The 144,179-nt window shown below is 44.3% G+C and overlaps 1 protein-coding gene and 2 pseudogenes across 3 annotated transcripts; 1 reads left to right on the forward strand and 2 right to left on the reverse strand.

Moving 5' to 3' along the window:
- Positions 1–280: 280 nt before the first annotated feature.
- LOC106596613 (TBC1 domain family member 31-like) lies at positions 281–25,367 on the reverse strand (annotated as a pseudogene). Its single transcript, XR_006770036.1, has 22 exons — positions 24,951–25,367; positions 24,580–24,726; positions 24,372–24,487; positions 23,977–24,154; positions 23,652–23,803; positions 23,332–23,491; positions 22,914–23,114; positions 22,590–22,751; positions 22,063–22,142; positions 20,026–20,172; positions 19,541–19,674; positions 19,214–19,347; positions 18,718–18,897; positions 14,424–14,656; positions 14,003–14,155; positions 10,205–10,340; positions 9,244–9,336; positions 8,894–9,034; positions 8,602–8,796; positions 4,382–4,535; positions 1,193–1,342; positions 281–852 (listed from the first exon to the last, which is right to left on the reverse strand). The product of XR_006770036.1 is annotated as a TBC1 domain family member 31-like (transcript).
- A 3,561-nt stretch (positions 25,368–28,928) lies between these two features.
- Positions 28,929–40,698, forward strand: LOC123743217 (derlin-1-like). Of its 2 annotated transcripts, none has more exons than XM_045719284.1 (7): positions 28,929–29,311; positions 30,641–30,799; positions 34,525–34,589; positions 36,109–36,135; positions 38,867–39,015; positions 39,116–39,226; positions 39,471–40,698. In XM_045719284.1, the coding sequence occupies exons 1-7, from the start codon at positions 29,281–29,283 to the stop codon at positions 39,751–39,753; spliced, it is 825 nt and encodes a 274-aa protein (XP_045575240.1). In that variant the 5' UTR covers positions 28,929–29,280; the 3' UTR covers positions 39,754–40,698. The 2 variants fall into 2 exon arrangements, with proteins under 2 accessions (XP_045575240.1, XP_045575239.1); XM_045719283.1 differs by having other exon boundaries at positions 30,641–30,752.
- Positions 40,699–41,821: 1,123 nt separating this feature from the next.
- LOC106596358 (zinc fingers and homeoboxes protein 2-like) lies at positions 41,822–64,785 on the reverse strand (annotated as a pseudogene).
- Positions 64,786–144,179: the final 79,394 nt, after the last annotated feature.

Raw genomic sequence — 144,179 nt, forward strand, 5'->3', positions numbered from 1 at the left:
TTGTTTACCAAGCATTTCACTGTTAGTCCACACCTGTTGTTTACCAAGCATTTCACTGTTAGTCCACACCTGTTGTTTACCAAGCATTTCACTGTTAGTCCACACCTGTTGTTTACCAAGCATTTCACTGTTAGTCCACACCTGTTGTTTACCAAGCATTTCACTGTTAGTCCACACCTGTTGTTTACCAAGCATTTCACTGTTAGTCCACACCTGTTGTTTACCAAGCATTTCACTGTTAGTCCACACCTGTTGTTTACCAAGCATCTGACAAATACAATTTGATTTGATAAGGCTTTATTAAGGTTAATTACCTGGATACCTATGAGATAAGCAAGCCATAAGTCACCATCAGACCAAAAGCACGACTGGTGAGTATAGTCTGTCAAAGACTGAAACTAGTCAACAAGGCAGAGATGAAATGACTCAAAGTTGATTCAACAATACTTAAAAACAACTTAAATAACAAAATATAAATACACACAGGAGAGGGTTTTGCTACAAATCTCATTAAGACCATGGAAGGCTTTCATTGAATCCCTGTTTGACTAGTCAACACCAGGGTTGTGGTTAGTGGACAGCTGTTTGTTAAAAAATATCAGCATCTTCTTTGAAACGGATAAACGAGCAGAAAACCACAAAACATTTCAGTTTCCTTTTCAAGTCTAGATATGCAAAACAAAAGGCACAGCTGACCCCTGAGAGATGGTGTGTTTGTGTGTCGTGGTTACTGGGAGGTGGTAGAGTTTGAGTTTTTGCCGCGGGCCGCCAGTTTCTGCCGCAGCTCTCTGATGTCCTGCATCAACTCCCTCTCTCTGCAGTCCAGCTCCCCTCGACCCCGGTCCAGAGAGACTGAGAAAACAAGACATCACAGGACTCTTCAGGGACTCACTGTATGGATGTAAACTCAGCAAGATTACAGTGGGATCGGGCACATTGGGAACACTGAACGTCTTGGTAGATCTGAATTCTGTTGATATTTTCTGCTGGAGTATAGATCTGGAAATATGGTGGTAGAAACAGTGACTGTAGATTTTTCTATTGTTATTGACTGTACATTTGTAACTGTTGTTTTTGTCGCACTGCTTTGCTTTATCTTGGCCAGGTCGCAGTTGTAAATGAGAACTTGTTCTCAACTGGCCTACCTGGTGAAATAAATCAAAATGTGGTACGGACAGTCAGAAACACTCACAGCAAGTGGAGTCGTCTGAGGTGGACTGGTTGTTTAGACAGATGTTGTTGGGACTGTGACGTTGTTGAGACTGACCAGGAGAAGCAACAGGATTGTGAAGCAGGCCACTAGTGGAGCACGGAGACCTGGCTCTCATCTCCCACTGTTGACCTGCCAAAACACACTGTATTAGTCACCAACACCCCATACACTGCAACCTTCAACATCAACTATTAGCTTAGAGGAACACTGCAACCTTCAACATCAACTATTAGCTTAGAGGAACATTAACCTTCAACATCAACTATTAGCTTAGAGGAACACTGCAACCTTCAACATCAACTATTAGCTTAGAGGAACACTGTAACCTTCAACATCAACTATTAGCTTAGAGGAACACTGCAACCTTCAACATCAACTATTAGCTTAGAGGAACACTGCAACCTTCAACATCAACTATTAGCTTAGAGGAACACTGCAACCTTCAACTATTAGCTTAGAGGAACACTGCAACCTTCAACATCAACTATTAGCTTAGAGGAACACTGGAACCTTCAACATCAGGACCAACTATTAGCTTAGAGGAACACTGCAACCTTCAACATCAACTATTAGCTTAGAGGAACACTGCAACCTTCAACATCAACTATTAGCTTAGAGGAACACTGCAACCTTCAACATCAACTATTAGCTTAGAGGAACACTGCAACCTTCAACATCAACTATTAGCTTAGAGGAACATTAACCTTCAACATCAACTATTAGCTTAGAGGAACACTGCAACCTTCAACATCAACTATTAGCTTAGAGGAACATTAACCTTCAACATCAACTATTAGCTTAGAGGAACACTGCAACATCAACTATTAGCTTAGAGGAACACTGCAACGTTCAACATCAACTATTAGCTCAGAGGAACACTGCAACCTTCAACATCAACTATTAGGTTAGAGGAACACTGTAACCTACAACATCAACTATTAGCTTAGAGGAACACTGTAACCTTCAACATCAACTATTAGCTTAGAGGAACACTGTAACCTTCAACATCAACTATTAGCTTAGAGGAACACTGCAACTATTAGCTTAGAGGAACACTGCAACCTTCAACATCAACTATTAGCTTAGAGGAACACTGCAACCTTCAACATCAACTATTAGCTTAGAGGAACACTGTAACCTTCAACATCAACTATTAGCTTAGAGGAACACTATAACCTTCAACATCAACTATTAGCTTAGAGGAACACTGCAACCTTCAACATCAACTATTAGCTTAGAGGAACACTGTAATCTTCAACATCAACTATTAGCTTAGAGGAACACTGCAACATCAACTATTAGCTTAGAGGAACACTGTAACCTTCAACATCAACTATTAGCTTAGAGGAACACTAACCTTCAACATCAACTATTAGCTTAGAGGAACACTGTAACCTTCAACATCAACTATTAGCTTAGAGGAACACTGCAACCTTCAACATCAACTATTAGCTTAGAGGAACACTGCAACCTTCAACATCAACTATTAGCTTAGAGGAACACTGCAACCTTCAACATCAACTATTAGCTTAGAGGAACACTGCAACATCAACTATTAGCTTAGAGGAACACTGCAACCTTCAACATCAACTATTAGCTTAGAGGAACACTGCAACCTTCAACATCAACTATTAGCTTAGAGGAACACTGCAACATCAACTATTAGCTTAGAGGAACACTGCAACCTTCAACATCAACTATTAGCTTAGAGGAACACTGTAACCTACAACATCAACTATTAGCTTAGAGGAACACTGCAACCTTCAACATCAACTATTAGCTTAGAGGAACACTGCAACCTTCAACATCAACTATTAGCTTAGAGGAACACTGCAACATCAACTATTAGCTTAGAGGAACACTGCAACCTTCAACATCAACTATTAGCTTAGAGGAACACTAACCTTCAACATCAACTATTAGGTTAGAGGAACATTAACCTTCAACATCAACTATTAGCTTAGAGGAACACTGCAACCTTCAACATCAACTATTAGCTTAGAGGAACACTGCAACCTTCAACATCAACTATTAGCTTAGAGGAACACTGCAACCTTCAACATCAACTATTAGGTTAGAGGAACACTGCAACATCAACTATTAGCTTAGAGGAACACTGCAACATCAACTATTAGCTTAGAGGAACACTGTAACCTTCAACATCAACTATTAGCTTAGAGGAACACTGTAACCTACAACATCAACTATTAGCTTAGAGGAACACTGCAACCTTCAACATCAACTATTAGCTTAGAGGAACACTGTAACCTTCAACATCAACTATTAGCTTAGAGGAACACTGCAACCTTCAACATCAACTATTAGCTTAGAGGAACACTGCAACTTTCAACATCAACTATTAGCTTAGAGGAACACTGCAACCTTCAACATCAACTATTAGCTTAGAGGAACACTGTAATCTTCAACATCAACTATTAGCTTAGAGGAACACTGTAACCTTCAACATCAACTATTAGCTTAGAGGAACACTATAACCTTCAACATCAACTATTAGCTTAGAGGAACACTGCAACCTTCAACATCAACTATTAGCTTAGAGGAACACTGCAATCTTCAACATCAACTATTAGCTTAGAGGAACACTATAACCTTCAACATCAACTATTAGCTTAGAGGAACACTGCAACATCAACTATTAGCTTAGAGGAACACTGTAACCTACAACATCAACTATTAGCTTAGAGGAACACTGCAACCTTCAACATCAACTATTAGCTTAGAGGAACACTGCAACCTTCAACATCAACTATTAGCTTAGAGGAACACTGCAACATCAACTATTAGCTTAGAGGAACACTGCAACCTTCAACATCAACTATTAGGTTAGAGGAACACTGCAACCTTCAACATCAACTATTAGCTTAGAGGAACACTGCAACCTTCAACATCAACTATTAGCTTAGAGGAACACTGCAACATCAACTATTTCCTCAGAACATTTACATTTTCAACATGAACCATTGGCTTAGAGGAACACTGAAACCTTAGGTGACAGGACTGTGGTGTAGTAGTGTGGGTGGTGGGGTAGAATGCTCAGCATACTACAGATAGATATAGAATGTATAGAGAGGACCTGACTGCCTATTCTCTCCACAACACAGAATCATGTCTGTTCTACAACATATATTTCTATGGGACTGGGCTCACTGAGTGAGTGGTCCTGGCTCCTGCGGAGGTTGTCTCTGTGCTGCTTGGTCTCCTCTTCCTCTTGGCTGAGGAAGACTCTCCGGTTGGCCTCAGCTGTGGCTGCAGCCTGCCTCTCCTCCTCTAGCTGGGCCTTCTGAGACACCACCTCCTCCCACTGAAACACACAATGGCTGAACACACTTCACACCTCACCGTCCCGCTGAACCCACTCCTCCCGCCTCCCGCTGAACACACTCCTCCCTCCTCCCGCTGAACACACTCCTCCCTCCTCCCGCTGAACACACTCCTCCCGCTGAACACACCCCCTCCCGCTGAACACACCCCCTCCTGCCTCCCACTGAACCCACCCCCTCCCGCTGAACACACCCCCTCCCGCCTCCCACTGAACCCACCCCTCCCGCTGAACCCACCCCTCCCGCCTCCCACTGAACCCACCCCCTCCCGCCTCCCGCTGAACACACCCCTCCTCCCACCATAAATCAATGACACAAGCATGCCCAGTGTAAGAGCCTTCAGTTGATCAAGAGGTACAGTAACTAACAGGACTCTCCATGACCTACTGTATATACCCTCCTCTACATCATCTCTCCTCCTACCCTCTGTCCCTCCATGACCTACTGTATATACCCATCTCTCCTCCTACCCTCTGTCCCTCCATGACCTACTGTATATACCCATCTCTCCTCCTACCCTCTGTCCCTCCATGACCTACTGTATATACCCATCTCTCCTCCTACCCTCTGTCCCTCCATGACCTACTGTATATACCCATCTCTCCTCCTACCCTCTGTCCCTCCATGACCTACTGTATATACCCATCTCTCCTCCTACCCTCTGTCCCTCCATGACCTACTGTATATACCCATCTCTCCTCCTACCCTCTGTCCCTCCATGACCTACTGTATATACCCATCTCTCCTCCTACCCTCTGTCCCTCCATGACCTACTGTATATACCCATCTCTCCTCCTACCCTCTGTCCCTCCATGACCTACTGTATATACCCATCTCTCCTCCTACCCTCTGTCCCTCCATGACCTACTGTATATACCCATCTCTCCTCCTACCCTCTGTCCCTCCATGACCTACTGTATATACCCTCTACATCATCTCTCCTCCTACCCTCTGTCCCTCCATGACCTACTGTATATACCCATCTCTCCTCCTACCCTCTGTCCCTCCATGACCTACTGTATATACCCATCTCTCCTCCTACCCTCTGTCCCTCCATGACCTACTGTATATACCCATCTCTCCTCCTACCCTCTGTCCCTCCATGACCTACTGTATATACCCATCTCTCCTTCTACCCTCTGTCCCTCCATGACCTACTGTATATACCCATCTCTCCTCCTACCCTCTGTCCCTCCATGACCTACTGTATATACCCATCTCTCCTCCTATCCTCTGTCCCTCCATGACCTACTGTATATACCCTCTACATCATCTCTCCTCCTACCCTCTGTCCCTCCATGACCTACTGTATATACCCCATCTCTCCTCCTACCCTCTGTCCCTCCATGACCTACTGTATATACCCATCTCTCCTCCTACCCTCTGTCCCTCCATGACCTACTGTATATACCCATCTCTCCTCCTACCCTCTGTCCCTCCATGACCTACTGTATATACCCATCTCTCCTCCTACCCTCTGTCCCTCCATGACCTACTGTATATACCCATCTCTCCTCCTACCCTCTGTCCCTCCATGACCTACTGTATATACCCATCTCTCCTCCTACCCTCTGTCCCTCCATGACCTACTGTATATACCCTCTACATCATCTCTCCTCCTACCCTCTGTCCCTCCATGACCTACTGTATATACCCATCTCTCCTCCTACCCTCTGTCCCTCCATGACTACTGTATATACCCATCTCTCCTCCTACCCTCTGTCCCTCCATGACCTACTGTATATACCCTCTACATCATCTCTCCTTCTACCCTCTGTCCCTCCATGACCTACTGTATATACCCTCTACATCATCTCTCCTCCTACCCTCTGTCCCTCCATGACCTACTGTATATACCCATCTCTCCTCCTATCCTCTGTCCCTCCATGACCTACTGTATATACCCATCTCTCCTCCTACCCTCTGTCCCTCCATGACCTACTGTATATACCCATCTCTCCTCCTACCCTCTGTCCCTCCATGACCTACTGTATATACCCTCTACATCATCTCTCCTCCTACCCTCTGTCCCTCCATGACCTACTGTATATATCCTCTACATCATCTCTCCTCCTACCCTCTGTCCCTCCATGACCTACTGTATATACCCATCTCTCCTCCTACCCTCTGTCCCTCCATGACCTACTGTATATACCCATCTCTCCTCCTACCCTCTGTCTCTCCATGACCTACTGTATATACCCTCTACATCATCTCTCCTCCTACCCTCTGTCCCTCCATGACCTACTGTATATACCCCCATCTCTCCTCCTACCCTCTGTCTCTCCATGACCTACTGTATATACCCTCTACATCATCTCTCCTCCTACCCTCTGTCTCTCCATGACCTACTGTATATACCCTCTACATCATCTCTCCTCCTACCCTCTGTCTCTCCATGACCTACTGTATATACCCTCTACATCATCTCTCCTCCTACCCTCTGTCTCCATGACCTACTGTATATACCCTCTACATCATCTCTCCTCCTACCCTCTATGACCTACTGTATATACCCTCTACATCATCTCTCCTCCTACCCTCTGTCCCTCCATGACCTACTGTATATACCCATCTCTCCTCCTACCCTCTGTCTCTCCATGACCTACTGTATATACCCTCTACATCATCTCTCCTCCTACCCTCTGTCCCTCCATGACCTACTGTATATACCCGCTACAGCATCTCTCCTCCTACCCTCTATGACCTACTGTATATACCCTCTACATCATCTCTCCTCCTACCCTCTGTCCCTCCATGACCTACTGTATATACCCTCTACATCATCTCTCCTCCTACCCTCTGTCCCTCCATGACCTACTGTATATACCCTCTACATCATCTCTCCTCCTACCCTCTGTCCCTCCATGACCTACTGTATATACCCTCTACATCATCTCTCCTCCTACCCTGTCCCTCCATGACCTACTGTATATACCCTCTACATCATCTCTCCTCCTACCCTCTGTCTCTCCATGACCTACTGTATATACCCTCTACATCATCTCTCCTCCTACCCTCTGTCCCTCCATGACCTACTGTATATACCCTCTACATCATCTCTCCTCCTACCCTCTGTCCCTCCATGACCTACTGTATATACCCTCTACATCATCTCTCCTCCTACCCTCTGTCCCTCCATGACCTACTGTATATACCCATCTCTCCTCCTACCCTCTGTCCCTCCATGACCTACTGTATATACCCTCCATACATCTCTCCTCCTACCCTCTGTCTCTCCATGACCTACTGTATATACCCTCTACATCATCTCTCCTCCTACCCTCTGTCCCTCCATGACCTACTGTATATACCCTCTACATCATCTCTCCTCCTACCCTCTGTCCCTCCATGACCTACTGTATATACCCTCTACATCATCTCTCCTCCTACCCTCTGTCCCTCCATGACCTACTGTATATACCCATCTCTCCTCCTACCCTCTGTCCCTCCATGACCTACTGTATATACCCTCTACATCATCTCTCCTCCTACCCTCTGTCTCTCCATGACCTACTGTATATACCCTCTACATCATCTCTCCTCCTACCCTCTGTCTCTCTATGACCTACTGTATATACCCTCTACATCATCTCTCCTCCTACCCTCTCATGACCTACTGTATATACCCTCTACATCATCTCTCCTCCTACCCTCTGTCCCTCCATGACCTACTGTATATACCCTCCTCTACATCATCTCTCCTCCTACCCTCTGTCCCTCCATGACCTACTGTATATACCCTCCTCTACATCATCTCTCCTCCTACCCTCTGTCCCTCCATGACCTACTGTATATACCCTCTACATCATCTCTCCTCCTACCCTCTGTCCCTCCATGACCTACTGTATATACCCTCTACATCATCTCTCCTCCTACCCTCTGTCCCTCCATGACCTACTGTATATACCCTCTACATCATCTCTCCTCCTACCCTCTGTCCCTCCATGACCTACTGTATATACCCTCCTCTACATCATCTCTCCTCCTACCCTCTGTCCCTCCATGACCTACTGTATATACCCTCTACATCATCTCTCCTCCTACCCTCTGTCCCTCTACATCCTCCATGATGTTAACCAGCTGCTGCTCCTTGGTGTGGGTCTCTCTGTGTAGTCCAGCCAGATGGTGGTAGTGTCTGTCCCGGTCTGCATCCTCCTGGTCTAGACGCCTCATCACCTCAGCCTGCCACTCGGTGTCCACTCCCAGCTGGCCTGCTTCAGCTAAACACTCCTCTAGAACCTGAAACGTAGAGGAGGTCAGTCTCTCTCTCTCCAATCATTGTTTAATAACCCCCTAGATTTCAGTCTGAGGAAGTATACAGTAGATGAATGCTGACCTTCTTGGTTCCCAGGCTGACGTCAGTGTCGTTGTTAAGGAGGTGTTGGAAGGTGGTCTCCTCAACCTCTGACCTGTGTCTCCTGGTATCCACCTCTGCTCTGACCTCCTGAGTCACACGCACCTGCTCCTTGGCCAGTTGCTACAACACAAGGATTACATCATGACATTACGGTCTGGTGAATGAAGATCAAGCCATATTGTAACTGGATAGCGTTAACATGGCCAATGTTAAATTACGTGTGGTGTCTTAACTTTATGCTGCAAGGAATATAATGTGAATGACAAGATAGTGTTTGTCTCAGGGGCAGGTCTCTGCACATCGTTGCTGTGATGAGGACAGTCACTGACCTGTTCAAACAGCCGTCTCTGTGCTTCCAGCTCCATCTGTCTGACTTGTATATCCTGTACTGCTGCTGCCGTCTCCTGGTCTCTGGTGTTCATCTGGCCCCAACAAACACCCCATTATATACAGTAGAGGACATATAGACACCCCATTATATATAGACACCCCATTATATACAGTAGAGGACACATATAGACACCCCATTATATACAGTAGAGGACATATAGACACCCCATTATATATAGACACCCCATTATATACAGTAGAGGACATATAGACACCCCATTATATATAGACACCCCATTATATCCAGTAGAGGACATATAGACACCCCATTATTGATATAGACACCCCATTATATACAGTAGAGGACTATAGACACCCAATATAGACACCCCATTATATAGTCAGTAGAGGACATATAGACACCCCATTATATATAGACACCCCATTATATACAGTAGAGGACATATAGACACCCCATTATATACAGTAGAGGACATATAGACACCCCATTATATACAGTAGAGGACAAACCCTTATATAGACACCCCATTATATACAGTAGAGGACATATAGACACCCCATTATATATAGACACCCCATTATATACAGTAGAGGACATATAGACACCCCATTATATATAGACACCCCATTATATACAGTAGAGGACATATAGACACCCCATTATATATAGACACCCCATTATATACAGTAGAGGACATATAGACACCCCATTATATATAGACACCCCATTATATACAGTAGAGGACATATAGACACCCCATTATATACAGTAGAGGACATATAGACACCCCATTATATACAGTAGAGGACATATAGACACCCCATTATATACAGTAGAGGACATATAGACACATTACACACAAAATAAAAGGATGGTTGAAAGAATGAATCTCTTCTTTCAATATTAAATACAGGGCGGTGACTGAAGTGAAAACAGACCTTCCTCTGTATCTGCTCGTCCAGTCTGTGTAGTTCAGTCAGTCTCTGGTCCTGCTGGTGTTTCAGGAAGCGTCTCCTGGCTGCATCCATCAGCTGGAGCTCCTTCACCTTCAACTCACGCTTCATGGCTGTTAACCTGGACACATTACAGACTGTCAGAGAGACTAACCTGGACACATTACAGACTGTCAGAGAGACTAACCTGGGGACACATTACAGACTGTCAGAGAGACTAACCTGGGGACACATTACAGACTGTCAGAGAGACTAACCTGGAGACATTACAGACTGTCAGAGAGACTAACCTGGGGACACATTACAGACTGTCAGGGAGACTAACCTGGAGACACATTACAGACTGTCAGAGAGACTAACCTGGAGACACATTACAGACTGTCAGAGAGACTAACCTGGGGACACATTACAGACTGTCAGAGAGACTAACCTGGAGACACATTACAGACTGTCAGAGAGACTAACCTGGAGACACATTACAGACTGTCAGAGAGACTAACCTGGGGACACATTAGACTGTCAGAGAGACTAACCTGGGGACACATTAGACTGTCAGAGAGACTAACCTGGAGACACATTACAGACTGTCAGAGAGACTAACCTGGGGACACATTACAGACTGTCAGAGAGACTAACCTGGGGACACATTACAGACTGTCAGAGAGACTAACCTGGGGACACGTTACAGACTGTCAGAGAGACTAACCTGGGGACACATTACAGCTAACCGGGGACACATTAGACTGTCAGAGAGACTAACCTGGAGACACATTACAGACTGTCAGAGAGACTAACCTGGGGACACATTACAGACTGTCAGAGAGACTAACCTGGGGACACATTACAGACTGTCATATAGACTAACCTGGAGACACATTACAGGGGACTCAGAGACTAACCTGGGGACACATTACAGACTGTCAGGAGAGACTAACCTGGGGACACATTACAGACTGTCAGAGAGACTAACCTGGGGACACATTACAGACTGTCAGAGAAACTAACCTGGGGACACATTACAGACTGTCAGAGACACTAACCTGGGGACACATTACAGACTGTCAGAGAGACTAACCTGGGGACACAGACTGTCAGAGAGACTAACCTTGGAACAGGGAACAAGTCTATTTCAGCTTAATTAGTGACATCACATTTAATGGGCTTGTACCAAGTAATTTATGAGGATCAATAACTATGACATGAGAGTCACATTACCTCAGAATGTACTTCCTTCTGAGGATCCTGACTGAATATGATGCAGACACAGTTCTGCCTTGGAAAGAGGGGGACCTAGTCAAATTGTATGTATTCAACTGTGTCTTCCTCTCTGAATCAGCCTTAATCGACATCCACGTCTTCGGCACCCGGGGAACAGTGGGTTAACTGCCTTGTTCAATGGATTCGATCTAGCAACCTTTCAGTTGCTCTAACCACTAGGCTACCTGCCGCCCCTACACTCTAACCACTAGGCTACCTGCCTGTCCCTACACTCTAACCACTAGTCTACCTGCCGTCCCCTACACTCTAACCACTAGGCTACCTGCCGCCCCTACACTCCAACCACTAGGCTACCTGCCCCCCTACTCAACCACTAGTCTACCTGCCCCCCTACACTCTAACCACTAGGCTACCTGCCGCCCCTACACTCTAACCACTAGTCTACCTGCCGCCCCTACACTCTAACCACTAGGCTACCTGCCGTCCCTACACTCTAACCACTAGTCGACCTGCCGTCCCTACACTCTAACCACTAGGCTACCTGCCACCCCTACACTCTAACCACTAGTCTACCTGCCGTCCCTACACTCTAACCACTAGGCTACCTGCCGTCCCTACACTCTAACCACTAGTCTACCTGCCGTCCCTACACTCTAACCACTAGGCTACCTGCCTGCCCCTACACTCTAACCACTAGGCTACCTGCCTGCCCCTACACTCTAACCACTAGGCTACCTGCCTGCCCCTACACTCTAACCACTAGGCTACCTGCCGCCCCTACACTCTAACCACTAGGCTACCTGCCTGACCCTACACTCTAACCACTAGTCTACCTGCCGTCCCTACACTCTAACCACTAGGCTACCTGCCGTTTCCCTACACTCTAACCACTAGGCTACCTGCCGCCCTACACTCTAACCACTAGGCTACCTGCCGTCCCTACACTCTAACCACTAGGCTACCTGCCGCCCCTACACTCTAACCACTAGGCTACCTGCCTGCCCCTACACTCTAACCACTAGGCTACCTGCCGTCCCTACACTCTAACCACTAGTCTACCTGCCTGCCCCTACACTCTAACCACTAGGCTACCTGCCGTCCCTACACTCTAACCACTAGGCTACCTGCCGCCCCTACACTCTAACCACTAGTCTACCTGCCGTCCCCTACACTCTAACCACTAGTCTACCTGCCTGCCCCTACGCTCTAACCACTAGGCTACCTGCCGCCCCTACACTCTAACCACTAGGCTACCTGCCGGCCCCTACACTCTAACCACTAGGCTACCTGCCTGCCCCTACACTCTAACCACTAGGCTACCTGCCGCCCCTACACTCTAACCACTAGTCTACCTGCCGTCCCCTACACTCTAACCACTAGTCTACCTGCCGCCCCTACACTCTAACCACTAGTCTACCTGCCGCCCCTACACTCTAACCACTAGTCTACCTGCCGCCCCTACACTCTAACCACTAGGCTACCTGCCGCCCCTACACTCTAACCACTAGTCTACCTGCCCGCCCCTACACTCTAACCACTAGGCTACCTGCCTGCCCCTACACTCTAACCACTAGGCTACCTGCCTGCCCCTACACTCTAACCACTAGGCTACCTGCCGTCCCTACACTCTAACCACTAGGCTACCTGCCTGCCCCTACACTCTAACCACTAGGCTACCTGCCTGCCCCTACACTCTAACCACTAGGCTACCTGCCTGCCCCTACACTCTAACCACTAGTCTACCTGCCGTCCCTACGCTCTAACCACTAGGCTACCTGCCGTCCCTACGCTCTAACCACTAGGCTACCTGCCTGCCCCTACACTCTAACCACTAGTCTACCTGACACCCCCTACACTCTAACCACTAGGCTACCTGCCTGCCCCTACACTCTAACCACTAGGCTACCTGCCGTCCCTACTCTCTAACCACTAGGCTACCTGCCGTCCCTACGCTCTAACCACTAGTCTACCTGCCTGCCCCTACACTCTAACCACTAGGCTACCTGCCGTCCCTACACTCTAACCACTAGGCTACCTGCCGGCCCCTACACTCTAACCACTAGGCTACCTGCCGCCCCTACACTCTAACCACTAGGCTACCTGCCGTCCCTACACTCTAACCACTAGTCTACCTGCCTGCCCCTACACTCTAACCACTAGGCTACCTGCCGTCCCTACACTCTAACCACTAGGCTACCTGCCTGCCCCTACACTCTAACCACTAGGCTACCTGCCGCCCCTACACTCTAACCACTAGGCTACCTGCCTGCCCCTACACTCTAACCACTAGGCTACCTGCCGCCCCTACTCTCTAACCACTAGTCTACCTGCCTGCCCCTACACTCTAACCACTAGTCTACCTGCCGTCCCTACACTCTAACCACTAGTCTACCTGCCTGCCCCTACACTCTAACCACTAGTCTACCTGCCTGTCCCTACACTCTAACCACTAGGCTACCTGCCTGCCCCTACACTCTAACCACTAGGCGACCTGCCTGCCGTGAATGATTGATGTAGTAATAAATTGGCATACATAGATGACTGTATGTGTGTCTGTTCTCTGACCTGGTTCTCTGTTCAGCCAGCTTGCTCTCCTCCTGCTGTAGGATGTCCCTGCGTTTCTCCTCAGCCTGCTGCAGTAACTCCTGCTGGGTGTACCACGCCTCGTCCTCAGCCTGCCTCTGAACCACCTCCGCACGCAGCTCCTGCACCGCCTGCCTGGAGACACACACACACACACACACACACACACACACACACACACACACACACACACACACACACACACACACACACATCTGACACTGTTCTTTGACACAAATACTGAAGAAGGCTTTGACCGAAACGTCCGTGTCAAGCTTTTTCCCTGCTACTGCAAGAAAAACAGAGATAAGATATTAAGAGTTGACTTTGTGTGAACCTTATTGTCTTTGCCGGTGTTCTAGAATGCCACAGAAAGGATAAGATGCCAATGATACAATCTGACCTCTCTCTGAGGTAGTCCACCTCCTGCTGGCGTATCCTCTCTCTCTCCTGAGACTGGTACTCCACTATGTAGGTGGGGTACTTGTTGAAGACAGGGTACTGTCCCCTGGTCAGAGGCTGAAAGTCATCCAGCATGTTCCTGGGGTGGATGTCTGCTGGGGTGCTCTCCATCAGCCTGTATGTCTCCTTTATCACGGCGCTGACGTCCAGGTTGTTACGGTGATGGAAGAAATACTGGGAGAGAGAGAGAGAGAGGAAGGGAGAGAATCAAGTGTGCATTTTTCCTTTATGAAGAAGAAGGTAAATATACTGTAGCTGCAAGAAGCAATGAACAGGGTTCATAGGATGGCAGAAAGGACACCTGGGTAATAGTTTCCTTTTTTTTTTTTTAAGATATCAATGCCAAACTTAACATGGTTCCTCATGGTAATGTCTCTGATGACCCTAAAAAGTTCCAAGTTCACAGGCCATTGTGGAGTGGATTTACAAAGGATTTAAAATGGACTCTTAAGTTTTGATTTCCTGATTTATCAATAACTCAGCCGTCTCTAAAAAAAAACGTTTTGCTTAAGGTTTACCAAAATGTCCCAGATTCAGGAAAACATATCATGGCAGAATCGCATTAGTGGAAACCAAGACTATTCTCAGGGAAAGCTGGGTTGTAGCTAGATATGTTAAGAGTCGTGTCGGGGAAAATGTATAGTATTTTAGCTAACCCTAAAGCTAATTTTACTAACCTACCATGTTAATTCTCCTAACCTGCTGCATATGTTCTCTTAACCTGCTGCGAAAAGTCACTTCTTCTAGTCAAAACATTCATCTGATGATAAGACGTGTGCATTTACATTTATTTATTTTTGCTAACATATGATGGGGGTCCCTGGGAAGGGGCCCTGGGAAGGGGTCCCTGGGAAGGGGTCCCTGGCCAAGAAAAGGTTGAAGACCCCTGCTGTAGGTCATACGGGGTGATGGATATGAGGGTTTATAACTGCTTATAACCTTGCCACCTATAGGTCAATCAGTACCATTCTTTTGATCAAGTCAGTCCTGTAGTTTCTGTGTGCCAAATTTGAAGAAAAAAGTTACCAATCTATGCTTGAGATATTTGACCATGTCAAGATTTTTTTAATAAAAATGCAGCTTTGCTGTGAACAACTAATAAATTAGACTAGTGTAACAATGTTAAAATGATGCAAATAATGCTCTGCTCTTCAATATTCATCCATAATATACAATTCGGAGACTGTCGCAGTAGTCATGACAAAAATACATAGTGGCTTATAGTCATAACATGAAGTCATATAAAGGGCCTAACCAATGAAAGTGTCCTTTCCCATGGTTTATATTAAACATCTTACCTCAAACCTTCCCATGGTTTATATTAAACATCTTACCTCAAACCTTCCCATGGTTTATATTAAACATCTTACCTCAAACCTTCCCATGGTTTATATTAAACATCTTACCTCAAACCTTCCCATGGTTTATATTAAACATCTTACCATAAACCTTCCCATGGTTTATATTAAACATCTTACCATAAACCTTCCCATGGTTTATATTAAACATCTTACCTCATCTTCCCATGGTTTATATAAAACATCTTACCTCATCTTCCCATGGTTTATATAAAACATCTTACCACAAACCTTCCCATGGTTTATATAAAACATCTTACCTCATCTTCCCATGGTTTATATTAAACATCTTACCTCACCTTCCCATGGTTTATATTAAACATCTTACCTCAAACCTTCCCATGGTTTATATTAAACATCTTACCATAAACCTTCCCATGGTTTATATTAAACATCTTACCTCATCTTCCCATGGTTTATATTAAACATCTTACCATAAACCTTCCCATGGTTTATATTAAACATCTTACCTCAAACCTTCCCATGGTTTATATTAAACATCTTACCTCATCTTCCCATGGTTTATATTAAACATCTTACCTCAAACCTTCCCATGGTTTATATTAAACATCTTACCTCATCTTCCCATGGTTTATATTAAACATCTTACCTCAAACCTTCCCATGGTTTATATTAAACATCTTACCTCAAACCTTCCCATGGTTTATATTAAACATCTTACCTCAAACCTTCCCATGGTTTATATTAAACATCTTACCATAAACCTTCCCATGGTTTATATTAAACATCTTACCACAAACCTTCCCATGGTTTATATTAAACATCTTACCTCATCTTCCCATGGTTTATATAAAACATCTTACCTCATCTTCCCATGGTTTATATAAAACATCTTACCATAAACCTTCCCATGGTTTATATAAAACATCTTACCTCATCTTCCCATGGTTTATATTAAACATCTTACCATAAACCTTCCCATGGTTTATATTAAACATCTTACCTCAAACCTTCCCATGGTTTATATTAAACATCTTACCTCAAACCTTCCCATGGTTTATATTAAACATCTTACCTCACCTTCCCATGGTTTATATTAAACATCTTACCTCAAATCTTCCCATGGTTTATATTAAACATCTTACCTCAAATCTTCCCATGGTTTATATTAAACATCTTACCTCATCTTCCCATGGTTTATATTAAACATCTTACCTCATCTTCCCATGGTTTATATTAAACATCTTACCGCTCTTTAAACCTTCCCATGGTTTATATTAAACATCTTACTTCAAACCTTCCCATGGTTTATATTAAACATCTTACCTCATCTTCCCATGGTTTATATTAAACATCTTACTACAAACCTTCCCATGGTTTATATTAAACATCTTACCTCATCTTCCCATGGTTTATATTAAACATCTTACTATAAACCTTCCCATGGTTTATATTAAACATCTTACCTCATCTTCCCATGGTTTATATTAAACATCTTACTATAAACCTTCCCATGGTTTATATTAAACATCTTACCTCATCTTCCCATGGTTTATATTAAACATCTTACCTCAAACCTTCCCATGGTTTATATTAAACATCTTACCTCATCTTCCCATGGTTTATATTAAACATCTTACCTCAAACCTTCCCATGGTTTATATTAAACATCTTACCTCAAACCTTCCCATGGTTTATATTAAACATCTTACCTCAAACCTTCCCATGGTTTATATTAAACATCTTACCTCATCTTCCCATGGTTTATATTAAACATCTTACTATAAACCTTCCCATGGTTTATATTAAACATCTTACCTCATCTTCCCATGGTTTATATTAAACATCTTACTATAAACCTTCCCATGGTTTATATTAAACATCTTACCTCATCTTCCCATGGTTTATATTAAACATCTTACCTCAAATCTTCCCATGGTTTATATTAAACATCTTACCTCAAACCTTCCCATGGTTTATATTAAACATCTTACCTCAAACCTTCCCGTGGTTTATATAAAACATCTTACCGCAAACCTTCCCATGGTTTATATAAAACATCTTACCTCATCTTCCCATGGTTTATATTAAACATCTTACCTCAAACCTTCCCATGGTTTATATTAAACATCTTACCTCAAACCTTCCCATGGTTTATATTAAACATCTTACCTCAAACCTTCCCATGGTTTATATAAAACATCTTACCTCAAACCTTCCCATGGTTTATATTAAACATCTTACCTCAAACCTTCCCATGGTTTATATAAAACATCTTACCTCAAACCTTCCCATGGTTTATATTAAACATCTTACCTCAAACCTTCCCATGGTTTATATTAAACATCTTACCTCAAACCTTCCCATGGTTTATATTAAACATCTTACCTCAAACCTTCCCATGGTTTATATTAAACATCTTACCTCAAACCTTCCCATGGTTTATATTAAACATCTTACCTCAAACCTTCCCATGGTTTATATTAAACATCTTACCTCAAACCTTCCCATGGTTTATATTAAACATCTTACCTCATAACCTTCCCATGGTTTATATTAAACATCTTACCTCAAACCTTCCCATGGTTTATATAAAACATCTTACCTCAAACCTTCCCATGGTTTATATTAAACATCTTACCTCACAAACCTTCCCATGGTTTATATTAAACATCTTACCTCACCTTCCCATGGTTTATATAAAACATCTTACCTCAAACCTTCCCATGGTTTATATTAAACATCTTACCTCAAACCTTCCCATGGTTTATATTAAACATCTTACCTCAAACCTTCCCATGGTTTATTAAACCTAATCTTCCCATGGTTTATATTAAACATCTTACTATAAACCTTCCCATGGTTTATATTAAACATCTTACCTCATCTTCCCATGGTTTATATAAAACATCTTACCTCAAAGTCCTCTTTGTGGCTGCAGAGCAGTAGTGGAGCGCGGCAGCAGGTGACATAGGAGACCACAGATACCAATAAGAAGGCAGGATGGTTAGAGAAGACGTTGTCAAACAGTTTGAGCCACTCATCTCTGGTCAGCACCTCAGAGAACAGAGTCTCTAACAGGGGCCACACATACAGCTGGAGGGGGAGAGAGATAGAGGTTATTAAAGAGTTTGAGCCACTCATCTCTGGTCAGCACCTCAGAGAACAGAGTCTCTAACAGGGGCCACACATACAGCTGGAGGAGAGGGGGGGAGAGAGATAGAGGTTATTAAAGAGTTTCAGCCACTTTTCTCTGGTCAACATCTCAGAGAACAGAGTCTCTAACAGCGAATGGAAATGTATCACTGAACGCTTGTTTGTGGGAGCAGATAAAAAAACAACCATACAATACTAGTGTCATTATAATACAGTTGTAACGAGAGTTTAAAAAGAGATCTCCTGGTCGTCTCACCTGAGAGGTGACTCCACAGTCGATGAGGTGCTGCAGCAGTTCCTTGTCATGGTGAGCCAGAACATTCTCTGCCATGCTCAGTACGTTGAGAGGAGGGTTGGGGAAGTATTCAAACCAGTGCTGGCACCAGTTCACTGCAAAGGACAAACAAAACTGTCGATACCCTATTTTACAACCAAAGTGCAACAACAAAGTTATATAAACAAGGTACACGAAAAAGAAAACTGAAAAAGTGACAAATATTCAGCAACTCTAAGTTAGCAAACAGGGCCGACATGAAAGGACAAGTGAAACAGGATTCAGTTTCTAGTACTGTATGTACAGTACCTATAGTGGTGGCAACCACTTCAAAACAGAGCAGTGGGTTATTCTGGAAGAGCTTGACGAAGGGAAACGCCACCAGAGGGAGGTAGTCTGTCTCTCCAAAGATGGCCGCCCAGTGGGCTAGTGCAGACAACACTCTGTAGGCAGACAAGAGATGGAAATGACAGCACTGTCAGATATACCCATCACGATTCATGGAAATGACATCACTGTCAGATATACCCATCACGATTCATGGAAATGACATCACTGTCAGATATACCCATCATGATTCATGGAAATGACATCACTGTCAGATATACCCATCATGATTCATGGAAATGACATCACTGTCAGATATACCCATCACAATAATGAATCATCAAGGACGTTTTGATAAAAATGGAAGAACCATTAACTATTCATAATTCCAGATCATCTGAACGTGCCCATGCCAGGCCAACATGACAGCAGGCCCACAGTGCCAGCCAGGTAAGTGGTAAGTATACCTTTGAAGTCCCCGCTGCAGTTTGTGGCTCTTGATGGGGTATCGCTCCTGGATGCTGAGGTAGGCAGAGTGCAGGCCTTTATCGGTCAGACTGCTGAAGGCTGCGTGGTTCTCTGGCAGACGCAGGAGGGACCTCCACACAAACATCCTGAGGAGAAATAAACGCATGATCATCATAATGGAAACGGTTTACTGTAGTGTATAAAGGAGCACCATTTACTGTAGTGTATAAAGGAGCACCGTTTACTGTAGTGTATAAAGGATCACACGTTTACTGTAGTGTATAAAGGAGCACCGTTTCACTGTAGTGTATAAAGGAGCACCGTTTACTGTAGTGTATAAAGGAGCACCGTTCACTGTAGTGTATAAAGGAGCACCGTTTACTGTAGTGTATAAAGGAGCACCGTTTACTGTAGTGTATAAAGGAGCACCGTTTACTGTAGTGTATAAAGGAGCACCGTTTACTGTAGTGTATAAAGGAGCACCGTTTACTGTAGTGTATAAAGGAGCACCGTTTACTGTAGTGTATAAAGGAGCACCGTTTACTGTAGTGTATAAAGGAGCACCGTTTACTGTAGTGTATAAAGGAGCACCGTTTACTGTAGTGTATAAAGGAGCACCGTTTACTGTAGTGTATAAAGGAGCACCGTTTACTGTAGTGTATAAAGGAGCACCGTTTACTGTAGTGTATAAAGGAGCACCGTTTACTGTAGTGTATAAAGGAGCACCGTTTACTGTAGTGTATAAAGGAGCACCGTTTACTGTAGTGTATAAAGGAGCACCGTTTACTGTAGTGTATAAAGGAGCACCGTTTACTGTAGTGTATAAAGGAGCACCGTTTACTGTAGTGTATAAAGGAGCCCCGTTTACTGTAGTGTATAAAGGAGCACCGTTTACTGTAGTGTATAAAGGAGCACCGTTTACTGTAGTGTATAAAGGAGCACCGTTTACTGTAGTGTATAAAGGAGCACCGTTTACTGTAGTGTATAAAGGAGCACCGTTTACTGTAGTGTATAAAGGAGCACCGTTTACTGTAGTGTATAAAGGAGCACCGTTTACTGTAGTGTATAAAGGAGCACCGTTTACTGTAGTGTATAAAGGAGCACCGTTTACTGTAGTGTATAAAGGAGCACCGTTTACTGTAGTGTATAAAGGAGCACCGTTTACTGTAGTGTATAAAGGAGCACCGTTTACTGTAGTGTATAAAGGAGCACCGTTTACTGTAGTGTATAAAGGAGCACCGTTTACTGTAGTGTATAAAGGAGCACCGTTTACTGTAGTGTATAAAGGAGCACCGTTTACTGTAGTGTATAAAGGAGCACCGTTTACTGTAGTGTATAAAGGAGCACCGTTTACTGTAGTGTATAAAGGAGCACCGTTTACTGTAGTGTATAAAGGAGCACCGTTTACTGTAGTGTATAAAGGAGCACCGTTTACTGTAGTGTATAAAGGAGCACCGTTTACTGTAGTGTATAAAGGAGCACCGTTTACTGTAGTGTATAAAGGAGCACCGTTTACTGTAGTGTATAAAGGAGCACCGTTTACTGTAGTGTATAAAGGAGCACCGTTTACTGTAGTGTATAAAGGAGCACCGTTTACTGTAGTGTATAAAGGAGCACCGTTTACTGTAGTGTATAAAGGAGCACCGTTTACTGTAGTGTATAAAGGAGCACCGTTTACTGTAGTGTATAAAGGAGCACCGTTTACTGTAGTGTATAAAGGAGCACCGTTTACTGTAGTGTATAAAGGAGCACCGTTTACTGTAGTGTATAAGGAGCACCGTTTACTGTAGTGTATAAAGGAGCACCGTTTACTGTAGTGTATAAAGGAGCACCGTTTACTGTAGTGTATAAAGGAGCACCGTTTACTGTAGTGTATAAAGGAGCACCGTTTACTGTAGTGTATAAAGGAGCACCGTTTACTGTAGTGTATAAAGGAGCACCGTTTACTGTAGTGTATAAAGAGCACATTTGTATGTTGCTGCCCCTCATTAAAACTGTGACACCTTGGCCCTGATTCCTGATTTGTAGTTAGTTACCTGTATTTAGCTGGATATTCTCCAAATGCCTTCAGTAACGTCACAAGTCTCTTCTTGTTTAGACCGTCAGGCAGTTCATTCTGAAAAAGAAAATCCACAAATCAGTTGAACGCCTCACTTGATTCAAAAGAACATCATTCAAAATTTGGATGAGGAAAACCAATGGTAAAATCACGAGACAGCACGGCTCCAGACCAGAGAACTAAATAAGGTCATGCTATTATACGGTCACTATGAGATTATACCACAAGTATCTATGCTTCTGTCTGCCATGTGTTTCTGCATGCTCTACAGATGTAGGCTCTTAATTTGAGGCAGTTTGCTACAGAGGGAAAATAATCCTGGAGCAACAGGAAATGTGCATTATAATATGGATTATAATTAATGGACATTTTTTGTACGGGTCGAAATATGACATTTTCAAGGGGCAATTACAAACTTGAGAAGCCTTTTAAAACCTTGAATGCAAGTTCGCATTTCCTGTTGTGCAACAAAAGAGTGATCCAATGAATATCCTACATCTGTACCTCTTTATCCTCTGTCATGGGGACAGCTGGAGGCCTCAGGACTTTGGTCTTGACTCGTCGACCAGAGGTTTTGGCCGGCCGCTGGACCGCTTCTGACTTCACCTTCATCGTCAGAGCCGAACACTCTCCACCAGACACCACTTTGACCAGGGACGGAGGAGGCTAGGAGAGGATGACGAGTGGCTCAGGGGAAGGCAGAAACATGACTGATGTGTGCTAATCTTAAAAACTACACAGATGAAACAAAGCTGCCTGGGTCATTTAGCAAAATTCAAGGACACGTGTCAGATGAACAGCCTTTTTAATCATTCTGATGATTGCTACCTTGTTGTAGTCCTGGGTCAGACACTGAACACTGTAGATGTTCAGGCTGCCATTATCCATTATCGTGGCAATATGGCGTCCGTTGGGACTGACAGTGGCTGCGGTGATGGCGTCATCATGGGATCCGATGTTGAAGAGCAGCTTGCAGGTCTGGATGTTGATGAAACGCATCACACCATCCTGACTCAGCACCCCAAGAGTCTGAAGAACAAAAACTAAATGTTTTCTCATTTACCAACCACCGAGACAAATAAAGCATGTTCTCCAAAATACATCAGTATCAGATAGCATTGGCTGTACATTGGCTGCTTTCTTGGCAAGGGTTCACTTGAAAAAGAGATGTAAAACTCAACGTGACTTCCGTGGTTAAATAAAGGATGAATAAATAGAATGAATGAATGAATGAATGAATACATACCTGGCTGGCCCCACCATCGAAGCTGTCTGGTAGGAACTCCAGCTGTCTGACAGTGCGGACCTTGGGAGGCATCTGGACCACTCTAAGCAGCTGCCTGGTGTCCAGACACCACAGATGGAGAAGGTTGGATCTGCCCCCTGCAGCCAGAATCTTCCCATCACTTTGAAGAGAACACAGATGGTTTTAGGAGGACATTACTGGTACTGAACATCTGCTTTGTTGTTCAGGGCTTATCTGTAATAGTCATAGCCACACAGACAAACACACTTTTCTATATTAGACTTCCACTTCCACTCAACCTTTCAAAAACACACACACACCGTGTGACAGCAAATGCCTTGTAGTGTATCCTGGGTCCCTCATCAGGAACAGGCAGCTGGTATTTGCAGAACAACGTGTCACTCTCCCAGGCAAAGATGGAGTCATCGTTGAAACAGCTGAGGATGGTGTTACTCAGAGGAAGAAAGAACACCTAGGAAAAAAATAACACACACAGTTCAAATGAATTTTCACAAATTCAGATAAATTGTTTAGAGTTCTACAAAATGTAAAATATAAAAAGGCACTGTGTGAATTTTTCCATTATGTATTCATTGTATTGTCAAATCGGAAAATGAAATGATTCAGTTCTGTAAATGATCTAACCCTCTGTATGCCGACAGATTGACGGACATTGAGTTTCCTCTTCCTCTGGAAGGTGTCCAGGTCCCAGAGCTGAGCCGTGTCAGCTGACGTACTGATGGCGTAGCGGCCAGAGCCATGGACCGACACGGAGGATACCGCCCCTCGTGACCCCGCATCCAGCTCACCAGCTGCTTCGTATCTGACGGAATCAAACAATCAATCAATCTGTTTATTGTTCCAATTGGCAAACACCCGGCAAAAACGCCATTATCTGATGGAATCATTGGTCTTTCAATGTACTGGAAGTTTGGGTACACAGGCAAATACACCACAGAAGATGACTTTACCCTCCTCAATCAGCTAATCAATTCCTAACCTTTTGGAAAACAATTATGCAGCAATGTAAGGAGTCATACCTTTGTCAAAGCACTTGATGGAGTAGTCTGCAAGAGCAACCAAGAATTCCGTTGTTCTGCGCAAGTTGAAAGCCAAGGCAGTGCAAGCTTGACCAGTTTTCTGAACAAGTCTAAACCTGGAGAGAGACAGAACAGGTATGAGCACAGCCTGCACCAGTAAGAGTATTGCAATGCAATATTGTGGTGTTGACAGTGTGACATACTGCACCTGTTTCTAGTGATGTCAAAGACATAAATATTCCCATGGTGGTCTCCAGCCAGGAAAGAGTCCCCAGTAGTGTCAAAGGTGACATGAAGGAAGCGGACTGTTTTGGACTGGTAGGCAGCTGCACTGCGAATCACTGTGACCATGACCCTGTTAAAGCAAAAACGGTTATTATGGTCTACATACAAGATGCACGTCTAGCTGTCAGACAAGAATGCAAAGCACAGCTTCTATTCAAGATATGCAGAAACAAACAATAACAATCCCCTCTCGTTTACGATCAACAACACTCAACAGCCAGGCTTCACTATCACAAGGTGATGGAGACTCAACAAGTGGGTTATGAGCTAACATTATCCTTTGCAACGACCTACCCAGTATTACTTGGTGTTGGTTTTCGATGCCATACTTTTCCCTCCTCCTTGTTTCCAATGTCGGTCGTTTGCATTTTTTTTTTTATGAGCAGAATTGGGGATATGATACGTTTGGATCTAGCTAGCTAGCGAGTTAGCAGTGGTAACTAATTCACAGTTGATTAGCAAGCCGGCTAGCCTGAATACCAGCCTATCGTCTGGCGGTCTGTACAGCGCGAAATTTGAAAGAACACGTTATTGCTGGTCTCCAATCGCAAGAAGAGCATTCACAAGCATATTATCGAGCAGTCAATATCCCGCTAAATGATTTATTGAGAACAAAACTCAAATGAAAGCCATAGTTATAAATCTGTCTTCAGTTAAAAAGTTGTCAGCGGTTATCTTGTCGCTTCTTGAATGACGTCAAGAATGGGATGTAAACAGTAGCAGGAATTGTGGTTACTGGAGTTCTCTACGATCAAATAGGATAAATTGGAGGATTGGAGGTTTGAAACCTCTCTGTGTAGATGTACCACAGTTAAAAAGTTACAAAGAGAAAAAAACTAATAAATGTGATTGTTCTAAAGTCATTACTGCTAATTATAAGGGGGTGGATAACATAGCCATAGGCCATGAAGGTGGACAAGGACCAATGCCATGTCAAGTTTTGGTTTAGCAAAAAGTATGATAGGTGGACACTTTCTCAAGGTGATCACAATACAATACAATATCAAATGTATCTAGCTAGCTACAGTATTTCACACCTGTCTTGTTTGCCTGCACTTTTAGCTACGCGGTTCTAATTATATACACTAACGTTGCTTTCAATTGTATTGAGACAAAATATCTTAAAGGATCATATTATTAAACAGACTTTCCAAAAGTGGGTCTGTTGTAGACCCACTTTCTCTCTGCTGACCTCATGTCAAAATAAAAGTCCTGCACGTGCACCATAAGTGGTCAAAAAAGGAATAACTTGTGGGGGGCTTTTATTTTGACATTAAGTAAGCAGAGAGGAAGTGGGTCTACAACATACCCACGTTTGGTAAGTGTGTTTAATAATACGATCCTTTAGATATTTTGTCTCAAATTCCCCAGCCATAATGACCAACCGTCCTGCCCACCGGCACAGTAGGTTCAAATGCCATTGTATTTAACTTCTGGCTTCCCACGGTATGTTTTTTGCGCAACCGGCCTCACAACTGCAGACTGTGTGTAACCATGTCAGCCCAAGACCTCCATATCCGTCTTCTTCACCTACTGGATCGTCTGAGACCAGCCACCCGGACAGCTGATGAAACTGGGGGTTTGCACAACCAAAGAATTTCTGCACAAACTGTCAGAAATCGTCTCAGGGAAGCTCATCTGCGTGATCATCGTCCTCACCAGGGTCTTGTCCAGTGGAGGCTGCTGAGGGGAGGACGGCTCATTATAATGGCTGGAACAGAGCAAATGAAATGGGAACATGTGTTTGATGTATTTGATACCATTACACCTATTCTGCTCCAGCCATTACCACGAGCCCGTTCGCCACAATTAAGTTGCCACCAACCTCCTGTGGTCTTGACCTGACTGCAGTCAGTGGGCAAATGCTTACCTTCGATGGATAAATCCCGGTTTCAACTGTACCGGACAGATGACGTCGTGTGGGCAAGCGGTTTGCCGATGTCAACGTTGTGAACAGAGTGCCCAATGGTGGGGTTATGGTATGGGCAGGCATAAGCTACGGACAACAAACACAATTGCATTTTATCAATGGCAACTTGAATGCACAGAGATGCCATAACGAGATCATGAGGCCCATTATCGTGCCATTCATTCGCCGCCATCACCTCATGTTTCAGCATGATAATGCACAGCCCCATGTCACAAGGATCTGTACACAATTCCTGGAAGATGAAAATGTCCCAGTTTTTCCATGGCCTGCATACTCACCTGACATGTCAACCATTGAGCATGTTTGGGATGCTCTGGATCGACGTGTACAACAGTGTGTTCCAGTTCCTGCCAATATCCAGCAAATTCGCACAGCCATTGAAGAGAAGTGGGAAAACATTCCACAATCAACAGCCTAGTCAACTCTATGCAAAGGGAATGTGTCACGCTGCAAGAGGCAAATGGTGGTGTCATCAGCTACGGATCGGTTTTCTGATCCACGCCCCTACCTTTTTTTTAAAGGTTTCTTTGACCAACAGATGCATACAGTGAGGGAAAAAAGTATTTGATCCCCTGCTGATTTTGTACGTTTGCCCACTGACAAAGAAATTATCAGTCTATAATTTTAATGGTAGGTTTATTTGACCAGTGACAGACAGAATAACAACAAAAAAATCCTGAAAAACGCATGTCAAAAATGTTATAAAAGGATTAGCATTTTAATGAGGGAAATAAGTATTTGACCCCTCTGCAAAACATGACTTAGTACTTGGTGGCAAAACCCTTGTTGGCAATCACAGAGGTCAGATGTTTCTTGTAGTTGGCAACCAGGTTTGCACACATCTCAGGAGGGATTTTGTCCCACTCCTCTTTGCAGATCTTCTCCAAATCATTAAGGTTTCGAGGCTGACGTTTGGCAACTCGAACTTTCAGCTCCCTCCACAGATTTTCTATGGGATTAAGGTCTGGAGACTGGCTAGGCCACTCCAGGACCTTAATGTGCTTCTTCTTGAGCCACTCCTTTGTTGCCTTGCCCGTGTGTTTTGGGTCCTTGTCATGCTGGAATACACATCCATGACCCATTTTCAATGCCCTGGCTGAGGGAAAGATTTGACGGTACATGGTCCCGTCCATCGTCCCTTTGATGCGGTAAAGTTGTCCTGTCCCCTTAGCAGAAAAACACCCCCAAAGCATAATGTTTCCACTTCCATTTTTGACGGTGGGGATGGTGTTCTTGGGGTCATAGGCAGCATTCCTCCTCCAAACACGGCGAGTTGAGTTGATGCCAAAGAGCTCCATTTTGGTCTCATCTGACCACAACACTTTCAACCAGTTGTCCTCTGAATCATTCAGATGTTCATTGGCAAACTTCAGACGGGCATGTATATGTGCTTTCTTGAGCATGGGGACCTTGCGGGCGCTGCAGGATTTCAGTCCTTCACGGCATAGTGTTACCAATTGTTTTCTTGGTGACTATGGTCCCAGCTGCCTTGAGATCATTGACAAGATCCTCCCGTGTAGTTCTGGGCTGATTCCTCACCGTTCTCATGATCATTGCAACTCCACGAGGTGAGATCTTGCATGGAGACCCAGGCCGAGGGAGATTGACAGTTCTTTTGTGTTTCTTCCATTTGCGAATAATCGCATCAACTGTTGTCACCTTCTCACCAAGCTGCTTGGCGATGGTCTTGTAGCCCATTCCAGCCTTGTGTAGATCTACAATCTTGTCCCTGACATCCTTGGAGAGCTCTTTGGTCTTGGCCATGGTGGACAGTTTGGAATCTGATTGAATGATTGCTTCTGTGGACAGGTGTCTTTTATACAGGTAACAAACTGAGATTAGGAGCACTCCCTTTAAGAGTGTGCTCCTAATCTCAGCTCGTTACCTGTATAAAAGACACTTGGGAGCCAAAAATCTTTCTGATTGAGAGGGGGTCAAATACTTATTTCCCTCATTAAAATGCTAATCAATTTCTAACATTTTTGACATGCGTTTTTTTTTCAGGATTTTTTGTTGTTATTCTGTCTCTCACTGTTCAAATAAACCTACCATTAAAATTATAGACTGAGCAAACGTACAAAATCAGCAGGGGATCAAATACTTTTTTCCCTCACTGTATCTGTATTTCCAGTCATGTGAAATCCATAGATTATGGCCTAAGGAATTTATTTAAATTGACTGATTTCCTTATATGAACTGTAACTCAGTGCAATCTTAGAAATTGTTGCATTTTGTGTTTATATTTTTGTTCGGTGTAAATCATTCAACATTTCAACTTCAATGGGGTAACATCAGATTCTAGACGTCCCAAGGATCCCAGATAGCAAGGACTGCGGCGCAAATTCGACAGGAAGTGAGCAGTTCAAGAGCTAGTCACGAGAAGATTGAGGTATAATAAGAAGCCACGTCATGAAAACTTGACTGAGGAAACAAACGTTCGTGAATAATTGTTGTAATCGAAAGGGAATTATAACACAAGGGGTATCGTCAGTCACCACAGGACTTTGGGACTGTTCGTTTGCCTTTAGGCAATTCGTTGACTGTGGTCGTTTTGCCAAGATCGTATGGAAAGATGTCAGATATCGGGGACTGGTTCAAAACAATCCCGTTCATCACCCGGTACTGGTTTGCTGGGTCGATTGCGGTTCCCTTGATAGGTAAACTGGGACTAATCAGTCCCATGTACCTCGTCTTATGGCCAGAGAACTTCTTTCACAAATTTCAGGTGAGTTATGGGCAGTGGGGTTGTTTATGTGTGCTACAATTCGCTGTGTTGCTATGATAGCCTAGCATCAAGGCTAGCAGGCCTTGGATTGTACGAGGGATGTGAATTCAGTCCAATCATAAAACAAACAGGTTGGACTTCCGGGATGCGTGAAGACGCTAGTTCAATGATAGGTTAGCAGCATTTTCAATAGCAATTATGTACAAATTAACTACATGATTATTCCGAAAGGTTTGGTGAATATCTCACAAATATTTGATGTTCCAGCATTTGTTACAGGTTTGGTTGAGTGAGGTTTGACCAAAAATGTCAATACAATTCCAACAGGGGGCGCTATCACATCCATCTTTGGACATCCTCATCATAACTGGCTCCTCCCACATTACATACAGTAGTCATTATGACTCTCAAGCAAGCAAGGGTTTTAATCATAGTCTTCTGACAGGTGGTGTCACACTAGACCCTTCTTTTGGTACTGGACCCCAGCTCTATGACCTGGGTCACACACACACACACACACACACACACACACACACACACACACACACACACACACACACACACACAGTGGTGTAAAGTACTTAAGTAAAAATACTTGAAAGTACCACTTAATTATTAGTTTACTTTTACTTTTATTTCACTACAATCCTAAATAAAATGTTCTTTTTACTCCAAACATTTTCCCTGACACCCAGAAGTACTTGTTATATTTTCAATGCTTAGCAGGACAGGAAAGTGGTCCAATTCACTCACTTATCAAGAGAACATCCCTACTGCCTCTGATCTGGCAGACTCACTAAACACAAATGCTTCGTTTGTAAACGATGTCTGCGTGTTGTAGTGTGCCCTGGGCTATCCTTAAAAAAAATTCAAAATATTCAAAACATCTTGGTTTCTATTTGAATTTATTAATACTTTTACTTTTGATACTTAAGTATATTTAAAACCAAATACTTTTACTCAAGTAGTATTTTTTTGGGGGTGACTTTTACATTTCTATTATACTTTTCAAATGTTCTATTACAGTATCTTTACTTTTAATCAAGTATGATAATTGGGTTATTTTCCACCACGAACACATACAGGGTGGACAGTATCGGTTCTCGGCCCTGACAGCTCAGATGACTACTGGTTATCTTGTGAAGGCAGAGTAGGTTTCCATTGGTGATGCCACAGCTGGCACACCTGTGCTGGGCAGTCTGGGCTGTTCCATTCTCCCCCCCTACCAGTTACTCTGCCCCCCCACCAGTTACTGCCCTGCCCCCCCACCACCAGTTACTGCCCTGACATGTCTAAATGCTAACAGACTCTGTATCTCTCTCTCTACAGGTATGGAGACCAATCACCTCCACCCTATACTTCCCTGTGGGCCCTGGAACAGGCTTCCTCTACCTAGTGAATCTTTATTTCCTCTACCAGTACTCTACCAGGCTGGAGACAGGTGGGTTCACACAGTACTCTACCAGTACTCTACCAGGCTGGAGACAGGTGGGTTCACATTCAGTACTCTACCAGGCTGGAGACAGGTGGGTTCACACAGTACTCTACCAGGCTGGAGACAGGTGGGTTCACACAGTACTCTACCAGGCTGGAGACAGGTGGGTTCACACAGTACTCTACCAGGCTGGAGACAGGTGGGTTCACACAGTCCTCTACCAGGCTGGAGACAGGTGGGTTCACACGGTACTCTACCAGGCTGGAGACAGGTGGGTTCACACAGTACTCTACCAGGCTGGAGACAGGTGGGTTCACACGGTACTCTACCAGGCTGGAGACAGGTGGGTTCACACGGTACTCTACCAGGCTGGAGACAGGTGGGTTCACACAGTACTCTACCAGGCTGGAGACAGGTGGGTTCACATGGTCCTCTAGCAGGGGCCAGTTCAGGACCATGTAATGTTACAGAACGTTCAGATACAAACCTTCATGTAGAATAGGGAGTTGTCAGGGAAACAGAATTAATAGATCTGTAACAAGGTTCAGAATGTTTCACATCACTGAGTAGTCCTATATCCCAGTGAAGACAGGTGGGTTCACGCCAGGTCACAGAAGGTGGGTTGACGCCAGGTCACAGAGGCTGGAGACAGGTGGGTTCACGCCAGGTCACAGAAGGTGGGTTCACGCCAGGTCACAGAGGCTGGAGACAGGTGGGTTCGCGCCAGGTCACAGAAGGTGGGTTCACGCCAGGTCACAGAGGCTGGAGACAGGTGGGTTCGCGCCAGGTCACAGAGGCTGGGGACAGGTGGGTTCGCACCAGGTCACAGAAGGTGGGTTCGCGCCAGGTCACAGAGGCTGGAGACAGGTGGGTTCACGCCAGGTCACAGAAGGTGGGTTGACGCCAGGTCACAGAGGCTGGAGACAGGTGGGTTCGCGCCAGGTCACAGAGGCTGGAGGTACGGGGTGGGTTCGCGCCAGGTCACAGAAGGTGGGTTCACGCCAGGTCACAGAAGGTGGGTTGACGCCAGGTCACAGAGGCTGGAGACAGGTGGGTTCAGGTCACAGAGGCTGGAGACGGGTGGGTTCACGCCAGGTCACAGAAGGTGGGTTCACGCCAGGTCACAGAGGCTGGAGACGGGTGGGCTCAGGTCACAGGCTGGAGACGGGTGGGCTCAGGTCACAGAGGCTGGAGACGGGTGGGCTCAGGTCACAGAGGCTGGAGACTGGCTCAGGCCAGAGGCTAGCTATGGTGACAGTCTGCCAGCTCTCATTAGCCATTGTTATGTCTGAGGGTAAATAATACATGTTGAGCCTGTCATGTGGAGAGTTTAAAGAGCAGTGGGCTGGATTGGAAGCCATGCTGACAGGTACATGGTAGATGTGCTCCAGAGGCAGCAGGTTAGACAGCTAGACCCCCCCAGGCCACACGAATAGACCCCCCCTCCCAGGCCACACGAGCAGACCCCCTCCCAGGCCACAGATAGACCCCCTCCCAGGCCACACAGCTAGACCCCCTCCCAGGCCACACAGCTAGACCCCCCCCCAGGCCACACAGCTAGACCCCCCCCAGGCCACACGGCTAGACCCCCAGGCCACACGGCTAGACCCCCCAGGCCACACGGCTAGACCCCCCCCAGGCACACGGCTAGACCCCCCCCCAGGCCACACGGCTAGACCCCCTCCCAGGCCACACGGCTAGACCCCCCTCCCAGGCCACACGGCAGACCCCCCTCCCAGGCCACACGGCTAGACCCCCCCTCCCAGGCCACACGGCTAGACCCCCCCTCCCAGGCCACACGGCTAGACCCCCCCTCCCAGGCCACAGGGCTAGACCCCCCCATGCCACACAGCTAGACCCCCCAGGCCACACCGATCACTTGTCGTTAGTGAGGCTCCATTTTTAGACCTGATCTGTTACACAACATTAGGACTGTTGGAGTTAGGAGGAAGCAGACCGTGTCGTTTCAGTACACATGGAGCTTTTTCATTCAAATCTTCTGATCATGGTGGGGCCAGGCAATAGAATATGATTGAAATAAATAATTGCGGTGATTAGTATGTAAAGTGTAGTGGTGTTAGGTCTGTATGTACAGTGTTTAGTGGTGTTAGGTCTGTATGTACAGTGTTTAGTGGTGTTAGGTCTGTATGTACAGTGTTTAGTGGTGTTAGGTCTGTATGTACAGTGTTGTAGTGGTGTTAGGTCTGTATGTACAGTGTTTAGTGATGGGTGTTAGGTCTGTATGTACAGTGTTTAGTGGTGTTAGGTCTGTATGTACAGTGTTTAGTGGTGTTAGGTCTGTATGTACAGTGTTTAGTGGTGTTAGGTCTGTATGTACAGTGTTTAGTGGTGTTAGGTCTGTATGTACAGTGTTTAGTGGTGTTAGGTCTGTATGTACAGTGTTTAGTGGTGTTAGGTCTGTATGTACAGTGTTTAGTGGTGTTAGGTCTGTATGTACAGTGTTTAGTGGTGTTAGGTCTGTATGTACAGTGTTTAGTGATGCGGTGTTAGGTCTGTATGTACAGTGTTTAGTGATGCGGTGTTAGGTCTGTATGTACAGTGTTTAGCGGTGTTAGGTCTGTATGTACAGTGTTTAGTGGTGTTAGGTCTGTATGTACAGTGTTTAGTGGTGTTAGGTCTGTATGTACAGTGTTTAGTGGTGTTAGGTCTGTATGTACAGTGTTTAGTGGTGTTAGGTCTGTATGTACAGTGTTTAGTGGTGTTAGGTCTGTATGTACAGTGTTTAGTATGGGTGTTAGGTCTGTATGTACAGTGTTTAGTGGTGTTAGGTCTGTATGTACAGTGTTTAGTGTGCGGTGTTAGGTCTGTATGTACAGTGTTTAGTGGTGTTAGGTCTGTATGTACAGTGTTTAGTGGTGTTAGGTCTGTATGTACAGTGTTTAGTGGTGTTAGGTCTGTATGTACAGTGTTTAGTGGTGTTAGGTCTGTATGTACAGTGTTTAGTGGGTGTTAGGTCTGTATGTACAGTGTTTAGTTGCGGTGTTAGGTCTGTATGTACAGTGTTTAGTTGCGGTGTTAGGTCTGTATGTACAGTGTTTAGTCAAGCGGTGTTAGGTCTGTATGTACAGTGTTTAGTCATGCGGTGTTAGGTCTGTATGTACAGTGTTTAGTCATGCGGTGTTAGGTCTGTATGTACAGTGTTTAGTGGGTGTTAGGTCTGTATGTACAGTGTTTAGTGGTGTTAGGTCTGTATGTACAGTGTTTAGTAGGTGTTAGGTCTGTATGTACAGTGTTTAGTGGTGTTAGGTCTGTATGTACAGTGTTTAGTTGCGGTGTTAGGTCTGTATGTACAGTGTTTGGTGGTGTTAGGTCTGTATGTACAGTGTTTAGTGGTGTTAGGTCTGTAGTGTACAGTGTTTAGTGGTGTTAGGTCTGTATGTACAGTGTTTAGTGGTGTTAGGTCTGTATGTACAGTGTTTAGTGGTGTTAGGTCTGTATGTACAGTGTTTAGGTGGTGTTAGGTCTGTATGTACAGTGTTTAGTATGCGGTGTTAGGTCTGTATGTACAGTGTTTAGTGGTGCGGTGTTAGGTCTGTATGTACAGTGTTTAGTGGTGTTAGGTCTGTTGTTAGTGGTGAGGTCTGTGTACAGTGTTTAGTGGTGCGGTGTTAGGTCTGTATGTACAGTGTTTAGTGATGACACCTATTACCTGTGGCTAAAATAAAGCTCTCTCAATTGAAATTGAAAGGGGCTTTATTGGCATGGAAACATGTTTACATTATAAACAAACAATCCCTGTATGTTTTCTTTCTTCCAGGTGCGTTTGATGGGCGACCGGCTGACTTTGTGTTCATGCTGCTGTTCAACTGGATCTGCATCGTTGTATCCTTTACCTGCTTATCAGCCTTCATCTTTTATGCAGCTGACAACTTTATCAGTCATAGTAAATCAATGAGCCATGCGTTCAACTTATCGTCACCGTCTGACAACCTTCAAAACATCAACTTTTCAGGAAAAAGGAACATACTATTATGAAACTTTAGACATTTTGAATAAATGTTTTGTGTCCTTGAGTCATGAAATGTTCAGGGAACATTGAGGGGAGTTACTGCTTTTAAATGAATGTAAAAAAATATATATATTTGCAAAATTGGAGTTACAAGGTTTTCATCAGACAATGACGTTATGCTGTTTTGTCCATTGTTAAATGTAGGCTAATAGTTGTTCATGTTTTGTTCCATGAACTGCCATTGTTTCTGCCTCTCCTGAGTCTAGGCCATGTTATAGTATGTGTTATTAGAGCTGCCCCCTGCCTGTTAAGCTGCCTAGCAACAGTTCAGCCCCTTTCCAGTAGCCTAGCTACAATCTGTTTCTCTGGACAGCCATGTGGTACAGGCAAACCAGGCTCTGTGTCTCTAGACAGCCAAACCCCCTGCCTGCTAGTGGCCTAGCTACAGTCTCTGTACAGCCAAACCCCCTGCCTGCTAGTGGCCTAGCTACAGTCTCTGTACAGCCAAACCCCCTGCCTGCTAGTGGCCTAGCTACAGTCTCTGTACAGCCAAACCCCTGCCTGCTAGTGGCCTAGCTACGGTCTCTGTACAGCCAAACCCCTGCCTGCTAGTGGCCTAGCTACAGTCTCTGTACAGCCAAACCCCTGCCTGCTAGTGGCCTAGCTACAGTCTCTGTACAGCCTTACCCCCTGCCTGCTAGAGGCCTAGCTACAGTCTCTGTACAGCCAAACCCCCTGCCTGCTAGTGGCCTAGCTACAGTCTCTGTACAGCCAAACCCCCTGCCTGCTAGTGGCCTAGCTACAGTCTCTGTACAGCCAAACCCCCTGCCTGCTAGTGGCCTAGCTACAGTCTCTGTACAGCCAAACCCCCTGCCTGCTAGTGGCCTAGCTACAGTCTCTGTACAGCCAAACCCCCTGCCTGCTAGTGGCCTAGCTACAGTCTCTGTACAGCCAAACCCCCAGCCTGCTAGTGGCCTAGCTACAGTCTCTGTACAGCCAAACCCCCAGCCTGCTAGTGGCCTAGCTACAGTCTCTGTACAGCCATGTGGTTAATGGAGGTCATAGTGGATGGACAACACTACTCACATGAAAGGTCTGGTTCAAATATAGCCTCTGTTTTTCTACCCATGCTGCCTCAGTTACTGTGTTGTGGTTGCAGAACCTCAGTACATCTGGAATGGATCATTAGGCTCCTCTATGCTCCATGACAGAACAGTTCTGTTGTCAAGTCATCTGTTCCACTGCTCTTCCTTTTGGGTAACTAAAATGGAAATGAAGGTCAGGTCATGTGGCCTGTTTCTATAGAAGTAGAGGAAAGAGTTTGATTCAACATGTGTAAAATAATTGATCCTGACAGGAAGAATACAGGTTTCCTTAACATTGCTTGTGTAGATAACCGGCTTAATGATGGACATGCAGGTACGTTTCTTCTCCTTTGATTAGAATAATTAAGACCTGTTTCTTTTTCATTTTACCACCACGTTCCAAGACAAATAGTCCAACCCTGCATTAAAGGCTGTCAGCCCATCTCTACTGTACCTGGCAAGGATAGGCAAGGTTTTATTAGCTAGGGGTGTGTATGTATGTATGTATGTATGTGAGAAAATTCACTCAAACTCTCTTTTGGTATTATTTTCCATTAGTCCATTGTTGATACAGTCCAAATATGTTTTGCATGTCAGCAATCAAGTTTTCAAGATAATGGACTTTCTAGAAGCAAAGTGTCACTGGCCACAGCATCATGATGATGCAAAACAACTTGACTGCTGACATGCAAAACATATTGGGACTGAATCAACAGCGGACTATTGGAACAATACCAACACATACTGTAGTTTGAGTGGATTGTCCCTTTAATCTGTAGAACATCATGTAAACTAGGTTCATTAAGAAGGTCGGATGATCAGACTGGTCCAGTTTATCACGACGGGCAGTTACTGTCGGATGATCAGACTGGTCCAGTTTATCACGACGGGGAGTTACTGTCGGATGATCAGACTGGTCCAGTTTATCACGACGGGGAGTTACTGTCGGATGGTCAGACTGGTCCAGTTTATCACGACGGGCAGTTACTGTCGGATGGTCAGACTGGTCCAGTTTATCACGACGGGCAGTTACTGTCGGATGATCAGACTGGTCCAGTTTATCACGACGGGAGTTACTGTCGGATGGTCAGACTGGTCCAGTTTATCACGACGGGCAGTTACTGTCGGATGGTCAGACTGGTCCAGTTTATCACGACGGGCAGTTACTGTCGGATGATCAGACTGGTCCAGTTTATCACGACGGGGAGTTACTGTCGGATGATCAGACTGGTCCAGTTTATCACGACGGGCAGTTACTGTCGGATGATCAGACTGGTCCAGTTTATCACGACGGGCAGTTACTGTCGGATGATCAGACTGGTCCAGTTTATCACGACGGGCAGTTACTGTCGGATGATCAGACTGGTCCAGTTTATCACGACGGGCAGTTACTGTCGGATGATCAGACTGGTCCAGTTTATCACGACGGGCAGTTACGGTCGGATGATCAGACTGGTCCAGTTTATCACGACGGGCAGTTACCGTCGGATGATCAGACTGGTCCAGTTTATCACGACGGGGAGTTACTGTCGGGATGGTCAGACTGGTCCAGTTTATCACGACGGGGAGTTACTGTCGGATGGTCAGACTGGTCCAGTTTATCACGACGGGGAGTTACTGTCGGAGGATCAGACTGGTCCAGTTTATCACGACGGGGAGTTACTGTCGGAGGATCAGACTGGTCTAGTCTGCTGTATCTTGTTTCACAGAGGGGCCGACAATCGGGGTGTGTCCCAAATGGCACCCTATTCCCTTCATTGTGCAGTCTGGTCAAACATAGTGCACTAAATAGGCAATAGGGTGCCATTTGGGACAGTTCCTCAGACAGCTCTCAGTCATCAGTCTCTGACAGCTAAGAGGCTGGTCGTGTGTACCTCAGGAAGGGTCATCACAACCACTGTCATTTAGTGTAAACAAACTGGGCACTTCCGTGGTCACCGTGACAATAAGAACTATGCCATCTACAGCTTCAGTGCTAAGGTATCTCTGCTGACTGTCTGCTGCTGTGTCGCTGCAGCCTCTTGGCCAGTTGGTTTGGAAAAGAGGATGTATCTATAACCTACATTATTAGATAAAGCTAATGAATGAGGTTTTGGTCCACCTCTTATGAAATGACTGATTTGAGAACTACTATTACCTCTACCTACATGTACATATTACCTCGATTAACCGGTTCCCCGCACATTGACTCTGTACCGTAACACCCTGTATATAGCCTCCACATTGACTCTGTACCGTAACACCCTGTATACAGCCTCCACGTTGACTCTGTACCGTAACACCCTGTATATAGCCTCCACGTTGACTCTGTACCGTAACACCCTGTATATAGCCTCCACGTTGACTCTGTACCGTAACACCCTGTATACAGCCTCCACATTGACTCTGTACCGTAACAGCCCTGTATATAGCCTCCACATTGACTCTGTACTGGTACCCCCTGTATATAGCCTCCACATTGACTCTGTACCGGTACCCCCTGTATATAGCCTCCACATTGACTCAGTACCGTAACACCCTGTATACAGCCTCCACATTGACTCTGTACCGTAACACCCTGTATATAGCCTCCACATTGACTCTGTACCGTAACACCCTGTATATAGCCTCCACATTGACTCTGTACCGTAACACCCTGTATATAGCCTCCACATTGTTATTTTACTGCTGCTCTTTAATTATTTGTTTTATTTTTTACCTAACACTTCTTTTTCTTAACTGCATTGTTGGTTCAGGGCTTGTCAGTCAGCATTTCACTCTATGGTCTACACACCTGTTGTAGTCAGCATTTCACTCTGTGGTCTACACACCTGTTGTAGTCAGCATTTCACTCTGTGGTCTACACACCTGTTGTAGTCAGCATTTCACTCTGTGGTCTACACACCTGTTGTAGTCAGCATTTCACTCTGTGGTCTACACACCTGTTGTAGTCAGCATTTCACTCTGTGGTCTACACACCTGTTGTATTCAGCATTTCACTCTATGGTCTACACACCTGTTGTAGTCAGCGGCAACAGTGACAAGTCCAATTTTGATTTGAAAATATGCAAATGCTGTGTTTCCAGCTCCTGATGATCCCGTTGATAATGTCGGTCCTGTACGTGTGGGCTCAGCTGAACAGAGAAACCATAGTCTCCTTCTGGTTTGGGACACGCTTCAAAGCATGTTATCTACCCTGGGTCATCCTTGGATTCAACTACATTATTGGGGGCTCGTAAGTAGTTCCATTATTTAGTCAACAATCCAACATGTTAGAACTACAATGTCTAAGTCATTAGTAAAATCCTAAATGTCTTGGTTGTTCTCATCTCCAGTGTTGTCAATGAACTGATTGGGAACCTGGTGGGCCATCTGTACTTCTTCCTGATGTTTAAATACCCCATGGACCTGGGAGGCAGGTCCTTCCTGTCAACACCTGACTTCCTGTGAGTTCCTCTGCTATTCTACCTGTCTGGTGTCCCAGTCATGTGTTGCTTTAATCCTGAAGCAACATGACGATTCCTTATACTACGTCAGAGATGTGTAATGCATGTCTGTTCTACACAAATATATTTCTACGTGAACATTCCTGCTGAACACAGCCTTGTTGTCCTCTGTGATTCCTTATTCTACATTTCAGAGATGCATGTCTGTTTTAATACAGTATGCTTTCTTCTGTCTCCTCTACAGGTACCGCTTCCTGCCCAACAGACGAGGGGGCGTGTCTGGGTTTGGAGCTCCACCCAGCAGGAGACCTGCAGCTCCTGAGGCCGGTGCTGGTGGTGGTGGTGGAGGTATGGGAGGACGTCATGCCTGGGGAGCTGGCTTCCGTCTGGGGACGACTGAGACTGTCCTACTGAGTAGCAGGACAAAGACTCTTGTCTCCACAAGACTCTCCACTCCTCAAGACCACTGCCGATGTCCAAATTGTGCAGAAGAAAGCAGATTGTTTTTGTATCTAACTCCCGGGTAGAAATGATCAGCATGTTATTCTTTCTTTCAGTGCTCTCTTTTACACAAGATGCCATATCTGATTACACTGTAATTACAGGGCTCCTCCTAACCAGTGTGTTGCCTCAGCCGCAGCCAGCCTTTTCAGAGCGTGGGTTTGGCTATTTAGAAAAGCATTGTTCTGGGAGAGAACAGCCGAGCACTAAGGACTGGATTCTCTTTGCTCTCTCTCCTTAAATAGAAGACGGGGTAACAGCAACACTCACGCTGGCTGTGTAGATAGAGGCTCATATATAATAACACAAAACAATATATCTTCTTCACCCCCCCCCCCCCCGGGTCTGTGCTGTTGTATGATCGCACCACCACACTGAATGTTTCTGTTTTGAATGGGGGAGTAGGGTCGAAGTTGTGGAAAAAATTCAAATCTTCAACATAGTATAAAAATTCAATAGTGATGCAACAATGCAGTCTGTTATGAGAGAAATGCCTACAGTCTGTGCTCCCAGTAGATTGCTTTGGATCCATATAAAAGTGCAGTGTCATGGTTCTGTTTCTCCTTTGGTTTAGCTCTGCAACATGGAAATTAAATGAAACTGCAAGATTTCATGAATACCCCCAGTTGGTGTGAAATGGGTATCAATTGTTTTCACGATGAGTGATTTTCAGTCAGAAGATGATCCAGTCTAAATAGCAGCACACTTGTCTTGAGGATGAAGAGTTATTCACCAGGGTTGGGGTCAATTTCAATTCAAGAAGTTAACTGAAATTGTTTTTCCCCTAAGAAGCATTGAGGAAAAGGAATTTCCAATGGAATTGACCCCGACACACATGTACAGTGACCCTTGACCTTATACCAGAGGATGTCTTTTTTTTTTGGCTGGGTCTGCTTCTCTAACTTTTGTACTTGAGTAAACAGAACATAACTTCTCAGTTTTGTTGCATAAAAACATCTTTGAACATTGTACTGAAGTAATCAAATCCTGTGCATTTCTCCATCTCAATTGCATGTCTCTGGAACAAAATATTGTTAAAGGACACAGGAACGGGGAAAATGCAGAATAAGGCAGCCCATATACACTGAGAACACAACATTAACACTCTTTCCGTGACAGACTGACCAGGTGAAAGCTATGATCCTTTGTCATTCACTTGAATCAGTGTAGATAAAAAGGGGAGACAGGTTGAAGAAGGATTTTGGAGACATGGATTGTGTCATTCAAAGGGTGAATGGGCAAGACACAAAATGTGCCTTTGAACGGGGTACGCTCTGATGTGACAAGAGTTGCCATACTAGCTGGGTTTTCCACGCTCAAGTTTCCGTGTATATCAAGAATGATCCACCCAAAGGACGTCCAGCCAACTTGACTGTGGGAAGCTTTGTAGTCAACGTGGATCAGCATCCCCTGTGGAACGCTTTCAACACCTTGTAGTCCATGCTCTGAAGAATTGAGGCTGTTCTGAGGGCAAAAGGGGGTGCGACTCAATATTTGGTGTACCCAGAGTGTGCATTTCCCTTAGATTAAGCGGGCATGTCAATCAACTAAATCAGCATAATACCAAAATCATTCTGTTTTTGTTGTTGCATGGGCCAGTCCTCAATCCAGCACATCTGTGGAAGGTGGCAGAGCTACAGCTATGTTTATCAGACCAGGAGACATCCTTAAAATTGGTTCTCACACAAATATCTGTAGTGTCCGAAAGGCTTGGGCTACAAACTAATACGACCAGTCTATGGAAAGATGACTCAAACACAATGGTGTTCTCCATTTTGCTCTCGACCTCCACAAGTGTCACGGTATCAGGCTGAAAAATGAATTGAAAAGGGTATTTCCAAGAAAGGTTCCACGGTCAAATTCAACCCCCCCGAGCTTTCTTACATCTCCCAGAAATAGGCCAGACACTTTAAAACATACTTCCTTTTGATTAGTATTTTATAACACATACAGCTGTCCTAAAATAACTAAATGATCCTCGGCATGACCACCTAGAAAAACTATTCCATATGTTAGCTTAGTAGAAACCAGCCCTGGGACCTTAGGGTTAAGTATCTGAGTAGTGACCACTGCACAAGGGACCAAGAGACATCCTTCAGTTGGTTGTGTTTTATTGAGTTACAGCAGACGGATTTCAAAAAAAAAAATCAAGCAAAGAGATTCTTGGTAGCAGTACAGTATTCCAGATACATGTATGAACATGATTCACTAATAGGAGGCATGAAACTCAAGGAGCGAGCCATTGAAATTGAGCCTAACACCTAGGATATCTATGGATATCTAGAAAGCCAACACGGAGAAAGACCAGTTACGGACGCTGCAATTCAAAATGAGACTGAACTACAAAAAACATGTACAGTGCATTTTCTTGTTTTATTCATGTCCATTCTGTGGCTGACTGTCGTCTCAGCAGCGGTAGCATTCAGCATGAGAGAGGGGGACAACTGTTATTGTAATGTAAGTATGGGATTCTTAGCCTGGGTAGGAGACCTGTTTGTGCCATCATTCCACTCCTTGTCATATGCCAAACATCTGGTACCCAGGCTAGGTGATTCTATGGTCTGCTAGAGAACCACTATAAACCCTTTAGTCCAATGGATGAACTCACTGGTTATCAGATCAGAAGTGTTACTTGTCTATCCACTTGAAATAAGTGCCATCTATGACCAGCTGTCAGTCACTAAACGTTTTGTTAAAAAAAACCCTGATGAATTGGCTTATAATTACCGTCATAAAAACCCAAACATTCCTCTTTTAGGGGTTATTGACTCATGTTAGAAATGTAAAAACCAGCAACCCCGAAAATGTTTACAAAGCTTTTGCAATACAGAAAAATATTTACAAGGGCCCTTTTTTATTAAGTGTAATAATAATAATGCATCAAGTCCAGCTTTGGCACTCAATGGTCTGGCCAGTCAGTGTTTGGAGTGGACTCTACTGTCCACTGTGCTGATGTCACAGGCCAGGTAGGAAATCATTGGTTCCAGATTCAACAATCTTGAGAATCTTCTGCTTGAGAAACTCAGTATCCTCTGAAACAAAGTAAAATGTCAAAACACAGACTTGTTATACAAATGGCTGACTACACCCGTTGTTGTTAACTTCACATTTAGTTAAGCTATCATTCTGCAGTTAACAGACCCATACAGCAGGCTATCAGAGGTGCTTTTCTGTTCACCAGGGGGAAAATCCCCAGTCATAACCACATGTGTATAATCTCAATAGCCTCTTCCTGCCAAGATGTTTTTCTGAAGGCTAAATTACAGGCTTCCCGGGTGGTTCAAAGCCACAGCTGCTAGATTGTTGCTAGCCATCTCTCTGTTAAAGGGAAAGCCATCACACTACTACATAACCAATTCCCCTGCATCTGGGACATCTTTTTTTGACTGAGTTACTTACAGGCATCAAGACGAGATCATTAACACTGAAATGCGTCATTATCAAAGGAATTATACATTTGCAGTACAGTAGCTTATCATAGACTACTCACCATGCTCTTTTCATCCAGTCACCCGACCAGGTTGGTCTCCCATCAGCACCTCTGCTTCTGATCCGATCTTCTGGTTCTCCAAAGCACCTTTAGTCTCGTCCCCTACAGCCATGGTCACCTTCACCCACCTGCTTCTGTCCACGTTGGCCTGTCCATGTTGGTCCCTGCCCCTGCTGATGTCTGTCATACTCTGGCCCAGTTTACTGGTAAACCACTGGACTATGTCCTGGTTGATGAGTTTCGACTGCAATGGAAGCTTTTCTGCGTCTTCTGCTGAAAGCAGTGTCGTCTTGGCTTCTGTGAAGTGCTGCTGGAGAATGCTGCTTGGGGGTCGTTCTGTAATCCCTGACGAGCTCTGACCATTCTGTTCTGCTTTGCCGTTGACTTTCTGGAACTGTTCCATCCAGTCCAAGGTTCCATTCTTCAGGGCGGATCGGTTTTCCTTGAACCAGCGGACAATCTCTGTACGAGACAAACCAGTCTGTCCCTCCAGCTGGCTGTACTCCTCTGGCGACGGCCACTGGGTCTGGGTGAACACCTCTTTGAGAAGCCCTAGGGATTTCCTATCGATTGGCTCAGGACTGGTGGAAGTGGTGACAATGGGAAGAGGTGAGCACCGGACTTTGCTGTCCTGTTCGTAAACACTATTTAGTATCCCTCGTTGCTCCTCAAGGCTCTTAGGACCCATGGAGTTTGCCAGGGCTTGCTCCAAGTTGTCCCAACGCTCTGCGCTCTGAGAACCAGCAGTCGATCTCAGTCTTGGAGAGCCTTGTGTCCACAACGAGGTTGTCAACGTCAATTTCAGTGGGGAGCTGGTCCTCTGAAAACTCTCCTCTAGCATCTTGAGCTGCTCAGAGGATTTGCCTTTGAGCCTCTCCAGGAGAGGAAACTGGGTGGGGACAGCCTTTTTGGGCTGACTGTCTTTCGATGCCTGGGGCTCAATCTTGATCACCTGTGGCGCCACCTTGTGATTGAGGAGTCGTTGCTCGCTGAACCACTTCTTGATTTCTCCTCTAGAGAGGCCGGTGGACTCAATGAGACGGTACACTTCCTCCTCTTCAGGGAACTGGCACTGGGTGTAACTAGCTTTCAGTACAGCAATCTGGTCCGGGGTTTTATCGGAGTCTGAAGTGAAGCTGGGTTTAGGCGAAGCCACCAGTCTAGGTGCCTGAATCGTCTGGATTATGGAGGGACGTTTGATCTCTGAAGCGGCCACTACTGGAGCTGCCAAGGGTCGCTTTACTGACTGCACGACCTGGTTTGCCATGGTTAGTGTGATGGGAGAACAACTGACAGCTGAGCCGTTTGCAACGAGGCGTCAACACATAACTGGTCTGTCCCAGGAGGTTGAAGGGGACGGATTGAACTAGGGACTGTTGTCCTTTGGTGGACTGAGCCATCTGGGCACCGCTCAGCACGGTGAAGGTGGTCTGTGGGACTGACTGGATGGTACCGTTGAACATCTTCTTCCGAGCTTCTTCCACCTCTTCAGGGGACCAGCTGATGCCTTGCTTCAGCCTCTGGAGGGTGAACCACACCTTGATCTGTTCCTCGGGGTGCTTCGAGGCAGCGGTAAGCCAGGACAGCTCCGCTTGGGTCGGGTACGGGAACTTGGTGAAGGATGTGATGAGTGTCAGGTTACTGTCCAGTGAAGGGTTGTACTTAGAGGTGTTCAAAGGGACAGCGATTTTTGGTACTAAGTTGTAGTTAGGCGGGCGCTGAAGAGAAGGCATGATATGAGAGATGCTATCTTTTAGGGTCGCTTCTGGGATGATCACGGTCCCGTTCACATTCACGGCGGCGATCTGCTTTCTGGGGAGCTCGGGGTTGAGTCTGTCCGGTTGACTTTCTGTGAATAACCGTTTGTTGTCCGTTTTTGGCTTACTAATCTTCACTGTGGTGGATTTGCTCAGGGGGAAAGTGGCAAAGTCTTCTCCAGTCAGAATGCCGTTGGTTGAATCACAGACGACAGCGTTGCTTGCTCCTTCTATCGACTGCTCTAGGATGGTCTGATTGTTCAGTTTGATTCTCTTGAACTTAAAGTTGCTCTCCCCTGGATGACACCTCTCATTGTGCTCTGTCAAGGTGTCAAACTTCTTTGTGTTGAAGTTGCACACAGCACACAGGTAGAGCGGGTTGAGAATGACATTGGGGTGATTGGAGTCCACGTGTTCCTTGAACTCATTCAGGTTCTGCGTAGAGAACGGACAGTACTTGCATTCATAGCCTCCCTGCTGCTTCCTCTGAGGCCTTGAATCCACAGCATTAGGTTTCTCAGGGGCCGGCGACTCCTGACGTGAACCACTAGGCTCTGTCCCAGAGCTCCAGTCCTCCCCAGGAAGCATCTCTGTGGATCCATTCACCACTGTGCTTTTGTCATTCGCCGATACCTCCACCTCCATCTCACCTGGATCCTCTTGCCCCATCATGTCATCACCTCTAAAAAACAGCATCAGCTCTACAAGGGGTCGTGGTCTTCCTTCGGCTGGCCATGGCGTGCGTAGGTCACCTGGGACTGTTAGACGGACGTTGTAGGGGATGTTTGTCTTGTGAAGAATATGCACTTGTTGTTCCAGCTGACTGTTAATGTCAGCTCCAATGAGGGAATTCATGAGACTTCATCCCAGATCACCCAATCTGGGGGGGGGAGAGAGGAGAAATTAAACAAACAAGGACATTCCTACAATAACCTGAAAACAGACAATATTAAAATCCCATACCGCCGGTTCAATAGTCATCATTTTTCTTCCTCTTTTCTACTTAACATAAATGGCCATGGTAATAAGGCCTAACTCTGCAATGAAAATGTCCCTAAACTATTGTACATATTCAGAGTTATTGTTCTCCATCCCTCTGTCACAGGGCCTAGCTTGTCCCTTCTGTGACAAAACAAGCCTTTCAAACTCAATGACGGTAATCCTGGAAACCCAAAATTGCTTCCGATCCCGTCTCCCTAGTAGCAGATTACATATGTCATCTCTCTGTTGACGCTGCAATATGTAACTGTCTCCCCTAGTAGCAGATTACATATGTCATCTCTCTGTTGACGCTGCAATATGTAACTGTCTCCTAGTAGCAGATTACATATGTCATCTCTCTGTTGACGCTGCAATATGTAACTGTCTCCCCTAGTAGCAAGATTACATATGTCATCTCTCTGTTGACGCTGCAATATGTAACTGTCTCCCTAGTAGCAGATTACATATGTCATCTCTCTGTTGACGCTGCAATATGTAACCGTCTCCCTAGTAGCAGATTACATATGTCATCTCTCTGTTGAAGCTGCAATATGTAACTGTCTCCCTAGTAACAGATTACATATGTCATCTCTCTGTTGACGCTGCAATATGTAACTGTCTCCCTAGTAGCAGATTACATATGTCATCTCTCTGTTGAAGCTGCAATATGCAACTGTCTCCCTAGTAACAGATTACATATGTCATCTCTCTGTTGAAGCTGCAATATGTAACTGTCTCCCTAGTTACAGATTACATATGTCATCTCTCTGTTGAAGCTGCAATATGTAACTGTCTCCCCTAGTAACAGATTACATATGTCATCTCTCTGTTGAAGCTGCAATATGTAACTGTCTCCCTAGTTACAGATTACATATGTCATCTCTGTTGAAGCTGCAATATGTAACTGTCTCCCTAGTAGCAGATTACATATGTCATCTCTCTGTTGAAGCTGCAATATGTAACCGTCTCCCTAGTTACAGATTACATATGTCATCGCTCTGTTGACGCTGCAATATGTAACCGTCTCCCTAGTAACAGATTGCAACTTCAACAGAGAGATGGCATATGTAATGTTACTTTATGGGCAACCCAACCAAATTCACACAGAAATATGTGTTATAGATCTGTCACTCATTGAAAGCAAGTCTAAGAAGCTGTAGATCTGTTCTGTGTGCACTGTTTTTAGCATCTTTTACGGTTTTGTACACTAGTATCAAACAGCTGAAAATACTCTTTTTAGTTATGGAAAAATATATTTCACAGCCGTTTACATGGTACAATGATTCTCTACACTATACTTGCTTGTTTTGTCACAAACTGAAATTAAGTCGAACTATTTTGAATTTTAGCAACCAGGAAATAGCAGAGTGATTTTTCCACAAAAGTGCATGTTTAAAGGCCTAAAGCCAGTAATACATACACCCAAAGCCAAGACAGCTCCATGTTGGTGCAACACATAATGTAGCTAAATCTGACAACGCACCAACACAGAATCAGCTCCAAGGTAACAGATGTGAAAAAACTTCAGAGAAGCCTTAAGGATGCAATAAAGGATAATACAGTACATGGATTTAATTTCCCTGAGCATTTCTTTTTTTATGAAGCGATAGAGGAGCTAATTCAAGAGAGCGTGAAAGAAGTAATTGATATTCTAGTTGCCTCATGCATTACCAAATCACATTTCCATGCAACAAAACTGGAAGGAGAACGTGTTTTTCTATAACAGACTTTTGGTTCTGCAATAGAACACTTTTATAAGGGCTGATGTGTTCTGACTTCCAGCAGTGACTGAACTGATAGAATCCGCTGGACAGGACAGCAGGTAAATGATGGTAAGAGGACTTTAATAGAAGAGTAGGCTTTGTGTGATGAATGGTGAATGTAGCTTTTGGCTCCAAAATGAAGAAACAAATCTGTTTTCACAGTGGACTGCCTGACCTCGGATCATTTATCAGTTCACTAAATCAGGAGAAAGCTATCAAATATCACATTTCAGTAACTGCCTCTCTTCAAACTCTTCAAAGATTGCTTTCTTCACAATGGTGACTAAGACCCAGTGGAGTGGTGCTTGGGATGAGAACCAACATGTTTCATTTCAGGAACAACTGTTACAGCCCACTGTTTAGAACACAGAACATCCATGTTCCATGCTGTTGGTCTGGTGGTCAGGGCTCTGGTAAGAGATGGTCTAGGTAGAACATGTTCCATGCTGTTGGTCTGGTGGTCAGGGCTCTGGTAAGAGATGGTCCAGGTAGAACATGTTCCATGCTGTTGGTCTGGTGGTCAGGGCTCCGGTAAGAGATGGTCCAGGTAGAACATGTTCCATGCTGTTGGTCTGGTGGTCAGGGCTCTGGTAAGAGATGGTCCAGGTAGAACATGTTCCATGCTGTTGGTCTGGTGGTCAGGGCTCCGGTAAGAGATGGTCCAGGTAGAACATGTTCCATGCTGTTGGTCTGGTGGTCAGGGCTCTGGTAAGAGATGGTCTAGGTAGAACATGTTCCATGCTGTTGGTCTGGTGGTCAGGGCTCTGGTAAGAGATGGTCCAGGTAGAACATGTTCCATGCTGTTGGTCTGGTGGTCAGGGCTCCGGTAAGAGATGGTCTAGGTAGAACATGTTCCATGCTGTTGGTCTGGTGGTCAGGGCTCCGGTAAGAGATGGTCCAGGTAGAACATGTTCCATGCTGTTGGTCTACGTTCAGGGCTCTGGGAAATGTCAAATACAAATGACTGCCGTCATCAACTCAGTCACTCATTGGATCGTAACCCCGGGGTATTCCATAACCAGCAGAAAGAGGTGCATCATTAAAATTCAGGACAGACTCATTTTCCATAAGGTGGTTATGACAACCTGATCGGACATTGACTTGCCCTAGTTGCATTGCTGTTGATGCCGCTGCAGTGTATTAAAAACACACCTCACAGGTATTCATTCATCTGGGAGGAGACATGGAGCCAGGAAGGCTGCAGTGTATTAAAACACACCTCACAGGTATTCATTCATCTGGGAGGAGACATGGAGCCAGGAAGGCTGCAGTGTATTAAAAACACACCTCACAGGTATTCATTCATCTGGGAGGAGACATGGAGCCAGGAAGGCTGCAGTGTATTAAAAACACACCTCACAGGTATTCATTCATCTGGGAGGAGACATGGAGCCAGGAAGGCTGCAGTGTATTAAAAACACACCTCACAGGTATTCATTCATCTGGGAGGAGACATGGAGCCAGGAAGGCTGCAGTGTATTAAAAACACACCTCACAGGTATTCATTCATCTGGGAGGAGACATGGAGCCAGGAAGGCTGCAGTGTATTAAAAACACACCTCACAGGTATTCATTCATCTGGGAGGAGACATGGAGCCAGGAAGGCTGCAGTGTGGAGTCAGGCGTACTGAGGGGCCGTTGCTAAGAGCCAGTCCGTCTGTCTGCCAGACCTGGGTCGTGTTCAGTCGGCTCCAAATGGAAGAAAAAGGACTGAAAAGAGAGGACTACGTCGACTTGTCCATTGAGAAACACTAATGGTCCGTTTCAAAACATTTTCTGTTGCGTGTCCTAATGAGTCCTGCTAGCAGACTGACGCTCTCCTCTCCATTCAGGACTGTGCTGCGGCGTGCCAGGCTGGGCGTCTTATCCCTGTGCTGCTGGCGTCCAGGCTGGGCGTCTTATCCTGTGCTGCGCGGCGTGCCAGGCTGGGCGTCTTATCCCTGTGCTGCTGCGGCGTGCCAGGCTGGGCGGGCTGGGCGTCTTATCCCTGTGCTGCTGTGGCGTGTCAGGCTGGGTGGAGAGGAGCGCCCCGCCATACTGGAGCCAAATTAAACTTGCATGAGGTCCCAGCCGACGCTTTGTGTCTCATATCATGTCCTCAGCTCACTGTCTCTGAGAGCGCGAGTCTGACTCTGCTCTGGAGACCTAGTCTGTCCACTCATATGCTCCCAGCCCGACTGACACATACTAACCCAGGCCAGCAGATACCAAAGTAACTCCCCCAATGGACACTGCTGTGGTGACTCGCTGCGGTATTCAAGGGGCTTTCATTATTTGCTTCCAACAGGAGAACATACATTAACAACAGGCTCATCCACATCATGAATCATTCCTGATGATTAGGCTGCCACAGACGTCAACATCAGTTACAGAACATGAAACATCCATAGGACGACGGATCACTCCGTCATCAGATCACTAAGGTCATTCCATCTGACACAATAACAACCAAGCTGAAGAGTTACTGACTTCCCCTCTGCTGTGTGTCAACCTGCTGTGTGCGTGTCTGTCAACCTGCTGTGTGCGTGTGTGTCTGTCAACCTGCTGTGTGCGTGTGTGCGTCTGTCACCTGCTGTGTGTGTGCGTCTGTCAACTGCTGTGTGCTGTGCGTTCTCAACCTGCTGTGTGCGTCTCTCAAACTGCTGTGTGCGTGTGCGTCTCTCAAACTGCTGTGTGCGTGTCGTGTCCAACCTACTATGTGCAGTTCAACCTGCTGTGTGCGTGTGTGTGAAACCTGTGTGCTGTGTGTGTGTGTGTCAACCTGCTGTGTGTGTGTGTGTGTGCACCTGTGTGTCAACCTGCTGTGTGTGTGTGTGTGTGTGTGTGTGTCCAACCTGCTGTGTGTGTGTGTGTGTGTGTGTCTCTCAACCTGCTGTGTGTGTCTCTCAACCTGCTGTGTGTGGTCTCAACCTGCTGTGTGTGTGTGTGTCTCTCAGCCTGCTGTGTGTGTGTGTGTGTGTCTCAAACTGCTGTGTGTGTGTGTGTCTCTCTCAAACTGCTGTGTGTGTGTGTCTCTCAAACTGCTGTGTGTGTGTGTCTCTCTCAAACTGCTGTGTGTGTGTGTGTCCTCTCAAACTGCTGTGTGTGTGTGTGTGTGTGTCTCTCAAACTGCTGTGTGTGTGTGTGTGTGTGTGTCTCTCAGCCTGCTGTGTGTCTCTCAACCTGCTGTGTGTGTCTCAACCTGCTTGTGTGTGTGTCTCTCAACCTGCTGTGTGTGTGTGTCTCTCAACTGCTGTGTGTGTGCGTGTCGTCTCAACCTGCTGTGGCGGCATGCGTGTGCGTCTCTCCAACCTGCTGTGTGCGTCTCAACCTGCACTGTGTGTTCGTCTCTCAACCTGCTGTGTGCGTCTCTCAACCTGCTGGCAATCGTCTCTCAACCTGCTGTGTGCGTCTCTCAAACTGCTGTGTGGCGTGTGCGTCTCTCAAACTGCGTGCGTGTGTGTCAGCCTGCTGTGTGCGTGTGTGTGTGTGTGTGTGGCGCCTGTCAGCCTGCTGTGTGTGTGTGTGTGTCTCTCAACCTGCTGTTTGTGTGTGTGGTCAACCTGCTGCATGTGTGTGTGTGTGTCAACCTGCTGTGTGTGTGTGTGTGTGTCAACCTGCTGTGTGTGTGTGTGTGTCAACCTGCTGTGTGTGTGTGTGTGTCAACCTGCTGTGTGTGTGTGTGTGTGTCAACCTGCTGTGTGTGTGTGTGTGTCTCTCAACCTGCTGTGTGTGTGTGTGTGTGTGTCTCTCAACCTGCTGTGTGTGTGTGTGTGGTCTCAACCTGCTGTGTGTGTGTGTGTGTGTCTCAACCTGCTGTGTGTGTGTGTGTCTGTCAACCTGCTGTGTGTGTGTGTGTGTGTCTGTCAACCTGCTGTGTGTGTGTGTGTGTCTCTCAACCTGCTGTGTGTGTGTGGTGTGTCTCTCAAACTGCTGTGTGTGTGTGTGTGCGTCTCAAACTGCTGTGTGTGTGTGTGTGTGTGTGTCTCTCAACCTGCTGTGTGTCTCTCAACCTGCTGTGTGTGGTCAACCTGCTGTGTGTGTGTGTGTGTCAACCTGCTGTGTGTGTGTGTCTCTCAACCTGCGTGTGTGCGTGTGTGTCTGTCAACCTGCTGTGTGCGTCTCTCAACCTGCTGTGTGCGTCTCTCAACCTGCTGTGTGCGTCTCTCAACCTGCTGTGTGCGTGTCTCTCAACCTGCTGTGTGCGTGTGTGTCTGTCAAACTGCTGTGTGCGTGTGCGTCTCTCAAACTGCTGTGTGCGTCTCTCAACCTGCTGTGTGCGTCTCTCAACCTGCGTGTGTGTGTCTCAAACTGCTGTGTGTGTGTGTCTCAAACTGCTGTGTGCGTGTGCGTGTCAACCTGCTGTGTGCGTGTGCGTGTCAACCTGCTGTGTGCGTGTGTGTCAACCTGCTGTGTGTGTGTGTGTGTGTGTGTCAACCTGCTGTGTGTGTGTGTGTGTGTGTCAACCTGCTGTGTGTGTGTGTGTGTGTGTCAACCTGCTGTGTGTGTGTGTGTGTGTGTCAACCTGCTGTGTGTGTGTGTGTGTGTGTCAACCTGCTGTGTGTGTGTGTGTGTCTCTCAACCTGCTGTGTGTGTGTGTGTGTCTCTCAACCTGCTGTGTGTGTGTGTGTGTCTCTCAACCTGCTGTGTGTGTGTGTGTGTCTCTCAACCTGCTGTGTGTGTGTGTGTGTCTCTCAACCTGCTGTGTGTGTGTGTGTGTCTCTCAACCTGCTGTGTGTGTGTGTGTGTCTCTCAACCTGCTGTGTGTGTGTGTGTCTCTCTCAACCTGCTGTGTGTGTGTGTCTCTCAACCTGCTGTGTGTGTGTGTGTGTGTCTCTCAACCTGCTGTGTGTGTGTGTGTCTCTCAACCTGCTGTGTGTGTGTGTGTGTCTCTCAACCTGCTGTGTGCGTCTCTCTCAACCTGCTGTGTGCGTGCGTCTCTCAACCTGCTGTGTGCGTCTCTCAACCTGCTGTGTGCGTCTCTCAACCTGCTGTGTGCGTCTCTCAACCTGCTGTGTGCGTCTCTCAACCTGCTGTGTGCGTCTCTCAACCTGCTGTGTGCGTCTCTCAACCTGCTGTGTGCGTCTCTCAACCTGCTGTGTGCGTCTCTCAACCTGCTGTGTGCGTGTGCGTCTCTCAAACTGCTGTGTGCGTGTGCGTCTCTCAAACTGCTGTGTGCGTGTGCGTCTCTCAACCTGCTGTGTGCGTGTGCGTCTCTCAAACTGCTGTGTGCGTGTGCGTCTCTCAACCTGCTGTGTGCGTGTGCGTCTCTCAACCTGCTGTGTGCGTGTGCGTCTCTCAACCTGCTGTGTGCGTGTGCGTCTCTCAACCTGCTGTGTGCGTGTGCGTCTCTCAACCTGCTGTGTGCGTGTGTGTCTCTCAACCTGCTGTGTGCGTGTGTGTCTCTCAACCTGCTGTGTGCGTGTGTGTCTCTCAACCTGCTGTGTGCGTGTGTGTCTCTCAACCTGCTGTGTGCGTGTGTGTCTCTCAACCTGCTGTGTGCGTGTGTGTCTCTCAACCTGCTGTGTGCGTGTGTGTCTCTCAACCTGCTGTGTGCGTGTGTGTCTCTCAACCTGCTGTGTGCGTGTGTGTCTCTCAACCTGCTGTGTGCGTGTGTGTCTCTCAACCTGCTGTGTGTGTGTGTGTCTCTCAACCTGCTGTGTGTGTGTGTGTGTCTCTCAACCTGCTGTGTGTGTGTGTGTGTGTCTCTCAACCTGCTGTGTGTGTGTGTGTGTGTCTCTCAACCTGCTGTGTGTGTGTGTGTGTCTCTCAACCTGCTGTGTGTGTGTGTGTGTGTGTCTCTCAACCTGCTGTGTGTGTGTGTGTGTGTGTCTCTCAACCTGCTGTGTGTGTGTGTGTGTGTCTCTCAACCTGCTGTGTGTGTGTGTGTGTCTCTCAACCTGCTGTGTGTGTGTGTGTGTCTCTCAACCTGCTGTGTGTGTGTGTGTCTCTCAACCTGCTGTGTGTGTGTGTGTGTCTCTCAACCTGCTGTGTGTGTGTGTGTGTCTCTCAACCTGCTGTGTGTGTGTGTGTGTGTCTCTCAACCTGCTGTGTGTCTCTCAACCTGCTGTGTGTGTCTCTAAACCTGCTGTGTCTCTCAACCTGCTGTGTGTGTCTCTAAACCTGCTGTGTCTCTCAACCTGCTGTGTGTGTGTGTGTGTGTGTGTCTCTCAACCTGCTGTGTGTGTGTGTGTGTGTGTGTGTGTGTGTCTCTCAACCTGCTGTGTGTGTCTCTCAACCTGCTGTGTGTGTCTCTCAACCTGCTGTGTGTGTCTCTCAACCTGCTGTGTGTGTCTCTCAACCTGCTGTGTGTGTCTCAACACAGCTCAACCTGCTGTGTGTGTCTCTCAACCTGCTGTGTGTCCAGGAATTGCAACAGCTGGCCAATGAATCCCTACAAGTGTGAAGCTGCCGAGTCAGAGACTGTGTGTCAAAGGACCTTTCTATCCGGCCAATCAGAGACAACACTATGACTCATGAGCCCATCACACCATCACTACAGCCCTTCCATATCTACCATGACAACAAGACAGGTGGTAAATAACAACATACTGAAGAGCAGAATGGATCCACCTGCTGAGTGGTGAGAAACTTTCAGAGCAGCCTTCATCTGACGTGACAGAAACACATGTCATGGTGGGTGTGGGGAGGGGGACAAGGCACAGACTGCTGTTGCTAGGATAACAGAGTGGACAGGAAGAAGGTAGGCATTCCATCCAGACGGGCTCACTGTTCCATGTTCCATAGATCAGAGGTCTGCTGTATTCAGTGAGGTGAAGTGTTCAGAACTTTGGCAGCGACAGAAACGCAACAAATAGAAGTGACTTAATTCCCTATTCTTCTACCAGACAGAGAAGTATGTCTGATCTAGACAGTGCATTTCTATCTGAACTTTGTGTAATGTTGTGAAACTTTGCGGCTTTCTGAACAGACCCACAGCTCCAGTGTTCTAGAGGGTGATGATGATGGAGGGAGGGAGAGAGGTGTGTGGGAGGAGACAGTGCTCTGCTAATACTGCATCCCCCAGCAGGGGGCTGAATCTGGGAACGTCACAGAATTCATTTAAATCTCATCAAATTGGCCCTGAAAAAAACTGTAGCTCTGCATTGAAACCGGCAATCACTCTTTCCCTGCTTTTACTTACCATTTTATCTAGGTTATGAACACAGAATAATAATAACTGAATTGGTCCAAGGAATTTTGAGTAGTGCACTGGAAGCCTGGTGCAGATTCTCTGTATTAGAATGATATAAATAACAGTGTTTAAACCCCAATGTTTAAGCCTACCAGGCTACTACTGGACTGGAGCAAGTCTTTATCATATCCGGGGTGAGTCCAGTCAGTCCATCACATTGATTCTGATTTGGACAATTAAATAGTCCAAAGTTACTGGTTAGGGTCCCACCATGTCTTTAAATATAGCAGTCAAAGTCTGAAGTGGTCTAGCAGCCCGGTTACCATGGAAACAGGCTAACAGCAGGGGGGAGGGATTTATTCTCTCCACTTCACCAGAGACCAGAATGTTCCGCCTCACTACTTTTGGCCCAACCAACTTAGATAAGACATCAGCCCTTTTGATTCTACTGTATAAACATCAAGTTGGAGGGGGTCCACAATACATATGCTTGTATTGAACTGGTAGAATCCAGGTGGGGGTCAATTGAATCTATACTTTGCCCAAGCGGACCATTGCATAGACTGCATTGTACTGGTAAAGACCTAGTAGTACTACAAGACTGAGCCTGGTATTCACAGTGAATACAGACAGCATGAGGAGGTAAGTATTTGGTTTAGAAAAGGAATCCTAATATTACTACCAAGCTGAGGGAAGCATGAAGTCCTCCAGTCAAGAAATACTTTGACAGTTATCAAACCATGTCCATGCATTCACAATGCAGTCTAACCCTGAGAATGATCATGCTTTCTTGAACTCTGTCCTCTTGTACAAAACACATTTATACACTGAACAAAAATATAAAGAAATGCAACATATTTATATACTGAACAAAAATATAAAGAAACGCAACATATTTATATACTGAAGAAAAAATATAAAGAAACGCAACATATTTATATACTGAAGAAAAATATAAAGAAACGCAACATATTTATATACTGAACAAAAATATAAAGAAACGCAACATATTTATATACTGAACAAAAATATAAAGAAACGCAAACATATTTATATACTGAACAAAAATATAAAGAAACGCAACATATTTATATACTGAACAAAAATATAAAGAAACGCAACATATTTATATACTGAACAAAAATATAAAGAAACGCAACATATTTATATACTGAACAAAAATATAAAGAAACGCAACATATTTATATACTGAACAAAAATATAAAGAAACGCAACATATTTATATACTGAACAAAAATATAAAGAAACGCAAACATATTTATATACTGAACAAAAATATAAAGAAACGCAACATATTTATATACTGAACAAAAATATAAAGAAACGCAACATATTTATATACTGAACAAAAATATAAAGAAATGCAACATATTTATATACTGAACAAAAATATAAAGAAATGCAACATGCAACAATTTCAAAGACTTTACTGAGTTACAGTTCACAAGGAAATCAGTCAATTTAAATAAATTCATTAGGCCTTAATCTATGGATTTCACATGATTGGGAATACAGATATGCATCTGTTGGTCACAGATACCTTTAAAAACAAGGTAGGGGCATGGATCAGAAAACCAGTGAGTATCTGGTGTGACCACCATGTGCCTCATGCAGCACGACATGTCCTTTGCATAGTTCTTGAAATGTTTCGTATTGACTGACCTTCATGTCTTAAAGTACTGGACTGTCGTTTCTCTTTGCTTATTTGAGCTGTTCTGGCCATATTATGGACTTGGTCTTTTACCAAATAGGGCTATCTTTTGTATACCTCCCTACCTTGTCATAACACAACTGATTGGCTCAAATGCATTAAGGAAAGAAATCCCACAAATGAACTTTTATCAAGGCACACCTGTTAATTCCAGTGGAGAGAATGCCAAGAGTGAGCAAAGCTGTCATCAAGGAAAAGGCTGGCTACTTTGAATAATGTCAAATATATTTTGATTAACACTTTTTTGGTTATTACATGATTCCATATGTGTTATTTCATAGTTTTGATGGCTTCACTATTCTACAATGTAGAAAATAGTAGTATATATATATAAATATATATATATATATAAATAATAGTGTGGATAAATATATATCTATCCACACCGAGGTTGGAATATTACTGTGGAATTGTGAAGTATGCTTATTAAGTCCCTTTTAGTGATTATGAAGTCCCTTTTAGTGTAAGAACTGGTTGAAAAGACTGCCTTAAATTTCTGCCTGTTATGGTGGGATGGAGTTCTGTTAAATTAGTTAATAGACCAATAATAAAAGACAATTTCAGACCTCTGCCAATAACAGCTCCCCACTCAGGCCACACAGACAATCCTAGCAAAAATTTTGCTTGAGAAATTGCTCTTTGCTAAGAAGCTATTTCTGTTTAATTTAAAAACAATTACAGTACGGTACTTCATTGTTAACCAGAAATGATTTGATATAAAACAGTCTGCATTGGGCTTTTAAGGAAACTGGAGACTTGACATGAGGAGCTATGTGGACATGAGTGTGTCAGTCCTGGCAGGGTGGTGTCTGGGGAAACCATCTGTAACAGTCAGTCCTGGCAGGGTGGTGTCTGGTGAAACCATCTGTAACAGTCAGTCCTGGCAGGGTGGTGTCTGGTGAAACCATCTGTAACAGTCAGTCCTGGCAGGGTGGTGTCTGGTGAAACCATCTGTAACAGTCAGTCCTGGCAGGGTGGTGTCTGGTGAAACCATCTGTAACAGTCAGTCCTGGCAGGGTGGTGTCTGGTGAAACCATCTGTAACAGTCAGTCCTGGCAGGGTGGTGTCTGGTGAAACCATCTGTAACAGTCAGTCCTGGCAGGGTGGTGTCTGGTGAAACCATCTGTAACAGTCAGTCCTGGCAGGGTGGTGTCTGGTGAAACCATCTGTAACAGTCAGTCCTGGCAGGGTGGTGTCTGGTGAAACCATCTGTAACAGTCAGTCCTGGCAGGGTGGTGTCTGGTGAAACCATCTGTAACAGTCAGTCCTGGCAGGGTGGTGTCTGGTAAAACCATCTGTAGTCCTTCCAGACTCACATTAAGCATCTCCAATCCAAAATGAAATCTAGAATCGGCTTCCTATTTCACAAAACAAAGCCTTCACTCATGCTGCCAAATACACCCGCGTAAAACTGACTATCCTACCGATACTTGACTTCGGCGATGTCATTTACAAAATAGCCCCCAACACATAGTAGTGTTTCTCTAATGAACCATCTGGAGTACCTCCTCTAGCCTATATCAGCGACAGACAGTTGTTGGACCTACTGTAGTCAACCAAGCATGACTGGTGTTACTGGGTGTCCACATATGAGACAGCCTCTGCTACAGCAGGGGTGACCTGCTGGTCAGGCTGGAGACACGTGACTGGGTCAGAGCTGTGGGTTTCTGCAGTCAGAGAGAAGAGCCCCAGCTGAGCTCTTTCTTCTGTCCTCTCCCTTCCTCCAGCATTTCGCTGCACCTGCGACATCTGCAAATCTGTGTATGCAACCAATAAACTTTGATTCTGAGTCGTCCTCTCCTCTTATGCTCTCTCCTTGCCTTCACATACTCTTCTCCTTTCCTTCTCTCGTCTTCTCTCAACCGGTTCTGTTTCTCTCCTCCCCTCTCCCTCCCTCTCCTCCCTTTTAGTCAGAATTATCACCTTCTGTGAGAACTATAAAGTAAATTAAGATACAGTTAAACACTCTTACAACTTTGTCTTACGAGTGACTTATTAGCTTGATATAACTCTGAAGTGCTTACATACATAACAGTTTAGCCGGAGATATAACAGTATCGGATTAAACACATGAATAAAGTAAAAATACCTAATTAGCTGCTTATTACAGAAGGGAGGAAATCCTAAATGTCACACTTCTTGTTCCTGGCGTTCATCCTTAATTATTATATAGTTCCCATCCTAACATACATGCTTGGCAGCATGAGTGAAGGCTTTGTTTTGCGAAATAGGATGCCGATTCTAGATTTAATTTTGGATTGGAGATGCTTAATGTGAGTCTGGAAGGAGAATTTACAGTCTAACCAGACACCTAGGTATTTGTAGTTGTCCACATATTCTAAGTCAGAACCGTCCAGAGTAGTGATGCTAGTCGGACGGATAGTGATCGATTGAATAGCATGCATTTAGTTTGACTAGCATTTTAAAGCAGTTGGAAGTCACGGAAGGAGAGTTGTATGGCATTGAAGCTCGTCTGGAGGTTTGTTCACGCAGTGTCCAAAGAAGGGCCAGATGTATACAGAATGGTGTCGTCTGTGTAGAGGTGGATCAGAGAATCCGCAGCGGCAAGAGTGACATCATTGATATATACAGAGGAAAGAGTCGGCCCGAGAATTGAACCCTGTGGCATCCCCATAGAGACTGCCAGAGGTCCGGACAACAGGCCTTCCGATTTGACACACTGAACTCTGAGAAGTAGTTGGTGAACCAGGCGAGGCAATCATTTGAGAAACCAAGGCTATTAAGTCTGCCGATAAGAATGCGGTGATCGTCAGAGTCGAAAGCCTTGGCCAGGTTGATGAACACGGCTGCACAGTACTGTCTTTTACCGATGGCGGTTATGATATCGTTTAGGACCTTGAGCATGGCTGAGGTGCACCCATGACCAGCTCGGAAACCAGATTGCATAGTGAAAACGGTACGGTGGGATTAGAAATGGTCGGTGATCTGTTTGTTAACTTGGCTTTCAAAGATTTTAGAAAGGCAGGAAAGGATGGATATAGGTCTATAACAGTTTGGGTCTAGAGTGTCTTCCCTTTTGAAGAGGGGGGGATGACCGTGGCAGCTTTCCAATCTTTGGGGATCTCAGACGATACGAAAGAGGTTGAACAGACTAGTAATAGGGGTTGCAACAAAGCCAGGCGGAAAGCATAGCCAGCCGTAGAAAAATGCTCATTGAAATCACCAATAAATCTATGAGAATCGATAGTGACAATGTTTCCTAGCCTAGTGCAGTGGGCAGCTAGGAGGAGGTGCTCTTATTCTCCATGGACTTTAGTGTCCTAACACTTTTTGTAATTAGTGCGACAGGATACAAATTTCTGCTTGAAAAAGCTAGCCTTAGCTTTCCTAACTGACTGTGTATATTGGTTCCTGAATTCCCTGAAAAGTTGCATATCGCGGGGGCTATTCGATGCTAATGCAGTACGCGACAGGATGTTTTGTGCTGGTCAAGGGCAGTCAAGTCTGGGGTGAACCAAGGACTATATCCGTTCTTAGTTAAAAAAAAGATTAACAGGGCATGCTTATTTAAGATGGTGAGGAAAGCACTTTTAAAGAGCAACCTAGTGTTTAAGGGAACGTTTGACAGTGATGAGGGGTGGTCGTTTGACCGCGGACCCATTACGGATGCAGGCAATGAGGCAGTGATCGCTGAGATCCTGGTTGAAGACAGCAGAGATGTATTTAGAGGGCAAGTTGGTCAGGATGATATCTATGAGGGTGCCCATGGTTACGGATTTAGGGTTGTACCTGGTAGGTTCTTTGATAATTTGTGTGCGATTGAGGGCATCTAGCTTAGATTGTAGGACGGCCGGGGTGTTAAGCATATCCCAGTTTAGGTCACGTAACAGTACGAACTCCCTCTCCTATCATCTCTTTTTCTCTCCTTCCTATCCCTGTACTCTAACATGAAAGCCTGCCCATTACACACATGAATACATCAATTTACTGTTGTTGAGTAGAAAACAGATGGGAGACGTTACCTAGGAAACCCATGCGGTCTGTGTGAGAGTTGTGTGGCTTTCGGACTCTATTTACATCACTGCTTCTCCTCTGTGAAGCCCTTTCTTTCCAACAGTTTGGCTTCTTTTAGTTCCAGATAAAACAATCCCTATGTAACTCAAACACTGGCACTTGTCTTTTCCTACTGGCACTGACTTGGCTGATAAACACTGAGGACAAATGTACTATGGACTGAAACGTGCTCGTCTCACCTAGCTGTCTATCTGAAGCTGAACTGACTTGCCTAGCTAAATAAAAGGTTCAATAAAATAATAGCTTAGACACATTGGTCAAACTTTTACATGCCGACAGTACTTAGCACCTCTGAACGGTGTCGGCACTCAATCTCTTTTGTGTTCACACAGCAAAAACCTTTAAGTCGTCAGCTACTTTGCCTTTTTAAATTAAAATACTCCAAACCAGAAGGTGGCAGTAGTGTTTGGCAATGCATGTCCATGTGCTAATTTCTGCTGAATGTGTTGCACTTTCTCCTGTTGTGCTATTTACAAACAAACACGTGATTGTCTCAACTGTTCTGGGGAACTACGGTAAGCTTCATAATGTGACAGATGAAATGATCAACGTGATCAGCTTCCTCTCTTAATATATTGCACAAGTTGACTGCAGGTATTTACTTTAAAAAGTAGCTACAAATATAAACATTTATTGAAAAACATCAAAATAAATAGTTTCAGCGGTATTGAAAAACCATCCCGAGGCCACTGCCAAATACCTCGGTATACGGTATACTACCCAGGCCTTGTGTGCATTGCATCCGTGCACTTAGCTAGCTACCATCCCATAGCCTACATTGCATACAGTGTGAAGTGTGACTGGCTCATGACATTTAACTGTTGATGTATGGAGAAAATGCCCACTTTTCCTTTTTGTTTTCACTCCTGTTGGCTCCCCCATGTGGGGGTTCGTGCTCTCTGATTGGCTCAAAGCCAAGTTGTTGGCCACCGACGAGCATTGCGATTCTACAGGTAGAAACGTCAGGTTCTTCTTTACCGGGTCGGCACGCTGCAGGTACCGCTTTTGTTCCAGCAAGAGAAGAAACGTCTATCGGCAGTGGCATTCTCAGTGTGTTTCACGTCGCTTTGAATAAGAGCGTCTGCTGAATGACAAAAAATGTTTTTTTAAATGTCCATATTTGTTGAGTAGTGGTTTCAGAGGACTTTGGATAGGAAAGAGCTGAGAGTTGGTTCAGACTATAAGTAGGTTATTGTTCTGGAAAAGAAACAGCCCCTGTCTTATCATACCCTGTGAATTCTGATCCTCTCCTTCTTACTACTCTGATTGGACAATGGTGATTTGTCATTGTAATCCACATGAAGGAAATTGAGTCGGTAACATTATTATGCAACATTATGTAACCTGCTGCATGCAGTCTTTGACTCATTACCAAAGTGAAAAATAAAAGAATACAGTTAACGACTAACAGGCGAGACCTAAGACCATGAAAAAAAACTGCTCGTCTGAGTGGTCGGCTGTGAATGTCCTCACCTGCTATTAACTGACGCCGATTGCTTAGGTTCTGTTCTGCTCACGCCAGTGTTGCCCGATCAGAACACGATGTTGAGGCCCATACTAAACACTTAGTAACCATCACACGGCACACACAGACAATTCCGTTCAACTTCTTGACGTTGTTGTGTGGTTATGTTCGATGGACGCACAACACCTCAAGATAGAAACAGCATGTGAGAGTACGTCACTACACAACATGCATCTTCTCTTCTTAAGACGGCATGTAAACACCACGCGCTAACTTGAGGTGACTGGGCGGAGCACTAGTGTGTCCAAGCTCCCTGATTGGTTGGAATGAGTGGGGGATTGAAGAGTGATTGACAGGGCTGCAGGACAATCAGGTTGAAAGGGCCAGCCTTTTAAAAAAATGTACACACAAAGACATAAAAAGAGGGTAATCATGTGGTGATCATCATATGATTCATGACGAGCACATGCACGGCATTAGTCTGGACTCTTCCTCAACCTGCTCAATGAGGAGAATAACTACATTTTTGGGGCCCGACTGCCTAATAAATATATTTGAGTCATTTAGCATACACTATTATCCAGAGCGACTTACAGTAGAGAGTGCATACATTTTCAAACAAGAGTAGCTCCTGAACCCTCTCACTGAGAAGATGAACTACATTTTTGGGGCCCGACTGCCTAATAATAAGCACAAGGCTAACGAGGCTGTCTCTATGCTGTCATGAAGTCATCATGACTGTGGCCGCTCCACACAGACAGACTACAGGGCTTTTACAGGAAGACATGCCCACAGCAGGTATGACATCACCAGGGCCATCTTAGTCCCCTTGCTAACGACACATCTAGAAGCAGAGAGGAGGAGGCAGGAACAACATCTCTCCGAGTCTGACAGAGGATATTGCTGAGGTGAGCACCACATGAGTCAGAAAGAACAGGCGGCCATCTTTAAACAAGCCATTCGCTGCCTGGACCATGAAAAGACCAAGGACACTGAATGGGGATGAGGAGGGAGGGAGACCAAATGGATGTAGGCCTACGTTTGTCTTCAGCAACCGAAGCCTAAGTAATGACACCATCAGCAGTCAGTGTGTACATATGACTTGAGAATGACTGCCATGCCTTGATCTGAATGAATACATTCCACCAGTCAGAAATGAACTGATGTTGTCACCGTAGAGACGCTGCACAACTGTGACATGACTGGATTAGTCAGGTCACTAATGTTGATGATATCCCCCCCCCCTGACTAAATGTGATGATAGGATCACACAGGGTTTGTACATATCCTGAATATGCCTAGTAACCAGTGGAGGCTGCTGAGGGGAGAACGGCTCATCATTTTCCAGAACGGTATTTGATACCATTCCACTGATTCCACTCCAGTCATTACCACGAGCCCGTCCTCCCCAATTAATGTGCCACCAACCTCCTGTGTTAGTAACCTAGTTGATGAGGTCTACAACTGTTGTTTTGAAATCCTGTGTGAACATAAAAACATGCACTGTACCTTTAACAGTGGTGTAAGTGGACACATGCAGTAGGCTAAAAGTCAAATCAGGTCATCCTGTTGAGTGCTGCATCTTTTCAGGCTTTTGGACACCATAATCATACAAATCTGTAACCCCTCCACTAAATACCACAATAAAAGACCTACTTCAGACGTTTCTTGACTTGGCTACATTATGAGCATGTAGTGTAACATGAGGAAATAACATGATGATAACATGAGGCATGTCATTGGGCAACAGTACTGTAGTATGTAAAGATACTGCCTATTGTGTCAGGCTCATTTCATATGCATAGATCTATGCATAGATCTTTATCAAGAAACAAACTTCATACTGAGAACCAAGCCCGTCTTAAACCACCAATATGTGAAATGTATTCTACTTCGACCAGTAGTCTGGCTGTACTGCAACGAGGCGTTTTATTCCACTGTGACTGTTGCCACAGTGCAGTAGGGACGTGCAAGAAGGCGTCACCGCTGCCTGCAGCCTGCCTACATCATACGACGGACGGCATTGGTACCCGAAATCGAAGTAGGTTGCTGGTTAAACTCCAGAACTAGAATACAATGTAAAACGTTCCGGTCTTATGATTCCAATCGCCATTCCATAGCATACAACAGAAATAGGCAAGATAAAAACATTTTTTTAAAAGCTCCCCAAATGTCCCCTTCCCTCGCCAACGACGTAACGCCATGTCGGCGTGGAGGCCATATTTTGCTGGTTATGTCGACATAGGGAAAAAGTACAAGTCCTCTCCCACAAATCTCGACTAACATTACCGCAGCATTGTAGCAAACACAACTTCCTAAAGCCCGAGGACTGTAGGCACATCGTTTCATTGCTTGAAACTGGATACATTGTTACTACTCGCAGGTCGTCAATCAGGTGTAGCCACACCGGGACAATCAAAGTTTAGTGGCTAGCCAAGTTAAAATGTGTAGTGGCGTCTGCGTACAGAAACAGTGGTGGTGGGAGGCTAGCTAGCTACACAGCTAGGCTACAGGTTTAACTTTGGGACTTGTTTTCGCCGATATGCAAACTGATAAATATTCTATTTGGCATATTCTTACCTGTCCACCACGTATGATGCGCTGTGATGCCGAGCACCGGTAAACGGGGTCCAAAACGGGTCTTTCAACACGATAACAACCGAATACGACGATTTATTCTACAGATTCGACCGAATCCGCCAGACAACAGCCGAAAAAATCCGCGTTCGCAGGGGGATCTACGCCAAAAACCACATGATCAACTACGTCAGCGGACGTATTTGCATACGATAGCAGGGCCACTTCCATCCTGGAGTTGTTGTAATCGCTCCTAAAAGTTAGAACGGTGGTCAGTATCAAGCCTCGGATAGTGTCCGGGAAATGACAGCCCTTCAGTGGTTGCTGGAGCCTTGCTTTCGACTTTGAAAATGAATAAGCTGTTGTTGACATCCTGTGCTCTGCGCCAGATCAACGTTGTGTAGGTCATTGAATAGTAAGCAGTAAACTGAGAGTACTGGGCGGGTCAAAGCTTGTCTAGGGAGGGACACTACTTTACTGCTAGTCTTGCTGCAGTACTGACAGCTGTGTCTCAGGTGAATGGTGTCTACAAGTGCTACTGCGATTTTAAATCTCTCTTTCTCTCTCTGTCTCTGTTTGGCGTCTCACCTAGTTTGACATTCTTCACTGAATAGCTTCCATCTAATTACCTAATGAGACATCGTGAAAGGCAGCAGTGATTTATTGCCCTCCCTCTCTCTCTCTCAATTCAATTTCAATTACATTTAAGGGCTTTATTGGCATGGGAAATATATGTTAACATTGCCAAAACAAGGGAAGTAGATAATAAACAATACAAATTAACAGTAAACATTACACTGATAGAAGTTCCAAAAGAATAAAGACATTTCAATTGTTCATTTTATGTATATGTACAGTGTTGTAACGATGTGCAAATAGTTAAAGTACAAAAGGGAACATAAATAAACATAAATATGGGTTGTATTTACAATGGTGTTTGTTCTTCTACACCTGTTTGTATTCGGCACATGTGACTAATACGATTTGATTCACTGATTGCCCTTTTCTTGTGGCAACAGGTCACAAATCTTGCTGCTGTGATGGCACACGGTGGTATTTCACCCAGTAGATATGGGAGTTTGTCAATATTGGGTTTAATTCTTTGTGGTTCTGTGTAATCTGAGGGAAATATGCGTTCCTAATATGGTCATACATTTGGCAGGAGGTTAGGAAGTGCAGCTCAGTTTCCACCTCATTTTGTGGGCAGTGTGCACATAACCTGTCTTCTCTTAAGAGCCAGGTCTGTCTACGGTGGCCTTTCTCAATAGCAAGGCTATGCTCACTGAGTCTGCACATTATCAAAGCTTTCCTTAAGTTTGGGTCAGTCACAGTGTTCAGGTATTCTGCCACTGTGTACTTTCTGTTTAGGGCCAAATGGCATTCTAGTTTGCTTTGATTTTTTGTTAATTGTTTCCAATGTGTCAAGTAATTATCTTTTTATTTTCTCATGATTTGGTTGGGTCTAATTGTGTTGCTGTTCTGGGGCTCTGTGGGGTGTGTTTGTGAACAGAGACCCAGGACCAGCTTGCTTAGGGGACTCTTCTTCAGGTTCATCTCTCTGTAGATGATGGCTTTGTTATGGAAGGCTTGGGAATCACTTCCTTTTAGGTGGTTGTAGAATTTAACATCTCTTTTCTGGATTTTGATAATTAGCGGGTATCGGCCTAATTCTGCTCTGCTTGCATTATTTGGTGTTTTACGTTGAACACAGAGGATATTTTTGCAGAATTCACTCCCCCCTCTCTCTCTCTGAAGGCACATGTGGGGGTCATCATAATAATGATGTTTCATATGTCATTTGAATAGTTTTTAATCCTGTTTGTGAATAGAGAGAAATTATTAAATCTTGAGTATAGGAAATATAGGAATATGTATACTAATAAGTACACCACTAATATTAGGTCAGATAAAACAGCTCCAGTCTCTCATTAATTAAGTGCTAATATTGAACAGTTCATAGATATATTGATAAAAGACTCAAACAATCTGTAGCCAACAGTGACACCATCTGTTTTTTTGTAATAGAATAGCTCATTCTGGCTTTGGGTTTTCCAAATACAGTGCCTGAACAATATATTCTTATTATAAAAAACCTTGGTATTCTGAGATGACCCATTGAATTCTCATGGGACGCATCAATGAAATCAATCAATTGAAATCAGTCAATTTGTACCTAAACTGTTTTGCCTAAATTAAGTTCAACCCCAGTAAGGAAAACAAAACAGCACATTGTCTAAATTGGGAGATGAGGCATTTCCAAAACATGATGCAGTTCTCTGCTGCAGTGAGAGGCTTGGTGGAGGCTCAGGTTACGGTCCAAATGACACACTAGTCCCTATATAGTAGTACACTACCCTATGGACCCTGGTCAAAAGTAGTGCACTTTAAAGGGAATAGGATGCCATTTGGGACATGTTGCAGGCTCAGCTCATGCATTATTCATTAAGCAGAGTGGAGTTGGGTTGCTATGGTGTGTGGACACATTTACATACAAATTTGTTTTCTAATGCAATATTAATAATTACTTTGCTGCTGTCTTTGTTTCGGTGTCGTCATTGAACAGGCCTTGGTTAACACTGACAATTCAGAACATGCATAAACAGCCACCCACCTTCAACTGATAGGCATAAGCCTTCATCATGAATCATCATCATCATCATCATGAAATGTCACAAAATTTAGGGAATTAAAAGTGACAGGAGGCTGTCCAAAGCCATAAAAACAGTGTAATATGTGTCATGTATGTTTTGTTAAATAAACAACAGTACTATGCATGAAGCTGTAACTAAAGGTTCTGAATATTCATTATTTCATTACTTGTGTGAAGTAGCCTAACGTAGCCAGTAGATGGAGCCAGAGGACATGTTACCTCAACATACGTCTCACTCTAAGTTGACCTCAGTGGACAGACAGTTCTGAATACTTAACAAGGAGGATGATGTGTATATATACGGATAGACCGGTTATGGGCGGGCACTATGCAGAACAAATTCCCATATAAAACACCACAATGTATTGTGAATATTTTGACTAGTAAATATAGATATAGACATGCATGAATATGACATGAGTCTTGAGAGAGCAGAGCGTGGAGGAAGCAACACACAATGGTCTTATTGAGGGGAAATGTCAGCTTGGACAGCTTAGTAAGAAGTGATCTGCATTATTGGCATGGACCCACTGACCAGGTCACAGGGAAACCTCCATACATGATGACCACTGTGTAGGCCGGCTGAGAACGCACACGCAGACACACGCGCTGAAGACGAGATGAGCGTCTCCCTTTTCCAACATGTTTCCTCTCACCCTGCTCATTTTCCCCTATTTCAACTGGCACTCCTACCCTTCTGGAGCAGGAGGACGGCTGGTTGGACACAAGAGAGGTTATTGTTTCATGACTATCTGCTTGAGGAGTTTTTTAAGTGGGTTTGGAGTTTTATGTGGGTTAGGAGAATAGTCCATCAACGTCCCACCAAACATACACGGAACACGGTTGCCATGTTCTAGACACGTTAAATGAGAACATTGCAAGAACATTCATGCGTCCGGTTTTCTGTGGAATAGGAGAATATTCTGTCAACATTTCACCAAACATACACAGAACATGGTTGTTATGTTATCAGAACATAAGATATTAATGTTCTAGACACGTTTCATGGGAACGTTGCAAAAACATTCATGTGTCCAAAGAAACATGAATTACACATCTCATCTTGTTACTGTTTCCGAGCCAATTAAGGCCCTGATTGGTGAACCCCTGATCCATTCGGAGCTCTGTGTCTGTTGACCAGGTTAGAGATACTCACTCACACAGTGCTTTTAACATACACTGTTTTCAACTTACATATTTGACATAAATAATGACATTGTGCATGTTTATTTCTAGAGTAATTATTATTGAACATGTCCTCCCCTGGGATATGAACTCACATCCTCTTGGTTCACTGTACTCCCATCTTCCTGCTACTCCACCATGTCTGTGTCAGCTAGCAGTTAATCGGACTATTCTCATCATTCATTTTAGTTACTTATTTCAGCAATTGAAGGGCCTACTGTATAGTTGTCTAATGTCGGTGAGGCATATTAACCTCTTTTTAATGATCCTCCTGAATCACTAGGATTGGACTTTTTTAACCAGAGATTGAGATTGACTTCAAAAGTGCATTCTTCCTGTTGCTTCCACCTATCAGGTTGGTACAGATCTACCTAAGTGTCTAGGGAGGAGGGGTTAGGGTTTCTTCTGGATGAGATCCCTTATTGGGACTTTGGTTAGGGTGTTCGTCATTGGTGCTGCTGGCCTAGGGTTTGAGACCCCGGTAAGGGGAGTCACTCTACTCTCATATTCTTAGCAATATACACTGAGTGTACAAAACATTAGGAACGCCCTTCCTAATATTTAGTTTTTTTGCCCTCAGAACAGCCTAAATGCGTTGGGGGCATGGACCCTACAAGGTGTCGATAGTTAGGCCCCTGTCTGGGATCTGATTGCTAGGAAGTTGATTCAGAGGGTGTAACGGGATTCACTAGAAAAGGATTCACCTGGAGCTAAAACACAGGGATCTGATTCAGTAGGAATGATATTAACAAGGAACTGAATCAGTGATTCTCTTGAGATGAACTGCAGTGGACTTGATCAGATGACTTGACAGTTTGATTTGACCCCCCGAGAAGACTATGTAATTACATGGAGAGCACATCAGTAGTGATGGTGAATATGAAGCTTCCTAACATGTCCTAATTGACCTCTGAGAAGGACTGTTATCCCCCCACTGCCCACTAGAGAGGGAGGTAACACAGCACACAGCTCGCTCCCTCTGTCACCTCAGTTGTTTATTTTGGCATCAGACCAACAACGTCCATGGCCGTAATGGATCGTGGGTAAACTGTGTGACTGAGTGATCTACAAATAATAATGAGTGTTTATCTATGATGCAAGGTGATTTGTAGATCAGTCAGTTGGCAGTCGCCTGCACTGTCAGCTGCACTGTGGAACAAAGCCCAATGGGCGCGTTCGAGCAGATCACTTTAGTCAAGTCGGTGATCGTTGGTCACCGCCTTTCAAAGTGTGTTGCATTATGGTTATAAAAGTTGTCCGACTAAGACTACAATGTGGACTGCATAAACTTGCAGTGTTTGATGAAGTCGCCATGAAGTCTCGTCACCTGCAATGTAACCGGTCATTGGGGTGTTTTAGTTTGACCCAGGCGCATAGCCAAAGATGCGACTGAAACAGGAACCAACTTTGCTGTGACTCTAAAGCTACAGGGGATACAAATGAAAGTGATATCTGAGATGTCTCTTTAAACAATTCATTGTACACATGTTATGTCACACTCACAAACTGTTTATTTAGACATTTATTGCAGAAAAACTTTCTAAACAATAGCAGCTATGTTGAAACACTGCCATGTTGATCTGAGCCTTGCTGTTGTAAAACCACTGCAGTGTCCCGGCTTTTGACTGTCACAGATGCAAGTTCCCCGACTTCACTCTCCAACTTTCGTCTACAGTTGGCTCCGTGAGGCTTACTGCTCAAACACACCGAATGTCATTGGCAAGCAGCACAGGCACTACAGACGCCAGCCTAGTGGAAGTAATTCAAGACGACATTTGGAAAGGAAGGATTGAAGGATTTCTCAAGAGGCCTGTAAAGCATGTCAACAGAGCAGACCCAACACTTTATTTCCCACAGTTAGGGTTAGTGTTAGCCAATGGAGCACTTGTTTGTCTAAATAGATGACTATGGGATATAGACATGGCACAGGACTAAAGGCTTTCACATCTTAATTAGTTTAATACCTGTAATCAACTTAGATTGTAACTTTCAGCTGGCGACTGTGCTTTATGGCAGTGTACATGAAGTACATGAAGATGAGAAATGGGTTTCTAAATCTGCGGGACAAATCTGTATGAAGTTTTAGCCTAGTTCTTAGCAAGTTTGTGTTCCATATTTTATACTGTATGTATGTGTGGTTTGGTCCTCATGCAATTATCAAAGGAGGCAGTTAAAAGAGCAATAAGTCTGGTAGAGACACTAAACATGATACACATTTTCCACGTTGACAGTGACATAAAGCAGACCTCTTTCTGTAATGGAGGAATTAAGAGGACGTGTTGACCTCTAGAACGTGGCCCCAGGCTACCTAGGAGACGTGGAAGCCGGCAGTGTTGAGGAGTAGTTCCATTACATGTTATTTTAATAGTAATTTAACTACATTTTGGAAGGTTAACTAAATTAAAATCTTCTTAGTGTTTTCAGTAGTTAATAAAAAAATAAGAAATTCACAAACAACCCCCTATTGTTTTTCTCTCTCCCTGCACTCATGAAAAAGTACTACTGAATTACTACACAAAACCTATTTGTGCAGTAGTGACTATGTAGAGACGTGTAGGGGTTCTGTAGTTAATGTGTATTTTATGCACTACTCAAGATACACAAATAGAGTTCTGTAGTGTTCAGTAGGAAAACAGTAGTTTCCAGTAATCAGGTAGAGATGTTACAGTGTTCAGTAGGAAAACAGTTGTGTTTCAAGTAGTAATCAGGTAGAGATTTTATAGTGTTCAGTAGGAAAACAGTAGTGTTTCAAGTAGTAATCAGGTAGAGATGTTATAGTGTTCAGTAGGAAAACAGTAGTGTTTCAAGTAGTAATCAGGTAGAGATTTTATAGTGTTCAGTAGGAAAACAGTAGTTTCAAGTAGTAATCAGGTAGAGATGTTATAGTGTTCAGTAGGAAAACAGTAGAGTTTCAAGTAGTAATCAGGTAGAGTTTTTACAGTGTTCAGTAAGAAAACAGTAGAGTTTCAAGTAGTAATCAGGTAGAGATTTTACAGTGTTCAGTAGGAAAACAGTAGAGTTTCAAGTAGTAATCAGGTAGAGTTTTTACAGTGTTCAGTAGGAAAACAGTAGAGTTTCAAGTAGTAATCAGGTAGAGTTTTTACAGTGTTCAGTAGGAAAACAGTAGTTTCAAGTAGTAATCAGGTAGAGTTTTTACTACTTGTGTTGGTCGTAAATAAGTAGCCACAACTCTCCAGCCAGACTACACTGGCTTTTCACGACCGCAGAAGAAGACAAAACAGGAAGTAGTTGGTTGTTGTTACCTAGCTACTGTTTTTGACAACCCCTGAATTTAATGATCTTCCATCCTTTGTCATCCTGTCTTTCATAGCCCTTATGCTGGCACCATCTGGAAGTTTAACTTTTCTTTATGTTTTATAAATGCCTTCATGTCGTTGTTTAGCCGCTTATATAACTTCCTACCAGATCAAAAAGATTGCTAGCCCAAACAGACTTTTGTTTATCCTATCTGTTTGCTAGCCCCATTGAAATGTACTTACCCATTCTACTTAGCTCTTTTGACCTATGGCCAAGGAGGCCCTCGACATTAGAAGACTGGAGGCCATTGTTGGTAAGATTAACATTGTTTATTTACATTTACATTTACGTCATTTAGCAGACGCTCTTATCCAGAGCGACTTACAAATTGGTGCATTCACCTTATGATATCCAGTGGAACAACCACTTTACAATAGTACATCTACTATGTGACTTCTGTTAGCAGATGATTGATAAAGCTTATAATTGGTTGTCTCTTGTGCTTGTCTTTATTTTCAAAAAATGTACTGTAGTGGAGAAATGTGGCTGCAACAAAAAGAGGATCTGAAGATAGGTAAGTCAAAGCTGAAGGATCTGAAGATAGGTAAGTCAAATCTGAAGGATCTGAAAATAGATAAATCAAAGCTGAAGGATCTGAAGATAGGTAAGTCAAATCTGAAGGATCTGAAAATAGATAAATCAAAGCTGAAGGATCTGAAGATAGGTAAGTCAAATCTGAAGGATCTGAAAATAGATAAATCAAAGCTGAAGGATCTGAAAATAGGTAAGTCAAAGCTGAAGGATCTGAAAATAGGTAAGTCAAAGCTGAAGGATCTGAAAATAGATAAATGAAAGCTGAAGGATCTGAAGACAGGTAAGTCAAAGCTGAAGGATCTGAAAATAGGTAAGTCAAAGCTAAAGGATCTGAAGACAGGTAAGTCAAAGCTGAAGGATCTGAAAATAGATAAATCAAAGCTAAAGGATCTGAAGACAGGTAAGTCAAAGCTAAAGGATCTGAAGACAGGTAAGTCAAAGCTAAAGGATCTGAAGACAGGTAAGTCAAAGCTAAAGGATCTGAAGACAGGTAAGTCAAAGCTGAATGAAGACAAGGCCTAAAAGGGATTAACACATATGTACATATGTAATTGAATGTGTAATATAATACACTTAATTAGGTTTGTAGAAGCTTATCATTTCTTGTTTTATGATATAACTACAGTTAGAAACGTGAGGAAATAACAGGTGCACCAGTATAGTAGTGACACACTATTGAGACAGTGATTTTGAATGGGCAAACAGTAGTACATTTGTCAGTTGTCAATATTAATTCAAAAGGGTTTATGTAGGAAATGAAAACGGATCTAGAGCAATTCAGTAGTGATATACACATACAGCAGTAATGTGTAGGCATTACATAGTAATTCAGTAGTTAACATGTAGGAATTGTGTAGATATGTGTTGGTTTTTAAGTAGTAAATACCCAACAGCTCAGTACTTACACAGCAGGCATTAAGGGAGAACTACAGTGAGGGGAAAAAGTATTTGATCCCCTGTTGATTTTGTATGTTTGCCCACTGAAAAAGAAATTATCAGTCGATCATTTTAATGGTAGGTGTATTTGAACAGCGAGAGACAGAATAACAACAACAAAAAATCCAGAAAAACGCATCTCAAAAATGTTATAAATTGATTTGCATTTTGACAGATGTAGTGAACTACTTTTTCAAAGTAACTTTAGTTAAACAAATACTTTCTCTTAAGGGTAACTTTACTGTAGCTCAATCAGTGTAAAGTAATTGGTAGCTTGGTAAACTACACTGAGTGTAGAAAACATTAGGAACACCTTCCTAATATTGACTTGAACACCCTTTTGCCCTCAGAACAGCCTCAATTCGTCGGGGCAAGGACTCTACAAGGTGCCAAAAGCATTCACAGGGATGCTGGCCCATGTTGACTCCAATGCTTCCCACAGTTGTGTCAATTTGCATACCAGCAGCATATCACCCTGCACCCCACTGCTGGCTTGGCTCTGAAGTTAAGTAAGGTTGTTCCTGGTCAGTCCCTGGATGGGAGACCAGATCCTGCTGGAAGTGGTGTTGGAGGGCCAATAGCAGGCACTCTTTCCTTTGGTCTAAAATAAATAATTATCCCAATGCCCCAAGGCAGTAATTGGGTACCTTCTTCCGGATGGGATGTTAAACGGGTGTCCTGACTCTGTGATCACTAAAGATCCCATGGGACTTATTGTAAGAGTAGGGGGGTTAACCCCTGTGTTCTGGCCCTCATACCATCATGGCCACCAAATCATCCCCAGTTTCCAATTGGCTCATTCCTTTTCCCTGTAACTATTCCCCAGGTTGTTGCTGTAAATGAGAATGTGTTCTCAGTCAACTTACCTGGTACTTTAAGGGTTAAATAAAAAGTTGTCTTTTAAGGTGGTGGACCGTTCTTGATACTCACAGGCGACTGTTGAGCTTGAAAAACCCAGCAGGGTTGCAGATCTTGACACACTCAAACCTTTGCGCCTGGCACCTACTACCATACCTGGTTCAAAGGCACCTACTACCATACCTGGTTCAAAGGCACCTACTACCATACCTGGTTCAAAGGCACCTACTACCATACCCGGTTCAAAGGCACAAACTGCCTTACCTGGTTCAAAGGCACAAACTACCATACCTGGTTCAAAGGCACCTACTACCATACCTGGTTCAAAGGCACCTACTACCATACCTGGTTTAAAGGCACCTAATACCAATCCTTGTTTCAAAGGCACCTACTACCATACCTGGTTCAAAGGCACAAACTACCATACCTGGTTCAAAGGCACAAACTACCATACCTGGTTCAAAGGCACCTACTACCATACCTGGTTTAAAGGCACCTACTACCATACCCGGTTCAAAGGCACCTACTACCATACCTGGTTTAAAGGCACCTACCTCCATACCTGGTTCAAAGGCACAAACTACCATACCTGGTTCAAAGGCACAAACTACCATACCTGGTTCAAAGGCACAAACTACCATACCCGGTTCAAAGGCACCTACCACCATACCCGGTTCAAAGGCACCTACTACCATACCTGGTTCAAAGGCACCAACTACTATACCCGGTTCAAAGGCACCAACTACCATACCTGGTTCAAAGGCACATACTACCATACCCGGTTCAAAGGCACCTACTACCATACCTGGTTCAAAGGCACCTACTACCATACCTGGTTCAAAGGCACCTACCACCTTACCCGGGATCAAAGGCATCTACTACCATACCCGGGTTCAAAGGCACCTACCACCATACCTGGTTCAAAGGCACCTACTACCATACCCGGTTCAAACGCACCTACTACCATACCCGGTTCAAAGGCACCTACTACCATACCCGGTTCAAAGGCCCCTACTACCATACCTGATTCAAAGGCACCTACTACCATACCTGGTTCAAAGGCACCTACTACCATACCCGGGTTCAAAGGCACCTACTACCATACCTGGTTCAAAGGCACTTAAATATTTTGTCTTGCCCCATTCACTCTATGAATGGCACACATACACAATCCATGTCTCAATTGTCTCAAGGCTTATAAATCCTCCTCTTCATCTACACTGATTGAAATGATTGCAATCATAGCTTTCACCTGGATTCACCTGGTCAGTCTATATCATGGAAAGAGCAGGTGTTCATAATGTTTTGTCCAGTCAGCGTATATATTCAGAGCAGCTTCCCCGACATTGGACGCCAGACAGTGTATGATGCACTCCTAGTTAGAGCTATGGGAAGAGATGCTGTGGGTGCTTGTGTAATGGAGGTGGTCAGTGAACCATGCTCACGGGATGAGTAACCTTGACTGAAGCCTGGAGACTTGTGTTAGCTCCAGAATGAATGCCTCAGCTGAGATGAGCAATTTGTCCAGCAGGAAATGCATTGGAATAGCTCAGTATGTGAAGAGATACAGTGACCATCTCAAAGAGTCTAATACTTCCAAGTCTTGCTTTTACCCATGAGGAAGACTGCATATCAAGGTTTGTATACGACAGAAGATTTTTCTAATCTCAGGTGAGTTTGTCCAGCAGGAATCTATTGGGATGGCCCAGCAGGTCAACTGATACTGACACAGTGACCATCTCAAAGACTACAGCTTCACCCCAGGTCTCAGTGACCATCTCAAAGACTACAGCTTCACCCCAGGTCTCAGTGACCATCTCAAAGACTACAGCTTCACCCCAGGTCTCAGTGACCATATCAAAGACTACAGCTTCACCCCAGGTCTCAGTGACCATCTCAAAGACTACAGCTTCACCCCAGGTCTCAGTGACCATATCAAAGACTACAGCTTCACCCCAGGTCTCAGTGACCATATCAAAGACTACAGCTTCACCCCAGGTCTCAGTGACCATCTCAAAGACTACAGCTTCACCCCAGGTCTCAGTGACCATCTCAAAGACTACAGCTTCACCCCAGGTCTCAGTGACCATCTTAAAGACTACAGCTTCACCACAGGTCTCAGTGACCATATCAAAGACTACAGCTTCACCCCAGGTCTCAGTGACCATCTCAAAGACTACAGCTTCACCCCAGGTCTCAGTGACCATCTCAAAGACTACAGCTTCACCCCAGGTCTCAGTGACCATCTTAAAGACTACAGCTTCACCACAGGTCTCAGTGACCATATCAAAGACTACAGCTTCACCCCAGGTCTCAGTGACCATCTCAAAGACTACAGCTTCACCCCAGGTCTCAGTGACCATATCAAAGTCTACAGCGTCACCCCAGGTCTCAGTGACCATATCAAAGACTACAGCTTCACCCCAGGTCTCAGTGACCATCTCAAAGACTACAGCTTCACCCCAGGTCTCAGTGACCATATCAAAGACTACAGCTTCAACCCAGGTCTCAGTGACCATATCAAAGACTACAGCTTCACCCCAGGTCTCAGTGACCATATCAAAGACTACAGCTTCACCCCAGGTCTCAGTGACCATATCAAAGACTACAGCTTCACCCCAGGTCTCAGTGACCATATCAAAGACTACAGCTTCACCCCAGGTCTCAGTGACCATCTCAAAGACTACAGCTTCACCCCAGGTCTCAGTGACCATCTCAAAGACTACAGCCCCACCCCAGGTCTCAGTGACCATATCAAAGACTACAGCTTCACCCCAGGTCTCAGTGACCATATCAAAGACTACAGCCCCACCCCAGGTCTCAGTGACCATATCAAAGACTACAGCTTCACCCCAGGTCTCAGTGACCATATCAAAGACTACAGCCCCACCCCAGATCTCAGTGACCATCTCAAAGACTACAGCTTCACCCCAGGTCTCAGTGACCATATCAAAGACTACAGCTTCACCCCAGGTCTCAGTGACCATATCAAAGACTACAGCCCCACCCCAGATCTCCGTGACCATCTCAAAGACTACAGCCCCACCCCAGGTCTCAGTGACCATATCAAAGACTACAGCTTCACCCCAGGTCTCAGTGACCATATCAAAGACTACAGCCCCACCCCAGGTCTCAGTGACCATATCAAAGACTACAGCTTCACCCCAGGTCTCAGTGACCATATCAAAGACTACAGCCCCACCCCAGATCTCAGTGACCATCTCAAAGACTACAGCTTCACCCCAGGTCTCAGTGACCATATCAAAGACTACAGCTTCACCCCAGGTCTCAGTGACCATATCAAAGACTACAGCCCCACCCCAGATCTCAGTGACCATCTCAAAGACTACAGCTTCACCCCAGGTCTCAGTGACCATATAAAAGACTACAGCTTCACCCCAGGTCTCAGTGACCATATCAAAGACTACAGCTTCACCCCAGGTCTCAGTGACCATATCAAAGACTACATCTACACCCCAGCTCTCAGTTCTTTTCAGACACATCTTCTTAAACAAACAAATAGACCAGAGAGGATTAGTCCCTTTCTAAGCTGTCCTCCATTAGGGCCCAGGCAACATTAACCAGCCCAGTCACACGTGTGCTAACTATTACGTCAGGGTCACGTCCCATTAGAACAAGGACAGATGTAACACTACTAATGATGAACACTACTCTACAGGCTGGGGTTATTCCTCAACAGGGGAAAATACCGCATCACAAATGACACCCCAATTCCCTACATGGTGCACTACTTTTGACCTAAACATGTCCCCAGGCTCAATTGCTACCGCATATAGACTCAACAGCGAGAGAGCCGGCTGGTGGGAGAGATTACTAAGTAGTAATTATTAAGTAGTGCACTACATAGGAAATAGTGTGACATTTGGGATGCAGACAATGTGATTCACACCTGCATAGAAACCATACACTCCAATAATCACTGGAGAGAGGTCAACGGATTGGCCTCCTGCATAGAAACCATACATTCCAATAATCACTGGAGAGAGGTCAACGGATTGGCCTCCTGCATAGAAACCATACATTCCAATAATCACTGGAGAGAGGTCTATATATATATATATATATATATATATATATATATATATATATATATATATATATATATATATATATATTCTTTTTAACCTTTATTTAACTAGGTAAGTCAAAGGTTAATTGTGTTTTATGGGTTTTAAGTTCAGAAGTCTCCAGTTCACAAGTTCAACATGTCGGACTGACTCTCCCTCACTTTAACAAAATGTATATGTAAAGAAATATTTGGAAGGAAATGTATGATTGTGTATAATTTTCCAGTAAGGTATTTCGACCAAATGGATATAATCCAAAAAGGAGGAATGTAGTCTATTGACTGTAAATTTTTTACACAAAGCATCCCCAATCTGTTTCTTTATGAGATCCCTGTAGTGGAGAGAACTCTGTCCTCAGTGCTATTACTTTGTGATTGTTTAATGTGTTTTTAGTTCTGCGTTGGGCCCCAGGAAGGTTAGCTGATGTTATGGCGTCGGCTAATGGGGATCCTAACGGAATAGCATACCATCCTTCTATCAGAAACAATCACCATCCTAACACATTCTTTTAACCATGTTTTAGACATTTCTTAGAAATGCCACCGTGGACTGGGACTGTGATTGCATAGATGTTTCCTTCCAGATGGCCAGTCTTACTCGAGCTAGGTCCAGTAACTGTGATGGGACAGAGCATCAGAACAGAACAATCTCTGCAGATAGCCAACCAACCCAACTCAGTGCCAGGGCTTTTTCAGTACAGGCAGTTGTGCTAAATGAAGTGGAATATTGGCGTACAGTTGAGTTATACACAAACGGCAAGGAAAAGTTTACAGGAAGGCTGACGCAGGACATTACATTGGGATGCTTCATGTGGCTGATATGCAGCAATAAAACTAGATAGTTGAGTGTTGAGAAACAGAGATAATAGCCTTTCCTCTGTCCCACACACTGAGAAACAGAGAGACTAGTCCTTCCTCTGTCCCACACACTGAGAAACAGAGAGACTAGTCCTTCCTCTGTCCCACACACTGAGAAACAGAGGGACTAGTCCTTCCTCTGTCCCACACACTGAGAAACAGAGATACTAGTCCTTCCTCTGTCCCACACACTGAGAAACAGAGATACTAGTCCTTCCTCTGTCCCACACACTGAGAAACAGAGAGACTAGTCCTTCCTCTGTCCCGCACACTGAGAAACAGAGAGACTAGTCCTTCCTCTGTCCCGCACACTGAGAAACAGAGAGACTAGTCCTTCCTCTGTCCCACACACTGAGAAACAGAGAGACTAGTCCTTCCTCTGTCCCGCACACTGAGAAACAGAGAGACTAGTCCTTCCTCTGTCCCGCACACTGAGAAACAGAGAGACTAGTCCTTCCTCTGTCCCACACACTGATGAAACAGAGAGACTAGTCCTTCCTCGGTCCCACACACTGAGAAACAGAGATACTAGTCCTTCCTCTGTCCCGCACACTGAGAAACAGAGAGACTAGTCCTTCCTCTGTCCCACACACTGAGAAACAGAGAGACTAGTCCTTCCTCTGTCCCACACACTGAGAAACAGAGAGACTAGTCCTTCCTCGGTCCCACACACTGAGAAACAGAGAGACTAGTCCTTCCTCTGTCCCGCACACTGAGAAACAGAGATACTAGTCCTTCCTCTGTCCCACACACTGAGAAACAGAGAGACTAGTCCTTCCTCTGTCCCGCACACTGAGAAACAGAGATACTAGTCCTTCCTCTGTCCCACACACTGAGAAACAGAGAGACTAGTCCTTCCTCTGTCCCACACACTGAGAAACAGAGATACTAGTCCTTCCTCTGTCCCACACACTGAGAAACAGAGAGACTAGTCCTTCCTCTGTCCCACACACTGAGAAACAGAGAGACTAGTCCTTCCTCTGTCCCACACACTGAGAAACAGAGAGACTAGTCCTTCCTCTGTCCCACACACTGAGAAACAGAGAGACTAGTCCTTCCTCTGTCCCACACACTGAGAAACAGAGAGACTAGTCCTTCCTCTGTCCCACACACTGAGAAACAGAGAGACTAGTCCTTCCTCTGTCCCGCACACTGAGAAACAGAGAGACTAGTCCTTCCTCTGTCCCACACACTGAGAAACAGAGAGACTAGTCCTTCCTCTGTCCCACACACTGAGAAACAGAGAGACTAGTCCTTCCTCTGTCCCACACACTGAGAAACAGAGAGACTAGTCCTTCCTCTGTCCCACACACTGAGAAACAGAGATACTAGTCCTTCCTCTGTCCCACACACTGAGAAACAGAGAGACTAGTCCTTCCTCTGTCCCACACACTGAGAAACAGAGAGACTAGTCCTTCCTCTGTCCCACACACTGAGAAACAGAGAGACTAGTCCTTCCTCTGTCCCGCACACTGAGAAACAGAGAGACTAGTCCTTCCTCTGTCCCGCACACTGAGAAACAGAGAGACTAGTCCTTCCTCTGTCCCACACACTGAGAAACAGAGATACTAGTCCTTCCTCTGTCCCACACACTGAGAAACAGAGATACTAGTCCTTCCTCTGTCCCACACACTGAGAAACAGAGAGACTAGTCCTTCCTCTGTCCCACACACTGAGGAACAGAGAGACTAGTCCTTCCTCTGTCCCACACACTGAGAAACAGAGATACTAGTCTTTCCTCTGTCCCACACACTGAGGAACAGAGATACTAGTCCTTCCTCTGTCCCACACACTGAGAAACAGAGATACTAGTCCTTCCTCTGTCCCACACACTGAGAAACAGAGAGACTAGTCCTTCCTCTGTCCCACACACTGAGAAACAGAGAGACTAGTCCTTCCTCTGTCCCACACACTGAGAAACAGAGAGACTAGTCCTTCCTCTGTCCCACACACTGAGAAACAGAGAGACTAGTCCTTCCTCTGTCCCACACACTGAGAAACAGAGAGACTAGTCCTTCCTCTGTCCCACACACTGAGAAACAGAGAGACTAGTCCTTCCTCTGTCCCGCACACTGAGAAACAGAGAGACTAGTCCTTCCTCTGTCCCACACACTGAGAAACAGAGATACTAGTCTTTCCTCTGTCCCACACACTGAGGAACAGAGATACTAGTCCTTCCTCTGTCCCACACACTGAGAAACAGAGAGACTAGTCCTTCCTCTGTCCCACACACTGAGAAACAGAGAGACTAGTCCTTCCTCTGTCCCACACACTGAGAAACAGAGAGACTAGTCCTTCCTCTGTCCCACACACTGAGAAACAGAGAGACTAGTCCTTCCTCTGTCCCACACACTGAGAAACAGAGAGACTAGTCCTTCCTCTGTCCCACACACTGAGAAACAGAGAGACTAGTCCTTCCTCTGTCCCACACACTGAGAAACAGAGAGACTAGTCCTTCCTCTGTCCCACACACTGAGAAACAGAGAGACTAGTCCTTCCTCTGTCCCACACACTGAGAAACAGAGAGACTAGTCCTTCCTCTGTCCCACACACTGAGAAACAGAGAGACTAGTCCTTCCTCTGTCCCGCACACTGAGAAACAGAGAGACTAGTCCTTCCTCTGTCCCGCACACTGAGAAACAGAGAGACTAGTCCTTCCTCTGTCCCGCACACTGAGAAACAGAGAGACTAGTCCTTCCTCTGTCCCGCACACTGAGAAACAGAGAGACTAGTCCTTCCTCGGTCCCGCACACTGAGAAACAGAGAGACTAGTCCTTCCTCTGTCCCGCACACTGAGAAACAGAGAGACTAGTCCTTCCTCTGTCCCGCACACTGAGAAACAGAGAGACTAGTCCTTCCTCTGTCCCACACACTGATGAAACAGAGAGACTAGTCCTTCCTCTGTCCCACACACTGAAACAGAGATACTAGTCCTTCCTCTGTCCCACACACTGAGAAACAGAGACTAGTCCTTCCTCTGTCCCACACACTGAGAAACAGAGAGACTAGTCCTTCCTCTGTCCCACACACTGAGAAACAGAGAGACTAGTCCTTCCTCTGTCCCACACACTGAGAAACAGAGAGACTAGTCCTTCCTCTGTCCCGCACACTGAGAAACAGAGACACTAGTCCTTCCTCTGTCCCACACACTGAGAAACAGAGATACTAGTCCTTCCTCTGTCCCACACACTGAGAAACAGAGATACTAGTCCTTCCTCTGTCCCACACACTGAGAAACAGAGAGACTAGTCCTTCCTCTGTCCCACACACTGAGAAACAGAGAGACTAGTCCTTCCTCTGTCCCACACACTGAGAAACAGAGAGACTAGTCCTTCCTCTGTCCCACACACTGAGAAACAGAGAGACTAGTCCTTCCTCTGTCCCACACACTGAGAAACAGAGAGACTAGTCCTTCCTCTGTCCCGCACACTGAGAAACAGAGAGACTAGTCCTTCCTCTGTCCCGCACACTGAGAAACAGAGAGATTAGTCCTTCCTCTGTCCCACAAACTGATGAAACAGAGAGACTAGTCCTTCCTCTGTCCCACACACTGAGAAACAGAAATACGACCCCCCCACCCGATTGCCAATGTGATATTTTTTTTATGAAAGACAAAAGAAAGACCAAAGATAAGCTGTAGACCCATACATGATTCACACAGACATTTCCCTTTGACTCCTGGATGTGCTTAACTGTGGGTAACTATGGAGGATGAATGTCTCTGAGTGTTGAGAATGAATTACCTGAGAATCTTTCTAGAGCGACTCTGCTCTCTAACTCCCACCATATGGACTAATTGTAACCACATGTGGCTTTGATAAAAGCTTAGTGGCAGCTCAACAAAGGCTGCCTCCCAAATGGAACCCTATTTCCTAGGACCCACAGGGATCTGGTCAAAAGTAGTGCACTATTTAGGGAATAGGGTGCCATTTGGGACATATCAAAAACGTTGCTCACAGCAGTTAGTGCATACAGAGGAGAACTGATACAGGCAAACCCCAGAAACCCATTCTGTCATTACTCTCAAACTAGGGAACCAAACAAACAAACAATGGGAAATATGAATTTCATTTGATATTTTGATCATTATGATATTTATGGGTTGTCATGGAGTTGAAAGAAAGTTAAGTGTTTCACAGAAACCTGAGAATCAATGAATGAATTGCACTTTTTTTGTGAGATTGCCGTTCAGGATAAAGCATTTCCAATGTTTGTGCATTCAATATGTGTGTGTGTGTGTGTGTGTGTGTGTGTGTGTGTGTGTGTGTGTGTGTGTGTGTGTGCATTGATTGTGCTTTACTGTACAGTACAGTATCTGCGTCATCAAGTAACACAGAAGATAGAATCAAGCCAAGCCGGAACAAAAGCCTTATGTCCAATATTCAGTCTTGACTCTGTGGGGGGGGACTTAGGGTGTGTTCCAAATGGCATCCCATTCCCTATATAGTGCACTACCTTTGACCAGAGTGCTATGGGCCCTGGTCAAAAGTAGTGCACTACATAGGGAATATAGTGTCAGACCTTTGTGTGGGTCCAGGTGCACACCATAGTTGACATATGAGTGCCCTACATTCTGCCATTCTGGTCTATAATCAAACCTTTGCCAGAGTTACGCATAATCTTCTGCAACGTGTTGGCTACCTTCTCCCTTTCATTAAGTATAGGTAGACTTTCAGAAACGTCTTTCTCTTCTTGTCTAGATGCTTACCGTGCATACAACGGCACAACTTCAAACAGCTAGTGCACACAGTTTGTATATAAAGGCTCCCATTGCTGGTCATTACCATGTGGTTTTATTGCAGAGCGCTAAGGAAGTGTGTTCCCCCTGAGATTGATGTGCTGTCTGACAATACGCTGTTTCAGGTTTCACTCAGTCTTTTATCTCGTGGGCTGTAGAAAGTGGCCGGTGGTTAAGGCCATCCAAGCCATAATGCTACCTGAAACTAAACTCGACTTTCAGTTTCTGATTTTTTATTTTTTTATAGTTGCAGCTAGAGAGTGGGCTACACCCACTGCCTGATTAGGAGAGAATGCAGGAATATAACTAGCTCTTCACACCGCTAGCCTGTATAGCTTTGTCCTGATCAGCCTTAGCCTATACAGCTTTGTCCTGATTTTATGTCAGCCTTATCCTATACAGCTTTTTCCTGATTTTATGATGTCAGCCCTAGCCTTTACAGCTTTGTCCTGATTTTATGATGTCAGCCCTAGCCTATACAGCTTTGTCCTGATTTTATGATGTCAGCCCTAGCCTATACAGCTTTGTCCTGATTTTATGATGTCAGCCCTAGCCTTTACAGCTTTGTCCTGATTTTATGATGTCAGCCCTAGCCTTTACAGCTTTGTCCTGATTTTATGATGTCAGGCCTAGCCTTTACAGCTTTGTCCTGATTTTATTATGTCAGCCCTAGCCTTTACAGCTTTGTCCTGATTTTATGATGTCAGCCCTAGCCTTTACAGCTTTGTCCTGATTTTATTATGTCAGCCCTAGCCTATACAGCTTTGTCCTGATTTTATGATGTCAGCCCTAGCCTTTACAGCTTTGTCCTGATTTTATTATGTCATCCCTAGCCTTTACAGCTTTTTCCTGATTTTATGATGTCAGCACTAGCCTATACAGCTTTGACCTGATTTTATGATGTCAGCCCTAGCCTATACAGCTTTGTCCTGATTTTATGATGTCAGCCCTAGCCTTTACAGCTTTGTCCTGATTTTATGATGTCAGCCCTAGCCTTTACAGCTTAAGCCCTGATTTTATTATGTCAGCCCTAGCCTTTACAGCTTTGTCCTGATTTTATGATGTCAGCCCTAGCCTATACAGCGTTGTCCTGATTTTATGATGTCAGCCCTAGCCTATACAGCGTTGTCCTGATTTTATGATGTCAGCCTCAAGAAGTAAAGGATTCTGGGTTGGGCATGGGGAGTTAATAATAATACAGGGTTTATACTGAACTATTCGGTACTGTTGAAAGATGTGTCACAACTCCATTCCTTAACCAGACGCCCTACTGTTCCTGCTCTCTCAGGGTTCAGTGAAACCCCACTAAGATTCAGCAGTTTGTATGTAAACATTTGATACCCTGGAGTATTATTTCAAATGCTAGTTAATGACCCTGAGTTAATGACTACTTGTTTGTGGTGTTCAGCCTGGACAGAGTGGAGAAAGCTGGGAATACTTGTGCCGTCCAAGATCAATAGATAGAAAAAGCCCCTCTGTTTGAATAACGAAGGAAATAGAAGCATTTCTCCATCTACATTTACTCATGGGGTTGGTTTCCATGCGGTTAAATGAGGAACTATGGATCACAGATAGGCTGACATATTAAAAGCCTGGGTACATTAAATTGGGCACAGTGGCCACAAAATCAAATCAAGAATCATTTTTTGTTGTTGTTGCTACTAAGAGCTACTGACAAACAGCTGCATGGGCTGATGATGCTCTGTGCATCGTCACGTAAAGTCAGACTCTTATTCAAGCTTCCACCGGAGATGAGGCCCTCAGCCCCTGAGTGTTATCCCACCCTGAGATAGGCCTCTGACAGACAGACAGTCAAGGATATGAGATCTCTACTCACAGTCTCTTTCTCACTGTCAAGCCTTCACAGTGCCATACCTGTGTAAATGAATTTGGCACAGTGGAAATCAAATCTAATCAGGAATCTCATCTGGAGCTTTCTGAGCTACTGACAGACAGCTGCAAGGCCCCGTGATCTAGTTCTGATGTACTAGGAGTTACTGACAGACAGCTGCAATGCCCCGTGATCTAGTTCTGATGTACTAGGAGTTACTGACAGACAGCTGCAAGGCCCCGTGATCTAGTTCTGATGTACTAGGAGTTACTGACAGACAGCTGCAAGGCCCCGTGATCTAGTTCTGATGTACTAGGAGTTACTGACAGACAGCTGCAAGGCCCCGTGATCTAGTTCTGATGTACTAGGAGTTACTGACAGACAGCTGCAAGGCCACGTGATCTAGTTCTGATGTACTAGGAGTTACTGACAGACAGCTGCAAGGCCCCGTGATCTAGTTCTGATGTACTAGGAGTTACTGACAGACAGCTGCAAGGCCCCGTGATCTAGTTCTGATGTACTAGGAGTTACTGACAGACAGCTTCAAGGCCCCGTGATCTAATTCTGATGTACTAGGAGTTACTGACAGACAGCTGCAAGGCCCCGTGATCTAGTTCTGATGTACTAGGAGTTACTGACAGACAGCTGCAAGGCCCCGTGATCTAGTTCTGATGTACTAGGAGTTACTGACAGACAGCTTCAAGGCCCCGTGATCTAGTTCTGATGTACTAGGAGTTACTGACAGACAGCTGCAAGGCCCCGTGATCTAGTTCTGATGTACTAGGAGTTACTGACAGACAGCTGCAAGGCCCCGTGATCTAGTTCTGATGTACTAGGAGTTACTGACAGACAGCTGCAAGGCCCCGTGATCTAGTTCTGATGTACTAGGAGTTACTGACAGACAGCTGCAAGGCCACGTGATCTAGTTCTGATGTACTAGGAGTTACTGACAGACAGCTGCAAGGCCCCGTGATCTAGTTCTGATGTACTAGGAGTTACTGACAGACAGCTGCAAGGCCCCGTGATCTAGTTCTGATGTACTAGGAGTTACTGACAGACAGCTGCAAGGCCCCGTGATCTAGTTCTGATGTACTAGGAGTTACTGACAGACAGCTGCAAGGCCCCGTGATCTAGTTCTGATGTACTAGGAGTTACTGACAGACAGCTGCAAGGCCCCGTGATCTAGTTCTGATGTACTAGGAGTTACTGACAGACAGCTGCACCACCCACTGGAGAGCTTTGCGGTTGAAGGCGGTGCAGTCTGCACAATGCATCACCGGAGCTTGATGACCCCCCCGCCTCTCTCTCTCTCTCTCTCTCTCTCTCTCTCTCTCTCTCTCTCTTTCTGTGTCTTTCTCTTTCTCTCGATCTCGCTCTCTCGATCTCTCTCTCTCTCTCTCTCTCTCTCTCTGTGACTTTCTCTCTCTCTCTCTCGATCTCTCTCTCTCGATCTCTGTCTTTCTCGATCTCTCTCTCGATCTCTCGATCTCTCGCTCTCTCTCTCTTTCTCTTTCTCTCTGACTGTCTGTCTGTCTGTCTGTCTGTCTGTCTGTCTGTCTGTCTGTCTGTCTGTCTGTCTGTCTGTCTGTCTGTCTGTCTGTCTGTCTGTCTGTCTGTCTGTCTGTCTGTCGGTCTGTCGGTCTGCCCTCTCCAATCCGGAACCTACTGACTGAGTTGAGTTGGTGCGTTCGTGTAGTAAAGCATGTTAACTGGGCTACACGCTTTAACAAGTTTCTGAGCTAATAGTGTCCGTTTACTGTCTGCAGTCTGACAGGGAGTGAGAGGACACTGCAGGGACACTGCTGGGACACTGCTGGGACAGATCTCAAACTGGACACGTTTCAGGACACCATTGAATGAGGAATAAGTCATCAGTCACTCAAATGGAAACAGTTAGGCCTCTCTGCCAAACCTCAAACAGTATTAGCAGGAGGCTAGGAGGCTAGGGGTTTAGGAGGCTTGGGGTTTAGGAGGCTAGGGGTTTAGGAGGCTAGGGGTTTAGGAGGCTAGGGGTTTAAGAAGCTAGGGGTTTAAGAGGCTAAGGGTTTAAGAGTTCAGGAGTCTAGGATGCTAAGGGTTTAGGAGGCTAGGGGTTTAGGAGGCTAGGGGTTTAAGAGGCTAGGAGTTTAGGAGTTCAGGAGTCTAGGATACTAAGGGTTTAGGAGGCTAGGGGTTTAGGAGGCTAGGGGTTTAAGAGGCTAGGGGTTTAAGAGGCTAGGAGTTTAGGAGTTCAGGAGTCTAGGATGCTAAGGGTTTAGGAGGCTAGGGGTTTAGGAGGCTAGGGGTTTAAGAGGTTAGGGGTTTAGGAGGCTAGGGGTTTAGGAGGCTAGGGGTTTAAGAGGCTAGGGGTATAAGAGGCTAGGAGTTTAGGAGTTCAGGAGTCTAGGATGCTAAGGGTTTAGGAGGCTAGGGGTTTAGGAGGCTAGGGGTTTAAGAGGCTAGGGGTTTAAGAGGCTAGGAGTTTAAGAGGCTAGGGGTTTAAGAGGCTAGGAGTTTAGGAGTTCAGGAGTCTAGGATGCTAAGGGTTTAGGAGGCTAGGGGTTTAGGAGGCTAGGGGTTTAAGAGGCTAGGGGTTTAAGAGTCGAGGTGTTTAGGAGGCTAGGGGTTTAAGAGGCTAGGGGTTTAAGAGGCTAGGAGTTTAGGAGTTCAGGAGTCTAGGATGCTAAGGGTTTAGGAGGCTAAGGGTTTAGGATGCTAAGGGTTTAGGAGGCTAGGGGTCTAGGAGGCTAGGAGTTCAGGAGTCTAGGATGCTAAGGTTTTAGGAAGCTAGGGGTTTAGGAGGCTAGGAGTCTCTCTCTACCCACCAGGACTGTCTGTTGTTCAGAACATTCCTTTTAGTGGGCTCTCTCTACCCACCAGGACTGTCTGTTGTTCAGAACATTCCTTTTAGTGGTCTCTCTCTACCCACCAGGACTGTCTGTTGTTCAGAACATTCCTTTTAGTGGTCTCTCTCTACCCACCAGGACTGTCTGTTGTTCAGAACATTCCTTTTAGTGGGGGGTCTCTACCCACCAGGACTGTCTGTTGTTCAGAACATTCCTTTTAGTGGTCTCTCTCTACCCACCAGGACTGTCTGTTGTTCAGAACATTCATTTTAGTGGTCTCTCTACCCACCAGGACTGTCTGTTGTTCAGAACATTCCTTTTAGTGGTCTCTCTCTACCCACCAGGACTGTCTGTTGTTCAGAACATTCCTTTTAGTGGTCTCTCTCTACCCACCAGGACTGTCTGTTGTTCAGAACATTCCTTTTAGTGGTCTCTCTCTACCCACCAGGACTGTCTGTTGTTCAGAACATTCCTTTTAGTGGTCTCTCTCTACCCACCAGGACTGTCTGTTGTTCAGAACATTCCTTTTAGTGGTCTCTCTCTACCCACCAGGACTGTGTCTGTTGTTCAGAACCTTCCTTTTAGTGGTCTCTCTACCCACCAGGACTGTGTCTGTGTGGTTCAGAACAGGACATGTTTTATGGCACCATAGAAGAAGTCACTGAGAGGAAGTAGTTAGGCCTCCAAGCCAAACCTCAAACAGTACTTTAGCGGGTTAGGAGTGAGAGGAGGAAGAGGACCTGGGCAGTGGACTTTCCTTTAGTGTGTGTCGCCACAGTCTGCTCTGCAGTGTTCTTTTTAGTGGTCTTTAGACTCTCCAACCACCAGAAACTGCCAGCGCATTTAGCATTTTGGTTTTGTCTTTACACAGACCTACAGTACCAGTCAAAAGTTTGGACACACCTACTCATTCAAGGGTTTTTCTTTATTTGTACTATTTTCTACATTGTAGAATAATAGTGAAGACATCAAAACTATGAAAAAACACCATGGAATCATGTAGTAACCCAAAAAAATATTTAAAATTTGAGATTGTTCAAAGTAGCCACCCTTTGCCTTGATGACAGTTTTGCACACTCTTGCCATTATCTCACCCAGCTTCATAAGGTAGTCACCTGGAATGCATTTCAATTAAGGGTGTAGGAGGCTAGGGGTTTAGGAGGTTAGGGGTTTAGGAGGCTAGGAGTTTAGGAGGATAGGGGTTTAGGAGGCTAGGGGGTTAAGAGGCTAGGAGTTTAGGAGGCTAGGGGTTTAGGAGGCTATGAGGCTATGAGTTTAGGAGGCTAGGGGTTTAGGAGGCTATGAGGCTAGGAGTTTAGGAGGCTAGGGGTTTAGGAGGCTATGAGGCTAGGAGTTCTGGAGTCTAGGATGCTAAGGGTTTAGGAGGCTAGGGGTTTAGGAGGCTAGGAGTGAGAAGACTTTGCAAATCTGTCTCAAACAACATACATTTTAGTCTAGGGCACCATTAAATACAGTATGTCACTGAGAGGATATAGTTTTAGTTTAGGGCACCATTAAATACAGTATGTCACTGAGAAGAGATAGTTTGGCCTCAAGCTCTGTGCCACACCTCAAACAATCTTTAACAAGCTAAGAGGAGTGAGTGAACTTTGAAGTTTCCTCTAGTGGTCTTTCTGTTCTCTCTACCCACCAGGACTGTCTGTTGTTCAGAACATTCCTTTTAGTGGTCTCTCTCTACCCACCAGGACTGTCTGTTGTTCAGAACATTCCTTTTAGTGGGGGTCTCTACCCACCAGGACTGTCTGTTGTTCAGAACATTCCTTTTAGTGGTCTCTCTCTACCCACCAGGACTGTCTGTTGTTCAGAACATTCCTTTTAGTGGTCTCTCTCTACCCACCAGGACTGTCTGTTGTTCAGAACATTCCTTTTAGTGGTCTCTCTCTACCCACCAGGACTGTCTGTTGTTCAGAACATTCCTTTTAGTGGTCTCTCTACCCACCAGGACTGTCTGTTGTTCAGAACATTCCTTTTAGTGGGGGTCTCTACCCACCAGGACTGTCTGTTGTTCAGAACATTCCTTTTAGTGGTCTCTCTCTACCCACCAGGACTGTCTGTTGTTCAGAACATTCATTTTAGTGGTCTCTCTACCCACCAGGACTGTCTGTTGTTCAGAACATTCCTTTTAGTGGTCTCTCTCTACCCACCAGGACTGTCTGTTGTTCAGAACATTCATTTTAGTGGTCTCTCTCTACCCACCAGGACTGTCTGTTGTTCAGAACATTCCTTTTAGTGGTCTCTCTCTACCCACCAGGACTGTCTGTTGTTCAGAACATTCCTTTTAGTGGTCTCTCTCTACCCACCAGGACTGTCTGTTGTTCAGAACATTCCTTTTAGTGGTCTCTCTCTACCCACCAGGACTGTCTGTTGTTCAGAACATTCCTTTTAGTGGTCTCTCTCTACCCACCAGGACTGTCTGTTGTTCAGAACATTCATTTTAGTGGTCTCTCTCTACCCACCAGGACTGTCTGTTGTTCAGAACATTCCTTTTAGTGGTCTCTCTACCCACCAGGACTGTCTGTTGTTCCGTACATTCCTTTTAGTGGTCTCTCTCTACCCACCAGGACTGTCTGTTGTTCAGAACATTCCTTTTAGTGGTCTCTCTACCCACCAGGACTGTCTGTTGTTCAGAACATTCCTTTTAGTGGTCTCTCTCTACCCACCAGGACTGTCTGTTGTTCAGAACATTCATTTTAGTGGTCTCTCTCTACCCACCAGGACTGTCTGTTGTTCAGAACATTCCTTTTAGTGGTCTCTCTCTACCCACCAGGACTGTCTGTTGTTCAGAACATTCCTTTTAGTGGTCTCTCTACCCACCAGGACTGTCTGTTGTTCAGAACATTCATTTTAGTGGTCTCTCTACCCACCAGGACTGTCTGTTGTTCAGAACATTCCTTTTAGTGGTCTCTCTCTACCCACCAGGACTGTCTGTTGTTCAGAACATTCCTTTTAGTGGTCTCTCTCTACCCACCAGGACTGTCTGTTGTTCAGAACATTCCTTTTAGTGGTCTCTCTCTACCCACCAGGACTGTCTGTTGTTCAGAACATTCCTTTTAGTGGTCTCTCTACCCACCAGGACTGTGTCTGTGTGGTTCAGAACAGGACATGTTTTATGGCACCATAGAAGAAGTCACTGAGAGGAAGTAGTTAGGCCTCCAAGCCAAACCTCAAACAGTACTTTAGCGGGTTAGGAGTGAGAGGAGGAAGAGGACCTGGGCAGTGGACTTTCCTTTAGTGTGTGTCGCCACAGTCTGCTCTGCAGTGTTCTTTTTAGTGGTCTTTAGACTCTCCAACCACCAGAAACTGCCAGCGCATTTAGCATTTTGGTTTCGTCTTTACACAGACCTACAGTACCAGTCAAAAGTTTGGACACACCTACTCATTCAAGGGTTTTTCTTTATTTGTACTATTTTCTACATTGTAGAATAATAGTGAAGACATCAAAACTATGAAAAAACACCATGGAATCATGTAGTAACCCAAAAAATATTTTACATTTGAGATTGTTCAAAGTAGCCACCCTTTGCCTTGATGACAGTTTTGCACACTCTTGCCATTATCTCAACCAGCTTCATAAGGTAGTCACCTGGAATGCATTTCAATTAACAGGTGTTCCTTGTTAAAAGTTAATTTGTGGAATTTCTTTCCGTCTTAATGCGTTTGAGCCAGTCAGTTGTGTTGTGACAAGGTAGGGGTGCTATAGAGAAGATAGTCCTATTTGGTAAAAGACCAAGTCCATATTATATTAAGAACAGTTAAAAAATTAAGAAAAACCCTTGAATGAGTAGGGGTGTCCAAACCTTTGACTGGTACTGTATACAGTGCCATGGAAAAGTATTTGCCTTCTTTCGCATTTTCTCTACTTTGCGTATTTTTTATACTGAATGTAATCAGATCTTCAACCAAAACCTCATATTGGATAAAGGGAACCTGAGTGAACAAATAACACACCAATTCCATATTTATTTCATAAACAAAGTAATTGCCCCCTTACACTCAATAACTGGTTGTGCCACATTTAGCTGCAATGACTCCAACCAAACGCTTCCTGTAGTTGTTGATCAGTCTCTCATGTCGCTGTGGAGGAATTTTGGCCCACTCTTCCATGCAGAACTGCTGTAATTCAGCAACATTTGTGGGTTTTCGTTCAAGTCCTGCCACAACCTCTCAATTGGGATTAGGTCTGAACTTCCAAAACGTCAAATTTGTTGCTTTTTAGTTATTTTCATGTAGACTTGATAGTGTGTTTTGGATCATTGTCTTGCTTCAGCTCACAGACGGTTGGCTTGTCATTCTCCTGTAGAATTCTCTGATACAGAGCAGAATTCATGGTCCCTTCTATTTAAGGCAAGTCATCCAGGTCCTGAGGAAGCAAAGCATCCCACAACCATCACACTACCACCACCATGCTTGACTGTTCTTACTGTAGAATGCAGTGTTTGGTTTTCCCCAGGCATAATGGGACCCATGTTGTATCAATTTGTTTTGTTAATTGTAAACTCAGGTTCCCTTTAGGTTTTGGTTGAAAAAAATACAGAAAATCAGAAAGGGGGCAAATACTTTTTCACGGCACTGTAAATCCAAAGGACCATTTGCTAACTAGCCTTGTTAGAACCTTTAGTAAAACCAGCCATCTGTAGTATAGGGCTTTACTGGGGTAAACTGACTTCTCCTTTAGTAAAACCAGCCATCTGTAGTATAGGGCTTTACTGGGGTAAACTGACTTCTTCTTTAGTAAAACCAGCCATCTGTGGTATAGGGCTCTACTGGGGTAAACTGACTTCTTCTTTAGTAAAACCAGCCATCTGTAGTGTAGGGCTCTACTGGGGTAAACTGACTTCTTCTTTAGTAAAACCAGCCATCTGTAGTATAGGGCTCTACTGGGGTAAACTGACTTCTTCTTTAGTAAAACCAGCCATCTGTAGTATAGGGCTTTACTGGGGTAAACTGACTTCTTCTTTAGTAAAACCAGCCATCTGTAGTATAGGGCTTTACTGGGGTAAACTGACTTCTTCTTTAGTAAAACCAGCCATCTGTAGTATAGGGCTCTACTGGGGTAAACTGACTTCTTCTTTAGTAAAACCAGCCATCTGTAGTATAGGGCTTTACTGGGGTAAACTGACTTCTTCTTTAGTAAAACCAGCTATCTGTAGTATAGGGCTCTACTGGGGTAAACTGACTTCTTCTTTAGTAAAACCAGCCATCTGTGGTGTAGGTCTACTGGGGTAAACTGACTACTCCTTTAGTAAAACCAGCCATCTATAGTATAGGGCTTTACTGGGGTAAACTGACTTCTTCTTTAGTAAAACCAGCCATCTGTAGTATAGGGCTTTACTGGGGTAAACTGACTTCTTCTTTAGTAAAACCAGCCATCTGTAGTGTAGGGGTCTACTGGGGTAAACTGACTTCTCCTTTAGTAAAACCAGCCATCTGTAGTATAGGGGTGTACTGGGGTAAACTGACTACTCCTTTAGTAAAACCAGCCATCTGTAGTATAGGGGTGTACTGGGGTAAACTGACTACTCCTTCAGTAAAACCAACCATCTGTAGTATAGGGGTGTACTGCGGTAAACTGACTACTCCTTCAGTAAAACCAGCCATCTGTAGTATAGGGGTGTACTGGGGTAAACTGACAACTCCTTTAGTAAAACCAGCCATCTGTGGTGTAGCAGTCTACTGGGGTAAACTGACTATTCCTTTAGTAAAACCAGCCATCTGTGGTGTAGCGGTCTACTGGGGTAAACTGACTACTCCTTTAGTAAAACCAGCCATCTGTGGTGTAGCAGTCTACTGGGGTAAACTGACTACTCCTTTAGTAAAACCAGCCATCTGTGGTGTAGCAGTCTACTGGGGTAAACTGACTACTCCTTTAGTAAAACCAGCCATCTGTGGTGTAGCAGTCTACTGGGGTAAACTGACTACTCCTTTCTGAGATGATCACTGTCTGTTTTACACAAAGCTGGGTATTGATAACAGTTTTCTTTTCGATCTCTTTTAAAACTAGCAGTAGGATGTGTTTGGTGGTTTAAACGAATAAGGAAATTACAGTGCATTAGGAAAGTATTCAGACCCATTCACTTTTTCCAAATTTTATTACTTTACAGCCTTATTCTAAAATGGATAAAAAAATAATAACAATCTCATCAATCTAAACCCAATACTCCATAATGACAAAGCAAAAACAGGTTTTTAGAAAATATTGCAAATTTATAAAAAATAAAAACAGAAACACCTTATTTACATAAGTATTGAAACCCTTTGCTATGAGACTCCAATTGATCACAGGTGCATCCTGTTTTCATTGATCATCCTTGAGATGTTTCTACAACTTGATTGGAGTCCACCTGTGGTAAATTCAATTTATTGGACATGATTTGGAAAGCCACACACCTGTCTATATAAGGTCCCACAGTTGACAGTACATGTCAGAGCAAAAACCAAGCCATGAGGTCGAAGGAATTGTCCGTAGAGCTCCGAGACAGGACAGTGTTGAGGCACAGATCTGGGGAAGGGTACCAAAATAAATGTCTGCAGCACTGAAGGTCCCCAAGAACACAGTGGCCCAGGGGCGAAAATCTGATATCAACTTTGGGGGGGACAATTACATGAAATTTTCTCAAGAGCAATTCCTGAGGGGGACACCAAAAGTAGTGCTGTAACACATAGCCTACATTGTAATATGGTAAATGTATATTGAGGAACCAAAGAAATAAGGTGTTTGCCGTACTCCTAACTACCGGTACCCAAAACTACACAACTACTCACAACAGCAATACCATTGCCTTTAACAAATCTTAGTTCAGTCACAAGTTTAAGTTGAGAGTGGGGGTATCCATGGCATTTTCCAATTATGTTCCTATTTTACAAGTAAAAAAAATGGAGAACCTTTCATAATGTTGCCAAACAAAGACTCAACAAACTTACCTGAGACTCCCTGTCTCTGCCAGTCTGTCCCTGCATATCTGTCCCCAACTCTGCTGTCTGTGTGCCATCTGTTGCCTAATCTGCGTAATTACATCATTGTGAAACATTTCCATTAGAATTTCATTTCTTTCTCATGAACATTTTATCAACTAGCCTTTGAGATATTAGGCTACTAGGGTTCTTACTTTGCGTTTTGGTGTACTGAAAAATACTCTGATGTCCGTCTTTTATTTTTCTGCCATTTTTCTACCTGGCTGGCTACACACACACACACACAATGTGTAAGTTATTTACAGTAGGAGATGGGCTTCTATCATCTTATCTTTTATCATTCTATTTGGGCTTCGATCTAAAAGGTAGCTAGCAAATGTGAAACAGATTAAAATGACAAGAGTTGACAGCTGTATGAGTTCACCATTTACACAACATATGCTGCAACCTTTTGTAATTTTAATAGTTTGTTTCATATTGGCTGGCTTTCAACAATAGCTGAATTTGCAAAGCTAGCGAGCACCAATTCAGTTTCAGTGGTGTTTGCTATAATCTTTGCTACCCGGGTTAAATAAAATAAATAAATAAAAGTTCACTTGCGACAATTTAGCTTTTGCAACGAGACCATTAAATATATTTAAGACAATGGTAGAAGAGAGTGTAGTTCTGTTCAGTTTGGACTTCAGTTTATCGCTAACCTTATCACAGGGACTTTGAAGCACTAACTTACATCATCTGCATGCTGATCTCGGAATAAATTGACGATAGCAAAGATTCCATCTTTGACGAGGCCACATAAATGGAATAGGTACTAGCTAGCTTTATAGTTCATATTTGCGCGCTAGCTCTGCATATTCAGCTAGTGTGTGTGCGCGATTGACTGGATTAACCTCACGTCAGTTACGTTCATTGAGTGCCTTTCAGACAGTAGATACGACCCCTCTGTTACCTTGCCAGTGGATCAAACCATTGTGAGGAAAAGGGTGGGGGGGTCGCAATCTTTGAAACTTAAAAACGCGCTATTAAGTGTCTATAATCAGCACAATTGCTTTCATTGCGTATTATTAATATTATTTAAATTACATAGTTATGTTTCAGTGATATATTGGGGGGACAAATCATATTTTTTCCCAGGATGGGGGGTCGTCCCCCCCGTCCCCCCGCGATTTCCGCCCCTGCAGTGGCCTCCATTATTCTTAAACCTGCTTCAGAGCACTCAGAACTTCAGACTGGGTCAAAGGTTCACTTTCCAACAGGACAACGACCCAAAACACACAGCCAAGACAATGCTGGAGTGGCTTCAGGACAAGTCTCTGAATGTCCTTGAGTGGCCCAGCCAGAGCCCAGACTTTAACCCAATCGAACATCCCTGGAGAGACCTGAAAATAGCTGTGCAGCAACGCTCCCCATCGACCCTGAATGGGAGAAACTCCCCAAATACAAGTGTGCCAAGCTTGTAGCGTCATACCCAAGAAGACTTGAGTCTGTAATCGCTGCCAAAGGTGCTTCAACAAAGTATTGAGTAAAGGGTATGAATACTTATGTAAATGTGTTATTTCGTTTTTTTATTTTCCTCCCGTCCCCACGACATCCTTCCTGCTCCACGACATCCTTCCTGCTCCATGCCCCCTCCTGTCCCAGGACATCGTCCCTGCCCCCTCGTGTCCCAGAACATCCTTCCTGCTCCATGCCCCCTCCTGTCCCAGGACATCCTTCCTGCTCCATGCCCCCTCCTGTCCCAGCCCGGGGACATCCGAGCTGAGTGGTGTCAGGTTATTGATCAGAGAGAGAGGAGGTGATAAGGATCATCTGGTGCACATCTGTCAGGTGAATCGCTGGTAGACCTCCATCTCCTCCATTTCTCATCACTCTGGTATCCTTTCATCTCCTCCATCTCTCATCAATCTGGTATCCTTCCATCTCCTCCTCCTCCTGGTATCCTTCCATCTCCTCCATCTCTCATCACTCTGGTATCCTTCCATCTCCTCCTCCTCCTGGTATCCTTCCATCTCTCATCACTCTGGTATCCTTCCATCTCCTCCTCCTCTTGGTATCCTTCCATCTCCTCCATCTCTCATCACTCTGGTATCCTTCCATCTCCTCCTCCTCCTGGTATCCTTCCATCTCCTCCATCTCTCATCACTCTGGTATCCTTCCATCTCCTCCTCCTCCTGGTATCCTTCCATCTCCTCCATCGCTCATCACTCTGGTATTCTTCCATATCCGCCTCCTTCTGGTATCCTTCCATCTCCTCCATCTCTCATCTCACTGGTATCCTTCCATCTCCTCCTCCTTCTGGTATCCTTCCATCTCCTCCATCTCTCATCACTCTGGTATCCTTCCATCTCCTCCTCCTCCTGGTATCCTTCCATCTCCTCCATCTCTCATCACTCTGGTATCCTTCCATCTCCTCCTCCTCCTGGTATCCTTCCATCTCTCATCACTCTGGTATCCTTCCATCTCCTCCTCCTCTTGGTATCCTTCCATCTCCTCCATCTCTCATCACTCTGGTATCCTTCCATCTCCTCCTCCTCCTGGTATCCTTCCATCTCCTCCATCTCTCATCACTCTGGTATCCTTCCATCTCCTCCTCCTCCTGGTATCCTTCCATCTCCTCCATCGCTCATCACTCTGGTATTCTTCCATATCCGCCTCCTTCTGGTATCCTTCCATCTCCTCCATCTCTCATCTCACTGGTATCCTTCCATCTCCTCCTCCTTCTGGTATCCTTCCATCCCCTCCATCTCTCATCACTCTGGTATCCTTCCATCTCCTCCTCCTCCTGGTATCCTTCCATCTCCTCCTCCATCTCCGCTGGCAGTGAGAACCTTTTTCTGCTGTTGCCATATATTCTCAAACCCCAGCACTAGCTCTTCTACAGTCCCAGCCCTGTCTGTCAGCCAAACACCACAGTAGCATCTAAACAAATAATTTACACTACCACAGTAGCATCTGAATGGATGGCTGGATTATTTGGAAATAGTATGGGAAAGGGGATACCTAGTCAGTTGTCCAACTGAATGTAGTCAACTGAAATGGGTCTTCCACATTTAACCCAACCCCTCTGAATCAGAGAGGTGCGGAGGGCTGCCTTAATCGACATCCACGGCACCTGGGGAACAGTGGGTGAACTGCCTTGTTCAGGGGCAGAATGACAGATTTTTACCTTGACAGCTCATGGACTGGCCCAACGCTCTAACCCCTAGTCTACCTGCCATCCCTACACTCTAACCACTAGTCTACCTGCCGCCCCTACGCTCTAACCACTAGTCTACCTGCCGCCCCTACGCTCTAACCACTAGGCTACCTGCCGTCCCTACACTCTAACCACTAGGCTACCTGCCGTCCCTACACTCTAACCACTAGGCTACCTGCCTGCCCCTACACTCTAACCACTAGTCTACCTGCCTGCCCCTACACTCTAACCACTAGGCTACCTGCCGTCCCTACGCTCTAACCACTAGTCTACCTGTCTACCCCTACACTCTAACCACTAGGCTACCTGCCGTCCCTACACTCTAACCACTAGACTACCTGCCTGCCCCTACACTCTAACCACTAGTCTACCTGCCGTCCCTACGCTCTAACCACTAGTCTACCTGCCGTCCCTACACTCTAACCACTAGTCTACCTGCCGCCCCTACACTCTAACCACTAGGCTACCTGCCGTCCCTACACTCTAACCACTAGGCTACCTGCCGTCCCTACGCTCTAACCACTAGTCTACCTGCCGTCCCTACACTCTAACCACTAGTCTACCTGCCGTCCCTACGCTCTAACCACTAGTCTGCCTGGAATCTGCTGCTTTGTTTTTTTTTCGTGGATACATTTTTGCAACAGATGTTGTAGAAATCTCTTTTGTTGCTGAGAAATTCCTTGTACATTGAACAATAAAAAGGTCACTTAGCAGACGCTTTTATCCAGAGCAATTAGGGTGAAGTGCCTTGCTCAAGAGCCTATTTTTCACCTAGTTGGCTCAGGGATTCAATCCAGTAATCTTTCAGTTACTGGCCCAACGCCTTTAACTGCTAGGCTAGCTGCCTCTCTATTGTGCATTTGAACAGCATTTAATCAACAAACACAACCACATTTAAAAAAAGAAAATACTGCGTGTTGACAATCTGCACATGTGAGGTTTGAACTTGCAACGTTTGGTTTCTAAGCCATGTCTTTTATCCTCTCCACACCTGGGAAGGAGGAACTGTGGACTTGTAGGGTATTTTACTTTTAAAAATGCTTTGAAAGTTTGTAATTTCCACTTTGTAATTTCAGACTTGATTTGCCCTGATAAAAAATGTATCAACCCCTACAAAAATGTCCATTAATCATAATCCATATAATAATTCACATTGCCTGGCTCAAATCAAGATTTTACGTCTGTATCTGTCTGATGTATAAAATCCTTTCTCTGTTTTGTTGAGGGGAGTTGTGTTTGGCCGACTCCAGTTTGTGAAAGTTCACACCGGGTTCCACTCCTATCAGCTTAGAACAAGAAGAAGAGACTTCAGTGGGCACGAGATCACACACATTGGACAATTGAGGAGTGGAAAAACATTGCTTGTTCTAACGAATCCAGGTTCCTGTTGAGTCATACTTATGGCAGAAAGCAGGATGAGTACATGGCCCCATCCTGCCTGGTATCAACTGTACAGGCTGGTGGCGAAGGTGTAATGGTGTGGGAAATGATTTTCTGGCACACGTTAGGTCCCTTGATACCGATTGAGTCACATTTCCATGCGCCAAAGAATTGAGGGAGTGGGGTCTGACAACTGAGGGAGTTTGGTCTGACAACTGAGGGAGTTTGGTCTGACAACTGAGGGAGTTTGGTCTGACAACTGAGGGAGTTTGGTCTGACAACTGAGGGAGTTTGGTCTGACAACTGAGGGAGTTTGGTCTGATAACTGAAGGAGTTTGGTCTGACAACTGAGGGAGTTTGGTCTGACAACTGAGGGAGTTTGGTCTGACAATGGTCTGACAACTGAAGGAGTTTGGTCTGACAACTGAGGGAGTTTTGGTCTTACAGCTGAGTGACTTCCTAATATGCATGGCGTAGACCAGGACCTTCTAACAGAGATTGGTTATTTCTTTAGTTTAGGACGGATATCCCATCCCTCTCCGTACAGTATGCATCAGGACTGACCATCATCACCATCAGTGTCCAGCCGATTGCCTGGCTGTCTGAGTCAGAGAGGCCAGGGATTTCTAACAGAGTGGACTGAAACAGACACCAGTGATTATCACTGTGGTTTATGTCGGATAACACAGCTCCTCTGTGTGTCAGCAACCTAAACTGACCTTTGACCTTCTAGGGCGGCATAACGGAGACTTCCTGTAGTGTGTGTAATCCCAACCCGCTGCCGCTGCCTGCTGACACCCAGGAGCCAGGGCACTATGTATGCATCCCAAATTGCACTCTATTCCCTACATAGTGCACTACTTTTGACCAGAGGCCTTGAGACTAGTGCACTATGTGGGGAATAGGGTTCCATTTGGGACACAGCCAGGAAGGAGGGGATGGTTACGTAACAGACGTCAGCAACAGGACAACAGCACATTAACGTCACATCCAAGTAAATGCTTCTTGTTGATACTGGTTTTCATGCAGATCAGTTTGTCTGGGTAAAGAGGAAATGTTGAGTAACACTCTGTATGACGCACACACAGGTCATATGAGAGCAATTATAATTCCTTATGATACCAAAAATACACTTTTTATTACTAATTTCCATGTAGATAAGCTTATCTTGGGTTGTCTGGATGGAGAAGACATCTTTATAAACATCAGACAGGAAGGAGCAACTACAAGTCATAGCTCATGAATTTTACTCCCACTTAGATATAGAATTCCCCATGTATGACTGTCTTACTGAGATGAAACCCATGTCTTTCTGTTCCTATCCTATCGTCTCTGGGTGGTCTCAGACATGAATCTTACTTGGGAAAAAATGACAGAAGAACCAATGTCACCGTAGTCTATGGTGGTTAGTATAAACGTCAGGGATTTGGGGGGGACCTGGGCTCATAACTGAATCCAGGAGCTCTGGATTCCAAACATCTCTCCACTGTGTGATCTGATCTCACCAAGGGTTGCAGCGGTTACATAACCAACTGACAAATCCATCGAGCTGGGAGTCCCGTCACGGCAGGATGCTCTGTCCCCCCAACCCTGGGTGGACCCCCCCTCCAAGAAACCGCCCCTGCCCCACAGCGCCAGCTCTACCCCTCTCTAATTCCCAGCACTACCACTCCAGTACCAGCCCTGGCCTGCTCTAATACCCAGCACTACCATTCCAGTACCAGCCCTGGACCTCCGTACCCCTCTACTCCGCTCCCTTAGTGTAGATTCACATTGGATGCCTATTCTTCTGCTTGTTCAACAGTAAAATGGAGTAAAATACTACATTTTTGTGTTTTATTCTTCATTTTCTTTGTAAAGTGTGTTGTGAGTGAAATAGGAAACTCCCTTAATATTTTTATCAGAAATGTATCAAATCAACTGGAATCTTACTGTTGAAAAAAACTGATTCTATCTATCTGTCTGCTACACTACACTCCAATGTGTCCAGATCACATGACTCAAAACACCTAGGAAACACATCCCTGACAACTCCAAAGACATGTAGTAATCATTTCTGATGGACATCCCTGACAACTCCAAAGACATGTTGGAATCATTTCTGATTGACATTCCTGACAACTCCAAAGACATGTAGTAATAATTTCTGATGGACATCCCTGACAACTCCAAAGACATGTAGTAATCATTTCTGATGGACATCCCTGACAACTCCAAAGACATGTAGTAATCATTTCTGATGGACATCCCTGACAACTCCAAAGACATGTTGTAATCATTTTACTGTTAGTCCCGTGTGGCTCAGTTGGTAGAGCATGGTGTTTGCAACGCCAGGGTTGTGGGTTCAGTTCCCACGGGGGACCAGTATGGGAAAAAAATGAAATGTATGCATTCACTACTGTAAGTCGCTCTGGATAAGAGCGTCTGCTAAATGACGTAAATGTAAAAGATTTCTGATGGACATCCCTGACATCTCCAAAGACATGTAGTAAGCATTTCTGATGGACATCCCTGACACATGCAGCCTCCTGGCCTTAACAGGCCTATGTTTATTAATGCTTTTGCCTTTATGGAGTCTTGTTGGCAGTTTGTTGTTAAGAGCGAGGATCTGCGGGAGGTAGCTAGCTAACGTAAAGCGGTGGTGTATCAGAGGAGATGTGTTTTTGGGGAGGAAGTGAGAGGAAGCTGCCTGAGCTGCTGGCTCTTGGGGTCTGAAGATTGGAGCCATGTGTTCTGTAAATGATGAGGTAAAGCTGATAGCTTGTAGCATCTGGAGGACATTTACTTTGGTTGTGTCCAAAATGGTAACATATTCTCTTTTGAACAACGGCCCCCGTATGGGCTCTGGTCAAATGTTGTGCAGCATTATATAGGGAAATAGGAGGCCATTTCTGACTCAGACTCACTCCCTCTATACATACGACATGGGATGTATTGACTTGGCTCTGGTCCACAGACGTACAGTACAGGCAGTGGTGGAAAAAGTACTCCATTGTCATACTTGAGTAAAAGTATAGATACCTTAACAGAAAATTACTCAGGTAAAAGTGAAAGTCACCCAGTAAAATAATACTTGAGTAAAAGTCTAAAAGTGTTTGGTTGTAAATGTACTTCTAAAATGGTTTTAATTGGTCGAGCATGGCACTTGCGATGCCAAGGTTGTGAGTTCGATTCCCACAGGGGACCAGAATGAAAAAAAGTATGTAAATGTATGGACTCACTACTGTAAGTCACTCTGGACAAGACTGTCTGCTAAAATGACTAAAATGTAAGTACAGTGGTGTTGTGGTGTTGTAAGTGTATACCCACTGGTTGCAGGTTATTGTAAACGATAAATGGAAAGATGGCAGCAGAGATTCACCATCTTCAATATAACACGTTGGGAAACTGTAATCACTTCAGTGATAGTATTATAGTATTACATCATCTATTTACACTGTAATTACATGGCCGTTCTGTTAATAAAACATGAATAAACTGTTAAAAACGGCACTCGGGACCATCAATCCCCTCAAAGTAACTGAACACAAGTCATTTCTGAACAACAGGGTTCTGATGTCTTAACCTCTCAGAGAGTCTTCAAGTTCCTCCTGGGATATAGCCAAAGTATTGCTAATTCTAAAAACAAAAACACCAAAGTTGTAGAAATGTAAGGGGTATTGAGAAAAATGACAGTTAAAAAGAGAGAAAGTTAATGAAATATTTGACAATGAGTATGTTCCAAATGGAACACTATTCCCTATGTAGTGCACTACTTTGAGCAGGACCCTATGGGCAAAAGTAGTACACTACAAAGGGAATAGGGTGCCATTTTGGACACATTTCAAAGTCTTTCCTGTTATGAAACCGTAGTGAAAGTAGTAGAGGTCCCTTCTGTCAACAGAACCCTTACCAAGTCTCTTTACTTTATGTCCCTGCTCGAGTCACGGATTAAAACACCACTACTACTGGTTTAAGTGACAACCTCCTTCTCAGATCCTTATCAGCCCCCATTGTAACGGCGGACAATTTTTATTTGATTTAATAATGACATTTGAGTCGTCAGAGAAAAGTTGACCAAATAAGAATAATATCAACCCAGTGTGGTGGAAGTTACAAGGGCTGAATCACAAATGACTCCCTATTCCCTATGTAGTGCAGTAATAGCCATAGGGCTCTGGTCAAAAGTAGTGCACTACGTAGGTAAAGGGTGCCATTCGGGATGCAGACTAGGCCAATATGGGCCAATCTCCCAGCAAGGTACAGTAGGAAGCAAAATGGGAAGAATGTGAGCAATTCCCTTGATCCAATTTGGAGGGGCATAGCATGTCAGGAGGCATCACATTAAGGTGCTGGGCTGCATTAAGGTAGCAGAAGGCCAAACATTAATTTACCTTTCTGACGGTCATATTAACAAAGTAGTGCTGGGGGGAGTAATGGAATTGGTTTGGTTATTTCTGGGATACACGCATACTTGGGACCTGGAAATACATGTGTTGTGACTTGGGTGAAAGGTAAAGAAAAAGTACAAATACATAATATATAAGATAATGATAGATGAGTGGCCTGGGAAAACCCTTCAGCATTGTGCTGTATCCTACCTGTCTGTCTCTCTCTCTCTCCACTCTCTCCATCCATCGTCTGTTAAATAAAACATATGTTGAGTGACCTGGGACAACACTTAAGCTAATCTTTGTGTAAGTAGGATTACTGGTATTTAGTCCGTGATTTAAACAGTGAAAGTCCATTTGGTCCGTGATTTAAACAGCGAAGGTCCATTTGGTCCGTGATTTAAACAGTAAAGATACATTTGGTCCATGATTTAAACAGTGTAGGTACATTTGGTCCGTGATTTAAACAGTGAAGGTACATTTGGTCCGTGATTTAAACAGTGAAGGTACATTTGGTCTGTGATTTAAACAGTGAAGGCACATTTGGTCCGTGATTTAAACAGTGAAGGTACATTTGGTCCGTGATTTAAACAGTGAAGGTACATTTGGTCCGTGATTTAAACAGTGAAGGTACATTTGGTCCGTGATTTAAACAGTGAAGCCACATATGGTCCGTGATTTAAACAGTGAAGGTACATTTGGTCTGTGATTTAAACAGTGAAGGTACATTTGGTCCGTGATTTAAACAGTGAAGGCACATTTGGTCCGTGATTTAAACAGTGAAGGTACATTTGGTCCGTGATTTAAACTGTGAAGGTACATTTGGTCCGTGATTTAAACAGTAAAAATAAATTTGGTCCGTGATTTAAACAGTGAAGGTACATTTGGTCCGTGATTTAAACAGTGAAGGTACATTTGGTCCGTGATTTAAACAGTGAAGGTACATTTGGTCCGTGATTTAAACAGTGAAGGTACATTTGGTCCGTGATTTAAACAGTGAAGGTACATTTGGTCCGTGATTTAAACAGTGAAGGTACATTTGGTCTGTGATTTAAACAGTGAAGGTACATTTGGTCCGTGATTTAAACAGTGAAGGTACATTTGGTCCTTGATTTAAACAGTGAAGGTACATTTGGTCCGTGATTTAAACAGTGAAGGTACATTTGGTCCGTGATTTAAACAGTGAAGGTACATTTGGTCCGTGATTTAAACAGTGAAGGTACATTTGGTCCGTGATTTAAACAGTAAAGATACATTTGGTCCGTGATTTAAACAGTGAAGGTACATTTGGTCCGTGATTTAAACAGTGAAGGTACATTTGGTCCGTGATTTAAACAGTGAAGGTACATTTGGTCCGTGATTTAAACAGTGAAAGTACATTTGGTCCGTGATTTAAACAGTGAAGGTGTCACGCTCGTCGTTAGAAATGGTGGACCAAAACGCAGCAGGTATGTGTATACTCATCTTCTTTATTTACGGGAAAAAAAGGCAGAAAAAAACCAAACAAACACGTATACAAAAATAAACAAACGATGAACGACAAAATGACAATCTTGACGGCAACATAGCAATCCAAGAACAATCTCCCACAAAATACAAGACAAACACACCCAACTAATATAGGACTTCCAATCAAAGGCAACACCAAACAGCTGCCTTCAATTGGAAGTCCACCCCAATTAACTCAACATAGAAACACACTCACTAGACTACACATAGAAATACATAAACATAGACCATAACCCAAAACCCGGAAATAATAAATCAAACGCCCTCCTAACTAACACACCACCCCGAACCACATAAAACAAATACCCTCTGCCACGTCCTGACCAAACTACAATAACAATTAACCCTTATACTGGCCAGGACGTGACAGAAGGTCCATTGTTAGTATAAGATCAGGATTGTGGCCAATGCAAGCAATGTTTAATGCTTTAAAAAACATTATGTTCTTAAAAAAAAGAATTCCATTCATATACCATATGAAACATTATCCAAAGCAACATATTTATGCACTGGTTATAAATCAAAATGTTGAGATGGTTGAAACTTGGTTGCTATCCAACATGCTATTTGACAGACAGAATATGCGTCATCCAAGAATATCTATTGTCTTCACCTAGCAACACATCTTATGATACAGACATATTTTGGCATGATTTTGGGAATACAAATTTATTATCATGTTGGCGTCTCGGCCAAGTTATTAGTTGAGCGTTCTGGCGGCTATATCGATCTCTTGGGTTTATATTTTGCAGGAGCTGCAAGTCGATCCAATTTTTTATGGATTCCTGACGAGGAGAGGGACAATTCTGTCTGAGGGTGCTGGGTGGGGTGGTTGATTTCGCAATAGTTCTTCTGGCCTAACATCAACATCAAGATGAGAGAGGGTAAATGTTTTCAGTGTTTTCAGCCCAACTTAGTTATGCCGTTCGCCTCATTGCGTTTGCATGCATTTCCGACACACAATGTTTTGGTTTTTCCATAATCCTCGCCAGCCAATTAATATGGCTTTTATCGTGTCTTTGTCACTTTAATCATTCCACCAGCGGTGGCCTACCACAGGGAAACACAGCGGGCAAGTCATTTAGTGTTGCAAATCATCGCTAACTGTTGTTGAATATTATTGAGTTGCTCGTGACACTACATTGCCTACTTCTCATTTCACTGTCGTGAAATAGGAAATCATTTTATTTATTGCCATGGTATTTATTGCCATGGTAATCTCACCCTTAAGTTACCTCAGCTCTACTTCTCAGCCTTTCTTGAGATAACTTATTATCTTAACACCTAATGTTACATTGACAGCGGTTTCACACTTTTGAACCAGCTGCTGTGAAATGAAGCTGAGACAACTAATAAGAGAGAGATACAGACAGAGAGTGATGCAGAGAGAGGGATGCAGAGAAAATGATACAGACAGAAGGAGTGATGCAGACAGAGTGATACAGAGAAAATGATGCAGACAGACTGATGCAGAGAAAATGATGCAGACAGAGAAAGTGATGCAGACAGATGGAGTGATGCAGAGATAATGATACAGACAGAAGGAGTGATGCAGACAGAGTGATACAGAGAAAATGATGCAGACAGACTGATGCAGAGAAAATGATGCAGACAGAGAGAGTGATGCAGACATATGGTGCAGACAGACTGATGCAGAGAAAATGATGCAGACAGAGTGAGTGATGCAGACAGAGAGAGTGATGCAGAGAGAATGATACAGACAGAGAGTGATGCAGACAGAGTGATGCAGAGAGAGTGATGCAGAGAGTGATGCAGAGAGAATGACCCAGAGAGAGTGATGCAGAGATAATGATGCAGACAGAATGACGCAGACAGAGTGATGCAGAGAGAGTGATGCAGAGAGAGTGATGCAGACATAGTGATGCAGAGAGAGTGATGCAGAGATAATGATGCAGACAGAATGACACAGACAGAGTGATGCAGAGAGAGTGATGCAGACAGAATGACGCAGACAGAATGACGCAGACAGAATGATGCAGAGAGAATGACACAGAGAGAGTGATGCAGACAGAGTGATGCAGACAGAATGACGCAGACAGAATGATGCAGACAGACTGATGCGGAGAAGATGATGCAGACAGAATGATGCAGACAGAGTGATGCAGAGATGGTGATGCAGAGAGAGTGATGCAAAGAGAATGATACAGACAGAGTGATGCAGAGAGAGTGATGCAGAGAGAATGATACAGACAGAGTGATGCAGAGAGTGATGCAGAGAGAGTGACGCAGAGAGAGAGAGTGATGCAGAGAGAATGATGCAGAGAGAGTGATGTAGAGTGTGATACAGAGAGAGTGATGCAGAGAGAATGATGCAGACAGAGAGATGCAGACAGAGAGATGCAGACAGAGAGATGCAGGGAGCGTGATGCAGAGAGAGTGATGCAAAGAGAGTGATACAGACAGAGATAGTGATGCAGAGAAAATTACGCAGACAGAGAATGATGCAGAGAGAATGATACAGACAGAGTGATGCAGAGAGAGTGATACAGAGAGATTGATACAGAGAGTGTGATACAGAGAGAGTGATGCAGAGAGAATGGTGCAGAGAGAATGATGCAGACAGAGAGATGCAGGGAGCGTGATGCAGAGAGTGATGCAAAGAGAGTGATACAGACAGAGATAGTGATGCAGAGAAAATTACGCAGACAGAGAATGATGCAGAGAGAATGATACAGACAGAGTGATGCAGAGAGAGTGATGCAGAGAGATTGATACAGAGAGAGTGATACAGACAGAGTGATACAGAGAGAGTGATACAGACAGAGAGAGGGATACAGACAGAGAGAGTGATGCAGAGAGAGTGATTAAGAGAGAGTGATACAGAGAGAGTGATATAGACAAATAGAGTGATACAGAGAGAGTGATACAGAGAGAGTGATATAGACAAATAGAGTGATATAGAGAGAGTGATACAGAGAGTGTGATGCAGAGAAAGTGATTAAGAGAGAGTGATACAGAGAGAGTGATACAGACAAAGAGAGTGATACAGACAGAGAGAGTGATACAGAGAGAGTGATTAAGAGAGAGTGATACAGAGAGAGCGATACAGACAAAGAGAGTGATGCAGAGTGAATTATGCAGAGAGAGTGATGCAGACAGAGAAGTGATGGGGACAGAGCGAGTGATGAAGGGAGATTGATGCAGAGAGAGTGATACAGAGAGAGTGATGCAGACAGAAAGAGTGATGCAGAGAGAGTGATGCAGACATAGTGATGCAGTGAGAGTGATGCAGAGAGAGTGATGCAGAGAGAGAATACGGTAATGAGGTCTATGCATCCCTCATATCAGATCAGAAAATCAGTGTGTCAGAGAGTCCAACACTTTTCAACACTCCTTGTCTCCTACATGAAACAGTTGGCATTGTCCATGTCTCTCTCTCTCTCTCTCTCGCTCTCGCTCTCGCTCTCGCTCTCGCTCTCTCGCTCTCTCTCTCTCTCTCTCTCTCTCTCTCTCTCTACTACACTACACTACACTACAGAGAAATCCATCCTGTCTGTTTAAAGAGATCTGGGGTTAGAGGAGGGCCTGTGCTTCGGTGCTTTACTGGTCAAAAGTATTGCACTACATAGGGAATAGGGTGCGATATGGAACACAGACATAATGTAATCTGTCTTCTTCTCCAGTGCGGTTAAACCCAGCGGAGTCCTCCTGCTACAGTAATAATAATGGATGGGTTGTTAATCAAACCCAGACCTCTCTGTTGACGATGTAGTAGAGGAGTTCTGCTGGGTTAGGGTTCTCTTCCCTGCTGGCTGTGTTAAGCCCAAGGGCTTACCGTCATAGTAGATGTTACACTCTTAGAAAAACATATGCTATCTAGAATCTAAAAGGGTTCTTTGGCTGTCCCCATAGGATAACCCTTTGCAGAACCCTTTTTGGTTCCAGGTTGAACACTTTTGGATCCAGGTAGAACCCTTTCGAATTATTTGGTAGAACTCTTTACACAGAGGGTTATACATGGAATCCAAAAGAGTTCTACCTGGAACCAAAAAGGGTTCTCCTATGATGACAGCCGAAGAACCCTTTTGGAACCCTTTTTTCTAAGAGTGTAGGGAAAGTTGTTCCAAAGTGCACATGTGTGTTTGTCTCTTATTTTAAGAAGTAACAGATTTTACATCTAGACTAAACAAATACAAATCAATAAACACTTGATACATTCATAAGGTATTCATCAATTTGAAGACTGGGCAAGTTCAATTTGCTCTTGTCATAAAACATTCAGATCAATCAAGGAAAAAGAGCTCATCCGTGATGTTTTGATGTTGATTACCTGACCTTTGATAGTGTTACTCATACCCTTTGATAGTGTTACTGATACCCTTTGATAGTGTTACTGATACCCTTTGATAGTGTTACTGATACCCTTTGATAGTGTTACTGATACCCTTTGATAGTGTTACTGATACCCTTTGATAGTGTTACTGATACCCTTTGATAGTGTTACTGATACCCTTTGATATTGTTACTGATACCCTTTGATAGTGCTACTGATACCCTTTGATAGTGTTACTGATACCCTTTGATAGTGTTACTGATACCCTTTGATAGTGTTACTGATACCCTTTGATAGTGTTACTGATACCCTTTGATAGTGCTACTGATACCCTTTGATAGTGTTACTGATACCCTTTGATAGTGTTACTGATACCCTTTGATAGTGTTACTGATACCCTTTGATAGTGTTACTGATACCCTTTGATAGTGCTACTGATACCCTTTGATAGTGTTACTGATACCCTTTGATAGTGTTACTGATACCCTTTGATAGTGTTACTGATACCCTTTGATAGTGTTACTGATACCCTTTGATAGTGTTACCGATACCCTTTAATAGTGTTACTGATACCCTATGATAGTGTTACTGATACCCTTTGATAGAGCCTTTATCTATCGTAATAGCAAGTAATGATGAATTTTGTTTTAAAGCAGGTGCAGTTGGGTGTTTACCTCCCAGCTGTATGTTAACCAGGTAATACGGTCCAACCTGCTGTGTCAGCTGACTTAGATATGCTGCTTCAGGCATTGGTCATATTCTGACGTACTAGATTAATGACCACATATTTTATTTATTTAACCTCTATTTAACTAGACAAGTCAGTTAAGAACAAATTCTTATTTACAATGACGGCCTACTCCGGCCAAACCCGGACAATGCTGGGCCAATTGTACGCCGCCCTATGGGACTCCCAATCACGGCCGGATGTGATACATACCTGTGTTACCTTCTCAGTCTCCTTAGGCCAACACCGGGTAACAATTACTGTCTATAGTCCAACACCAGGTAACAATTACTGTCTATAGTCCAACAAAAGGTAACAATTACTGTCTATAGACCAACACCAGGTAACAATTACTGTCTATAGTCCAACACCATGTAACAATTACTGTCTATAGTCCAACACCAGGTAACAATTACTGTCTATAGTCCAACACCATGTAACAATTACTGTCTATAGTCCAACACCATGTAACAATTACTGTCTATAGTCCAACACCGGGTAACAATTACTGTCTATAGTCCAACACCATGTAACAATTACTGTCTATAGTCCAACAAAAGGTAACAATTACTGTCTATAGACCAACACCAGGTAACAATTACTGTCTATAGTCCAACACCATGTAACAATTACTGTCTATAGACCAACACCAGGTAACAATTACTGTCTATAGTCCAACACCGGGTAACAATTACTGTCTATAGACCAACACCATGTAACAATTACTGTCTATAGTCCAACACCATGTAACAATTACTGTCTATAGTCCAACACCAGGTAACAATTACTGTCTATAGTCCAACACCATGTAACAATTACTGTCTATAGACCAACACCAGGTAACAATTACTGTCTATAGTCCAACACCATGTAACAATTACTGTCTATAGTCCAACAAAAGGTAACACTTACTGTCTATAGACCAACACCAGGTAACAATTACTGTCTATAGTCCAACACCATGTAACAATTACTGTCTATAGACCAACACCAGGTAACAATTACTGTCTATAGTCCAACACCATGTAACAATTACTGTCTATAGACCAACACCAGGTAACAATTACTGTCTATAGTCCAACACCAGGTAACAATTACTGTCTATAGTCCAACACCAGGTAACAATTACTGTCTATAGTCCAACACCAGGTAACAATTACTGTCTATAGTCCAACACCAGGTAACAATTACTGTCTATAGTCCAACACCGGGTAACAATTACTGTCTATAGTCCAACACCATGTAACAATTACTGTCTATAGTCCAACACCGGGTAACAATTACTGTCTATAGTCCAACACCGGGTAACAATTACTGTCTATAGTCCAACACCAGGTAACAATTACTGTCTATAGTCCAACACCAGGTAACAATTACTGTCTATAGTCCAACACCAGGTAACAATTACTGTCTATAGTCCAACACCAGGTAACAATTACAGTCTATAGTCCAACACCAGGTAACAATTACTGTCTATAGTCCAACACCAGGTACCAATTACTGTCTATAGACCAACACCAGGTAACAATTACTGTCTATAGTCCAACATCAGGTTACTGTCTATAGTCCAACACCAGGTAACAATTACTGTCTATCGTCCAACACCAGGTAACAATTACTGTCTATAGTCCAACACCAGGTAACAATTACTGTCTATAGTCCAACACCAGGTACCAATTACTGTCTATATTCCAACACCGGGTAACAATTACTGTCTATAGTCCAACACCAGATAACAATTACTGTCTATAGTCCAACACCAGGTTACTGTCTATAGTCCAACACCATGTTACTGTCTATAGTCCAACACCAGTTAACTGTCTATAGTCCAACACCATGTTACTGTCTATAGTCCAACACCAGGTAACAATTACTGTCTATAGTCCAACACCAGGAAACAATTACTGTCTATAGTCCAACACCGGGTAACAATTACTGTCTAGTCCAACACCGGGTAACAATTACTGTCTATAGTCCAACACCATGTTACTGTCTATAGTCCAACACCATGTTACTGTCTATAGTCCAACACCAGGTAACAATTACTGTCTATAGTCCAACACCAGGAAACAATTACTGTCTATAGTCCAACACCGGGTAACAATTACTGTCTAGTCCAACACCGGGTAACAATTACTGTCTATAGTCCAACACCATGTTACTGTCTATAGTCCAACACCATGTTACTGTCTATAGTCCAACACCAGGTTACTGTCTATAGTCCAACACCAGGTTACTGTCTATAGTCCAACACCATGTTACTGTCTATAGTCCAACACCAGGTAACTGTCTATAGTCCAACACCAGGTTACTGTCTATAGTCCAACACCATGTTACTGTCTATAGTCCAACACCATGTTACTGTCTATAGTCCAACACCAGGTAACTGTCTATAGTCCAACACCAGGTAACTGTCTATAGTCCAACACCATGTTACTGTCTATAGTCCAACACCAGGTAACTGTCTATAGTCCAACACCAGGTTACTGTCTATAGTCCAACACCAGGTTACTGTCTATAGTCCAACACCAGGTAACTGTCTATAGTCCAACACCAGGTTACTGTCTTACTGTCTATAGTCCAACACCAGGTTACTGTCTACAGTCCAACACCAGGTTACTGTCTATAGTCCAACACCAGGTTACTGTCTTACTGTCTATAGTCCAACACCAGGTTACTGTCTATAGTCCAACACCAGGTTACTGTCTATAGTCCAACACCAGTTAACTGTCTATAGTCCAACACCATTTTACTGTCTATTGTCCAACACCAGGTTACTGTCTATAGTCCAACACCATGTTACTGTCTATAGTCCAACACCATGTTACTGTCTATAGTCCAACACCAGATTACTGTCTATAGTCCAACACCAGGTTACTGTCTATAGTCCAACACCAGATTACTGTCTATAATCCAACACCAGGTTACTGTCTATAGTCCAACACCATGATACTGTCTATAGTCCAACACCAGGTAACTGTCTATTGTCCAACACCAGGTTACTGTCTATAGTCCAACACCATGTTACTGTCTGTAGTCCAACACCAGGTTACTGTCTATAGTCCAACACCAGGTTACTGTCTATAGTCCAACACCATGTTACTGTCTATAGTCCAACACCAGGTTACTGTCTATAGTCCAACACCATGTTACTGTCTATAGTCCAACACCAGGTTACTGTCTATAGTCCAACACCAGGTTACTGTCTATAGTCCAAAACCAGGTAACTGTCTATAGTCCAACACCAGGTTACTGTCTATAGTCCAACACCAGGTTACTGTTTATAGTCCAACACCATGTTACTGTCTATAGTCCAACACCATGTTACTGTCTATAGTCCAACACCAGGTTACTGCCTATAGTCCAACACCATGTTACTGTCTATAGTCCAACACCATGTTACTGTCTATAGTCCAACACCATGTTACTGTCTATAGTCCAACACCAGGTTACTGTCTATAGTCCAACACCAGGTTACTGTCTATAGTCCAACACCATGTTACTGTCTATAGTCCAACACCAGGTAACTGTCTATAGTCCAACACCAGGTAACTGTCTATAGTCCAACACCATGTTACTGTCTATAGTCCAACACCAGGTAACTGTCTATAGTCCAACACCAGGTTACTGTCTATAGTCCAACACCAGGTTACTGTCTATAGTCCAACACCATGTTTCTGTCTATAGTCCAACACCAGGTAACTGTCTATAGTCCAACACCAGGTTACTGTCTTACTGTCTATAGTCCAACACCAGGTTACTGTCTACAGTCCAACACCAGGTTACTGTCTATAGTCCAACACCAGGTTACTGTCTTACTGTCTATAGTCCAACACCAGGTTACTGTCTATAGTCCAACACCAGGTTACTGTCTATAGTCCAACACCAGTTAACTGTCTATAGTCCAACACCAGATTACTGTCTATTGTCCAACACCAGGTTACTGTCTATAGTCCAACACCATGTTACTGTCTATAGTCCAACACCATGTTACTGTCTATAGTCCAACACCAGATTACTGTCTATAGTCCAACACCAGGTTACTGTCTATAGTCCAACACCAGTTTACTGTCTATAGTCCAACACCAGGTTACTGTCTATAGTCCAACACCAGTTAACTGTCTATAGTCCAACACCAGATTACTGTCTATAGTCCAACACCAGGTTACTGTCTATAGTCCAACACCATGTTACTGTCTATAGTCCAACACCAGGTAACTGTCTATTGTCCAACACCAGGTTACTGTCTATAGTCCAACACCATGTTACTGTCTATAGTCCAACACCAGGATACTGTCTATAGTCCAACACCAGGTTACAATTACTGTCTATAGTCCAACACCAGGTTACTGTCTATAGTCCAACACCATGTTACTGTCTATAGTCCAACACCAGGTTACTGTCTATAGTCCAACACCATGTTACTGTCTATAGTCCAACACCAGGTTACTGTCTATAGTCCAACACCAGGTTACTGTCTATAGTCCAACACCAGGTTACTGTCTATAGTCCAACACCAGGTTACTGTCTATAGTCCAACACCAGGTTACTGTCTATAGTCCAACACCAGGTTACTGTCTTACTGTCTATAGTCCAACACCAGGTTACTGTCTATAGTCCAACACCATGTTACTGTCTATAGTCCAACACTCAGTAATAATGTTATTTCAGAAAGGGAACATGTATGTTTAACCATTTATTAGAAAATATTACAGTGCATAGTCTTGGTTTTAGGACTCCTTCAGGGTAGCTCACTGCTAGAGCCAAGTGTAATATGAAGATGATAAAATAACTACAGGCAGTGAGCACGACATGCTGTACTACATCCCCTGAAGGAAGAAACCCAGAAACCCAGACAGGTGGAGGCTGGGCTGGTGGTGGGATATCAGAAAACAGCAAGTATAGCGAATAACAGCAGCAAGAGACACCAGGACATGTGTAAAGAACGTCACACTGCTTGCTTAGCGAGTACCACTTCCTCTCGATTTGGACAATACATGGCGCGATCTCGGGACCTCTGTCTCTCAAACACACGTGACCGCCCTCCTCAAGCATCTTAGCCGATCACGCCACCGCAAAAGCTAGATAATGAGGCGATAATGAGGAGTTATTTTCACGCTGATGCCACCTCACTGGAGTTTCTCCTTCTGAACTGGCTTCGCTTTATTGTGGTGGTAGAATCTCTCTCTCTCTCTCACACTCTCTCTGTCTACAGTGCCTTCAGAAAGTGTTCACACCCCTTAGCTTTTTTCACATTTTGTTGTATTACAGCCTGAATTTAAAATGTTTTCAATTGAGATTTTGGGGGTGTTACTGGCCTACACACCATACCCCATAATGTCAAAGTGGAATTATGTTTTTCAAAATGTTTACAAATTAATAAAAAATGAAAAGATGAAATGTCATGAGTCAATAAGTATTCAACCCCTTTGTTATGGAAAAACGTGTGTAACGAGTCACATAATAAGTTGCATGGATTCACTTTGTGTGCAATAATATTGTTTAACAAGATTTGTATGTTTTGTTAAAGACCATAAATATCACCCCCCCCAAATGCTAATATCCTGTTATTATAATGTTGAGAGCTTAGCATGTCTTGGGGTTGTGATATTTGTTGTGCGTCTGTAACTTTCTCACTCATCATTATTCACAGTTCATTCAGGACTATCCGTAATCATGGTAGCATCCACATTAATGTAGAAGTGTTTAGAAACATATATAATTCTTATTTACAATAAAAGTGACTCCAAATTGTGACAATATATTATTTACCATATTTACCGTCCAGAACCAAAACAACAAAAAATGTGTCACTCTCCCGATCCTGCTGGAGCTCACTGTCTGTGTAAGGTCACTCAGTGTTGCAGTGAATTTCAAACGCAGATTCAACCACAAAGACCAGGGAGGTTTTCCAATGCCTCGCAAAGAAGGGCACCTATTGGTAGATGGGTAAAAATAAAAGCAGACATTGAATATCCCTTTGAGCATGGATAAGTTATTAATTACTCTTTGGATGGTGTATCAATACACCCAGTCACTACAAAGATACAGGCGTCCTTCCTAACTCAGTTGCCGGAGAGGAAGGAAACCGCTCAGGGATTTCACCATGAGGCTAATGGTGACTTTAAAACAGTTACAGAGTTTAATGGCTGTTATAGGAGAAAACTTAGGATGAATGAACAACATTGTAGTTACTCCACAATAATAACCTAAATGGCAGAGTGAAAAGAAGGAAACCTGTACAGAATAAAATATTCCAAAACATGCATCCTGTTTGCAAGGCACTAAAGTAATACTGCAAAAAATGTGGCAAAGCAATTCACTTTTTGTCCTGAATACAAAGTGTTATGTCTGGAGGAAATCCAATAGAACACATTACTGGTGGCTGCATCATGTTATGGGTATGATTGTAGTCATTAAGGACTGGGGAGTTTTTCAGAATAAAAAAGAAACAGAAGCACAAGCAAAATCCTAGAGGAAAACCTAGTTCAGTCTGCTTTCCACCAGGAACTAGGAGATTAATTCACCTTTCAACAGGAGAATAACCTAAAACACAAGGCCAAATCTACACTGGAGTTGCATACCAAGAAGACAGTGAATGTCCTGAGTGGCCGAGTTACAGTTTTTACTTAAATCAATTTGTTAATCTATGGCAAGACCTGCAAATGGTTGTCTAGCAATGATCAACAACCAATCTGACAGAGCTTGAAGAATGTTGAAAATAAGGAAAAGCCAATGTTGCACAATCCAGGGGTGGAAAAATCTGAATCGCTTCCAAAGGTGCTTGACTCAGGGGTGTGAGAAAGTATTGATTCAGGGGTGTGAATACTTATGTAAATTAGATATTTCTGTATTTCATTTGCAATAAATTTGCTAAAATGCCTAACACAAATTCTAAAAACAAGTGGTATTGTGTGTAGATGGGTGAGAAAAAAATGGAATCCATTTTGAATTCAGGCTGTAACACAACAACATGTGGAATAACTGAAGGGGTACTATGAATACTTTCTCTCTACTCTCTTTCCTTGTCTCTTCTCTCTCCCTTCTCTCTCTCTCCCTCCCTTCTCTCTCTCTCCCTGCTCTCTCTCTCTCCCCCTTCTCTATCTCTCTCTCTCTCTCTCGCTCTCCCTTCTCTCTCTCCTTTCTCTCTCTCTCTCCCTTCTCTCTCTCTCCCTTCTCTCTCTCTCTCTCTCTCTCTCTCCCTCCCACCTCCCTCTCTCTTCATCCTCCTTCATTGAAACAAAGATAATCTCCTCTGGGTTGAAAAGAAAACATTCAGGGACAGTTGAGTGAATTACACATTGATGTGTTTTGTTGCCATTGTGGTTTATGAGTGATCCAGTTCATTGATAAGATAGTCCATGCATGGTGAAAGGGCTTTGATTCACTGGCCAAAACTAGATGGGAGTGTAGCATTTCATCACAATAAAATCAACAATATGATTCATGTTCTATTACAATTCATTCCCAAAGCTACAATATAGATTTTGTCTATCTTGGAGTCTTAATGAGGTCCTTCCACCCTATTCTTCATTAAATAGTATCAAGAATATGCATATCCTTGCTTCAGGGCCTGAGCTACAGGCAGTTAGATTTGGGTATGTCATTTTAGGCTAAAATTGAAAAAAGGGGCAGATCCTTAATGAGGTCCTTCCACCCTATTCGTCATCAAATGGGACGAATGCTTTCTGAATGTTCCTTCCTAGTTCCTATCACCCTGACAACAGACAATGGATATTTTGGGAAGGACAGCCCAAAAAGTAGTTCTGGGACCAACCACCATCCAACTCTGTGGTTATATGGTGCACTGTGTTGTCTATACTGTGAGCACGCTGCGATGGGTCCCAGTGAGCCTTTTAAACTGGTGACACAGCTTCCCCTCAGACAGGAGTCACAGAATCACCTCATACCCTTCCTTCAACATGGCCGATGTTTGGTTCGCCTCACACGCACACGCACACACCACACCACATCACATCACATCACGCCACCCTCCCCTTAACTTCAGTGCTCAATGTTCACGTTAGCCATGGTGTCGGCCGCCAGCTAAAACTGACCTTCCAAATAAAATAAATGTCCAATGTTGGCTGTGAGAACAAAAAAAAGGTCGATAAGTTCATAGAGTAACATAACACCCAAATGTGAACTTGACAAAGGTCCATAAGTTAATACGTTAAAATGAGACTGCTCCAAATTCAGAGCGACAAAGCTTGTGAGCAGTCAGAATGATTGCATGGGGGATCATTCCTTGTTCCAGTAATTAGCCGGCCCATAATTGATTCTGGTTAGGAAGCAATAAGGCGTACAGACAAGTAACACTTAGATGGGTAGAAAGGGTGACGCTACGTATCAAAAGGCCCCCTATTCCCTATATAGTGCACTACTTATGGGCCCTGGTCAAAAGTAGTGCACTATAAAGGGAACAGGGTGCCCTTTGAGATGCAAACATTATCTCTAAAATAAATATCAGAATTAGTCACTTCCTACAGCGTCCTCAGAGGAGGGGGTCAGCTGATTCATTTCCAGGGTCGTGACCCCTGGCGGAGCAGCCTGTCAAACAAGGCCAAGAGCAAATAAACTCTCACAGCAGAATGAGTTCCACCACAAATGAGGTTGTGTTGTGTTTGTGTCCAGGCTAGTGTCGGTCTGCCGCTGTGGGCCAGAGGCTTGCCGGCCAGACCTTTGTTTTCCTTTGCTCTGCTTTTCTCTCTTCTACTCGTCTTTCTCTATTTCTGATTGGGATAATTGAGATAAGTGGTCAACTTCCTGATTCCCTTGTGCACCCGGGTGAGTGTCAGGGTTTGTTTGAGTTCACTGCTTTTCGAGCGTTTAATGAGAGACAGCCACAGTTTCCTCCAGGTAAATGAAAGGCAAAAAAAATATATATAAATACTCATTACCATTATTGTTAGAGTATACTGATATTTGTTGCTACTTTTGTTACCATGCAAATATAAGCATACACTACAAATAAAATAATCTATGCATGGCCCAAAACTGTCTAGTAGGGATCTCAGGCCTGACAGGGTGGTCTGCGGACTCAGTGCTCCGTAAACTCTGCTCTGTAAACACTCATGAGAATACTGGAAGGTCAAAGTGGGTCATTTATCAAGACTTAGACCTTTAAAGATAGATTAATGAATCCTGCTGCATGGGTGTGTTGGCTTACATGTCTTGTTGTGATGTGACTCTAGTACTGTACCATTGTACTGCAGAGATAGAAGATTATCTAGTGAATACTATGAACTAACTCTTGTGTGATACAGAAAGGTCAAAGGTTAAAATGTCATCATGGAATAAGTTATCACACAGTAAAGGTTTCTCACTGGATTCATTTTTCTGTACTGTTATGTTTGGTAATGTGTAGTATTTTTTCTTGATACATATTTTCCCTCCGATTTGAAGATTCCTGATGAAGATTCCTGTAAAACATGGTCAATTAATTGTCAGGATGTTAGAATTTTCAATCTCATTATTTCCTTTCTAAAAATGTGGGTAAGTTATGACTCTGGTGACTAACCTGACACACCAGATAAAGACAGCATAGACAAGACTATAGAGGACTTACTGTATACTAACATACAGTGTCTTCAGAAAGTATTCATACCCTGTGACTTATTCCACATTTTGTTGTGTTACAGTCTGAATTCAACATTTATCAAATATTTTTGAAAATGTGTTCAAAATACAGAAAAATCTCATTTACATACAGTACCAATCAAAAGTCTGGACACACCTACTCATTCAAGGGTTTTTCTGTATTTTTACTATTTTCTACATTGTAGAATAATAGTGAAGACATCAAAACTATGAAATAACACATATGGAATCATGTAGTAACCAAAAGAGTGTTAAACAAATCACATTGTACATTGTTCAAAGTAGCCACCCTTTGCCTTGATGACAGCTTTGAACGCTCTTGGCATTCTCTCAACCAGCTTCATGAGGAATGCTTTTCCAACAGCCTTGAAGCAGTTCCCACATATGCTGAGCACTTGTTGGCTGCTTTTCGTTCCCTCTTTGGTCCAACTCATCCCAAACCATCTCAATTGGGTTGAGGTCGGGTGATTGTGGACAGGTCATCTGATGCAGCGCTCCATCACTCTCCTTCTTGGTCAAATAGCCATTACACAGCCTGGAGGTGTGTTTTGGGTCGGTATCCTGTTGAAAAACAGAAAAGTTACACTAAGCTCAAACCAGATGTGATGACGTATTGCTGCAGAATTCTGTGGTAGCCATGCTGGTTAAGTGTGCCTTGATTTCTAAATAAATCACAGACAGTGTCACCAGCAAAGCACCCCCACACCATCACACCTCCTCCTCCATGCTTCACGGTGGAAACCACACATGCGGAGATCATCCGTTCACCTACTCTGCGTCTCACAAAGACACGGCGGTTGGAACCAAAAATCTCCAATTTGGACTCATCAGACCAAAGGACAGATTTCCACCAGTCGAATGTCCATTGCTCGTGTTTCTTGGCCCAAGCAAGTCTCTTCTTCTTATTGGTGTCCTTTAGTAGTGGTTTCTTTGAAGCAATTTGACCATGAAGGCCTAATTCACGCAGTCTCCTCTGAACAGTTGATGTTGAGATGTTTCTGTTACTTGAACTCTGTGAAGAATTTATTTGGTAACTCTAATGAACTTATTCTCTGAAGCAAGGGTAACTCTGTCTCTTCCTTTCCTGTGGCGGTCCTCATGAGGGCCAGTTTCATCATAGAGCTTGATGATTTTTGCGACTGCACTTGAAGAAACGTTAAAAGTTCTTGAAATTTTCCGAATTGTCTGACCTTCATGTCTTAAAGTAATGATGGATTGTAATTTCTCTTTGCTTATTTGAGCTGTTCTTGCCATAATATGGGCTATCTTCTGTATACCACCCCTACCTTGTCACAACACATAAAAATGTTGCTGATAGAAAGGGCAGCCATGCTTCTAGCCCCTAGGCAACCGTGCAGTATTTTTATTTTTTATGTGTTATTTCTTACATTATGTCACGTCCTGACCAGCAGAGGGCGTATTGCTTAGTCTAGGTCAGGATGTGGCAGGGGGTTTGTGTTTGTTAAATGTTGGGTTGATGATTGGGACTTCCAATTGAAGGCAGGTGTGTATAGTTGCCTTTGATTGGAAGTCCTATATAGGTGTGTGTGTTTGTCTTTGGGGTTGTGGGGAATTGTTCTGTGTTGAGCCTATGCTTTGCCAGACTGTTGGTTGTTCGTTCATTCTCGTGAGTTCGTTTTGTTGTTTTGATGTTCATTTAGTCTGTAAATAAATACACACGATGAGCATACACATACCTGCTGCGTTTTGGTCCTCTTCTCTCCAGTACGACATTTTTAAGGATGAGTACGACTTATTCTATGACACATTACTAGTCCAGAATTTTGTTTTTTATTACATACAGCCAGGATGAACTTTTGGATATCAGAGCGGCAGTAACTTACCAGCATTACCAGCATTAAGACCAGGATTACGACTTTCCCGAGTCGGATCCTTTGAACTGAACTGATTCCAGATGCTGATCCAAAACAATACAGACGGAGAAGAGGTATTCGGAGTGGACTTCTAGTCCAACTCAGGAGGCGCTCACACCACCCACCGCTTCCTAGTATATTCCTCGCTAATGTTCAGTCTCTGGATAATAAAGTTGACGAGCTCAGGAAGAAGATTTCCTTCCAGTGAGACATCAGGGATTGTAACGTACTCTGTTTCACGGAAACATGGCTCTCTCTGGATATTCTGTCTGAGTCCATACAGCCAGTCGGGTTCTCAGTCCATCGTGCAGGTAGGAATAAATATCTCTTTGGGAAGAAGAAGGTCAAGGGTGTATGTTTCATGATTAACTACTCATGGTGTGATTGTGATAACATACAGGAACTCAAGTCCTTTTGTTCACCGACTTAGAATACCTCACAATCAAATGCCGACTGTATTATCTCCCAAGAGAATTCTCTTCGGTTATAGTCACAGCTGTGTATATTCCCCCTCAAGCCAATACCATGACGGCCCTCAAAGAACTTCACTCGACTTTATGCAAACTGGAAACTACATATTCTGAGGATGCATTCATTGTAGCTGGGGATTTAAACACAGCAAATTTGAGGAAAATGCTACCGACATTCTATCAACACATTGACTGTAGTACTCGGCCACTGCTACTCTAACTTCCGGGATGCCTACAAGGCCCTCCCCGACCCTCCCTGCGGAAAATCTGATCACGACTCCATTTTGCTCCTCCCCTCCTATAAGCAAAAACTCAAACAGGAAGAATCCGTGCTAAGGACCATTCAACACTGGTCTGACCAATCGGAATCCACGCTTCAAGACCGTTTTGATTACGCGGACTCAAAAATCAAACAGGAAATATCCGTGCTAAGGATTCTCGGGTAGCCTCCGAAAATAACATAGACGCATACACCAACATGGTGACTGAGTTTGTCAGGAAGTGTATAGGAGATGTTGTACCCACTGTGACTATTAAAACCTACCCTAACCAGAATCCGTGGACAGATGGCAGCATTCACAATACTGAAAGCGCAAACCACCGCATTTAATCATGGCAACGTGACTGGGAATGTGGCCGAACACGAACAGTGCAGTTATTCCCTCCACAAGGCAATCAAACTGGCAAAACGTCAGTATAGAGACAAAGTGGAGTCGCAATACAACAGTCCAGACATGAGACGTATGTGGCAGGGTCTACAGACAATCACGGACTACAAAGGGAAAGCCAGCCACGTTGCGGACACCGACTTCTTGCTTCCGGACAAGCTATACATCTTCTTCGCCCCTTTTGAGGATAACACAGTGCCCACGATGTGGCCCGCTACCAAGGACTGTGGGCTCTCCTTCTCAGTGGCCAACATGAGTAAGACATTTAAGCATGTTAATCCTCGCAATGCTACCGGCCCAGACAGCATCCCTAGCCGCATCCTCAGAGCATACGCAGACCAGCTGGCTGGAATGATGATTTGCCGACTCAACGTGAACAAGTTGGCTGAAAAATGGCGAAGTTTGACTTTGGAATCACGTCAGGTTGGAATCACGTCAGGTTGGAATCACGTCAGATTGGAATCACGTCAGGTTGGAATCACGTCAGGTTGGAATCACATCAGGTTGGGATCACGTCCGGTTGGGATCACGTCCGGTTGGAATCACGTCAGGTTGGAATCACGTCAGATTGGAATCACGTCAGATTGGAATCACGTCAGATTGGAATCACATCAGGTGAAACTATGAGGAAGCTACTATCACTCGTAGTCATAACCAGAGACCAGCTGGAGGTTTGACAGTAGCCTTTCACTCGTAGTCATAACCAGAGACCAGCTGGAGGTTTGACTGTAGCCTTTCACTCGTAGTCATAACCAGAGACCAGCTGGAGGTTTGACAGTAGCCTTTCACTCGTAGTCATAACCAGAGACCAGCTGGAGGTTTGACAGTAGCCTTTCACTCGTAGTCATAACCAGAGACCAGCTGGAGGTTTGACTGTAGCCTTTCACTCGTAGTCATAACCAGAGACCAGCTGGAGGTTTGACTGTAGCCTTTCACTCGTAGTCATAACCAGAGACCAGCTGGAGGTTTGACTGTAGCCTTTCACTCATAGTCATAACCAGAGACCAGCTGGAGGTTTGACTGTAGCCTTTCACTCATAGTCATAACCAGAGACCAGCTGGAGGTTTGACTGTAGCCTTTCACTCGTAGTCATAACCAGAGACCAGCTGGAGGTTTGACTGTAGCCTTTCACTCGTAGTCATAACCAGAGACCAGCTGGAGGTTTGACTGTAGCCTTTCACTCGTAGTCATAACCAGAGACCAGCTGGAGGTTTGACTGTAGCCTTTCACTCGTAGTCATAACCAGAGACCAGCTGGAGGTTTGACTGTAGCCTTTCACTCGTAGTCATAACCAGAGACCAGCTGGAGGTTTGACTGTAGCCTTTCACTCGTAGTCATAACCAGACCAGCTGGAGGTTTGACTGTAGCCTTTCACTCGTAGTCATAACCAGAGACCAGCTGGAGGTTTGACTGTAGCCTTTCACTCGTAGTCATAACCAGAGACCAGCTGGAGGTTTGACTGTAGCCTTTCACTCATAATCATAACCAGAGACCAGCTGGAGGTTTGACTGTAGCCTTTCACTCGTAGTCATAACCAGAGACCAGCTGGAGGTTTGACTGTAGCCTTTCACTCGTAGTCATAACCAGAGACCAGCTGGAGGTTTGACTGTAGCCTTTCACTCGTAGTCATAACCAGAGACCAGCTGGAGGTTTGACTGTAGCCTTTCACTCATAGTCATAACCAGAGACCAGCTGGAGGTTTGACTGTAGCCTTTCACTCATAGTCATAACCAGACCAGCTGGAGGTTTGACTGTAGCCTTTCACTCGTAGTCATAACCAGAGACCAGCTGGAGGTTTGACTGTAGCCTTTCACTCATAGTCATAACCAGAGACCAGCTGGAGGTTTGACTGTAGCCTTTCACTCGTAGTCATAACCAGACCAGCTGGAGGTTTGACTGTAGCCTTTCACTCATAGTCATAACCAGAGACCAGCTGGAGGTTTGACTGTAGCCTTTCACTCATAGTCATAACCAGAGACCAGCTGGAGGTTTGACTGTAGCCTTTCACTCGTAGTCATAACCAGACCAGCTGGAGGTTTGACTGTAGCCTTTCACTCATAGTCATAACCAGAGACCAGCTGGAGGTTTGACTGTAGCCTTTCACTCGTAGTCATAACCAGAGACCAGCTGGAGGTTTGACTGTAGCCTTTCACTCGTAGTCATAACCAGAGACCAGCTGGAGGTTTGACTGTAGCCTTTCACTCATAGTCATAACCAGAGACCAGCTGGAGGTTTGACTGTAGCCTTTCACTCGTAGTCATAACCAGAGACCAGCTGGAGGTTTGACTGTAGCCTTTCACTCATAGTCATAACCAGAGACCAGCTGGAGGTTTGACTGTAGCCTTTCACTCGTAGTCATAACCAGAGACCAGCTGGAGGTTTGACTGTAGCCTTTCACTCATAGTCATAACCAGACCAGCTGGAGGTTTGACTGTAGCCTCGCAGTTTGGCATTTGTGTCTTGTGGACAATTGTCAAGTATAGCAGTGAGTTTGTGAGATCATGTTGCCCAAGCCATATTCTGTACATGTCTTTGGCTGGATCCATGTCAGGTGGTCGAGACCGACAGAGTCACCTGTCATATTAGGCAATGAGGATGTTTCCTGCAATAACAGTATGGGTTATGGCTCAGCTTATAGTTCACTCATAATATATAACGATATACTGCATGAGAAAACTGTGTTTTTTGGAATGATTGCTACACATTTAATCTATTTAGACAGATTTTAGTCTTCATGTTTCTACTATCATTTTGTTTTGTTGGCTTTTCTGTTCGAAAGATATACGCTAGTAAGCCCCAATAAAGCCAGTATTGTAATGCTGCTCATCACATAGAAACAACAGGACAGCCAATGTGGCTTTTGTTGTCCCAATATGTCACAATCACTTAACTTTGAAGACAACACAGGTAGAATCTATCATAAGTCAGTGGTTGTTTGAGATTTTGCTATAACTGATCGGACTGCCTAATATTAACTTAAGTTTGACAGTGTCTACAACTCCACTCTTTCCCTGCCCTTCTGCCAAGCTGAAACATAACTAAGAGTTCGGAGGTCAGAATCCCCCTTAGAAGAAAGAAGGGTTGCCAAAAAGGGATCTATATGTGCAATAACACACACAATCACCACACAGGACTAACCCATTCGTAGTAAGCAATAATGTCTCAGAACGGTTCTTGGAGTTAAGTTAACAGCCTGTGAGTCCATTACAACACTATGTATACAAGCCATCCACAGTTATAATAACAGCACTGAAAGTCATGCTAGGCTCAGACTGCAGCACCGTCTTAACCTAGGGTTCAACCTAGAAACTAGTTTGTATAGGTATGATTGTGTGTGTGTGTCCATGCACGCACTTCTCTCTCTGTGTGTGTGTGTGTGTGTGTGTGTGTGTGTGTGTGTGTGTGTGTGTGTGTGTGTGTGTGTGTGTGTGTGTGTGTGTGTGTGTGTGTGTGTGTGTGTGTGTGTGTGTGTGTGTGTGTGTGTGTGTGTGGATTTAGAAAGTGAGACATAAAATAATGTCCGCTTGATCTTAAACGCCTGTACGCACCACACGCATAAAGACCTGGGGAATCACCCCAGTGTAAAAACTGGCTTTCCTAAATGGCCTTTATTGGAAGGGAACGATACGCACTGAGCACTCCACCCCTGTAATTTAATCATAGGATTAAATGTTGCAACATCAAGGAAGGGTGTCTCTCTAAAAAAAACGTTTTGCCTGTTACCATGGTATTGCATCCACTAGTACAGTGGTTGTGTGTCTGTGAACGTGTGTGTGCGTGGATGTGTGTGTGTGTGTGTGAGTGTGTGTGTGGTGTGTGTGTGTGTATGTGCTTGCGTGAGAGTGGTGAAGAGGTTGTGGCTGAACTAAACTAGGTTAATGGATGGGTCACTGGGCCGCTCTCTGAAGGAGGTCAAGGAGAGTTTAAAGTGTTTATAGTATTGAACAACATCGTTCTGGTAAACCCTTCTTAGAATCACACAGCACACACCCTTGTTATTCTCCCTCCCTCAATGCGTCCCACATGGCACCCTATTCCCTATGTAGAGCACTACCTTTGACCAGGGCCCCTACAACACGCTGTATTTTGCTTGATGGATCTTTGACAGACACACTCAATATGATCTGAATTGGCTCAGCTTGTGTTGGGTTCTGAATAGATTACTATGGTTGGAGGACAGTCATTCCTCATTGGAAAGTAAAGCAAACAAAACAACACAAAAGCCAAATTGTTCACAAAGTTTGATGGAAGTGTTTTCATTAAACCTTCTATGAACATGAAAGCTGGAATATTAATACTGTGGTTCCAAATGGACAGATGTGAGATACATAGTCAAGAATCATGAAGAACTCTTCAAACAGAGTTCTGTCTATAAACATTATGATGAAGAGTGTTCTAGTGTTCTGTGGGGTATCAGATAGCAGGCTCTTCCACCAGAGATTGATGATAGTAAATAACAATGTAATTGCTCATGGAGGAGAGAGGGAGAACACACACAGACTTCTGCTTCTTATTGTAAACCCACTACACACAGAGGACAACACACACACACACACACACACACACACACACACACACACACACACACACACACACACACACACACACACACACACACACACACACACACACACACACACCTCCATGTCATTGCTGTAAACCCACTGCACACAGAGGACACACACACCTCCATGTCATTACTGTAAATCCACTACACACAGAGGACACACACACACCTCCATGTCATTGCTGTAAACCCACTACACACAGGACACACACACACACACACCTCCATGTCATTACTGTAAATCCACTACACACAGAGGACACACACACACACACCTCCATGTCATTACTGTAAATCCACTACACACAGAGGACACACACACACCTCCATGTCATTACTGTAAATCCACTACACACAGAGTACACACACACACCTCCATGTCATTACTGTAAATCCACTACACACAGAGCACACACACACACACACCTCCATGTCATTACTGTAAATCCACTACACACAGAGGACACACACACACACACACCTCCATGTCATTACTGTAAATCCACTACACACAGAGGACACACACACACACACCTCCATGTCATTACTGTAAATCCACTACACACAGAGGACACACACACACACACCTCCATGTCATTACTGTAAACCCACTACACACAGAGGACACACACACCTCCATGTCATTACTGTAAATCCACTACACACAGAGGACACACACACACACACACCTCCATGTCATTACTGTAAATCCACTACACACAGAGGACACACACACACACACACCTCCATGTCATTACTGTAAATCCACTACACACAGAGTACACACACACACCTCCATGTCATTACTGTAAATCCACTACACACAGAGGACACACACACACACCTCCATGTCATTACTGTAAATCCACTACACACAGAGGACACACACACACACACACACCTCCATGTCATTACTGTAAATCCACTACACACAGAGGACACACACACACACACACCTCTATGTCATTACTGTAAATCCACTACACACAGAGGACACACACACACACACCTCCATGTCATTACTGTAAACCCACTACACACAGAGGACACACACACCTCCATGTCATTACTGTAAATCCACTACACACAGAGGACACACACACACACACACCTCCATGTCATTACTGTAAATCCACTACACACAGAGGACACACACACACACACCTCCATGTCATTACTGTAAATCCACTTCACACAGAGGACACACACACACACCTCCATGTCATTACTGTAAACCCACTACACACAGAGGACACACACACACACACCTCCATGTCATTACTGTAAACCCACTACACACAGAGGACACACACACACACACCTCCATGTCATTACTGTAAACCCACTACACACAGAGGACACACACACACACACCTCCATGTCATTACTGTAAACCCACTACACACAGAGGACACACACACACACACCTCCATGTCATTACTGTAAATCCACTACACACAGAGGACACACACACACACACCTCCATGTCATTACTGTAAATCCACTACACACAGAGGACACACACACACACACCTCCATGTCATTACTGTAAATCCACTACACACAGAGGACACACACACACACACACACCTCCATGTCATTACTGTAAATCCACTACACACAGAGGACACACACACACACACACCTCCATGTCATTACTGTAAATCCACTACACACAGAGGACACACACACACACACCTCCATGTCATTACTGTAAATCCACTACACACAGAGGACACACACACACACACCTCCATGTCATTACTGTAAATCCACTACACACAGAGGACACACACACACACACCTCCATGTCATTACTGTAAATCCACTACACACAGAGGACACACACACACACACACCTCCATGTCATTACTGTAAATCCACTACACACAGAGGACACACACACACACACACCTCCATGTCATTACTGTAAATCCACTACACACAGAGGACACACACACACACACCTCCATGTCATTACTGTAAATCCACTACACACAGAGGACACACACACACACACCTCCATGTCATTACTGTAAACCCACTACACACAGAGGACACACACACACACACACACCTCCATGTCATTACTGTAAATCCACTACACACAGAGGACACACACACACACACCTCCATGTCATTACTGTAAATCCACTACACACAGAGGACACACACACACACACCTCCATGTCATTACTGTAAATCCACTACACACAGAGGACACACACACACACACCTCCATGTCATTACTGTAAATCCACTACACACAGAGGACACACACACACACACACACCTCCATGTCATTACTGTAAATCCACTACACACAGAGGACACACACACACACACCTCCATGTCATTACTGTAAATCCACTACACACAGAGGACACACACACACACACCTCCATGTCATTACTGTAAATCCACTACACACAGAGGACACACACACACCTCCATGTCATTACTGTAAATCCACTACACACAGAGTACACACACACACCTCCATGTCATTACTGTAAATCCACTACACACAGAGCACACACACACACACACCTCCATGTCATTACTGTAAATCCACTACACACAGAGGACACACACACACACACACCTCCATGTCATTACTGTAAATCCACTACACACAGAGGACACACACACACACACCTCCATGTCATTACTGTAAATCCACTACACACAGAGGACACACACACACACACCTCCATGTCATTACTGTAAACCCACTACACACAGAGGACACACACACCTCCATGTCATTACTGTAAATCCACTACACACAGAGGACACACACACACACACACCTCCATGTCATTACTGTAAATCCACTACACACAGAGGACACACACACACACACACCTCCATGTCATTACTGTAAATCCACTACACACAGAGTACACACACACACCTCCATGTCATTACTGTAAATCCACTACACACAGAGGACACACACACACACCTCCATGTCATTACTGTAAATCCACTACACACAGAGGACACACACACACACACACACCTCCATGTCATTACTGTAAATCCACTACACACAGAGGACACACACACACACACACCTCTATGTCATTACTGTAAATCCACTACACACAGAGGACACACACACACACACCTCCATGTCATTACTGTAAACCCACTACACACAGAGGACACACACACCTCCATGTCATTACTGTAAATCCACTACACACAGAGGACACACACACACACACACCTCCATGTCATTACTGTAAATCCACTACACACAGAGGACACACACACACACACCTCCATGTCATTACTGTAAATCCACTTCACACAGAGGACACACACACACACCTCCATGTCATTACTGTAAACCCACTACACACAGAGGACACACACACACACACCTCCATGTCATTACTGTAAACCCACTACACACAGAGGACACACACACACACACCTCCATGTCATTACTGTAAACCCACTACACACAGAGGACACACACACACACACCTCCATGTCATTACTGTAAACCCACTACACACAGAGGACACACACACACACACCTCCATGTCATTACTGTAAATCCACTACACACAGAGGACACACACACACACACCTCCATGTCATTACTGTAAATCCACTACACACAGAGGACACACACACACACACACCTCCATGTCATTACTGTAAATCCACTACACACAGAGGACACACACACACACACACCTCCATGTCATTACTGTAAATCCACTACACACAGAGGACACACACACACACACACCTCCATGTCATTACTGTAAATCCACTACACACAGAGGACACACACACACACACACCTCCATGTCATTACTGTAAATCCACTACACACAGAGGACACACACACACACACCTCCATGTCATTACTGTAAATCCACTACACACAGAGGACACACACACACACACCTCCATGTCATTACTGTAAATCCACTACACACAGAGGACACACACACACACACACCTTCATGTCATTACTGTAAATCCACTACACACAGAGGACACACACACACACACACCTCCATGTCATTACTGTAAATCCACTACACACAGAGGACACACACACACACACCTCCATGTCATTACTGTAAATCCACTACACACAGAGGACACACACACACACACCTCCATGTCATTACTGTAAACCCACTACACACAGAGGACACACACACACACACCTCCATGTCATTACTGTAAATCCACTACACACAGAGGACACACACACACACACCTCCATGTCATTACTGTAAATCCACTACACACAGAGGACACACACACACACACCTCCATGTCATTACTGTAAATCCACTACACACAGAGGACACACACACACACACCTCCATGTCATTACTGTAAATCCACTACACACAGAGGACACACACACACACACACACCTCCATGTCATTACTGTAAATCCACTACACACAGAGGACACACACACACACACCTCCATGTCATTACTGTAAATCCACTACACACAGAGGACACACACACACACACCTCCATGTCATTACTGTAAATCCACTACACACAGAGGACACACACACACACACCTCCATGTCATTACTGTAAATCCACTACACACAGAGGACACACACACACACACCTCCATGTCATTACTGTAAATCCACTACACACAGAGGACACACACACACACACCTCCATGTCATTACTGTAAATCCACTACACACAGAGGACACACACACACACACCTCCATGTCATTACTGTAAATCCACTACACACAGAGGACACACACACACACACCTCCATGTCATTACTGTAAATCCACTACACACAGAGGACACACACACACACACCTCCATGTCATTACTGTAAATCCACTACACACAGAGGACACACACACACACACCTCCATGTCATTACTGTAAATCCACTACACACAGAGGACACACACACACACACACCTCCATGTCATTACTGTAAATCCACTACACACAGAGGACACACACACACACACACCTCCATGTCATTACTGTAAATCCACTACACACAGAGGACACACACACACACACACCTCCATGTCATTACTGTAAATCCACTACACACAGAGGACACACACACACACACCTCCATGTCATTACTGTAAATCCACTACACACAGAGGACACACACACACACACCTCCATGTCATTACTGTAAATCCACTACACACAGAGGACACACACACACACACCTCCATGTCATTACTGTAAATCCACTACACACAGAGGAACACACACACACACACACCTCCATGTCATTACTGTAAATCCACTACACACAGAGGACACACACACACACACACACCTCCATGTCATTACTGTAAATCCACTACACACAGAGGACACACACACACACACCTCCATGTCATTACTGTAAATCCACTACACACAGAGGACACACACACACACACCTCCATGTCATTACTGTAAACCCACTACACACAGAGGACACACACACACACACCTCCATGTCATTACTGTAAATCCACTTCACACAGAGGACACACACACACACACCTCCATGTCATTACTGTAAATCCACTACACACAGAGGACACACACACACACCTCCATGTCATTACTGTAAATCCACTACACACAGAGGACACACACACACACACCTCCATGTCATTACTGTAAATCCACTACACACAGAGGACACACACACACACACACACACACCTCCATGTCATTACTGTAAATCCACTACACACAGAGGACACACACACACACACCTCCATGTCATTACTGTAAATCCACGACACACAGAGGACACACACACACACACCTCCATGTCATTACTGTAAATCCACTACACACAGAGGACACACACACACACACCTCCATGTCATTACTGTAAATCCACTACACACAGAGGACACACACACACACACCTCCATGTCATTACTGTAAATCCACTACACACAGAGGACACACACACACACACATCTCCATGTCATTACTGTAAATCCACTACACACAGAGGACACACACACACACACCTCCATGTCATTACTGTAAATCCACTACACACAGAGGACACACACACACACACCTCCATGTCATTACTGTAAATCCACTTCACACAGAGGACACACACACACACCTCCATGTCATTACTGTAAACCCACTACACACAGAGGACACACACACACACACCTCCATGTCATTACTGTAAACCCACTACACACAGAGGACACACACACACACACCTCCATGTCATTACTGTAAACCCACTACACACAGAGGACACACACACACACACCTCCATGTCATTACTGTAAACCCACTACACACAGAGGACACACACACACACACCTCCATGTCATTACTGTAAATCCACTACACACAGAGGACACACACACACACACCTCCATGTCATTACTGTAAATCCACTACACACAGAGGACACACACACACACACACCTCCATGTCATTACTGTAAATCCACTACACACAGAGGACACACACACACACACCTCCATGTCATTACTGTAAATCCACTACACACAGAGGACACACACACACACACACCTCCATGTCATTACTGTAAATCCACTACACACAGAGGACACACACACACACACCTCCATGTCATTACTGTAAATCCACTACACACAGAGGACACACACACACACACCTCCATGTCATTACTGTAAATCCACTTCACACAGAGGACACACACACACACCTCCATGTCATTACTGTAAACCCACTACACACAGAGGACACACACACACACACCTCCATGTCATTACTGTAAACCCACTACACACAGAGGACACACACACACACACCTCCATGTCATTACTGTAAACCCACTACACACAGAGGACACACACACACACACCTCCATGTCATTACTGTAAACCCACTACACACAGAGGACACACACACACACACCTCCATGTCATTACTGTAAATCCACTACACACAGAGGACACACACACACACACCTCCATGTCATTACTGTAAATCCACTACACACAGAGGACACACACACACACACCTCCATGTCATTACTGTAAATCCACTACACACAGAGGACACACACACACACACCTCCATGTCATTACTGTAAATCCACTACACACAGAGGACACACACACACACACACCTCCATGTCATTACTGTAAATCCACTACACACAGAGAACACACACACACACACCTCCATGTCATTACTGTAAATCCACTACACACAGAGGACACACACACACACACCTCCATGTCATTACTGTAAATCCACTACACACAGAGGACACACACACACACACACCTCCATGTCATTACTGTAAATCCACTACACACAGAGGACACACACACACACACCTCCATGTCATTACTGTAAATCCACTACACACAGAGGACACACACACACACACCTCCATGTCATTACTGTAAATCCACTACACACAGAGGACACACACACACACACCTCCATGTCATTACTGTAAATCCACTACACACAGAGGACACACACACACACACCTCCATGTCATTACTGTAAATCCACTACACACAGAGGACACACACACACACACCTCCATGTCATTACTGTAAATCCACTACACACAGAGGACACACACACACACACCTCCATGTCATTACTGTAAATCCACTACACACAGAGGACACACACACACACACACCTCCATGTCATTACTGTAAATCCACTACACACAGAGGACACACACACACACACCTCCATGTCATTACTGTAAATCCACTACACACAGAGGACACACACACACACACCTCCATGTCATTACTGTAAATCCACTACACACAGAGGACACACACACACACACCTCCATGTCATTACTGTAAATCCACTACACACAGAGGACACACACACACACACCTCCATGTCATTACTGTAAATCCACTACACACAGAGGACACACACACACACACACACCTCCATGTCATTACTGTAAATCCACTACACACAGAGGACACACACACACACACCTCCATGTCATTACTGTAAATCCACTACACACAGAGGACACACACACACACACCTCCATGTCATTACTGTAAATCCACTACACACAGAGGACACACACACACACACCTCCATGTCATTGCTGTAAACCCATAGAAAGGTTTTGCCTCCCCTTTCTCTGTGAGCTGACACATACTTCTGTCTGACCACAACCCCCAAACATGGACCGATGGACATTCCACTCTGCCATCTTGGGTAGGGTCTCCCTCCCTCTCTCTCTCCCAGGGTAGTACAGTTTTCTTCTGGGGAGGAGTTCTGACAGTGCACAGGAAGTTTAAAATCCGTTATGAGACCTTTTTTATTTCACTTCATATGAATGATATGCCGTGTCCACACATGGACGGGATCACATGCATGAACAGATACACACACGCAGACACACACACACGCAGACACACACACACACACACACACACACACACACACACACACACACACACACACACACACACACACACACACACACACACACACACACACACACACACACACAGACACAGACACACACGCAGACACACACGCAGACACACACACGCAGACACATACGCACACGCACACATACACAATATCGACCAAACATGTCTTTGTGAGGCAATACCTGAAATCAACAAATCAGTAGCAACTCTTCAGAAACCTCAGAACCTGTTTCCAGAAACAAAGCAGAACAGAAACAATGAGAGTTTGAGTGCTGCTGCTACAGTTAGTGAATCCCCCTTCTACAGCTAGCTTTGCATATGAGCTCAGCACTTCTGGCAGGCATCTCTCTCTCCCTGGCCTGGGCCTGCTCTGAACCTGAGCCAGTTTGCACTGCTGTTCTCATTATCTAGCACCACCATGACTCTCCTCTACCTCTCCACGGCTACATGGAATGTCATCATAACACTAACATTCTCTCTCTCTCTCTCTCTATCCCTCTCTCCCTCTCTCTATCTCTCTCCCGTTCATTTCACCACACACTGCAATAATATCAAGCAATCTGAATAAGGAACAATAGAGCTGTGTGTACAAGGTTATTATGCACCACTGAGTGTGGATTACTTTAAGAGATTAGGGGTGTATACAAGTAGAGTTACAGCAGATATACAACAATGTAAACAAGCAACGCTAGAAAATATCTGTTCCATATTCACTTCTCTTCAGCACAAATAAAACGTGTGCTCCGTTTGAAGAGATGCAGAGTGACAAAACAATTTCATAGTCACCCTGTTCACAAACCACCAATCCCTATCTAGCTGCCTACCATCCCACTGTGGCAGTTTGACATCCATTTGATATCCATTTAGGGTGTGTTGTGTCCCAAATGGCACCCTTGTTCCCTATATAGTGCACTACTTTTGGCCAGAGCTCCATTGGGCCCAGTTCAAAGAATAGAGGTACCATTTTGGACGCAACCGTTAACTCTGTGTGGATGGCAAACCTAGCAGGTTCTGGGTCCAGACTGGATATACAGTACACCCCAGACACAGCATGGGGAGGGGGGGTTTGGAATACCATGAAGCAAGACCAATCACACTCCACCTCCTGCTTGGTGACTCCTGATGAAGTAGGGACTAGGGAGCACAGCACAGCAACACCATTTAGATATGAGGTTACTGTAACCATCGTACAGCCTTTTTACTTTTAAAAAGGTTTCACAATATTGTTCTACTTGGAATTTTGTCAATTTATTACGTGTTTTTCTTCCAGTAAGACCTGATAGAATAGTGGAAAGATGCCAATATATCCCCAAACCCCTGTATTCTGTACCTATGTGCTATTCAGTAAGCTGTTGGTAGTAATCATTACATGGTGGTAGTTGTCAAAAACAAGACAGATAGCAGGGCTGACATTCTCTCAGCTTTGAAAGTCACTTTAAGCCTCTATACTGTTAACACAGTGATTAGTCACTCAACAGGTCTGGGCTCTCTCAGATAGAGTACACTCCACAAGACCTGGGTTCAAATACTATTAGCAATCATTTAAAATACTTCATCTGTGCTTGATTGAGCTTCCCTGGCTAAATGTACCAATAGATTACTCCCAAAACTGCAAACCCCTCCCATCTTGCATTTCAGGCTGTCTAAAGCAAAAGTTACAATTATTTGAACGATTTAAAATAGTATTTGAACTGAGGTCTGGACTGTGCTATCAGATAGTGTCCATGTTGTATACTATGGCTGTGAATCCAGGCTTCCTATCAGTATACGCTACATAGACCACATATGATTCATTCACAGATGTACATTTCCACATTTCCTGGCAAGAGTTCACTCAGCAATGATATTTCAGGGGGGTACAGCTGGTTACATGTTCATTGTATACGTCCACTGACATAGGCCATATCAATTGCTGTAATACATCTTGAAGAGTATGGAGAATAGTGAATAAATTGAGTCAATGGGAACTGACGGTGGTGATTACTGTATTATAAGTCCCATATGTATAAAACTGATACAGAGAAACAGATTGAGAGTACGGAAGAGCCAATGTAAGCATCGTAATGGCTTCTTATACTGGGAGATTTCATGTATATAATACTATAATGGATGCTTAGTAATGCGTGTGTGATGGTAAAACATGTACTGTTTGCTGAATAACAATGGCTGTTAAACTGCCAAGTGAGATAGCTCAGTGCATAGCTATAGTTATTTTCAGTCTTGTAATTCAGTGTAACAGTATTTGGACACTGATCAGTCATGTACTAAATGTTTACCAAATATATATTCACTACCAGATCAACATATGTTACTAAGCACAGATAAATTACCATTTATATCTTGGCAATTTCCGTAGTAATAATTCTTCATATTTATCCCAGACTCCCCAGGGAATATAAGTGCCCATTGAAAGCGTTTAAAGCCTAAATATGGTCACTATGCCAGGGTTCTTGCCCTAGCAGAGCTGGTTAGGCTGTTTTCATGTTATCCAGAGCGTTGGTGACTGTAACTGTGTTGCCGGCAACAATTTAACTACGCTTTTTAGCCAGCGTTTACTGACACTGGCCGTATTCAACAGGTGTTGAGCGTTCGTAAACTCATCAGTTATTCTGCGCTCTGGCACACTCAGACCAGAGTGCTCTGAAATCGGAGTAGATAGCCAGAGTGAATTTACCAACGCGCCCTTAATAATGATCTAATGAATTAATAATGATCGAGTAACTTTGATCGGCAGTGACTTTGTTGTGAATTTGCGAAACAGGGCGTTCATAAATTCCCGAGCTTCATCACATTCCTCAATTAATTCAGCGCATTTCACCAGTAGGCCTAGACTATCTCGACAGCCCGAGTAGGCTAGTAGGCTATAGTGCTGTCGAATCCTACAGCCTTTGTAACAGCAGCCCGAGTAGGCTAATAGGCTAAAGCACTGTCGAATCCTACAGCCTTTGTAACAGCAGCCCGAGTAGGCTAATAGGCTAAAGCGCTGTCGAGTCCCACAGCCTTTGTAACGGCAGCCCGAGTAGGCTAATAGGCTAAAGCGCTGTCGAGTCCCACAGCCTTTGTAACGGCAGCCCGAGTAGGCTAGTAGGCTATAGCGCTGTCGAATCCCACAGCCTTTGTAACGGCAGCCCGAGTAGGCTAATAGGCTAAAGCGCTGTCGAGTCCCACAGCCTTTGTAACAGCAGCCCGAGTAGGCTAGTAGGCTATAGCGCTGTCGAATCCCACAGCCTTTGTAACGGCAGCCCGAGTAGGCTATTAGGCTATATCGCTGTCGAATCCCACAGCCTTTGTAACGGCAGCCCGAGTAGGCTAGTAGGCGATAGCGCTATCGAATCCTACAGCCTTTGTAACGGCAGCCCGAGTAGGCTAGTAGGCTATAGCGCTATCGAATCCTACAGCCTTTGTAACGGCAGCCCGAGTAGGCTAGTAGGCTATAGCGCTGTCGAATCCCACAGCCTTTGTAACGGCAGCCCGAGTAGGCTAGTAGCCTATGGCGCTGTCGGATCCCACAGCCTTTGTAACGGCAGCCCAAACAAAAGTAAAATGATCGAAGATGCTAAGCTTGCTAGATGACCTCCAACGGATGACAGAACATTTACTATTGGACCAAATCAAGTTGATGATTATACAGATAGCAGATCAGCTCATGAATAATGGGGAGATGAAGAGAGGACATTTTTAAATAGCAAGGTATCTTAACAGGGACCTACTCTGTTTAAAAAAATATATCCATATGTGCTCTCATAGCTTTTGTTGATCACGCATTCTCTACCGGTGGTAACTTGTGGAATAGACACCAGCTGGAATGCGCTTTAAACCAATTAGCATTCAGGATTAGACCCACCCGTTGTATAACGAATGCTAAAGTTTTCTGTTCAGTGAATGAATAAACGAGATATCACTTCTTCACTTGTCCAGCCATAGATCAATTAACCAAATATACAGACAGAGATTCAGTGAAACAAAATCACATTAATTATCAGACTAGTCACAGGCTTTAGGTTGGAAGAAGGCCAGGCTACTACGCCAGTGAAGAATGCTGATTGGTTAAAAGTGCATTCCAGCCAGTGTCTGTTCCACAAGTTACTACCGGCTTAATCTAGGATGTTGAAATGTATATTTACTCTGTTCCATCTGACTGCGCAATCCACTGACTCATCAGCCCAGGCAGGGAAGGTATAAACTGATCTCCACTATAAAAAGTATCTGGACATTATCTCACATTTCTTTTAGACTAACATTTAGTTTATAACAGCGGAGATTTGTATAAACTTTGCTGTCTGTCTCAACGACATTTTCAACATTGTTTCAATATTTAAGTTCGATCTCCAGCTGTCCCATAGTAATGAACGTGTAGGGGTCGGGAGTATGGACGAGACAGACAGGCAGGCAGCGTTTCTCAGCCAGTCAAAATCATCATCATTTTTATGGATATATACAAAGAATTTAAAAAAGGTAAAACGAAATGAAGTGCAGCTAGTTTGCAGTCTTTAAAGCTTCAGTGTTTGAAGTGATTGTGTTAGCTGTGTTATTAGCTGTGTTGTTGGCTAGCTCCTCTGAACAACAGTGTCCTGACGAGAGAGCACATTTTCTTTGCCAGGCGAAATCGCGTCTCATTAGCTCATTGTTATGGATGCATCCAAATAAATGTCTCTAGAAAACAGCTTAAACAAATGCAAATGCATCTTTTTGATGTTTAACGTGACTGTAAGTTAGCTGTAGTTGGTTAGCTAACAAGCAAGGGATAAGAACATTGCCAGCCAGTATGGCAATAGATCATTTAGAATGAACGACTGGGTCACATCCATAGATACAGAACAAAAAGACTGAGTCGCATCTCTGGCAACCGAACAAATGACCAGCCGGCTTGGGAAGCAAACCTAGATTTGTGTCGGGACTATATCTTGTGGAAGTGTAACCTTTATTTAACTAGGCAAGTCACTTAAGAACAAATTCTAATTTACAATGACGGCCTACCCCGGCCAACACTGGGCCAATTGTGCACCGCCCTATCGGACTCCCAATCACGGTTGGATGTGATGCAGCATGGATTCAAACCAGGGACTGCAGTGAGATGCAGTGCCTTAGACCGCAACGCCATTCAGGAGCCCCCCAAATAGTTTGAATGAACTAGTATGAATAAATTAATCAAAATAATGTTTTTAATGAAAGTGTGTCAATCGTTATTTGAATATGTTGTATAAAAGTGATAATTCCTTGGAAGCTGGTGTTTGGAGACTTCGTCTCGGGCCTAACAACACCCATGCCAAAACACTCCAAACATCGGCTTCTCGGGCATTATCACTTAAATATAACATGCTAGCAAAATGTTCTGAATATATGAGTAAACTACAATAAAGATGACCATGAGCACTCAGCTCAACAGAGATTCAGTGAAAACTAAAAGATTCAGTGAAAACAAAAATCTGATATTTATTGATTTATTTATCAAGACGAGTCCCCCACACGGGTCTCAAAACAATCCCAATCAAAACGGTGCTGAAATGATAATACACGACTATTGCTTCAAGTTAGTTTAACAGTTGGATATGACTTTGGGAGTTTCAGCAAGAATTTGATACATGCCTTTAATTGCATTAGCTTACTTTAGTCCAATAGTTTCATCATTCCCTTCATCAAAACTAAGGTGAGTTTTCCTCTGTGCTTTTTCTAGGACCGATGGCTGTTTCCTCGTCTCCTCACTCCGCTGCCGCCCGCCTCCGTCTCCTTGTTCCCAACACCAGTTTAAATCAATATCTCCTACTGTTTCCTCGTCTCCTCACTCCGCTGCCGCCCGCCTCCGTCTCCTTGTTCCCAACACCAGTTTAAATCAATATCTCCTACTGTTTCCTCGTCTCCTCACTCCGCTGCCGCCCGCCTCCGTCTCCTTGTTCCCAACACCAGTTTAAATCAATATCTCCTACTGTTTCCTCGTCTCCTCACTCCGCTGCCGCCCGCCTCCGTCTCCTTGTTCCCAACACCAGTTTAAATCAATATCTCCTACTGTTTCCTCGTCTCCTCACTCCGCTGCCGCCCGCCTCCGTCTCCTTGTTCCCAACACCAGTTTAAATCAATATCTCCTACTGTTTTCTACAAATCTGCCTTTTTTCCCCAAGTTCGGACTAATTGAATTTCTGTGATATCGGACCAGACCTGGTCTCGGGTTTCAGCTCACCAGCCTTGGGTCGGACCTGGATCAAATTTTTTGTTGTTCATCTGATGAAAACTCTAAACTGCAATTCGGGTCTCATGTGCAGTCCTGCAGTCTCAATTATGCATGTGCTTTGAATTTATGGCGACTTTGTGTTTCAGTAAATATGCTAGGCTAACGGCTTCCATGCTACAACCTGTTTGTTTAATGTGCTATTTCATTTTGTGCCAATCTGCTGCTGAGCATGTTGTGTATTTTGTGGAATTTCATTAGTGCGATATGGAGGGGAACATTTTTGTAATTTCCTCGGTCTTTTCTGGGAAATGTGAAGAGTGGTTCCAGGATCACGGTTACCGGTGTTAATCCCAAGTGTGAATAACAGAATAAGCTAAATATACTTCTGCAAAAAGAGAAATCCTCAACGGCTTTTCTCCAAGTCTCTGCCAATTGACATCCATTCATTTAATATATAATATTCCACTCAGTTTTCCAATACAACATCACAGGTGTAACGATGTACGCTGAAAGTCGGGAAGTTCAGGGAGTGAATACATTTAATAAATAAAAGAGCAGGTAATCAAGGAGGTGGTGGAGTCCAGGTGAGTGTCATTATGCGCCTAACGCTGGTGACAGGTGTGCGCCCTAACGAGCAGCAGGGTGACCTAGAGGCCGGAGAGAGAACACGTGTCACAACAGGCCTGGGTTCAAATACTATTTGAAATCTTTCACATACTTTTTAGCGTTTGCTCAAGCATGCCTGGAGAGGAAGATGAGCGGGTTTTGCACGTTAAAGACTAGAACCATTCAGAGGCTACTAGGAAGAATCCTTCAATGAAAAAAGGGTTCTTGGTAGAACCAAAAATGGTTCCCCTATGGAGACAAACCAAAAATCCTATATGGTTCTATTTAGCACCATGTTTTCTAAGAGTGTAGTCCCGGACTGAAAAGCACATTCATTGTAAAATTACAATTGAACATGTTTTTTAGTCTGACTGGTTATCTAAGATTTTTCCACTAGATAATTTCTGATCATTTCCTTGTCATCTGTTGTTTCACAGGAAGAATACAGTACATTCAGAAGTCCCATTCAAATTCCTACAGACTCAGAACATCAAAACATGGCCTTTCCATAATTATCTATTCACCAACACTCAATTTGGTTAGCAAATTCACAGTACAGATAAACAACTGTTGCAAATAATGTACCTCATGTATCAGATGAAAACTGTACTTTATCTGATTGCCTGCTACTCAGAGCCATTTGCCGGTCATCTTTACTCACTGCTAGAAATGGAGCAACATAACTTCTCCACCTTCATCTCCTTCACCTTAAACTCCTCCAACTCTAATGCCTCCTTCCTCAGTCCTGCACCCATCCCTTGGAACCATGAGGGTCTGGTCCCTGGCGTGGTCCTGTCTCTTTGCTTCCTAATCGGCATTCCCGGGAACATCGCAGTGATGGTTTTCCTCTGTTGGAACCACGATCTATCCAGTTTGAGCCAGAGACTGATGTTGAACTTGGCTGCATC

This window comes from Salmo salar, chromosome ssa05, assembly GCF_905237065.1.
Source record: "Salmo salar chromosome ssa05, Ssal_v3.1, whole genome shotgun sequence".
NCBI classification, from domain to species: Eukaryota; Metazoa; Chordata; class Actinopteri; order Salmoniformes; family Salmonidae; genus Salmo; species Salmo salar.

Coding starts and splice junctions, on each gene's coding strand:
- LOC123743217 (XM_045719283.1), top strand. CDS start 29,159: ATGTCAGATATCGGGGACTGGTTCAAAACAATCCCGTTCATCACCCGG. Junction 30,753..34,524: donor CTCTACCAGGCTGGAGACAG/GTGGGTTCACAC, acceptor TCTTTCTTCCAG/GTGCGTTTGATGGGCGACCG. Junction 34,590..36,108: donor TCAACTGGATCTGCATCGTT/GTATCCTTTACC, acceptor TTGCTTGTGTAG/ATAACCGGCTTAATGATGGA.